The sequence below is a fragment of the Mangifera indica genome, chromosome 3, assembly GCF_011075055.1.
Source record: "Mangifera indica cultivar Alphonso chromosome 3, CATAS_Mindica_2.1, whole genome shotgun sequence".
NCBI lineage: Eukaryota > Viridiplantae > Streptophyta > Magnoliopsida > Sapindales > Anacardiaceae > Mangifera > Mangifera indica.
In genome coordinates this window covers 6,062,169-6,204,352 of record NC_058139.1, presented here as the reverse complement: position 1 = coordinate 6,204,352, position 142,184 = coordinate 6,062,169, and the positions used below count along the sequence as shown (strand labels likewise).

The 142,184-nt window shown below is 33.1% G+C and overlaps 16 protein-coding genes and 2 long non-coding RNA genes across 29 annotated transcripts in view; 11 read left to right on the top strand and 7 right to left on the bottom strand.

Annotated features, from left to right (window-relative positions):
• The window catches only part of LOC123212094 (ABC transporter C family member 13), a 28,862-nt gene extending 21,641 nt beyond the window's left edge, over positions 1–7,221 (bottom strand). For 2 of the 3 annotated variants that reach the window (XM_044631134.1, XM_044631136.1), the window contains exons 1-3: positions 7,089–7,221; positions 6,332–6,372; positions 6,149–6,236 (exon numbers count right to left, since the gene is read on the bottom strand). In XM_044631134.1, the coding sequence (XP_044487069.1) occupies positions 6,149–6,236; positions 6,332–6,372; positions 7,089–7,205 (246 nt within the window). In that variant the 5' untranslated portion in view covers positions 7,206–7,221. The remainder of the gene's footprint in view (positions 1–6,148; positions 6,237–6,331; positions 6,373–7,088) is intronic. The other variant, XM_044631135.1, reaches the window with a different exon arrangement.
• A 2,968-nt stretch (positions 7,222–10,189) lies between these two features.
• LOC123211820 (protein LPA3) lies at positions 10,190–16,953 on the top strand. 3 transcript variants are annotated; one of them, XR_006501475.1, is made up of 12 exons: positions 10,190–10,678; positions 11,316–11,346; positions 12,325–12,417; positions 12,497–12,559; positions 13,051–13,162; positions 13,902–13,987; positions 14,752–14,810; positions 14,922–15,013; positions 15,108–15,168; positions 15,701–15,783; positions 15,876–15,956; positions 16,691–16,953. XR_006501475.1 is itself a non-coding variant. In XM_044630738.1 (12 exons), the coding sequence occupies exons 1-12, from the start codon at positions 10,287–10,289 to the stop codon at positions 16,748–16,750; spliced, it is 1,206 nt and encodes a 401-aa protein (XP_044486673.1). In that variant the 5' UTR covers positions 10,191–10,286; the 3' UTR covers positions 16,751–16,953. The 3 variants fall into 3 exon arrangements, 2 of the variants coding, with proteins under 2 accessions (XP_044486673.1, XP_044486672.1); XM_044630738.1 differs by having other exon boundaries at positions 10,191–10,678; positions 13,902–13,980; XM_044630737.1 differs by having other exon boundaries at positions 10,193–10,678; positions 14,911–15,013.
• A 61-nt stretch (positions 16,954–17,014) lies between these two features.
• Positions 17,015–22,487, bottom strand: LOC123211819 (putative cyclic nucleotide-gated ion channel 7). Of its 2 annotated transcripts, XM_044630736.1 has the most exons (8): positions 22,389–22,487; positions 21,910–22,065; positions 19,548–20,124; positions 19,173–19,382; positions 18,582–18,892; positions 18,384–18,495; positions 18,071–18,307; positions 17,015–18,001 (listed from the first exon to the last, which is right to left on the bottom strand). In XM_044630736.1, exons 2-8 carry the CDS (start codon positions 21,966–21,968, stop codon positions 17,279–17,281), a joined length of 2,229 nt encoding a protein of 742 aa, XP_044486671.1. In that variant the 5' UTR covers positions 21,969–22,065; positions 22,389–22,487; the 3' UTR covers positions 17,015–17,278. The 2 variants fall into 2 exon arrangements, with proteins under 2 accessions (XP_044486671.1, XP_044486669.1); XM_044630734.1 differs by having other exon boundaries at positions 17,015–18,307.
• Positions 22,488–28,617: 6,130 nt separating this feature from the next.
• LOC123210306 (putative receptor-like protein kinase At1g80870) lies at positions 28,618–31,177 on the top strand. The gene has a single exon (XM_044628578.1). It carries the CDS (start codon positions 28,815–28,817, stop codon positions 30,972–30,974), a length of 2,160 nt encoding a protein of 719 aa, XP_044484513.1. The 5' UTR covers positions 28,618–28,814; the 3' UTR covers positions 30,975–31,177.
• Positions 31,178–33,218: 2,041 nt separating this feature from the next.
• LOC123210599 lies at positions 33,219–35,185 on the top strand. Its single transcript, XM_044629057.1, has 2 exons — positions 33,219–33,514; positions 34,769–35,185. Exons 1-2 carry the CDS (start codon positions 33,337–33,339, stop codon positions 34,858–34,860), a joined length of 270 nt encoding a protein of 89 aa, XP_044484992.1. The 5' UTR covers positions 33,219–33,336; the 3' UTR covers positions 34,861–35,185.
• Positions 35,186–35,693: 508 nt separating this feature from the next.
• On the bottom strand, positions 35,694–40,044 carry LOC123212456 (magnesium transporter MRS2-1-like). Its single transcript, XM_044631604.1, has 7 exons — positions 39,919–40,044; positions 39,749–39,801; positions 38,379–38,986; positions 36,987–37,115; positions 36,561–36,896; positions 36,427–36,474; positions 35,694–36,098 (listed from the first exon to the last, which is right to left on the bottom strand). Exons 3-7 carry the CDS (start codon positions 38,964–38,966, stop codon positions 35,868–35,870), a joined length of 1,332 nt encoding a protein of 443 aa, XP_044487539.1. The 5' UTR covers positions 38,967–38,986; positions 39,749–39,801; positions 39,919–40,044; the 3' UTR covers positions 35,694–35,867.
• Positions 40,045–43,579: 3,535 nt separating this feature from the next.
• LOC123210114 (chaperone protein dnaJ 8, chloroplastic-like) lies at positions 43,580–45,163 on the bottom strand. Its single transcript, XM_044628321.1, has 3 exons — positions 44,698–45,163; positions 44,529–44,597; positions 43,580–43,997 (listed from the first exon to the last, which is right to left on the bottom strand). The coding sequence occupies exons 1-3, from the start codon at positions 44,899–44,901 to the stop codon at positions 43,815–43,817; spliced, it is 456 nt and encodes a 151-aa protein (XP_044484256.1). The 5' UTR covers positions 44,902–45,163; the 3' UTR covers positions 43,580–43,814.
• A 4,069-nt stretch (positions 45,164–49,232) lies between these two features.
• LOC123212183 (probable protein phosphatase 2C 60) lies at positions 49,233–58,401 on the bottom strand. Of its 4 annotated transcripts, none has more exons than XM_044631248.1 (11): positions 58,317–58,401; positions 57,234–57,356; positions 55,273–55,336; positions 53,988–54,096; positions 53,034–53,187; positions 51,856–51,981; positions 50,824–50,947; positions 50,646–50,722; positions 50,429–50,481; positions 49,808–49,862; positions 49,233–49,724 (listed from the first exon to the last, which is right to left on the bottom strand). In XM_044631248.1, exons 2-11 carry the CDS (start codon positions 57,348–57,350, stop codon positions 49,641–49,643), a joined length of 963 nt encoding a protein of 320 aa, XP_044487183.1. In that variant the 5' UTR covers positions 57,351–57,356; positions 58,317–58,401; the 3' UTR covers positions 49,233–49,640. The 4 variants fall into 4 exon arrangements, with proteins under 4 accessions (XP_044487183.1, XP_044487184.1, XP_044487181.1 ...); XM_044631249.1 differs by having other exon boundaries at positions 49,804–49,862; positions 58,235–58,333; XM_044631246.1 differs by having other exon boundaries at positions 58,235–58,333.
• A 6,101-nt stretch (positions 58,402–64,502) lies between these two features.
• On the top strand, positions 64,503–68,930 carry LOC123211777 (shikimate O-hydroxycinnamoyltransferase-like). 2 transcript variants are annotated; one of them, XM_044630665.1, is made up of 3 exons: positions 64,503–64,651; positions 65,162–65,597; positions 67,927–68,930. In XM_044630665.1, exons 2-3 carry the CDS (start codon positions 65,190–65,192, stop codon positions 68,809–68,811), a joined length of 1,293 nt encoding a protein of 430 aa, XP_044486600.1. In that variant the 5' UTR covers positions 64,503–64,651; positions 65,162–65,189; the 3' UTR covers positions 68,812–68,930. The 2 variants fall into 2 exon arrangements, with proteins under 2 accessions (XP_044486600.1, XP_044486599.1); XM_044630664.1 differs by having other exon boundaries at positions 64,521–64,651; positions 65,090–65,597.
• A 755-nt stretch (positions 68,931–69,685) lies between these two features.
• Positions 69,686–70,747, bottom strand: LOC123212207. Its single transcript, XM_044631281.1, has 2 exons — positions 70,218–70,747; positions 69,686–70,119 (listed from the first exon to the last, which is right to left on the bottom strand). The coding sequence occupies exons 1-2, from the start codon at positions 70,354–70,356 to the stop codon at positions 69,860–69,862; spliced, it is 399 nt and encodes a 132-aa protein (XP_044487216.1). The 5' UTR covers positions 70,357–70,747; the 3' UTR covers positions 69,686–69,859.
• Positions 70,748–72,611: 1,864 nt separating this feature from the next.
• LOC123212230 (heat shock cognate 70 kDa protein-like) lies at positions 72,612–75,004 on the bottom strand. Its single transcript, XM_044631313.1, has one exon. It carries the CDS (start codon positions 74,753–74,755, stop codon positions 72,785–72,787), a length of 1,971 nt encoding a protein of 656 aa, XP_044487248.1. The 5' UTR covers positions 74,756–75,004; the 3' UTR covers positions 72,612–72,784.
• Positions 75,005–75,750: 746 nt separating this feature from the next.
• Positions 75,751–78,615, top strand: LOC123211939 (heat shock cognate 70 kDa protein-like). Its single transcript, XM_044630926.1, has one exon. It carries the CDS (start codon positions 76,449–76,451, stop codon positions 78,411–78,413), a length of 1,965 nt encoding a protein of 654 aa, XP_044486861.1. The 5' UTR covers positions 75,751–76,448; the 3' UTR covers positions 78,414–78,615.
• Positions 78,616–79,215: 600 nt separating this feature from the next.
• LOC123210876 lies at positions 79,216–88,176 on the top strand. The gene is made up of 6 exons (XR_006501297.1): positions 79,216–79,374; positions 79,906–80,006; positions 84,281–86,090; positions 86,694–86,838; positions 87,306–87,492; positions 87,629–88,176. It is a non-coding gene; the product is annotated as an uncharacterized LOC123210876 (long non-coding RNA).
• A 5,273-nt stretch (positions 88,177–93,449) lies between these two features.
• On the top strand, positions 93,450–127,194 carry LOC123210658 (phosphatidylinositol-glycan biosynthesis class F protein). Of its 2 annotated transcripts, XM_044629131.1 has the most exons (8): positions 93,450–93,666; positions 93,754–93,819; positions 94,152–94,194; positions 95,038–95,092; positions 95,722–95,770; positions 95,991–96,058; positions 96,481–96,589; positions 97,202–97,644. In XM_044629131.1, the coding sequence occupies exons 1-8, from the start codon at positions 93,484–93,486 to the stop codon at positions 97,313–97,315; spliced, it is 687 nt and encodes a 228-aa protein (XP_044485066.1). In that variant the 5' UTR covers positions 93,450–93,483; the 3' UTR covers positions 97,316–97,644. The 2 variants fall into 2 exon arrangements, with proteins under 2 accessions (XP_044485066.1, XP_044485067.1); XM_044629132.1 differs by lacking the exons at positions 96,481–96,589; positions 97,202–97,644 and adding an exon at positions 126,645–127,194.
• Positions 97,757–99,168, top strand: LOC123210660. The gene is made up of 3 exons (XR_006501283.1): positions 97,757–97,866; positions 98,217–98,266; positions 99,033–99,168. It is a non-coding gene; the product is annotated as an uncharacterized LOC123210660 (long non-coding RNA).
• Positions 102,422–105,695, top strand: LOC123210653 (probable disease resistance protein At5g63020). The gene is made up of 2 exons (XM_044629124.1): positions 102,422–105,364; positions 105,541–105,695. The coding sequence occupies exons 1-2, from the start codon at positions 102,555–102,557 to the stop codon at positions 105,545–105,547; spliced, it is 2,817 nt and encodes a 938-aa protein (XP_044485059.1). The 5' UTR covers positions 102,422–102,554; the 3' UTR covers positions 105,548–105,695.
• Positions 113,008–115,893, top strand: LOC123210656 (disease resistance protein At4g27190-like). The gene has a single exon (XM_044629130.1). The coding sequence runs from the start codon at positions 113,040–113,042 to the stop codon at positions 115,680–115,682; it is 2,643 nt and encodes an 880-aa protein (XP_044485065.1). The 5' UTR covers positions 113,008–113,039; the 3' UTR covers positions 115,683–115,893.
• A 147-nt stretch (positions 127,195–127,341) lies between the features above and the next one.
• On the top strand, positions 127,342–134,803 carry LOC123210654 (probable disease resistance protein At1g61300). 2 transcript variants are annotated; one of them, XM_044629126.1, is made up of 4 exons: positions 127,342–127,417; positions 127,728–127,777; positions 131,344–134,118; positions 134,530–134,803. In XM_044629126.1, the coding sequence occupies exons 3-4, from the start codon at positions 131,354–131,356 to the stop codon at positions 134,534–134,536; spliced, it is 2,772 nt and encodes a 923-aa protein (XP_044485061.1). In that variant the 5' UTR covers positions 127,342–127,417; positions 127,728–127,777; positions 131,344–131,353; the 3' UTR covers positions 134,537–134,803. The 2 variants fall into 2 exon arrangements, with proteins under 2 accessions (XP_044485061.1, XP_044485060.1); XM_044629125.1 differs by lacking the exons at positions 127,342–127,417; positions 127,728–127,777 and having other exon boundaries at positions 130,577–134,118.
• Positions 134,804–142,184: the final 7,381 nt, after the last annotated feature.

Genomic DNA, 142,184 nt, shown 5'->3' with positions numbered 1-142,184 from the left:
AGGAAACCTAAATATACACCGTAATTAAAATATTAAGATCCCTAGAAAATAGTAACAATATCTCTAACAGCTACAATATCTCCAACACTCCCCCTCAAATTGGGTTGTATATGTTTATTAGACCCAGCTTGCTACATAAACCGTCAAATACAACTCTAGGAACTGGCTTGGTGAGTATGTCTGCATTTTGTAATGATGAGGAGATATAGATAGGTTCAACTATCCCTCCTTCCATTTTTTCCTTGATGAAATGCTTGTCAATTTCAATATGTTTGGTTCGGTCATGCTGAACAGGGTTCTTGGCAATGCTTATTGCTAATTGGCTATCACTTAGTAGCTTGATTGAACCATCTATAGGAACCGTCAACTCAACTAGCAATCGTTTCAGCCATATTCCTTCACAAATCCCTTGAGCCATGGCTCTAAACTGGGCCTCAGCATTGCTTGTCGCCACAACTGACTGCTTTTTACTCCTCCAAGTTGTTAAATTACCCCAGACACAAGTACACAACCCTGAGGTAGATCTTCTATCAGTTATAGATTCAGCCCAATCTGCATCTGAGTATACTTCAACTTCTCTCGCTGCATTCTTCTTGAAAAACAGTCCCTTACCAGGTGTCATTTTTAGGTATCTCAGTATCCTTTGAACTGCTGTCATATGTTCCTCAGTAGGATTATTCATGTACTGACTTACAACACTCACCGAGAAGGCAATATCAGGTCTTGTATGAGAAAGATAGATCAACTTCCCTACAAGTCTTTGATACCTCCCCTTTTCAATAGGAGCACTGTCTTGAATTGACCCAAGTTTAGTAGTAGAGTCCATTGGTGTGTCGGCTGGTTTGCAGTCAAGCATGGCAGTGTCTTTCAGTAGGTCTAACACATACTTCCTTTGTGAGACAAAAATTCCTTTCTTTGACCTAGTTATCTTCATCCCAAGGAAGTACTTAAGGTTTCCTAGATCTTTGATCTCAAACTCTTTCATAAGAACATTTTTAATTCTAGGTATTTCCTCTTTATCGTTCCCTGTAAGCACAATATCGTCCACATAGACTATTAATACTGCCACTTTACCAACCGAAGAATGTTTTATGAACATTGTGTGATCTATTTGTCCTTGAGTGTACCCATGTTGTTTTAGCACCTTAGAAAATCTCTCAAACCATGCTCTCGGAGATTGTTTGAGTCCATACAACGATCTCTTCAACCTTCACACCTTTCCTCTATTAGCAGCACTTTCAGTCCCAAGAGGAACCTCCATATACACCTCTTCTTCTAGATTGCCGTTCAAAAATGCATTCTTGACATCTAGTTGGTATAAAGGTCAGTCAAGATTTGTTGCTAGAGATAATAGAACCCGAATAGAATTCAACTTTGCCATAGGTGCAACAGTTTCTAGATAGTCAATGTCATATGACTGAGTGAAACCTTTAGCAACCAATCTTGCTTTAAACCTCTCAATGCTACCATCAGCTTTGGTTTTCACAGTGAAGACCCATTTGCAACCAACTGGCTTCTTTCCACTCGACAAATCACATAGTTCCCAGGTTTGGTTCTTCTCTAGGGCTTTCAATTCTTCTTCTACAGCCTTCTTCCATTCGGTAACTGACAATGCTTCTTGCACACTATTGGGAATGTGTATGTTTGAGATTTTTGCAATGAAGGACCTATACCCTTAAGACAACCCATCATAACTGACATACTTGCTAACAGGGTATAACGGCCTACTTCTGCAGTCTCTCACCCCTTTTCGAATTGCAATAGGCGAATCACCATCAGTTTGTGCATTTTCAGAACCTGTACTGTTAGAAGAATCTTTATCTTCAACTTTTGTATGAGTTTTATGAAACTTGGACTCAGGTTCAGATGTTTGAAGTGGTATAGGTTGTGTCTAAACCTCTGTTTCCTTCTGTCTTCCCTGTCTCCTTTGATAAACAATTATGTTTTGATCATCAGCAGTAAATGTAGGTTTCTTAGGCTTACTAACAGAAGAGTTGTTATCTTGATCAGTCTGATTAGATTGAACAGTACTAGGATGGTCTAACAAGTCTGATTTTGGCTGACTAGGCTGACTAGGTTGACTAGGAGGCTATTTTAGACTAACACTAGAGCTGTCAAGAAATTCAATATCATAAGGAGTCAAAAACATATCATCCAAACTCTCAAGTGTTGAAGATGAAGTAAAGATAGGTCTCTCAGAAAATGAAGTCAAGATAGGTCTCTCAGATCCCAAAAACTAATATTCACCTAAATTCTCCCCCTGAAAAGCAGTTTTATGAAAATATGGAGTTGTTTCAAAGAAAATGACATCCAAGCTATGATAAAACTTGTTATTTTCAGGGCAAAAACACTTATAACCTTTGTGATGTGAAGAATAACCAAGAAATACACCTCGGACAGACCTCTTATCCAATTTACCTTTTGCGTGTTTGTGAAGATGGATAAAAACAGTACACCCAAATATTTTTTGTGGTAAATTATATATGAGGCAACAGTGAGGATAAACTTCAAGAAGTTTTTGAGTTGGAGTGAAAAAATTCAAAACTTTGGAAGGAAGCCTATTTATTAGATAGGCTACTGTAAGAACAGCATCACCCTAAAAACGTTTTGGCATATTTGCAGAAAATAACAAAGATCGGGCAACTTCAAGAATATGTCTATTCTTTTGCTCAGTAATTCCATTTTGTTGTGGGGTATCAACACATGAGCTTTGGTGAATGATACCCTCACTAAAAAGGTAATTGCTAAGAGTAGAATTAAAGAATTTTTTGCCATTGTCAGTTCTTAAAATCTGAATTTTTGAATTAAATTGGGTTTGAATCATGGTATTAAAGTTTTTGAAAATTTGAGAGACCTCAGATTTGTGTTTCATGAGAAATATCCAAGTGAGTCGAGTATGATCATCAATGAATGAAACAAACCATCGGGCATTAGTGATATTAGGAGTTTGTGATGGTCCCCAAACATCACTATGCACCATAGAGAATGGTTTGGTTGATTATAAAGCTGATTTGGAAAATTGGTGCGAGAATATTTAAAGAATTGACAAATATCATATTGGAAATTACTAGGATTTTTATTAATGAACAATGATGGAAACAACTTAGCAAGATACATAAAGCTTGGGTGGCCTAATTTATAGTGTCATAACATAACATTATGACTTGGACTAGACACTCTAAGAGACTCATTTTTGCTAACACTGTTGACATAAGAACTACTACTCATTGCTGTTGATGTTTTATTTATTGGAGAGGGTTGAACTTCTAGAAAATAGAGTCCTACACAGCCTTTAGCACTACCAATCATCTTCCCCGAGTGCAAATCCTGAAAAACACAAGCATTTGATCGAAAATCAGCCGCACAATTCAAATCCTTAGTAAGTTTACTTACTGATAAGAGATTGTAGGTTAGCTTAGGCACATACAAGACTGAATTCAAAGTCAAATCAGTAGAAATAATTACTGAACCAATCCCTATTACTTTAGACAAGGATCCATCCGTTATTCGTACATGAGGACTATTGTTATAAGCTGAAAACTGATTGAAAAGTTTTCTATTACCAATCATGTGATCCGATGCTCCGGAATCCACAATCCATAAATGAGATGTGCCTTGATTTGTAGCTAGTGCAATAAGAAAATTACCTTTTTGTGCAACCGTCCCTGAACCTATTACCATTTGGCTAGGCTGTCCCTGAGCAATGAGTTTCTGCAATAATTCCAATTGTTCCTTGCTGAATGGTTCAGCCACAGAAGAGGATGATAGATTGGCCTTGCTGTCTCGTTCCTTGGCTGGTTTCCAATCTGTCGGTTTCCCATAAATTTTCTAGCACTTGTCCTTGATTTGGTCAAGTTTTCGGCAGTGATCAGACCATGGCCGGCCCCCTTTTCGTGCCTCCGGAGTACTGCAGGCTGCCAAAGTTAAAGCTTCACCTCCAGCTTCCTTTGGTTCTTTTGGTTCAGCCCCCAGCATCAAGGTCCTGCGACTCTCTTCACGTCTGATTTCAGAAAATGTCTCTCGAAGATTAGATAGTGGTTTAGTCCCAAAAATCCTACTCCTCACAGCATCAAGGTTTGGATTTAATCCCAAACAAAACTTGTACACCCTTTTTGTCTCAATAATCTTCTTATATTGTTGTGAATCCTCTGCAGTACTCCACTTGTATTTCTCAAATGCATCAAGTTGCTACCAGTATCGTTGAAGATTATTGTAATAATCTGTCACCGAGAGATCACCCTGCCTTAGATCATGCAACACACCTTCGATTGTTACAAGTTCAAGAGTATTATCTTTGTGGGAGTAAGTTTCCTTTGCTGTCTCCCATACCTTTGCAGCTGTTTCAAGTAGAAGAAAATTTTCTCCAATGTTAGGCATCATGGAGTTGATCAGCCAAGACATTACCTGGCTATTCTCCTTCTTCCAAATTCGATATTCATCTGCCATTTCCTCCGGTTTGGTGACTTCATTGGTGAGATAACCCTCATTCTCTCTGCTGCAGATATACAAGAGCACCGATTGGGACCACTGAAGATAGTTTCGGCCGTTGAGCTTGTATGAAGTAATAGACATGTGAGGAAGGTTTGGAGAATGTCCCCCATTGCCGCCAAGGACTGTTGTTTCAAAGCTAGATATCTCATCTGAGGTTGCATCAGAACTAGTAGGTTTGGAAGGAGTTGTCATGATGGATGGGAGAAGATATTGCCGTAAAAAGCAATAAGAGATGTATGGATATTGCCGGATAAGCAGTATGAATTAGGGTTAAAGATTTCAGAAACAAAGCTCTGATACCATGTGAATTTTAGGGTTTATTCACTTTACCTCAATTCTGTACAAATCAGCCCTAATATATATACACATAAGGCAATAACAAACTGTTTAATCTAAGGGATTTGTTTCTTTCTTAAAGAAGGAAATTAATAACAAATCATCTAAAAATAGGAAACTTAAATATACACCATAATTAAAATATTAAGATCCCTAGAAAATAGTAACAATATCTCTAACAGCTACAATATCTCCAACATCACTCTTAGTTTCCTATTTGAGAAAATATTAGAAAAGGATCGGTACTCAAAGTGCAGCATATTAGTAGAATAACACTATACAAGCAGACCTTGTTGGAAAATAAGAAAGCATACAGCAGAATTTCTGCAAATTACTAATATAAATCAATAGAAGCAGAGAGGAAATGAAGGAGAAAAAAAAGAAGGAAACTAAAGCATGTAAATTCCTTGTCATCTCTAAGAATGAGACAAATCTAAGATAGACATGATTATGGCGACCCACCTTTCAGAACAAACAGAGTTCTTTTTTAAGTTAAGAGAAAAGAATCATTGTCACATCCCAAATCAGAATGACTAAAGGTGGGTCTTGGGTTACTATAATTAAGTAGACACATAAAAATGAAAAATGTTTCATTGAAGCTTGAAACAAACAACATCTAATCCATTTAAACTAATACTGGCGAACAAAAATACTGGGGATCAATTTTCAAGAAGCAGTTAATAAGGTCAAAATCTAAAGAGAAGAATTCAAAGCAATTAAATTCATTTCAGCTGGGACAAGTAATATAAATGAGAATTCCACAATTACATTTGAGTTCGTATTTCATCAGTAACATTAAATGTAATTGACTGGTCAATAAGCAATATGAGATTTAATTGATGACCAATATATCAAACTATAAGTTCATTCTACTACTTCAGTTTACAACAGCAAAGAGATATTCAAGGCTTCTATGCATAGTGGCGTCATATGGAAGACTAAAGATCACACCATGGCCTTCTTCCATACAAGACACTTGAGTTTCAAAAGGTTACTAACATTAGTAAAATCTACTGAAAGCAATCATAATTATCCAAATCTTGGAGAATGAGTAAAATGTGCAGAAGCTATTTTTATTAGACAAATTCTAATAACAATTGTTATACAACAGGGTCAACTTTGATCCTTAGAAACAATTAGCAAATTCCTGAGGGTAATTTTTAGGAAATAAATTCCAGATATATTCTATACGCAAAGTACATCATCTTGGATATACAAACAAACTCAGAAATAAAAGGTAACAAAAAAGCACCCATATTCATCTTTCCATCACTCAGAGATTTCTGCAGCCAAATAGATCATAAATATATATTGGACCTACTCTCTGGTTTCCTCTGGCATTCCTTTGAGCGATTCCAATAACAGAAATCATAAGAATCGTGATCATATTTGCTCCAAAGCCAAAAACCGTATGCCTTGTCAAGGGAAAATGACTTAAAAAAACAATGACTATTCTATAACTAAAAAGGCAATTTGAAACCAAACTGAATTCATGCAAGGATATATGTCATCAAAACACTTGGAGAATTTATTTCCATTCCATACCTGGTAACCAATTAAAAAAAACACAAAATTAATCACCTAGAAATGTAATAAGTCAAAACCAAGTTTGTCATTACACTAAACAAATTACACAACCTTTTCATACTTCATCAGTAAAATTTCTCCATTTAAAAATTCAGATAGATTAAATTTTTAAATATTTTTCCTTCTTTTTTTAATTTAAACCAGATATAAATCCCCTTTCAGATATATTAGCGAGAAGTCCAAGCTTCATAACCCAACTTATGTATGACGATTCAAATATTGACAACACATTTGCACCAGCCAAACAGAGCTTCAAAAATTGCCATACATTTCAAAGCAATCAGAAAACAAGACGACATGCAAAAAGAGAGGGAGCAGGCAGCAGAAAAAAAAAAGAGAGAGAGAGAGAGAGAACTATGAAAAAAATTAAATTAAAAATTGAAACAAAAAAAAAACTGAAAAAATATTAGCAGTTGAAACAAGGCTCAGTCCACGTAGTTCCTCTACTAACAAGCAACTAGCTAGCAACACGCCACCATTTGAATAAATATTCAACAAAATTTAGTTAAACTCATTTCTGCTTCTTAAAATTGTAAGCACAAATCACTAACTTTAAAAAAGGAAGAAAATTATTTACATATCAGAAATTTTCCAATTTAAAGACACAGAGAAACGAAACGAATATGAATTGATATTCAAGAAAAAAAGAAGAGGGAGAATTGGAAAGAACTTACAGAGGGAGAATTAGGGCAAATAAAATCCATAATTTCGTTAATGCAGAGAGAGTGCGAAACGAATGAAAGCAATTTTGAAGAAGGTATGTGGATGGCAAGGTTTGGCATTGGCGACATCGTGCACTTAACAAGTAAGATATTTATTAATTTTTTTATTGAACGTGAAGTGGAACACGTGTTTTTATTTGATTGTCCAGAATTGTCCATTCCCACGTGGCGAATTTGACCTAAAATTTATTTCTTCTTGAATTAGAAAATTAATTTTTAAATTAATAATTTTAAAAGTGTATTTTCTAATTTCAAAAGTTAAATCAAATGCCATTTATTTAACTTTCATTAACTATGTATAGAAAAGAAAAATAAATAAATTTAAAAAGATATGCCCATACTTTCACATCACATTTATCTTCACTTTTCTCAAAGGTTCGGATAAGGAATCGCTAGTAAAGATTTATTCCAGTCCCGTCTTTTACAAAACAGCAAGCCGCCCACCCACCGTAAAAAAACACTAGGCCAAATGACTATTTCCCACCCAAGGTTTGATGTTTTCTCAAATATCCCCCTTTTAACTATGGAGACACCAAACACCCACCCATGGCCGGTTAGATTTAACATAACTCTAACGTCTAAAAATTTTATCTCTTTTTGCCCCCCTAAACTTTAAAAACTAAAATTTTCCCTCAGCCTAAGTTTTAAAAAATCACAGTTTCACCCTAGGGTTTGGTTTTGAAATCTCCAACGACCTCTCCGGCTCTGTTGCCGACGGCCTCTCCCTCCCAAAGTAACCTCTTCTTCCGGCGATCTCTTTCCTCCCATTTGGAGGTCCGATCGGCATCGGAGACGCCTTGAGAGACGAAGTTCTTCGTCTTCCCTTCGTCTTCCCCGACGAAGTTCTTCGTCTCCCAAGGAGTCTCCGACGTCTATTGGACCTCCAAATGGGAGAAAAGAGATCACCGGAAGGAGAGGTTGCTTCAGGAGGGAGAGGTCGTCGGCAACGGAGCTGGAGAGGTCGCCGGAGATTTCAAAACCAAACCCTAGGGTGAAACTGCGATTTTTTAAAACTTAGACTGGGGGAAAATTATAGTTTTTAAAGCTTACGAGGGCAAAATTATATTTTATTTTAGTTTATTTTTATATTATAACGAAAATGATGATTTTATCCTTACCACCGTTAGGGTTTTGTTAAATCTAACCGGGTATGGATGAATGTTTGATATTTCTATAGTTAAATGGTGAAAACTTGAGAAAACATCAAACCTTGGGTGAGACATAGTTGTTTGGCCAAAACACTATCCAATTGTAGTTGAAGGAGGAGGTGGCATCCCCATCACAGTTCCACTTTGTCAGACGATAAAGAAAAAGAAAGCAAATGCTTCTACCTTTTTTTCTTGTTAGGACATGCACGGAGTTCGAAATGACGAAAAACAACTCATTCTTTTTCTTAAATTCTTCGAAATTTTAAATCGGAAGACAAAAGTGATGCTTATAATTAAGACTATCAATTAAAATGAATAGGCTCGAGGTCAGAAATTTAGTTCGAAATATTCATTGGAGTTAAACAAATTTCAATCTTGAAGCAAGCTTGGATATAAAGTCTACCCAAAATTTTATTCAGTATGAGCTCCAATATAAATTGTTTACATCGAAATCAATATACTTAAAAATAATTAAATAGGTGCAAGATAATATTTTACACCAAATCTAAAATATTGTTTTAGACTAACTCAAATAAATTTTTCGAATAAAAAATCAATTTTAATTCAATTCAACATTTATTAACCCTAAATTCGGTTTACATCCTTGTACTTTCACTCTCCCAGCTCGTTGGCCAACCACTTTTTTTTTCCTTTATAAATACTTTACATTATTATCTAAAAAACAAAAATTCTTTTCTAAAAAGAATCAATATATTTGTGGAATTTATGTAAACGGAGAGAATCTATTATGTTGTCATTCCTATCTTAACATATTCTATAAAGGTGAACTTTAATACTTTTTTTCAATATTTTAGTTTAATAAAAAATTTTAGAGTCTAAGTTTTTTGGATAGAAGATTAACTAAGATATTATCAATATTAATATACTTCACAACAATGTCTTATTTCTTTTCAAAGGCTTTGATTATAAGTATTTTATATCTTTGTATTTGACTTACTATCAATCTTGTTTACTGTCACAATAGAACATAAGTGGTCTAGTGATAGAGTTAACTACTTGAAACTCAAATAATATACTTCAACCATATTATTTAGGTGATTGTTTCATAACATGCAATAAATTTTACATATACGGTCTAAAATGTCGTCATTTTTTGTTTAAAATTTCCCAAATTTTAAATCATTATATAACATCAATAGGTATATTTGAAGAATATTTTTGTTATTTTACTTGTTTTGATTATTTAAATTTGAAACTTTGCGAAGATGAACGGACATGCATAATTCTGGTACACATGTTCATATACTAGAAATCATTCATGCAAGCAATGCAACAAAGTTTGGAAATTTTTTTTTTAAAATAAAGTTTAATTTTATATTAAAAAATATTATTTATAATTTTAAAGGCGAAAAAAGCGTACTTGAATTAAATTTTATGTGGGAAAATGTAATTTTCTATTAACTTAATCTTTCTTATTATGCACAAACACTATAACATTAGTAATTGGATGCTAAATCAGCAAAATTGATAGTAGATTCAATAAATAAAAAAATGTCATTAGTAATGCAACAAACAACTAGTAGGAAGACAAAAATATGTTCCTCGCTATAGTGCTAATATTATTTGCATCATATGTAATGGTCCTAAATTATGTTAAAAAAGAGCTAAATTACTGTTTTCTATACAAGATTTAATAAAATGACAGAATTTTATCTTTTAAATTTTAAAAATAAAACTTTTATCTATATATATAATCTAAGAGTAATTATATCATATTATCCATATATTATAGATATTATAAAATAAGTATAATATAATATAAAAATATTATTTTTTAAAAATTGATTAAGAGGAGTGGATTTTTTAATTTTATTTAAAAAATTTTCGTCCTCATCTCAAATATCTTTTAAAATATAAATATAATTTCACTGGTTTTTAATATAACATTTATAGAGACCGCCACCGTCACACCCAGATAATCCCACGGTCAACAACAGGACACGCGTAAAAACCTGAGCTGAAGCCGGTTGCGCAATGAGTAATGATATCAAAAAAATCCGGTAGAGTCATCACTTTCCCTCTCTTCACAAAACAAACTAGACCACCGTTCATGGCCTTCTCTTCTGCTTCTTCTTCTTCTTCTTCCGCCTTTCTCATCACATCCCTCTCTCGTCGCCACTATTCTCTTTTCCCGCATTCCTCTCCTCCTTTTCTCTTCACTCACTCCACTTCTCTCCCAAGACTCGCCCCAATTCACTGCACTGAAAGCAAGAGCAAACCCCTTCAAGTCACTTCAAGCACTACTAATTACGACCCCAAAGCCGGTGTCTCATTTTACAAGCCCAAGTCTTATGAAGTTCTCGTCGCTGACGCTGCCAATTCTCTCTCTTTCGCTCTTCAAGATGGCAAAACCCGCTTGGAAATCGACTTCCCGTAATTCCTTTTGTTTTTTCTCCATTTCCGGTTTCATTTTTTTTTTCCATAAATTTGGGTTGTTTGTTACGTTTTGGTGATGCCCATTTTGTTAAATTTCCTTATAAATATTCGCTAGTGGTTTGATTTGTTTTTTTTTTTTTTTTCGGTTTGTTATTTTGGATTGAGTTTGGATTGCATGCTAGTCATTAGTAGGTTGTTGCTTGAAGTATTTTGGGATTTATAAAGAGTAAAAAGCTAAAGAATGAAGTTATGGTTATAAAATAATGAATCACATTATCGTAAGTTTATTAAGAGATTCCGAAGCTGTTCAGATTTTGGAAAAAAAGCAAACGTGATTCTAACGGACTGGTAGCAAGCTGTAATTTGTATATTTATGAATTGAAACTGAATATTGGTCACAAGGTGACTTCATTTATCAGTAAAAAGTTTTCGTGTTGTGTAATGTGTCCTTTTTCTGGTGTGTGGACTCAAAAAGGAAAAAAAGAGAAGTGAAAAGAAACTCAATGGAAGAAGAAATTCAATGTTTGATTTAATGGTTATCATTTTCTATTAGTGTTTGTTAATGGTTGCCATTTTCTCTTCTAACACCAATTCCTTGATTTTTTTTCTTATTCTTTCTTTCCCCCTTCTCCAGGCCCTTGCCTAGTAACATATCCTCTTACAAGGTACCTCTTTTTTCATTTATTTATTTTCCCATCAGTTTCTTGAGAAAGCTAATTTAATGATTTATAACAAATCAAATGTTAATATTTGATGGCTTTCTCCAGTAGTCTTCAAAGCAATTGCTCATGTGGATTTACCATTTGAGTAGTTTTATATGCACAAGCAATATACACAAATAATGACATGTCACTATGTGATTGGTCTGTTTTAAATTAAAGTCAAACAATACCCAATCACATGATGACATGTTACTATTTGTGCATATAGTTTTATTGTTTACCATTTTCAATTGTTAATTCTAGTTCTACATTGGGATATTATTTTATGATTTTGAGAGTAAGTGGAAAATTGATTTTGGACTAGATGGACGAAATGTAACATTTGATAGGCTTATGTTGGAAACCAGAAATAAATGCCTAAAGTTAAGAGATAAAATCATAAATTTATTTATGTATTTTATTCTTTCCTAGTTTAGAGTGAAAAATCATGTAGGTATGTACCTATTCTTTATAGAATGAAAGCAAGCAAGAATTCATCCATCAATCCTTCAGTTCTTTTTTAATGGTATTAGAGTTGCAAAGACTTAACGACTGTTGATTCAAGACCTGTTTGAGCATGATGGGCTAAGCTGAAAGAAGCTAGACCCTTGGGTTAAAACCAAGTTGGACCCATGGGTTAGCCAAGAAGAGCTATACTGGCCGATCCAAGAAGAGTAAATTTAGATGGGTCATTCATGTATGACAAGTGTCAACAGGTAGCCCAATTGAACTTTAGGGGGACTGTTGTAATATATAAATCAGGATATATAAATTAATGGGTACTCAAATTAGATTTGCTTAAATGATTTTATTAATTGGAACTTAAAACATGTTAAAGTACTCATATTTCTAACAGTTTAATCATATAATACATCTATTTCTCTTGAAGAAAAAGAAGATGTAAATGCTTTTCTTGAAATCTTAAATGTGTGATGTGTGAAGGGATCTTCAGATGAGTTCATAGATGCCAACATTCAACTTGCCTTGGCTGTTGTTAGAAAGCTCCAAGAAAGGATGGACACCCGAGCTTGCATTGTAAGAAAAAAGTTCCTTTAATTTGAAAATGATTCTCTTGTTTGAAGATTTGAAAATAATGCATCATGTTCAATCTCAGGTATTTCCTGATAAGCCAGAAAAGCGCAGGGCCTCTCGGATTTTTAAAGCAGCTCTTGACTCAGTAAAAATACAACTTATCTAAAACTTTTGTTTTGCTTTAATATTCTGTAGCATTGTGCTAGGCTCTTTTGGTATTTTGAGTTTTTCTTTATGGAGTTGCAGTTGCTCAAGAACCACTTCTTTCTATGGGTCTATTTTCAGCTTATGCCTTGGGAGTGGGTTTGTTGGGAAGGAACAGGGTATGGGTCTAGTTGATGCATTGAAAGAACAACAAAACAGCTTATGCTTACAAACAACAATTTCAGAACCTAACTACTGAAATAAATAATATCATAGTGATACCACCAATTCAGTTGTGCTATTTATACTTGTTTATAACAGTGGTCATTAGATGTAATTTTGTCAGGCAGATTGTACTGCATTGGTTTTATTATAGAGTTCGGGCCTTATATCAATATGATTTAGCCCTTTAAATTCTAATTTCCTAGTTGCATGAAGGTAGAAGTCCTTTGTTTCTTGGTTGGTATTCAATCTTTGATTCATTTCTTTCAGATTGATGGTATCACCATAGGTTCCCTGGATGATGTCCCTAGCAGCGGCGTCAAAAATTTCTTTAGCTCTATAAGGAACACCCTGGATTTTGATTTTGAAGATGATAATGAAGGTTGGTTTTACAAATGCTGTCTATGATTTGGTTTTTCTTTTAGAATTTTGCCTTACACTTTTTGTTACTGCTGGTAGGTATATGTTAATTTTACACCCCTAAAATTTGGATTTAAGAATGTTTCTTCCTATTATATCTCTATGTGTTTTACAAATTCTGGTTCCTAACGAGTTTTTAAATAGTTAATCAATTTTGTTTATGAATAAAAGTTTTAAAGTAAATCTTTTCCTTCACACTTGAGTTATCTCTTTGCAATATAGGGGGTCAAAGTCTTTATATTCTAACTCCATTTTATGAATATGATTCATATAAATGTTGAGCACAAACAAATTGCAGTCTGCAGAATATTTATCTCTTTATGTGAAAGAGATTTATGATTGATATTATCTACCATTGTAATGGCCAGAGTGAGTGAGATAATGGTAACAACTTCTTCAGACTCCTAAATTTTGAAAAAAATATCAGTGACTTAATATTATTCAAACGAAAAATATTGTTTGATTTGAATGCTTTGACAATGTCTTAGAATTTCATATACTTTCTCCTATTTGAATATGAAAATGGTGATTTTAACCTTTGATCTTGTTCTTCCCTCATTATCACTAAAGGAAGAATCAAATAAAAAGTATGTGTTATCCCAAAAATATGGTTGACTTTTTATTTCTCAAGAACCTTGGGAGATCTTTGTGATTAAATCTTTTTGTTTGAACTCAAAATCCATGTTCTCTTATCAATGCAGGTCGTTGGCAGTCTGATGAGCCACCTACACTGTATGTGTTTATTAATTGCAGCACTCGTGAACTTTCTGTTATAGAGAAGTATGTGGTATGGTGTCTTTGCTTCTGAAGTTGTTCTATTTTATGGCCTTGATTGGTAGATACAAATTCATTATTTGAAGTAGTTACTTAACCTTAGGTTACAGTTCATTATTCTAATGAGTTGAAAGATCCAAGGCTTCTGAAAATTCAACTTTAGATTTTTATTTTAAGTACTTCTCTGATTTAGAGCAATACGTACTGCTAGGTCTTATTTGGAAGAAATCTGTAGCCTTCTGTTTAGCCGGTAAACATTTTTTTCTTGTTTGCCTCTGCATCAACTCTGTCTGTTTGAAAGTGGGATTTATTAATTGGAGCTTTCAACTTTTGAATCTCTTTGAAATCCACCGTTGCTTTAAATGTTATATCTTTCACTATATTGTTTGCTTCCTTATATTTAGTTTTCTCATGAAGAAGATTTGCAAGAATAGAAATCAAGTTTTCCACAAGAATAAAGATGAAATCAACCTTAAAAGCATCTGAGCATTAATGTCCCTCAAGCTGAATCTGGAGGTGGTTTGAAAATTTTCTTCATCATTGGATGATAGGAAACTTAAATTGTGGAGCATAATAATCATGTCATAACTTCAGGAACGTGTAGAAACCTCACTTTGATGCTGACTTAATTTGATGGCAAGAGAACCCCAGAACTTTTATGTGGCTAGCATCATAATGCATTTTGCAATTATTTTTCTGTAACTTTTTCTTCTGAGTACAACCCATAATTTTTTGGAAAAATTATTCCTTATTGCAACTCTTTTGATGGGATTACAGGAAAAGTTTGCTCCATCAACCCCAACGCTTCTTTTCAATCTTGAACTGGACACTCTACGGTTTATATCATACCATACCTGATCACTAATTGTTACGTGTTTTCCTTATTTAAAATTTAATTTTCGTTTCCAAGAACAAATAAAATGCTTGCCTCTTCAGTGCTGATCTAGGCCTTCTGGGATTTCCGACCAAAGATTTGCATTACCGGTTTCTTTCTCAATTCATCCCTGTGTTTTATATCCGAATCAGAGAGTACTCAAAGGTATTTATTCCTTTCCCACACTTCATTATTGTTCTTTTTGTTGATTTTTTTCATCTCCAGATCTTGAATAATCACTTACAATTTGTAATGTAAGACGGTAGCAGTGGCACCTTACGTCATAAATTACAGTGGAGCATTATTTCGCCAATACCCTGGTATGAAGTAAATCCTCTAAGGGAGATGGATATACATTTTATTGTTTATGTTTGAGTGCATTAGTTTTCTTTAAATTAACTGGTCTGTTAATCTCAACTTCAACGATAATTACAAAAACTAGTTGATCTATTATTTCCATTAGGTATTTGATTTGAATGTAATTTTATTTGTTGTCTGATTCTTTAGACTTAACATGAAAAGGGCTGTCTGAAGTCTGAACCTTTTTTTGCTTGTTTTCCAATTGTTCGGCTGCTGCACATTGGTTAAGCTAGTCCTTATCATTGAATGTGTACTCCTGTTTCTCAAGCTTGTCCATCCTCAGGAAGGTGGCTATGGTGGGTTTATACATGTCAGGCAGATCTTTGATTTTTAAACACACTGTTAGTAGTATTACAACTTGATAGTACCATTGGCCCTTATGAGAGATTGTCTGTACTTATTTTGGCACTGTATTTACATGTGCCTCATATTTTAACTCTGCATTCTAACAACATGCATTGAAGCTTCCTTACCATATTAGAATTTGCACAGGGCCTTGGCAGGTGATGCTTAAACAATCAGATAACTCTTACGCTTGTGTAGCAGAGAGTGAAACACGGTTTACTTTGGGTGAAGTATATATCTTACTTTCCATAATTATTTACTTCATATTAATATAAATAATTTCATTTACTTCTAGACTAATTGTTTGCTTGCTTTGCTTTAGACCAAAGAAGAACTGTTGAGGGTCATGGGACTCCAAGAAGAAGAAGGAAGTTCCATTGGATTTCTTCGCAGAGGATACAAGGTTTCTCCTCATCACTTAAGTGGTTCCTTTCATTTGAACGTATCTTAAACTGCACACCAATAGTGGCACATGGTCTTCTATGCTCACCCTCCTCTATATCTTTCTCTTGCTCCCTCCCTCCCAGCATTGCATTGTAGTGCTACCATACATGCATGCCTTTCTCAAGGTTTTTCCATTCTTTTGGATTCAACTACCAGCTATTGAATTCAACGAAATAATAAAACCTATCTAAATTTATGGACAACATATCTAAGTTACTGTTAACAGTTTTTAAATTTGAAAATTTATGAGCTTAGTCTAGCAATATTTGAGGAGAAATCACTAGTAGTACAGCTTCCACTAATCACAATGCAATTTGTGGACAGACATTATTAATTCAGAATTCATAGGTAACTTGAGATTTCTTTTTTTCCTTTCTGTTATTGAATTTTTTACTTTTAATGTTGATGGAGAATACTAAACCTGGATCCATGTAAGACTTCACAGTCTTCAAGGATTGAGAAATCTTACGGTTCATACGCATTATGTGGAGAGTCGAAACAACACGACGTACCTTTTGCATTGTCTCACCCTTAATTTTACATATTAAGCCTATCTAAGCAGTTTTAAAGGGGTTCACCCTTGATATCTCTCAGTGCCATAAGTATTTGCCACTAATTTGATCCGAGATATGCTCTAGTACCAAAAACTTTACTGAACTTCACTGTATTAACCATGTTATATGTTATGTGCAGAATGCTACTTGGTGGGAAGAAGATGTTGAACTAGAATTATCTTCTGCTTGGCGTAGTTAGGCAACTGCAGGAGTACTGGCCACATCTTATTGAAAGATAGATAATATTCTATAGCCACAGATCTGAAAAACGCTTCAATTTTGTGACAACACAAGTTCTTGTTTTACATTGTTGTGACGACAGCATTCTTTTATATGCAACTCTATATTCTTTTTGGTGGAAATGATATAATTCTGGTAGTATGTGAAGGTAATCTTGTTTCATATCATGTTGCGGCAAGGAAAAATAAGACAGGATAGAACATCTTAACCATTTGATCTCAGATGAATTAAACACTTTATGGAATGCTCTATTATCATAATATAATTTTCATCAATCGTATCATTAACCTTGAGAATATGAACATCTTCTAGATATAACTTATTGATACATTACTATGTATCTGAGTAGCATAACATATTGCTTATGGTACATAGATTACACATGACATGACAAAAATGGGTAGAGTAATGTAGGTATGGTGCAGCTAAAGACAAAAAATTGGCCAGAGAAGGTGGTGTTACACTGATATTTGATTATATGCACCAACTACTCTGCATTGAAGTCAGGCTCTGAGGGCTTCTGCATCATTAACTTCATGGAACGTTTATTATTATTTGAAGTTCCTTCCCTGTGTCTACGAGCATTATGTGCAAAGCGAGACGCAAAGACTGTAGCACGCAGCCTGGATGGAAATTCTCCATTTTCATCTGGTTGCTCAACTGATTCTTCGTGTTCATCTTCCTCTAAGTAGTCTGGTGCCATCTCTGCAGCATGTCTGTCCTGGCTTTCTGCAGCAGTCTTCCTTCCTTTTCTGCGGCGCCATGTCGCCTGGATAAAGGAAGCAGCCCATGTTCTCCATTGTTGTGAGTAGAAACGGAAGGTATGCTGCACCTGCCGACTATGTAACCGTCTGAACTGACTAGCTACAAACTTTAGGTCTTCAGCTTTTAAGGCAAAAGCTTCTACTTCAGTTAAAGCCCTCACTGTCCGAGTAGATGATGGCAAGTGAGAATAAGATTTGGGGTCTAATGCCCAAGTAAGAAGCTCCTCCCCACAGAAGTCCCCTTCTTTCAGTAAACCTCTATTGTAAAAACCAGTTCTTCCGCCATCTGTAGTGACACTTTCCAACTCACCACGAATGATTAAAAGCATCTCATCGACAGGGTCCCCTTCTCGAACCACACATGTCCCCTCTGTGCACAAACTTGGCTTCAATCTCTCACATATGGCATCAAGCAATCGCTCATCCATATTGGTAAACAGCGGAACCTGTGTGCAAACACCATCATGAAGAGATAATAGTGTCAGCTGAATGAAGCAACTAGTGAGAATGCTTACCCGTCTCACCAAACTCAAACAGAGGTGGCGCTTGATATCCCTCCTGAGATCTTTGGGAAGACTTTGGACCAAGCTTTCTTCATCTACTCCTCGTGTTTCCAACCACTTGAAATGATCATAGCGCCTAACTCTTTCCCTGAGATCTTGTGGAAGCCAGCGATGATGCATCCACTGCTCTGAGTCACGCCTTTTGATCCTCATCTCCTCAAGACGAACAGTAAGAGATTGAAGGTAGGTCTGCCACAATTATACCATGAAAACCAGAAAACACTTACAAAGAACCAAAAACATATCATAAAAGTTCTGAACTTACTTGCATGTTTCCTATCAAAAGTGCAAAGAGGATAAGCCCCCCGATGCCTATGGATATTGAAAAGAGAACCTCCGTTTCATGCGTACTGGTTTTGAGCCCCTGACCAAGTGTACTGCAGAAAGTGAAATGGCAAGGTGATTAAATCAATAAGCTTAATGCAGTCAAATGTAATGATCAACTATACTCTTGTTAATATACCTCAAATTTTGCAGACCCCACCACAAACAATAGAAGAATTTAGCGATAAAATCATAAGAAGTATAAAGGTTAACTGAAACAGCCTGCGAGTAGATTCCATAGTTGAAAGTTCGCTTATTTTCTTCGGTGGCATTACATGTCTTCCTAAGTAGTTTTTCACTGATGCTATTCCACTTCTGAAATGCCGCCGATTTGGGATAGCCACAGTACAAGTAGTCAGGCTTACATTTCCCGCGGTTGTTATAACAGACTGATTTCCAGCAAGCGATATTACGCTCTATGCCAAGCAAGTACCACAAAGCCCCTAATATCTGTAAAAAAAAATGAAAGCATGGAGTCATTGATATTCATTGACATTAATCAAGTACTGAGGATTCCCAGTTGAATTGCTAGCTTGAACCAGTACATTCTGATTGATATCTTCAAACTAGCGTGAGGGGAGTGTCAAAATTCAGAGGATCTTGCCATTCAAGTTTCTTATTTCTGTTTAATTCCCTTTTTGTATAGTTTCCAGATTTTTGGGACAAACTGAGTAATTTTCCAGATTGTGTGTAGGGTGATCTGTAGGGATGAGTTTTAATGAATACTTACATGACTCATAAGCAAGTACCATAGCAGATAGTATGCAGCACCAGCAAAAGCACTTTCAGCAAAAACTCCGGCAGTCTTCTTCAACTCCGAAATCAGGGGTAAAAAGCGAACAAACCTAGGAATATATTGTAAAAGAATAATATGTTGCAATGCCTCTTTTGAGTTAAGTACCTCTGCTCCTTCTTTAAGGAGAAATTTCCAAACCACAAACTGCATAATTCAACACTGTCAGCAGTTAAACATTTAAGTTCTACAGAAACCAATTCCATCACATACCAACTACATTAGCCTTAACACAAGGTAATTGCTAAATCTCACCAATCAAATCTTATAGAAGGCGTGAAGGCAAAGAAATAAAAATTGTTTTTTCCAAACCTGTGGTAGAGGCAGCACAGAAAGAAGATCAACAATGAAAAAATGCCGCAAATATCTTGAAGCTATAAGTGCAGGATCTATCACAAGTTCACCTCGTCCAAAAACTCGCGATGATGGAGCAATATAAGCTGTGCGAAACTGTAATGCCATTCGAATAAGGTAAAAGGAATCAACTACCGTTCGCAGAGTGGTAACTGTGACTGCTAAGTGGATATCCATTCCAAGGCAATTTTTATTATCATTGAAGACAGGAAGATAAAAGAACAAAGGATCCATAGATACTCCAAGAATACATGATATGACAAAAAGCCTATTCCACAGTAAGAGGGATCTGTCTTGAGGATCAAAAATTCGCTTCTCAGAGACTCTAAGATCCTCTGGGAAAACTGCTTTGGATACTCCTGATCTCAATGTTTGGCCTAGTTTTGCTAGCTCTTTTGGCCCACGGGGTATATTGAAAGATTTTGATGCCTTCTTTCTTCTGTGGCCAGTGAAGGGGATGCCCTCTATATTAAAACATTTATTCATTCCACCCTGATCAGAGGACATTGATAATGTTGAATCTAAATCATCCAACCTGCAGGTGCCAAAGTACATCAAAATTAGATGCTGACTTCAGCCTTGAACATTAAAAAACAAAAAAAACACAGTGGAGGGGGCAGAAAGAGGCAGATAAGAGAAACCATACAATATAATGACCTGAAATTGATCATTACTAGCATTCTCATTCAAATGGGAAGAAGAGAAAATAACAGATAACATCTTCATTGGGCTATAAGAACATTGATAAGATCTCAAATGTAAGGTATGGGACTTAGATCCCATATTAAAAAATATGGATAATTAGTGTGGGGTTTATATAATCTTAGACTTTCTCATCTCAAAAGCTAGTTTTTTAAGTATGGTTCTTTTAAAGTTTGTATCAGACATCTTAGATTTTGTATCATTTTATACAATGAAATTTTAAATATACGTGGTGTATACCACGGGGGTCACAAGGCTTATAGATGAAATGAAAATTGTTGGAGAACTCACAAAATCCTTCAATTCGAATAGCTCATGCTTTTCAACCTGCATAATTTTTCACCAATAGACTTCTTTTGAAGGATTCATGTACCTGTTCCACTATAATGGAACTAAAAGCATATAACTTATGCTAACATAAATACATTAAAATTTAAATCACCCTTCTAAGTGCCTTGCCATTGAAGAAATTCTCTTGAACAAGTTAATTTTTGTATGTAGCAATATCAAGTGACAAGCACTCCCTTATCCAAGTAACACTTTTACAACTCAGATGATTACCTCATATCACCTCAACAAAATTTTGCATTCGATTTAGTTTTTCCATTTTTTTTTAAAAATTGACATTTTTTTGTAAAAGAGAAAAAAATAATAGCTTTATTTCCATATATATTCATCTTGCTTATGGGAATTTCAACATAAATGTAAGAGTAAATATAAATTAAGAATAATTGGACTTAAAACATAAATTGGAGAGAAAATTGTTGAGAGATTGAAGGACTTAAGAACATACACCAAATACATTTTGGAGAGAGGATGTGAAAGAATGGTTTTATAATTTATTAGACTGTTGAGAGATTGAGAGAGAAGCTAAAGGAGTAGTATAACTTTGGGAAACATAAAATAAAGGTAAAATTGGAATTACAAAATTTATTATCTTTATATTCATGTTATAATTAATGACTTTTTTTTTACTAAAACGCCTTTTATTTTGAAATGGTGGGAGTAGGTTTTATTGACCATTTTCACTTAATGCAGTTAAGAATATACATTGAAGATTAAATGAAAACTTGAATAACATTAAATATTATATTATAAGAGGGTTAGACTCTAATTGAATTTATTCGAGTTTAAAAAGGAGTTTGACTTGAATCAAGCCTAAAACAAATTTGATTTAAGCGAATTTAAACTTGAGTTTGAATCTAAAAATTGAATATTTTTTAGTTCAAGCTTTTTATTCACTAAACTCGGTAACCTAACAAATTTCTAATGCATCAACTAGAAAGTTGTCGCTTAAATACGGATCAAACCAATGCTCTCCTATGGTCAAGTCACACCCAAAGGATGCAAGTCAAAGGAAGCTCAAAACATTGAAGCACTGAAATAAAGCTGTATCAAAACAAATCTATACGAAGGAAAAAAGAACGAAACTTTGAAAGCACTCTAGTCCTAAGCTAAAGGCAATAAATTCCGTCAACCAACTTTTTAAAAATGGATTTACTTATTATTTGCCAGGATAAGAACATATGTATAAATATGCAATATATTGGAAAGAAAACAACCCATAATCATAAAAAATAAAAGAATAAAAGAGAAAGAAGAATGTGAAAATCCAAACCTTACAAACTTCTCCTTCTGGCCGCCAATATACTGTGACTTGTTTCTCCGATCGAACATTCTGTAGAATTAATTACATAGATGCCTATCCACACAAAAGCTTAAATCATGTCCCTGTCTGGAATTAATACGGGAACACCAGATGCTAATAAACTGCCTGCACCATCGTAATCAAAGGAAAAGAAATGAGATACCTGACGCAGCTTTTATTTTCAATCCAACAAACACAATTTTCAAACTAAACAAATTTGATCCATTTCAATATATTGAACACCTCAACTTCCAAATGAAACAATCTAAAATACCCAGAAAAATTATTCACAAAAACGTACCAATCCATTCGTAAACTCAACAGGGTTCATTATTTGAACAACATTAACGTATGAAAAATATGGAGAGAATCCATTCAAAATGTAGATTAACATGGTAGAAAAAATACAGCATTAACTGAAAAACGGAATGAAGAAAGGAAGAACTTACAATGAAAAGTTTTGAGATTTGATTGAAAAAGGTAATGCACAGATTGAGGCTTGAGGTTGATAAGAATAGATAGAGGAGGAGGAGAAGACGAAAAACGAAACGAACAATGGGAGGGAGGTATTTATTTATTTATTTTGAGACCGTTATATCAGTTATATCAAAGTTCAGTTGTGTGGAGCCAATTGACAAGATATAAAACAATATGTTATATATATATACACACACACACACACACTTACGAGGTACTTTCCCCTTAAAATTATTTATAAGCAATCGGTGGATAGGAGGCTTGAGAAAATCGTTAAAATCTGAGGAGAGGGAAGGATGCCTTTTTAAACCTGTAAGCTGTCACTAAGAAAATGCAAACCTCAAGGGAGCTGTGAGATAATAACCCAATTTCAAAAACCCATAAGTTTTAATTTTAAGATGGGCCCTGATAATATTCGAGCAAGTATTGATATCTGGGTCTCGGTTTGATGAAGCATTTTGATGGGCTTTCTGTTCTGAAAGAAAATTTAACATTTGTTTATTAATAAATAAATAGAAGTTAAAAAATGAGCATTGACAGGACAACTTTATGGTAAAGTTGGCACCATAATTCTTTCTAAACCAATAACGAGCTTTTATATTGGTAATAAAGTTTCTTTATCATCAATCACAATTTATTCACTTTTTAGATCTAATTGGTGTTCATTACTTAAATTTTTTTAACCCCAAAAGAAAAAAAGTTTGAATCCAATTAAAGATAAGAAATAAAAAATAACTTTGTTAAAGCAACATGTTCAAAACATAGTAGGAGAATTTTGCCCACAAGCTAGTTTGTAGGTTGTACATATATCAAAGCCATTCTTTGCAGCTTTTTATTTGAACATAACACATGAAACTTTATTTAGTGGAGAAAGACAGCTACAAATCTGGGGCTCCAGTTAATATTTAAAAAAAAAATATATGTTTATTTTTTCATAGTATGATTTTGAATGGCATAAGAGTAAGACCATAGCAACTAAAACTACAAATAATCTCATAAAATAATTAATCGTGTCATATATGGTTTGCCAAATCTCTTAAACATATAAACTTATTTTAGTGGTGATGATTATATTATTGGAGTAAAGAATGAGACAATTTTGCAGGCATGCAGCGACCAAAAGAAAAAAATAAAGTTACAGAAGAAAGAGAATGACACTGTTCATGGGCAACAAGAGAAAAGAAAAGAGATGACAAAAGACTGAGAGAATCGCAAAGTAAAAGATGATTTACGGTTTTAGCGTTTATAAAAGCAAATAAGTTATCAAATTTTAAAATTAATGAATAAAATATATATTTTATATATATATAAAGAATTTTGTGTTTGGGTTTCATTACGGTTGGATCCGAACTGAACTGACTCAAGCTCGAAAGTCAACTCAATTTAATTTAATTTGATTCAAATTTATTTACTTTGAATATGAACCAAGTTCAAATTGAAAGGTTTGACTCGTCTTAAAATCAACGTAAACTTGAGCCATAGAAAGTTTGGCTCGGCTTAACTTGCAAGCTGGACAAATGGTTTGATTCAGTTCAAACTTAGCTTATTGCTCGATTTAAATTATGTTAAATAATGGTTAAATGACGTTATTTTGTCAATAAGCCACTAATTTAAACAACAATTTTGAGTTATATATTTAAGCCATAAATTTGAGTTATAAATTCAAACCAAACTCAAATCAAACTATTTTTATTCGAATCAAACTTGAACTATATTTAATGTTAAATTCAAACTAAGTTATTTTTTATTTAAATTAAACTCAAACCAAAGAGTGTTTAAAATCGATTCGGCTCGTATCCATCCCTAACTTTCATGAATATTTAGATGGGATTTCTGAAAAATGATGACTTGTGATTTCAAGTAGATGACAAAAGCTTTCACCGACTTGTATTCTTAATATTGAAAATAGTTCAATCATAATTCTTTTTGAAATATTAATAATACTTACTTGAGTCCCAAAATCTCAACAAGATTTTATATTTAATCTTTGATTTAGTTTATAAATAAAATTCTAATAATATCTCTAATCTTCTAGAAGTTGACATGAATGAAACATTATAATTTTATTATTGGTCTGTTATGTAGAAAGAAAATATAAATATACTTAGAATTTTCTTTGTTCATGAAGACCATAAAAAAGTGTTGGTATGAAATTGGTTTTCTTTGTTTATGGGTACCACAAAAAAATCTTTGGCCAACATACTTTTAACAATGATTTTTTATTCATAAAATATTTTTATTTAAAAGAAATTAAACATACAAAATACAATTATTTTAAATGAACATTGACATGACAACTTTATAGTAAAGTTGGTTCCATAATTTTCTCTAAACCACAAGTTCATTATAATTAGCTTTATATAGGTCAAATGTTTCCTTATCATTATCACTATTATATATCTAGTCTAATTGATGTTCATCACTTTAATAATCTTTTCAATTCCAAAAAACAAAAAACAAAAAAAAAACCCAATTCAATAATAGAAAAAATAACTTTATTAAAGTTACCACGTTTAAAACATAGTAGTAAAATTTTGTCAAAAGCTAGTTGTGGGTTTTGCATGTATCAAAGTAATTCTATGCAGCTTTTTAAGCTGAACATAATGAATGAAAACAAGAATCCATGGGCTCCTTAATGTTGGAAAGTTTTAAATATGATTATTTATAGGAATGGGATTTGAAATATGAATTGGGTTAGGTTAAAAAAGACTCATGAAAAATATGGAGAACAAGAAATTTTATTAGGTAGGTCTACAAGCCAATTCCACAATTGAAATTCGTCTGAACATAAGAAATTTTAGTACTCTCATGTAAAATATGCAGAAAATGAGAAGAGAATAGATGAATTCCAAGAAAAAAAAATTCTTTTAAAATAAGACATGTATATGCGGTAGGAAAAGAAAAGTGCAGGAAGAAGAATTCAAGCAATTAAAAACAAATGTAGAATCTTTTTCAAACAATTCTATCACAAGTGATGATGGCAAACAATTCAGTTCTGCATACAAGCTGCGAGTTCCCCTATGTAAAGCTACAGGAGCACCCGCCTCGTTCTTCAAATTTACCTAAAGTTTGAAATAGAAACAAGCCACAGTTTGAATAGCTGGGCTAAACTTCTCATGGGTAACCATGATAATTCTATTGGAATCAAGAAAAATAATTCCTTTACCTGGACTCTTAAGAGTTAGTAAAATCAATACACTAAAACTTTCAAAGAAAATATTTATGTTTAAATCTCTGTCATACTTATAAAATCCTAATTAATCTAGTATAATAGTTATAGGTTTAATCGTTGTATCTAAAATTTATTCGTCTAACTAATTTGAAAAGGGTTTCTTGATTAAAAAAAAAAATCTTTTATCTGATCAATGAGGGTTTTCATTTGATAACCCATCAATACAATATTTATATTCATGAAAAATAATTTTTTCATAAGAAAGCTTGTCAAAGTTTTTTAAACATATATATTAACATTAACGAGAATATTAATGATTAGGTCAATGGAGTAATTTTATCTATTAAAATGATGACATGGTTAAGATGGATAATAATGTTACTACTAGACTTAACTTATAAACAAACATATAATTTATTTTGAGAGCCTTTAGTTGTCTTTTTGTTCAGATTCTTGGGAGATACAGTACATAAAGAATGACACAAAATGTGCAGGCACATGCATAATGCAACAACCAAGAGAGAAAAGAAAAAGCAGAAAACAGAAGACAAAGAATGAGGAAGTAAAAAGTTGACAAGTAGAATCCAAGGAGAAAATAATATAATTACTGAAATCCTAACTCCTGCTTGGTGGGGATGTCCCACACTCACTATCACCCATGTTCTATGTTTTCTCCCTTCTAAGCACAAATATCTATCTTCACTATAGCAACATTCCACCTATAAATTAAGCAATTTTCTTTCTTCCCTTTTATTTATGCATGCATGACAATATAATTTTGAAATATAAAGATGATTATCTTTTGAACAAGCACTTTTTTTTTCTAAGCAAAAACATATTAAAAGAAAGAAAAAAGTTTTCGTACCCATAAAAGACACTTAAACTCGTCATATCAAAAGATAAGATAACAAAAAAGTAATTAAGAGTAAAACAAACAAACACCACAATTTGAGATCACACTTGTTGATAACTCTCTAAAGAAACATTAAAGATACGACTCAAGAGGGAGCAAAAGGAATGACAAAATCCATAAAGTATATGATACAACTATGGTTACCCAAAAATAATAAATTATACCGATTTTGAAAATTGTATATTTGAGTTTTTTTTAGGTACTATAAAACATTAAAAAAAAGAAAAAAAAAAACTTCCCAATTAAATTTCTCAATTTTTTTCTTTCTATTAATACTTGAAAATTGTCTATTTGAGATTTCTTTTAGGTATTATAAAACATTTAAAGAAAAATGAAAGACTTCCCAATAATATTTCTCAATTTTAATCTTTAAAGTATTATATTAAATTTTTATGGTTTTAAGTCTTTAAACAAGTTTGCATTCGAAACATTTTCAAAAATATTTTGTATTAAAAAAAAAAAGAATTCAATGAGTATATTATGAATCCAGGATGGCAATGTTTTACCAAAAAATTTAGAATTCAATGAATATATAATGAGTCCGGGATGGCAACGGAGCCGTTTGGTGAAGGAAGCCCTCCTCCATTCCCATCCCAATTAGGCTCTCTGTCATTTTCCATCTCATTCGCAAAATTATTTGAGCAAGGGAAATGATAGGAATATTTCGTTATGATTAGAGTTAAATCGAGTTTGAATATAATTTAGTTTAAATTCAATTCAAATATTGAGTGAAAATAAGTCTTTTAGTCTATATTACTAGAGGAGAGTTCATATATACACCAAATCTTGGTGAAAATAAGTCCTTTGGTCTATATCATTACATCAAATTTTTTTCATCTTCATATTAATTGTCAATATAATTGACAATTATAATCACATTAGCTGCTGCTGCTTCCCATGGTTTCCAAATCTCTGTCCAAAAAAATTAAAGCAAAACCAAGGACCAAGAAAAGAAAACGCAACACGCACACGAGCATCAGCTAAAGTGGTCAACAGGTCAAGGCAATGGCCCCAAATTTTGGACAGTGAACATGGTCATGAACTGACATTCAGAGCATTGGCTCTCAGTCTCCTTTCTGTCCAGGATTTCTATGATTTATTGGCTTCTAAAAGATAAGTTCAGCAGCAAAAGTTAAAATACCCAATTAACGATTTCTTACTTTAAAAAAAAAAAAACAAAAAACCTATGATTTATAACTTGAAAATTTGAGAGGCAAAATAAAAATCAATAAATACATCTTCACAATAGTTAAAATATCTCAAGCACTGTCTTCTCAGACATCTTTCGTATGATTGATTTGATATTTTATTAGTGCAAATCTGACAACATTATCTGTGAGGAATAGAATCAATTATTACTTTGTAACTGCTCAAGTTTAGTGCAAAATCTTTGCCTCTCCGATTTTAAATACTACATTAATGCTAAACAAACAATTATTATAGCCAAATTTTCCATGATTTTATCCAAAATATATTTTTCTATTCTTGAAGCAGTACAGTTAATTAACAAGATGTCATCAACAGTGAAAAGAGAATGTTTTATATAAAATCTAGAGAATGACATGTAATCAACCCAGAGGGGTAAAAAGTGAGCGAAAACCTCGAAGTGAGGAAGTTGTTTACAAGTAATACAAAGGTATCCTATCCTATCTATCTCGTGACTCCTGCTGCTTGCTAGGTTACATCCTTTCGGCTCTCAGACTGAGCTGACATTCATCACTTGAACTCCAGGCAAAGCAAGAATATACATTACATATACACGTAAAATAAATTAATAATATATATAAGATTCTGAAAGTGACCAGAGAATTGAGCAAAAGGATAATTTAACTCTTTCATTTTGATCGCTTTCACACACCAGCTCTGCTCCCAACACTACCAAACAAAAAATGGTCCATGAGAAATCAGAAGCACTTATCTGGTTAAAATTTGACTGTTCACCACTCACCATTCCACTACTCTATGTTTCCTCCATTTTTTTTTTTAATTTCTTTTATATCTTTTTCTCTTCTTTCTCTGCAAACTTTGCTCTTTAGTCAAAAGCACATTGGGACCCTCCATTATTATTTTCACTCTTTTCATTCTTCATTTCTTAATTCCTATATAAACTCACTCACTAAAAAATATCATCAACCCTTATGATTATCCAACTGTAAAGCAATTTAACATTGGATACGGAGACTAGAGCAAGAAACAAAAATGGCTAAACTTAAAATATGTGGTTAACAGCTTTGTGTCTTCATCGTCAACTCTTGTGACTTAACCGAGAAAACAATAAACCCTTCAATACCCAGAAGCAGAAATTGCCTAAATATGCCTGCAAGATCACTACTTCTTTCTCCAACCTCCAGTCCTGTAGCTAAACCAAGCTTTATTAGCAAAACAAGAGTGTTGTTCTTGATCCTCACTGTTTCTTCTTCTGTGGTTATTGTCTTGACATTCCTTTACATTCTGTATCATCTTTGGTACTCTCTTGTTAATAGGTCAAAAACCATTCCCTTTGACTCCAATGCTCCTTTGAAGCTCCAGAGGTTCACCTACAAGGAGCTGAAAAATGCAACTAATGAGTTTGATGAGGGGAATATCATTGGCAAAGGGGGTTCCGGCACTGTGTTTCTTGGCATTGCGAGAGATGGGAAGTTGTATGCCATTAAGAGACTTGACACTTTCTCTTTACAAGCTGAAAGAGAATTTCAGAATGAGTTGCAGATTCTTGGTGGGTTAAGGTCTCCTTTCTTGGTGACCCTTTTGGGCTACTGTATGGAGAAGCATAAGCGGTTCTTGGTTTATGAGTACATGCCAAATAAGAGCTTGCAGGAGTTGTTGTTTAGTGAAGGCAATAATTTGGTTCTGAAATGGAATCAAAGATTTGATATCATCATGGATGTTGCTAAAGCGTTAGAGTTTTTGCATTTTGGGTGTGATCCACCTGTGATTCATGGTGATATTAAGCCTAGTAATGTGTTACTTGATTCAGATTATAGAGCAAAAGTTTCTGATTTTGGGTTGTCAAGGATCAAAGTGGAGGGTGAATTTGGGGTGGATTTGTTTAGCCAAGACTTGGGAAAGAGTACGGATTTATGGAAAAGTCAAGAGCTTTCTGGGAATTTGGCTTCAGAGACTCCAGCAACTGGAACTCCTGTTGAAAGTTCTCATGAGGTAGATTTTGCTCTTGCTTTACAAGCTTCTTCTTCTTCAAACAAAAGTAGAGCATGCTACAATTTCAGAGCTCTGAGCTTAAATTCTGTCAACTATAATGCTAGTATCGCTAGTGAAAGTGATTTTATGAAGGCTGAGAATGGAAAGGGGAAAGAGGTTTCAAGTATAGATATTGGTGGGGTTGAATGGTCTAGTAAGTTTGTGCCTTATGAGGATGAGCCTTGTAGCATTGATCATAGCAAGGACTTGAATTTTACAACTAATTCTGTTAGTGATGATGCAGCAAATATGAAACAGTGGGGGAAAGATTGGTGGTGGAGACAGGATGGGAGCGGTGAATTGTGCAGTAAAGATTATGTTATGGAGTGGATAGGGAGCCAAATTTGCCCTTCAACAAATCCTGATTGGGAGGAAGAGAAAAAAAGCATCCATGAGAAGCTTGAGTTGGATAATTCAACCCAATTAGATAACTTAGATCTTGTTCATGAATCACACATACAAGAGCTTGGTTTTGAAAAATTGGAAAAGGGGTTTGAGAAGGAGTCAAAGTGTAGGAAAAACAGAAAGAAAAAGCACAGGAAGATTCAAGAATGGTGGAAAGAAGAGCACTTGGATGAGATTAGTAAGAAGAGTAGTAAGCTGAGGAAGCTTGAAACAAAGTGGAAGAAGGGGTTTAAGATTCCACATTTTGATCTACGTAGGCAGTTTCAGTTCTATAGGCGAAAGAAATTTGGGGAACAGAATCAAGATGACTGTGATGCTAATGGGGAGTTTAGTTTCAGAAGAGGGTGGAAGAAGAAGAACAAGAATTCAATGGGAAGTGACATGTGGAGTGGAGATCTTTTCAGCCGCGAATTGAGTAGCACAACAAGCATGAGAGGGACATTGTGTTATGTTGCCCCTGAGTACGGTGGTTGTGGATATTTAATGGAGAAGGCCGATATTTACAGCTTAGGAGTATTGATCCTTGTAATTGTTTCTGGTAGAAGGCCATTACATGTTCTTGCTTCGCCAATGAAGCTCGAAAAGGCAAACTTGATAAGCTGGTGCAGGCACTTGGCTCAAACTGGCAACATTTTAGAACTTGTGGATGAAAAATTGAGAGATGAGTATAATAAAGAGCAAGCAATTTTGTGCATCAACTTGGCTCTCACTTGCTTACAGAAGACACCAGAGTTACGGCCAGATATTGTGGAGGCTGTAAAGATTTTGAAAGGAGAGATGGATCTTCCACCTCTTCCAATTGAATTTTCTCCATCTCCTTCAAAAATATTTGGCAAGGCAAGGAGAAAACAGAAGTTGAATGCAGATTAAACAGGCTTGGGTACACTTTCTTGATCCTTCTATCATGTAATCTTATTGGGGTTTTTTGTGAGTAATGTAGAATCAGTGATCAGAAGATGTAACCTGGAAACACATTTGGGGACTAAACATCCATATTGTAAATTGTTAATTATGTGAGGATTACTTTGTTGTATGTGTTAATATATGGTAGATGAGTGGATTTTCTTTGCTTTCTTTTCTCCTAAACTAAATTTATGCTCAGTTTTTGTGTTCGCAAAATTTCTTTCACTTTCTATGCTGACCGTGAGAAGAATTTTCTTTAAGTTCAAGATGGGGTGGTTTGAATTCCAGGCCATGTTACACTGAAGTAGCAAAAGCTTGAAAACCAAAACTTGTTTCTTTGTCGCAATGGGAAATTTCTTATTGCTAGCAAGTCAATATCACAGGACCTAAAGGCTAAAACAAGCCATCTAAATCATTAGCATTGAATATCAAGCTACAGCCAAAAACCTAAGTAGTTACTCCAATCTAAGTAAATTTTGGTTTGACTATTGAGAGGGCATTAATGGAGATGCCCTGGCTTTATGGTAACCCTTAAAAGAAATTAGGTCCACCATGAAACATGTAGTTATTAAGGTAGTTAGCAGTTCACCTGAACTTTCAAAAGAAAATGATTGCTCCTTTGTTTTCCGTTGCTTATTGTTGACTGGTCAGTGTTGAGGGTCCATTAAAGTTACTTTCAGAGAGTCTAAAGCTAATAAACACGCAAACCGTGATTCATTGAGTCACGGGGGAGCTCCCTGTTCATCAATCAATCACTAATTAAGAATGATTCATTAAACCGTTTCAAGAATATTGTGTTTTTGTGCGGCTTTCGACTGCTAATTTCAAATCGGAATAATCTTCTGACTTGTAATGGAAAACAGAATCTAATTTGCATGCTTTCAACAAGAATCTAATCACATTTTTTTTTTTTTTGGGTGGACAGGTTTTTGATCGAGACTAGTGATTTATCCATTACAATTTAGAAAATTTATTTCATGGATAGTGGTTGGTTAATTAAGGGGTAGACAAGATTTATATTTCTTAACAAAAGAGCCAAGATGAAGTTAAATGTTCTTGCTGCCACAGCATAGCACAGCACTCACATTTTCTTCAAAGATTTTGCACTTACAAATAGGGCTCTATTCGGCTTTAGAGCCTCTGTATGTGCTGGACAGTACATAGTTGCGGGAGAGAGCTCATAAATAAATAAAGAAATCTAACTCTACCTAGGTGTTCTCTTTAAATACTTTCCCAAATTGCCTTTCCAGTGATCTCCTAAATGCCGGCTGCTTGAGTTGAGTTCTTCAATTCCAACACTTGGTTCTTACAATTCTCGTTTGTCAGTACATAAATCAAAGAGTTGTAAACTTCATCACCAGGGACCCAATCCCTTTTCTTCATTTCATCATACAGTCTCAGAGAATAAAAAAGATTTCCATCTTTAAGAAGCAAGAAATAAAGTCCGAATAATAAGTAGCATTTGTTGTGATGCAGTATTTTGGCATTTCTCTCCAAATTCTCTTTGCTTCAGTTCAACTACATCAAAATATAAATTGTATCACCCATTGAGTATAACATTAAAACTATCGTGTTCCAATGGGAAACATGTCAAAGCCTAAAGCCATCTTTCTTAACACTTAATAGCAATGCGCTTAAAGCCAAAAAGAGAAAGTAATGTTTTTAAAAAGTGTTCATAAATTGCGATGAGAGTGGATCGAACACGTGACATTCAGATCTTCAGTTTGACCCTTTCCCCACTGAGCTATCCCACTAGGTGACAAAGCTAGCATTGTCTATAAATGCATAAGTAGTTGACCAAAAAGGGCCTTGTAGAATTAAAAATTCGCAAATAATTTGTGGTAAGTTTTCCAAAAGCAATACAAGAGTATATTTAAATATAAAAAGGAAATTTTGTATACTTTATTCGTCCCATCACTGGACTAATGCATAGAATATTGTTTCTCTTCTCACTAAATTGTTGTATGAGAATTATTTATATTTAAGTTTTTCCAGGAGAAAATATTTTTTTTTAAAAAGAAAAGAAAATATTCAAATTCTTCAACTAAATATTATTAATGATTTGGTTATCAGTCCTGTGTTTTTTTATTTTTTAGTATAATCAGCCAAAATTTAATAAAAATTGGGCCGGCCCATGATCTCATCCGCTAGCGCAAAAGTAACTTCCCCTGAGCGGAATACCATAAGCCTGCAACCAAACATCACCTAAATGAAGGGTTTATGCATTAGCAGAGTACTCAAAAACCAAACTCTGAAGTGTACAAATAACAGAGAAGAAACTGAGCTGGAAATTGACCAAAGAGTAAATTTGAGGTGGTTAGGGGGTAAAATGGGCAAAGAAACAAAAAGTACTAGCTCAAACGGCGGAGCTACAGCTGGAGCAGCTGGAGGAGGCTTTAGGTCAAGAATGGATCATTACTTATACAGTGGAGAGAAGAAGCACGTGTTTGCCGGCATCGTAATCATCACTGCAATTTTCGGAGTGCCTTGGTATCTCATGAATCGAGGTTCATTCAAATTCTTAGCCCTCAGTTTTTTTGTTTTTTAGTTATTATAAAATTTCGTGAATTACTAATCGTCTGCTGGAATGAAAAAAAAAAATAATAGAAATTTCAATTTAGTATGAATTTTAATATATGTATAAATAGATTGGTGGATAGAAAATATCATGTACCAAAAGTTCGGGAATGGATAGGATGTGCTTTAACTGCTGGAAATTGTGATGAAATTTCTAGAAATCTAGTATTTAGGTGAAATCCTAGGGCTCCATGATGTTTTTTCCTTGTTAAGGTGGATAGGCTTATGTCTTGTTGGTGCTTGGCACAGTGCATAGAATTCAGTGGGGTGATGCTGCTTGTAGGAGCATCCATATAATTATGCCTCATTAGGTAGATGTTGAAATATTCAGAGAGTTATTTTATATGGGTACCGTGTGAAGCATGAAAGTTTATTCCCTTCTACAACCAATGTAAGGAGCACTAAATCTGTCCTGTTTGATATACATCTTTCTTTTATGATTCGGCATCTTGTGCCCCTGCAAAGACATCTTTTCGTTGTTATTTTTATGTGTATGTATCTTTAAATTTTGGGTTATCGGATGGAAAGGTCATTACACTTGTTATACCAAGATGACTATTTCAAAAGGGACAGACATGATAGAGAATTTATTAATTTGTCAATTTGTCTGTCAAGCAAAAATTTTGGTGAACTGGAAAGTTTTGATGGTGTGGAGGATTGCTGTGTGAGCACAGTGATACATTTGCTGTGATACACAAAAATTTATAATGGTCTTTGGTGATGATGGTAAGTAATTAAGCTAGCATGTAGTAACCAATATCATTATGTGCATTTATAATGAATATCAATTTAAATATTAATAATGATGTAACACTATATGATTGGATGATTTTGAATTAAAGATAAAGTAACATCTAATTACATGATGACATCTTATCATCAGGTACTCATTATAAGTACACATAGCATCACTTTGTAGAAACTTGTGTGACATTTATGTATGCTCAGTATTCAGTCTGTGGGAATTGGTTTTGCTGAAATTTAGAAATTCAATTTTTTGCTCATGGAGATGATTGGTTTTGACGAAATTTAAACCTTCAGCTTTGAGTATTTGACCACTGTGTTGCAAAAGCAGCTGTTTCGTTATGTTTTCCTTTCCATGGTCGCCTTATTTCTTTGCTTTATGCACAGATATGTGGAGTTGGAACTTCAAACTAAATCTAAGAACTTTTGTCTCCTGGCAGGATCAAAGCATCAGTCACACCAAGATTACTTGGAAAAGGCTGACAAGGCACGGAGTGCACGTCTCTCGTCAGCTTCATTGCCTTCTAAATGATACTTTCGCATATCATGTGAAAGGACTAGCATTTCCTTCAACTGCCTTCTAGATGGTTCGGTAGGTATACAATCTCTTTATTCTATGGTGCCGCTAGTGTCTTGATTTGTGAAAATTAGTCTGAGATTCCCTTTGTGGGTGAAGTTTTTGTTTAACGTCTTCCAGTTGGGTTAGAGATAGAATGAAAAACAATAATGCTCAAGGGAGTAGATACTTTTTCATTTGTTCATCGATTTGCCAATTTGGTCAACAGATTGGTAGGCTATAACTCGATGCTTGGGATGCTCAGTTTTTATAACCTGAGAAATAAAAATACTGTTCAATATGAATGGCAGCACAGTTATTATTTTTCAGCTTAGAGAAGTCTAAGATTTTTTTTCCCGTATGGTTTCTAAGTTATAATTATTCTCAATCAGAAATGAGTTTCCTGTATATAAATTATACCAAGTGCGCAGTTTATATGTATCTGCACAAGGGAGTTGAAGTTTTCGTCGCCAACAACAATTATCAATAATTATGCCCCAATTAAGTACCCATTTTATTGCATTTAATTGACAATAATTTGAGGTTACCGTATGTTAGTATCCTAGTTGCCTTAAATATTTAAATATATCATGCACAAGTGATATCAATTTTTTGTACAAATTACTGTAGCCAATATAAATTACCCACAATTTTTAAAAAGAAAAAGAAAATGACACGAGTGCATGATAAATACCCTAAAATATTTGAACATGTCTGTAACTAGAATTAGTGATATATTGACATAAAAGCTGAAGATAAACAAAATGATAATAATGAAAAAACTAATCTTCCTAATTTTTGGACTATGATTTAAAAAATTTAAAAATACGATTATAATAAACAATTATTCACATAAAATATTCACAAAAGATATCCTAAACATGTAATGATTTGTAATTTAATCTAATAATCCAATAAGGGGGATTAAATAAGACCTAAAATAAATTCCTCTAGAATTTCTAACAACAATTTCCTACTATTGTCTACAGCGGCATAAGTCTTCTGTATTTGAAGTACCATACAAATGCAAAAAATATGATGATTCCAAAAACTCCAGTAATTATCAGAACCCATTTAAATGCATTAGCATCATCAAATAATGATATTGGAAAGTTCATGCCAAAGATCCCTGCTACAACCCCAAATATGGCAACAACAAACGTTGCCGTTGTCAGCAACAGCTCAAATTGGATCAGCTGGTTTCGGACATTATCCTACAACACAAAAAAGAATTGGTCAGCATTATGATACATGTTTCCCTTTCAAATTGTTCTCAAGAGATAATTCAGCTGCAGTAAGGAAATTGTAACTGAAATTCCGTCTGGCAGATCTAATAGGTAGGGTACTACTGGATTTTGGGAATCACTGTGATCATCTTTAAAGCTATAGCTACGGTATGTGCAATCTCAACACCCACATTGTCCATCTTTTTGTTAATTTATCACAGATAATTGTGAAAACCAGTTGAAAATTTTTGACCAGCTCTAATGCATTGCTGAAGAATAAATTGCGCATGTTGTTGCCAATAAGAAAGAAACATACCAACTGAATGTTGATGAAAACCTCGGTGTCATCAATATATTCCTTCAACTGACACAAGTGAATAAAAATGATGATTAGATTGTTTCCCATACTGCACAAAAATGAGGATCAGATACAATGGATACAGTATATACCGATGTCAACTTGTTTAGGGTGCTATCAATAACTACAAAGTATGCCTCCAGCAACATCTCGAGCTCCTCAACACTATCAGTATTACTTTCGATACTCCTCATGCTTTCATGCCTGCTCCTTGCAATGCTCAAGCTTTTCTCAAGCTTACGAGAATCAGGGGGAGACGAAACTGGAGATACAGGAGCAGAAATAGATAGCATGCCATCAGTTGATCTGTATCCCATCAGGGATTGGTCACCATACACTGATGCCTCCATTCGCCTTTTCTTCTCAGTAAGATACATTTCTGCCATATCCCCATCATCATCCATTAGCTGCTCTATCTCATCTCTAACCTAATTATATGCAATTGCAAAGAAAAAAGATTTGTTACAAACATTCACATGACAATAAGAGTTAAAAGGTAAAAAGCCATTACACAATACCTTTTGTACTCTGCGAGTCAGTGCTACAAGTCTGCTTTTCAATCGACGCACACGTTCCAAGTTTAGTGTACTAATCTTTGATGTTAGTTCATCTAGCAATGGATATGCTTCAATTTCCAATTCTGCAGCCTTTAGAAATATACAATTAAGGGTGGATTACTAAATGACCAAGTAATCAACTCTACAACAAATAAGATGACATACAGCTATTATATATTAATATTAAGAAAACAAATGAGGAAACCCAACAACAAAATATACTAGAAGGTCTTCAATTTTTGACAGCCCAATAGTAAAGCAAAATTGTCATCTCCATTGGACCTTACTTGGACTGTCACATAAATCAATATTTAAAGTCGCACATGAAAAAGTCCAAGACACAGACTTTCCCTTGTTACAGACATGGCTATAGCAGTGGATTTCCCTTATGTTTTTGCTAAGCAAACTGACAATAGGTCACTAGAGAAGAAGAGAGACAATAATTGGAGACCCAAGCAAATATATTGGTTTAATAGAATATTTCTAAAGAGATTTTTTTTATATTTCAATCTACAAGAGGAAAACTATTTTAAAGATTAAATATCATTACACACCAAGCTATACTAAACACAAATTTCACTTCACTCCTGAAATTTTGGTGAACATTTGGATATAAAAACAATGTCCTTCTGTCTCAAGATTTGCAGATTAGATAAATACGATACATGAGCGGCAAATCCATGTATCTAATGGAGAATGGCCAATAATATACGTATCCATTCCCTTGGAAAAATTAAAATACTAAGAAGTCTTCACAGAGGAAGACAGTGCAGTCACTAATAGTATCGCCATCCTTTAGGCCAGATGCTACATTTCCCCATCACAACTTTGATTTAATCATGACAGGAGACCAAAAACAAAAAGACAGTCCTCCTAAGTTACATACATAAGCAATCTTGAACAACTTTTACAAAACGCTGCCACTTGAAACAATGTATTTTCAGTTTTATTTGTACAATAAACAATATAAAAAAATCTACTCATTTCCAATGAAGAGGTTTTTCTACATTTCATTAGCAGAGGAGGTTATCCCAATTGCCGACTTATGTAAACTACTGAAAGAATGATAAATTAATCAATTAAACCAAGATATATAAGATAAATTAGAAAATCAAAGGTTCCACAGTCCATAATTGCTCTTATATCTAACCACAACTTACAGTAGCCATCTATGAATCATAATATTTTGAAGCTTAGATAGAACATCTTATTACTCAAACTAGAATTACGTTAACCGTTCAAGATTTAACAATTTTGGAGTGCGGACTCAAAGATGAAATTACCAATTTTAACAAAGTTTACTACCAATAATTTAACCCAAAGATAAAAGAGATTATGTTCCCAACATTGCACCTGAGAATCAAGAAACGTACAAGCAGCATCCAAAGCAACTTCAAGGGCTCTAAACTCAAAGGGCAAGTAATCAGGCGATGTGCTCCCATACACATTGTCAAAATTCCTATTTCGCCTCCAGTTGGGATCATTACCTTCAGACTGCCAGACTTCATTCACTCCAGCTGTTGTCAAACGCCGTTGTAGCTCCACCACATATTGCAACACGTAGCTATCGAGAGAATTCAGGAGCAGAACCTCATCTGCAGTGATAATACAACGTATCTGCTCTAAATTTACAACAATAGCCTTCTCTCTGCCAAGAATTGTAGAGGGGTAAACAAACAAAGGATCGAGTAAGCGCATATCACGAGCAGGTAAATCACAACGACGCATCATTGTGAGCTTGTCAATTTCCATGACATGTGAATTCCCAGATGTATCAACACAAATCCATGATCTAACACCCTGGCCTCGTTTCTTCAACCCTGAAAAATCCATGCCTTGGAACGGTTGATGTCCTGAAGTAAATGGTCGATAAGAAGGATCTCTAAGGTTTACAGCAGATGCAGGTTTTGGTGGAAGCAGGCGTTCTTTAAGTTCGGCCATTGATGATGAGCTCAAAAATGCTAGAATGCATGAAACAAAAGTGTTACAACTATTGCTTCTCTTACTACTACTATATAGATATATTCAAACAAATGTGCTGAAGAAAAAAGATAAGGCATCTTCTTGCAAAAACTCCTTACCCACTACAAGTATTGATGTACACAATTTATGGCTTTCATTTCAAATCTTCCACATTCATAAAATGGTTTAATCATGATAGGACACTTACTCAAATACTTAAAAAAAACATTTGGCTTCTGAGATAAATATACGATGCCTAACGTATGAATTCCTATCTACATTAGAAAAATGGACTAAGGAAGGAGAAGGATGAGCATGTGTCCTAAAATCAGGATCCGGCTCGGCACAACACTAAGCATAACTTTAAACCCACTATGGTACCCCTTATCTCCAACATAAGATAATACAAAAAATCCAAAATTGTTAAGCTGATATCACGGACTTTATAAATGATCGATACATGAATTCTTCCTTGCTTAGCTGTTAGACGATTTTTCAGCCTAACTTCCAGTACAAAGAAGAGATGAAAAATAAAGACCCTAATATCCAACAAAAATCTATAATTACATGGCATTTAACAAGCTCACGAAAAACCTCTAAAATAAAAAATCCCCCACATATTACAAAAACATAAGCCAATACCAAAATTTACATCAACTAATCAATTTTTTCAGTCGGTTCTAAGCAAAAACCAGGCGGTTCTCATCATTTCTACATAATTTGCAGAATCAAAAACTCCAAAAACATAACTTATCAATTACCTCCACTGGAAATTTTTCACAACTTTGACAGTCAATCAGAGTGTGCAAATTAACTGCAGAAAAAAATGAGTAAGCAGATTAAATAACAAAAGAACAAAAGCAATCAACCAATGAAAACAACAAAAAGAGACATAAATTAAAATAAAAAATTAGAACCCTAGATTTGAAACCTGATGAATGAAATAGTAAAACCCAATTGAAGTCACGGGCGTAAGAGCAGAGGCGACAGAGAGTCCACGTAAAGAAATTGAAAGAAGGCCATTCGTTTTCCCACCCAAGGTATAGTAAGATCCCGCTCCCACCCTCAAACTTTTAAAAACTTAAATACTCATATATGAATTAAAATCTTTTAAAATTTTTAGTTAAAATTAAAAGTAAAATTATTATTTAATAATAATATTTAAAAAATTAAAATTTTCATCATTTTATCTCCTTTATTTGAAAAACTAATAATTTCTTTTCAAAATTAAATTTTAAAAAATGACATTTTTTCCTTACCTAGAGTTTTAAATTTCGTCGATGAATTTTTAATAAACAATAGCTTATCTCTCTCCCTCTCGGTGACATCTCTTCCTTTGGTGTTTTCCCTCTAACCGCAAATTTGGATTTGACAAAATCTAAACGAAAAATCAAAACTTGTTGTCTAGATCTTCATCATCCAAACGAAATCTTCATTTGGGCAATAAAGACGGTCCAATCGAGGAGTGTCTTCCTCCAGATGAGGACGACTCTTTATATAGACCGTCGTTGTCATCCAGACAAAACAGATTTATATGGACAATGAAGGTCTAGACGAAGAGTTTTGATTCTTCATTTGAATTTCACCGAATCTAGACATCATCAATCAAAGAGAAAGAGAGGTCATCAAGAGAGAGAGAGAGACTATCGTTTATAGAAAATTCACAAATAAAATTTGAAACCTTAGATAAGGAAAAAATGTTACCTTTTAAAACTTAATTTAAAAAAAAATATATGAGTTTTTTAAATTAAGAGGGTAAATAATATAAATTTTTATTTATTTAAATATTATTATTAATTTTATATTTTAACTCATAGAGTATTTGAATTTTCCAAAGTTTCGTCTATGGGTAAATCAAACTTGTGATTTTTACTTTTCCTTTGGGAATGACTCTTTTGGCCTTTGAAAAAAGGGAGAAGAACTATTTCCCACCCATATTTTGATGCATTCTCACATTGGCACCCACGGCAGATGAAAATCCAGTTTTCCCACTCATGAGCTGTTAAAATGGATGATATCTGTTTGCATACGGATAAAATGTCCATTTTACCCTTGTTAGATGAAATGACCAAAATACCCCTTAATTTAATTTTCCAAAATTGATGTGAGGGTTTTACCATTCACCCCCCTTAGGTTTTAGAAACTAACATTTTCACCTTACCTAAAGTTTTTAAACTTTAAAAACTAACATTTTCACCCCCAAACCTAGAGTTTCCATATTTTTCAAAATACAGCCGCCCCCCATAACTTTCAAAACTAGCATTTCACCCCCATTCTTCAATCTCATCTCCCGACGTCTTCTCCGGCGTCGTCACCGGCCTCCTCCTTCTCCTAGTGCGACGGCGGTGGTGCGACGAAGAGACCTCCCTTCGTCGCACGTCGTCCAGATCTGGGAGATCGCTCCCTTCGTCGGTCGTCGTCCAGCTCGACGAAGGTCTCTCTTCTTCTCTCTTCGTGGCTCGTCGCATCTGGAAGACGCGACGATGAAGGACGACGAAGCGTCGTCCTTCGTCTGTTCTTCCTGATCTGGACGACGCTTCGTCGTCCAGATCTGGGCGACGAAGGGTCCTCCTTCGTCGTCCTTTGTAGTCGGAGATGGGAGATCGGTCGAATGCGTCGGCCGTCGATGGTGGCCGGAGAAGGAGCAAACCCCAGGGGTGAAATCTAAACTTTTCAAACTTTGAGGGTGGGTTAGTTATTAGTTTTTAAAACTTGGAGGGGGGAAATGGTAAAATTTAAAAGTTTTAAGGTTTTAAATAGCAAATGACGATTTTGCCCCTGTCTCTAACTGAAAAATTGGACGGCAGTTTGGTCACGGGTGGGAAAACTGGATTTTCATCTGCCGTGGGTGCCAATGTGAGGTTGCATCAAAATATGGGTGGGAAATAGTCCTTCTCCCTTGAAAAAAACAGAAATAATGTGGCGTGACTGTGAGCAACGAGAGTTCAAAGTTCCAAAAAACAAGTACGGGTCCTCAATTTGCCAGCGTCATTCCCGAACTTAACTCCCCAACTCTGCTTTTACACTGTTTATTTTGGCGCCAATAAGGCTATGACCCCAAACCCAAATTTAAAAGTGGTATTAATTAAACTTTCTATACTGTTTAGGGTATAAATTAACTCTTATACTGTTTACAGTGAGTAACTACCCAACGGTTAAACTTTTATTACCCATAAAATATAAATTAACACGGATGTTATTCGTATAAACCGAGTTTTCTATCATTTGTCATCCATTTTTCAAATTCTAATCAATTTCCAGTAATAAATCCAACAAAAGACTAACCACATTCACCCTTCATACCTTAAAACACAAATTTTCCTCAAATTGATGAGAACAAAGGAATACACCAACCAACAAGATGCGAGGTATAGGAGATAGAGGCGAAAAGCATGAATATATATATTTTATAATTGTTGAATGTTTGGAGGACTAAAAAGTCCAATTGACTAGATATTAGTGTTTTCCAATAGACTTTGATTATGATTGTGATAATTATTAATTTTTAGTATGATATTGTGTATTGATAATATTTATGTTAATGATTGAAATGTGGTTATACGTGAAAACTATTGAAAAATAATCGAAATAATGGATTTGTTCAATTTAATATTGAGGTTAGAGTCAACAATTACGAGACTAGAGTGGCATGAGAAGAATAAAAGGTATAGTCCAAGAGGAAGGTGAAACTAAGATCAAGATCAATTTGGGAAATTAATTACAGGGTTTTGAGGTATTTTAAGTAATTTCATAAAACCTAATTAAGTTTAAAGTTTTATTTTCAATACTAATTAGGGTATATAAATATAGTTAAAAGAGAATTGTAATTTGAACGAGGGAGATGCTCAATTACTTAGCCCATATAATTTTTGGGCCAATTGTTGGCCTAATAAGCCGATGGTGCTCCTTAGTCCTTATTCATTTACTTGATTGAAATGGATCAATCATATGTTAATGTCTTAATTAGTTAATTATATTAAATTGCAATGTATATAATTGGATTATTATCATATGGTGTTAGAAGATGAGATTGGGAATTCATTTAATAAGAAAATATGTCTCCGAATCATGAAGTTTAAACTTCATAAATTAATAGGTTTATCCAATATCAATCCAATTCTTCAATGGGTTGCAAAATTTAAACCTAACGAGTTGTTTTTAATATCGAGAATCATAAATACAAGTGAATTTTACTAGTCTTTTTTTTTTTTTGAATTGAAGTTTTATTAAAATTAATGTAAAAAGAATTTCAAGAAATTGAGTAAAGTTGTGGCAAGGTTAATGTCAAACTAACTTCCTTAAGCATCGATAAAATTATATATACACACTTTTGGTGATGTGTGTGATTGATTGATTTTAAATTAAAAATAAATTAATATTTAATCAGATAATAATATGTTATCTGTATATCAAAATTATATAATACAAATATGTATATATATAATATTGTTCATAATTGACTTACAAATACAGGCGATCTTTGAATGTTTCAAATACATGTGGTTCCGTTAAGTTTTGGGAAAACCTGAGGGTAGACAGTGGTAGTTTCCCTCGTGCAAACCTGTAAACGGATTGGACACACATTTAATAAATGAATTAAATTGGTAATTGTGACATTAACTCTATATAGGTTTGATTGAAAAGAACATGTAAATGGGCCATGGCCCATTACATTTGTTTTTTTCTAAACACTTTTTAGAAAGAGAGCCAAAATATCTTCTTTCTCAGCTTCTATATGTACGAAGAAAGAACAATGGCTGTTTTACATTCAGGTATTTACAATAACAACCTCCATTCCACTTTTGGGGTTGCAGCTTGATTATTAAACTAAATGTAAGGATTAATGTGAGATGAGTAGTCTCTGATTCCAGCTCCTTCCCATCCCATCCACTCTTCCCATAATTCCCAATCTGGATCGTCCATTCCCCTCATGGGTTCATCAACCCCTTCATCATACGTCTCATATAACATCTGAGGTTCACTTTCTTCCCTCAAATTGCTCATCACAACCTGCAATTCATAACCAAAATACACCATAAATCACACCCAGTAAATGCATATGCTACAAAAAAGAGGTTATCACACTAATCAAACTCGACGCCTTTTTAGAGGGGTCAGCTGCGCCAACCAGCCCCTTATGACAATAACAGCCCTTCGAAGCATAAAAAAAAGGAAAACCTGGTGGGGGCAAGATGCCTTGTGAGTTTGTCCCCTCTGTTTTGTTTTTTTTTTTTTCACTCAAGAGCCAGAATGAAATTATTAATTGCATTATTATTTTTATTTAATTGTGAGTGATTCAATGACAGCAGAAGAGACATCATAATCAATAACTCCAAAATTACAACAGAACATTGCCGGCCATGTCGTTTCTGATAATTGTTTCTGTTTTCGTTTTCAGTTTCATTTATGCGAAAGAAAAGAATTTTCCTGTTTCATAAATTCTTTCCAATTGGATAAAAGATACAGAAAAAAAATTCAAACTCAATATTAATCAACCCCCCTCCAAAAAAAAAGAGAGATAGAGATTGAGATTCAACATACTTGGTAAGCTTCATTGATCCGATGAAATTGAACCCCACAATTGTTTCCTCTACAAACATCAGGATGATACTGAAAAAAAGGCACAGAACAAGAACAAAAATTAAAACCCAGAAATTGCAAAATATTTTAATAAACAATGAAAAAAAAAAAAAGAAACAGAGAGTTAAACCTGCAAAGCGAGCTGTCGAAAAGCTTTCTTAACCTCAGATTCAGAGGCACCCGGCTGAATCTTGAGAGTCTTGTAGGGATCCACCATCGAAACCGAAGAAGAACAAGAAACCCTCATCCTACTCACCATATTCTTCTTCTTTGAGCTCTTGAATTGGAACCCATTTGATCGAACCATTCCACTAGCAGCAGTAAAAGTAGACATTGTTATATGATAACAACAGAATATTAACCCGATTAAAAAATTTCTCTTTTCTTCTTATCTTCTCGTTCTCTCCTTGTACGCTAATAAAAGGCGGTTCAGTGGGGATGAATGATTGAGGTTTGAAAAATAAAAACAAATAATCAGTGGGTTTGGTTTGGTTTTGCGCAAATAGAAAAGAAATTGATTGGATAACGTTGGTTGGTTTGTGGAAATTCAGTGACAAGATTTAATCTTTTCAATAATGGATAGGTGGAGAAAACTAATCTAATTCTGTATTTATAGAGGGAAACCTTTTGTGAACGAGGAGAGATAAGATGACCGGTCCTTATCTAAAGATGAAGGGGTGACGTGTTGTGTCATTATTTGCTCAATGAAAATTATACTAAAATTAAATAATAATATATAAGTGCTTATCTGTTTCTTCCATTGATCTTAGTCAGATTTATGACTTTTAATTTGTCTTTTTATTTTTCCCAGGCAGCAACATTTACCAATTGCCACCCCAAGTGTGTGAAGTTAACCTTTTCACTTTCTAAGTTTAAAAATATATTTTTCACCCTTTTTCAATTTTGGACACTAACTTTCCCGGTAGGAGGATATAAAAATAATTTGCGAACAATTTTAGCCACTTCATCTCATATTCCTCTTCAGCTTTGTATGTTTGTAGTTTCACCACATCCTCTACGCAGTTAAGGATAAAAGGGAAACAATTCAGTCAACCCATTCCTTGGTTTGGTTAGGTATATAATTTTAAAATAAATGTAATTAATTTCCATAAAAAATATGGCTTTGAATTTTTCTTTTATCTATTTCACACATGCATTAAATAGCATACAGGGAGAATTTTATGCATTCCCACTAATTCTCGGTCTATTTTATTAGCTATTGAAAGATGGGTAAGTCTCAAACAAACAATATTATTGTAAAAGATCTTCACCATTAAGTTTGAAAATCACAGCAAAAGTTTTAGTGTTATTTAAAACATGTTTAATAATAATATTATTATTATTATCCCTTTTGATACTTCAGATTTTAGTAAATTCCTATAATTTATGAGTAATTTTATATGTATTTAAAATTAATACATATAATTTTATTGATAATTTATTATATTGTTAAATATAATATTATCCATAGTTTCTCTTATTAATAATCTCTTTTAATATAAACTAATATTTCGAATGGAATTGAATGAGGTGGATATGATTAATTGTCAAAAGAATATGAGAAATGAGAAAATGATAGCCGGTGGTAGCTTGGTCTGCTGCATAATGTGGAAGAAAGGCATTAATTTAATTTGATGAGACAAAATGTCAATAGTCAACATGGTTTATTTATGTTATTTAGAAACCTAGAAATACAAACCAATGGATTCCTTTGATCCAACGGCAGTTCCAAGTATTTCACTCATATACTTAATAATTTTTCAATTTTTAATATATTGCTTTTTTGAATAAAGAAGAAGCTTCAAAATAAACATAAGGTTGGAAAGAAGCAACATTTTTTAAGTCAAATGAGGCATTAATTATAGACTGAAAATTTCTTTGAAGCTACCAAGTTTTTGCTTGGAAGCTAAGATTAGGATCGTCACTTTGAAATATAAGTTTCTTTAGAAACTTCTATTATTTAATATATTTCATATTAACATCAAGTAAAAATTTTTATAATATCATAATAATTTTTAAATAAAAATAAATTTAAAGAAATATTTTTTCATTTAGTATTAAATTCACCCGTTTATTTAAAAAAATTAAAAAATTCCCATTGAAAGGGTTTTTTTTATAATTTTATATGATTTTTGGTAATTATAAGGATATTTTAATAATTTTTAATTAAGTGAATAATTTAATGCTAAGTGAAACCTTGACAGTACAACTAATTATATGCCTGAAATGTGCACCAATAATGGGTGGAATGTATAAATTTTATAAGATTAGGGGCAAAAGTACATTAAGAAATGACTGGGATTGAAAATAAAGCAATTAATTAGCCAAGAAATGATTGGTGCAGTGAAACAGTGACACTTGTGAAGACACGTGGAAATTGTGACGCGCTGAGGGACAAAAAGTGCATCAACTAACCTGGAGGGCACGGAAGTTTAAGAACTGCAAAACGATTCGTTTTGAATGACTGGATAAAAGAACCCGAGTGATGTGGTGAATTCGTGGCATCCGTTTGTTCGGTCGAGATCCCGAAAATTTTGCACGGTAATGTTTGGATAAAGAGGTTGACGTCACGTGTATTCACATAAATACAAAATAAGAATTTGTGACACGTGGTGGTTGATTTTTAGGCCAGTTAGGGTTGAGTTGTGTCTTATCAGAAAAACCATGGTCGTAGTTATACAACTTATCAGAAAAATGTGATTAACAATTATAAGTTGGATAAAATTTGTACATTAATATGGGAGATGTGGATTAAGCAGATCAGGGTTGACTTTCATTGTCTTTTGTGTTTTAGATTTTTAGGTGTTTAATAATTTCGGATTTTCTACTTTATAAAATGCTTGGTTATTAGAAAACGTGGACGGCATTATAACCCCAATAGAAACCTTTTTTATAATAATATGCTAATTTGGATTATTACGCCTTAATGTAAGAATTAACTAAAATTATCTGCAAATGGGAAGTTAAAAATCCAAGCAGTTCTAACCAAGAAAGAGGCATCACTAACAAAGCCAAATTGCAAAACCAGTTACGCCCATTCAAATGTAGAATATATTCATTTCCTTATATATTAATAAAAAATAGGTCAATAAACTTATTCCTATTTAAGTTTTAGTTTATTTTCAAAGTCTCATCTGTAGTGTTTCAAAAACTTAAACAATCATTTGTTTCTAAACTTTTATTAAATTTTTAGTTAAATATATATTTTATTTATAAACTCTAAAAGTTTATATTAATTTTTTCTCTTAGTTTAAAAAACTAACAATTTTTTTTAACATTAAGTTTTAAAAATTTATTATTTCCCCCTTAGGGTTTGAAAAACTAATTCGGCCAACAAACAACATTCGTACTATGTCTTTTGATTTGGCAAAAAGGGCATTGTTTAAAAATCTGACAAAAAGATGGCGTGTAGATGATGTTTCATCGTCCAGACAAAACTTCTTGGACGTGGATGATGTTTTGTCGTCTAGATTTAGATAACAAAATATCATCTTTTATCATCTAAATCTGAACGACAAATCGTCATCATTTGTTGACGATTCTAGATAACAAAACATCATCCATCATAAATACTTCTAAATGATGAATCATCATTTGGATGATGAACCAATTCAACAGAGAAGATTGACTAGCGATTAGATTCCTTAGAGCCATAAGAGATGAAACCCTAAAATTGGGTTGAAACAAAGTTTCAAAACGTTTGGAGGGTGGCTACAAAAGAAAAAAATTTGAAAAATATGAAATCTAGAGCTGGGTGGAACTGTAAATTTTTTAAAACTTAATCCTAATAAAAATTGTTAGTTTTTCAAACTAAAAGAGATAAGAGAATAATATAAACTTTGAAGGTTTTAAAATTTAGTGATAAAATAACGATTTTATCTTTTATAACTAACAGTTTTGGTTAAGTTTAACAACTAATGAATAGGTATTTAAGTTTTTAAAATCTCAAAAATATGTTTTTAGGAATGGGCTATACCTTGTGTGAAAATAAGTCTTTTGGCCATAAAAATATAAGCAACATTGATTGGTTTTTATGCCAAGTTTTGTTCTCCATTCTATGCCATCCTTGTCAAGCAATCACTTCCGGGTGTTTATATAATACAAAGTATCATTTTCAAAGTGGCTTGCTGGGTTTGATCACAAATATAAAATATATAAATATTAAGATAGTCGGTTAAGCAGAATTATCAATGGTTTGACTTGAAATCTTGATACTTTTCCCACAATAAATTGGTATTTTATTTTTGCAACTCATAGTTTCACAAAATTTACATCAATGTATTAGAAAGCTGCACAGAAAGCTGGATTGTCCACCATTCAAGCAACTCCCACAACTTATAAACAAGCTTAAAAGTTGTGGGAGTAGCTTGAATAGTGGAAAATCCAGCTTTCTGTGCAGCTTTCTAATACATTGATGTGAATTTTGTGAAACTATGAGTTGCAAAAATAAAATACCAATTTATTGTGGGAAAAGTATCAAGATTTCAAGTCAAACCATTGATAATTCTACTTAACCGCTTAAAAGTTGTGGGAGTAGCTTGAATAGTCGATGTGTTTGATCCATTCATCTCCTAAAACTGATCAATGCGCTTTTCCTCTGAGCCGCTCGTCATATGCAATTTAAATACTCAACATGAAGCACAAGTGCACACAAAACAATTACGCAACATAAGTCATCAAAGCTCATCTAATCAATGAAAATGCTTTTAAATATCTACAATCGTATCCTCAGAATCACTTTCTATATGAAAAATTTGAGGCCTGTAATTCTTTACCTCACCAGAGATTTCAGATGGTAGACAATGCATTACCAATTTATCAGCAGAAATTGATCCTCTTACTTCAGTTCAGTTTTTGCCAGATTTCTGTCAGATTCAGATTATTATTCAGCCCTGGTGTGATTTCTTTCGGACCTGGATTGTGATTCAGTCTCTGCTGCACTTCTTACTGGCTTGGATGGTTGATCATAAGGAGATGGCTCATCTCGAGAATGTGCTTGATAGCAAGCAGACAGCTGATCACCCACAGAAGCACCAGCTTTGAAAGGTTTTTTAAACTGAACCAAGATCATGGTCATATTGTCACATCCTTCAGCACCAGCCACTGGAGCCAAACACCTATCAAATACTCTCTCACAGATGGTAGAAAGTTTAGTTCCTGCATAGATAGAGTGATCACAGATGTTTGATACCACAATGTTAAACATCCAAAATATATCACCAGGGATCTCATAAACTCACAGTGGCCAACTGATCCCGTACATGATCCACAAGTTGTTGACTTGAAAGGCAATCCCTAGTGGAAAAGACAGGAATTCATCAAGTAAGCAGAATTTACATTCAATCAAGTTCCAGCAGTTGCCAAGAAATCAACACACCAAACACAACTTGTAAGTGCACCAAGAAGGATTTCAATACTAGAAATGAGGTCTCAAGGCTCTAAAAGAGGGCCTATTCTGCCATTAATCCAGAATAACTCTCTCGCTCATTTAGTAATATGGACTTTTAAGTCAAGTGAAACTGATACTTAAGACATGCACCTTTTTGGCTCGTAAGAAATATCAACAGCTCCAGGAGCAATAGTTGGGAAAAAAAAAAAAAAGGATAACAAACACAATGCAGAGCAAGTTCGTGAGTAATAAAGAATATTACTTGCCATTAATCAAGTTCAAGCAAAGTTGGGGAACTGGGCTCAAGTCCTCAGAGATTTTAGTAATAATAAATACTAACTCTAGTACAGCCCATAGAGTGTTTAGAGAGCATTTCAAGAGAGAGGAAGAAAGCATCTCGAGGGAAATAGATTTTTAACAGGCAACTATACAACCATACAAATATATAATTTAAAAGACGGAAGTAACTTACCAAATCCCATCACAAGCTATAACCAGAAACTCATCATCATCACAAAGCTCAATCTAATTCAAGGGGTCAGAAGATAATAATTAGAAAGTAACACACAAAACACATGTAGACAATTTATATAAATATAAAATAAAAAATCCTCAATGGATCCATTGCCCAAAGTAGCAAAATTTGTGAGCCAAATACAACATTATTCACAAGCACTCAAGAAAAGTACAGTATTTATATCCGGATTGGCAGTCACAATCTGCTTTTCAGCAGGCAAAGCTTTATTCAGCTTGAACTCCACGTCTCCTGGTAACAAACAAAAATTTGATAGCTAAAGGAGTTGAAATTAAGAGTAAGGAAATCTCTAAAATCTCCCCTCCAAAAGAGGCTGAAATAAATTTGATTACCAATAGCCCTTGCCAAGTTTAAACTTCCATTAACACGCCCAGCTTGTATATAACCACCAGCTTTCATTATCCTATCTCTCTCAACCTCAAGGTCAGGCTTGTGATCTTTCGACAAGTTATGAGCCTGCACAAAATGATTTCAATAAAAACAACACATGCAAAATTTAGACGTACCACATTATATAGGAGTCATAGCTCAGCATAACATCAAGAATAACGTCCAGCCTTATGTTAAAAGAGAAAAAAACTAGTGATAGGTTCAGGTGCAACCACTGGGCTAACATCTAATCTTATGATACACGGGGACTAAAACCAGTGATGGTTGCAAGTGTAACCTTATGGCATGATCAGGAGTGTGTGGAAAGAACAATAATACAGTAACGAAGTTGGATCCCAGTTTTATATACCAAACAATGTGGCAGCAATTTGGCAGTTGATTTTCACAAACCTTATCAGTTATCATCCTATACTTAGTGTTGCCAAATTCAATTGCCACATCACCTGGGATTCCAACTTTGTAAGTATAGTATTAGTGATAATGAACATTGCATACTGCAGTAATCCCCAAAGGCTGCGCTGAGCAGTTAAAGCCCTTGGTTCCAATCAAGAGTCAAGACCTATCTCCCTTGAGGGCACCTTCTTAAGGTATTATATCTCACAAGGTTCCCTACTAGCAAAAAAGTAGGGTCCAACAGTAGTCTTAGTTTGTAACTCGGTGAACATGTTGGGACATGATTGAGAGATTACTAAATATATAAAAAGGAAAAACCCTCATGATGTGAGTTTGATTTACAGACGAGTTCATGAGTCAATTGGTGGGCCAGGAGTTACTTAGATATGTCCTAGGGCCAACAGCAGGTGCTATAATTGATCAATCAGTAAGTATGTTGCTTAATTACAAAAGAAGCAATTTTAAAAATATTTATTCAATTATTTCAAATATCTCAGTTTGCAGGGGGCGGAATTGAATGTTATAAAGGCCTAAAAGGATACACACACACACACACACACACACATGCAGTACTAAAATACCTGACCCTTCCTTGATAACACACAACGAGAATCGCCAGCATTTGCAACAAGAAGTTGCTTGTTTCGAATGATTGCAACACAAGCTGTGCTTCCGGAAGTTGGTCCATGAAAACCTGAGTGAGGGCCCTATTTACACAACAAAATCATGTTATAAAAAATCTATAAAATTCTAACTAGCAAATAACTCAACAACCAATCAAGTAAATGGACTAGGATATAAAACGAAGGAATTTGGACAAGCACTAGAAAAATTACATACAAAACTAAAACCCATAGTGTTTCCATTTTGGAGGAAAAATGGCAAATCACCAGAACGCATCTCTTTCACAGATATTTTAAAGATGCATAAGACAAATGAAAAAAAAATCTACTTTCAGTTATATATTAAAACCCTAATACTGATATGAATTTAGCATAGCCTACTTACCACTGAAATGCTTCGGGAATCTCTTACATATAAAGGTTGAAAATAATGACCAACTCACTTTCTCCTTATTCATTTGTTTCTTCAAGTTTTTATTACATTATATGATTTATTTTATTTTATATGAAACAACAAATTTAATTACGACCGAGAATCTACAATATGAACAAGATGTCATAAAGCAATACAGAAAAATAAGAACTAACAACATTATAACCCAGGGTATCCTAACTGCAGCCCCTTGTCTCTTTTTCCTCCATCCTCAAGTAAATTTTAGCAATTCCAAAACCTCACTCATGAGAAGTTCTTGTCTGATTTCCACAACTCTTCATGAGTGTAAATGCATAGAAGCATTAAAAAGCTGTATATAGGCCTTATATATACATAAGAAAAGGCATTAAAAGATGTATAGGCGTTAAATTGTAAAGCACATATTTCTAAGATGGCACAAGCTGATGGTTTTTCACACTTTTGGCAAACTTGAGTTTTCATGTGAGTAACATGCACTCTATCTTAGAGAGATTTTTCAAAATTTCAGATATAAACTTAGAGTAGATTCACCAAAATTTATGATTTTATGAAGTAATTTTAAATAAGAAAAAATGATAGCTTGAATTGAACATGTCTCAGCATTAAAACATAGACATGAATATTAATGCTCCCATCTGCTGAAAGAAATCAACTAATCAAAAGGTAGAAAAACTGTTCCGTTGCCACATAATATTAAAAAAGTATGTTTCCCACGGTAAGATACCTCCTCAAAAGTCCAATCATCATTGTGATCTTTAACTTCACTACTCCTAGGACACCATATTAACCCTTCAATCATCCCTGAAAACTTATCCATTTTATCTCCCAATACAGCTAATTCTCTCCAACCCCTTTGTCCACGCATCATCTCATCCATTCTGTATAAAAACGGTACACCAGTTGGAAAATGAAAAGAATAAAATAAAGGTTATGACATACAAAAAAAGAAAAGAAAACTTATCATTAAAGTAACAAATATCATCCTAAATTACAATTTCGTGGCAGTTTATAAATTAAAATAATTACAAAAAGACTTAAAAATTGAAGCAACCACAGAAAAAAAAAGGCTGTTTCAATGAATGTACGCCCTAAAACAATAATGCAGAATGAATGATAGAATACATAGGACCGATCAGATGCAGTGAGAAGTTGTCATGCTGTCCAGCAATAAAGAACAATACCAACACCAAAGATTGGAAATATTAACAATGGAACAACAAAAGAGTTCTAAAAGTATTAGATACAAAAATCTCATATAAATTGAAATTCACAAAAAAATTGGAATAAGCAAAAATTTTAACAATAAAACTATGTACACACACTTTTAGGTATACGATTGGGTATACAGATGATGTGTCATCATGTGATTGAATATTTTGATTTAAGAATAAAGTAACATCCAATCATATGATGACACATCATTTGTATACCTAATTGTATACTCAGAAGTGTGATTGCTCAATTTTAATGATGCTATGCATGAAAAGGTTCATGACGGCAACACGGTTAAAGTGAAGTATTGCACATCCATAGTCCAGTATCAGATATCAAGCTAAACAACACATGACACTTACAGAACAGGGACACCTCATCTGCCTCATACTCGGACCTTGACTACATTAAGGCATCTGTAGAATATACCAAGTGTGAAAATACTAAATAATGCTAATCAAATAACCTGAGGAAAGCTTTCTGTGCAGAAGTGCCTATATCTCCAGCTGAATACGCTTCATGCTTGAGCACCTGTTGGTGAAGATACTTGGCACAGAACTTAGACACTGCTTTACCTACAGATTTATGGGCTTTGTTAGGACAAAACATGACAATATATCACCAACATATAAAAAAGAAAGATAATACCATGAAGGTTTCAGAAACATCAAGGAACCCATCAATGACACAGTCAAGACCAATATAGCATAGCTCAATCCTCTCATCTCCAAGACAATAGCTTAACGCAAAGGTTAAAAAAAAACAAGCACTCAGCTTTGAGACTCATCCAAAGACAAAAAAGTTAAGAAAATGAGATAGAAAATAACAAAAATTAAAACTGCATTTTGCCAAAAGTCAATGTGAAGACCCCTGACAAACCAAATCATTATCTAAGGTTTTTACCTTATAATCAGAATTAATAAACTCCTCCTAAGTTGCAAAAACATAACTGTACAAATCACATGCTGTGTTAGCTAAACAAGAAAGTATATCCACAAAAAAATCAGTCAGAAAAAAACCACTGTATCTTGTATATGCCAGGTGTTTCATGACATTTATAATACCGAGTACAAACATCAACCCTATTGAGACTGACTATAAGATAAATAATAAAACAAAATGCATTTCGATTAATTTATTTTTATTTGTTATTTAAAATAGACTTGTCATGGCTACCTCACTAAACTAACGCGCCACTATTTGAGGAAAAAAAAAAGTCACTTTAGATAAAGCAAACAGCAACTCCAGAAAACTTGACACTGCTAGTATTAATAACCATGAGAACATAAACACCTTTTAACTGTGTGCAATGACAAGATCTGGAAATCATTGTTATATTAAGAAGACTCCCAAACTTGCAAAAGACTACCCAGAAGTAAGCCGAAACTGAATCATGAAAAAAACTATTTTGCTGATCGCAAAAGCGTGCGCATATATTCATAAATGAAAATAAATCAACTCATCAAGATCGATGACAATTGTCATTAAAAGTTAACTAACATTGAAAGGTGAAGGAAAAAAAATATTAGAATTTGCTTATCCATTGGAAATAACAGCATGATTGGATTTCATAAATTATTAACCTCCAGTGAAATTTAAGGAAAAGTGTTGACATTCTAAAGTGAGTTGAGTGTCATGCCATCTCCTAATGACCACAAATACCCTGTACAATTGGATATAATTTTAAATAAATAATACTTATATATATATATATATTAAATTCAGAAAAATTACAGAACTTGGATGCTAACCTCCATGTCCGTCATAAACACCAAAGAAAGATGTACAATCGTCCAAATCAGGATAAGCTGCATGCTGCAGAATAATCATATGAGTTTTGCATATATAGTCAGATGCATTTGTTTCAGAAAATTATGAAGCTGCATTTCATTAGTTCCTCCTCCAAAGATATGAGAAATATGCAACATTATATAGACAGCAGAGCACATTTAAAAGAGGCATTTCCTCATCAAATCCCAAGTAAGGCACATCAATCTCCCAACACACTCAGCATATTATGAAAAATAGAACACATCTTTATGTCAGTTAAAACTCAATAATACCAGTTTTGACTTATGATATATAATAGTAATAATATTGACCTGAATGAAGTTATAATGATGACAAACAATTTAAGAATAATTAAGTGCCTTTGTCAGTAGGGAAAATATTTGCTTCAGGTTCTAATGAAAATGAATAAAAAAGATAACCTTAATCTAAACATTTCATGGCACCACAATAACAACCAATAAAAAAAGAGAATTTAAATTACTCTAAACAGGAAATCAAAATCTGACTTAACCCAAACAACATTTCACTTGCTTCTTTAGACATAAGGTTGTTTTTGTTTCATCAAATTCATATATTGTACTAACTACAACAATGATACAAAAACAGAGATACATCAATATGACCAGATTCAAATTCGTAAGCCTTCTCACACAATGTCAATGGCATGTTTACAATGACACTTTCTTCTTTGGAAATCTAGAAATGATATATATACCTTTTTGCCTAGAAAAAAGTGCTGAGAGTATATATGACAGTCATCAGTGATCTAGTTGAATAGTTTTACCAAATTTTAGTCCTAGCGTACTTTGATAGGTCACTGATTTATTTGGAACTGACTGTATGTCTATCAAGTTATTCAGGTCCAAAGTGGAATTTTAAGAGTTTATTGCACACTGATACTATTCCGTACCAAAGTAAAACGCCTATAGACTTGGTAATTTTAGTACACAAATGACTCCATTAATGGACCACAATCCTACTGAGCTGAAAACCTGAGATTCTCAAATTCACAATTTCTCTCAAGAAAAAGGAGCCTAAATCTAAATAAAAAGAAAAGCATTTCTAAATCATCTGCCGTTGTCATTAGTTGACCAAAATCAGAAGGCTTTAGACTATTTATTGCAATGATATGCAAATTATATAATTAAATAACTTTGCCGTAAGAATGTGATAATTTATGGATCATTACTATTGTATTTTTATGGAATAAGGGCTATAGCATAGTCATAGACATCTATTGAAAAATTTAGCAGTAAGCCAGTGGGTAGCAATATTTAATAAGTATCTACTTCATCATAAATATATTCTTGCATTATCAGGCTACCGTCTCTGTATGGTCTTAGCGCTTAAAAGAGCACCGTCATACTCAAATAACAATTTACGAGGACTACATAAATATCATCCAAGCTTCTTTTCCTACTAAAAGCTCCCATGCATTTCCAAGGCTTTAAGAGACTCCAGGGGATTTTCAAATTGCTGCCTCTTTTGGACAAACCAAAATGACACTGAATCAACATGACATCAACACTGTCCACACAGCGCAACACAAAATTAGCTACAAATCATAAATGGTAATACAACAATACAACGACAGGAAGGAGACATTAACACATTGTAACTAACCTATTAATTTACCATAGTGCTCCTGTATTAACAAACTAAATATGGAGAGTGTATGCCAATCTTATTTTCTCAACATGTATGCTAAAAACCCAAATACTATATACAGCAAATGCAAACATATATTAAGGGTTTAAGTCAGGACTCGTACTATATTATTGATCTGAATTGATACCAATGTCCCCATATCACATGAGCTCTACATGTCAAAATACTAATTACTGTCCTTTTGTAAGTTTTCTGTTGCTCTTCAATATCAATATCCACCAGTACAATATAATTTATATAATAAAGTACTCACAGCATCTTCCATTGTGGCACGCCACCCTTGCATGGACGACACCCCATATCGAAGACTCTCATTTTCACCATCCTCAGAGAACTTCTCAGTTTTAGGGTGGCTCAGATATACCCCCATTTCAATCTGCAACACACAAAATAACCTATCAAACACCAAAACCATCACAAAACCTGTCGTTCTTTCATTTACGTTCAAACACATTCTCTATTCCTAAGCTTTCCATTTTAAGAAAAAACATAGTCCAGTTCACGAACAAACAACAACACAACTCACACCAACAATCTTCTAATCAGTTGGATAACCTGATCAACTTAAATAACACAACGGATCCTCTAAACGAGCTGAAACCAACGATCCCTTCGGTTTCCAAGAAAAACAACGAAATTAAACACATGAAAATTACGTGTCATTAACTCCACAAACTTAATTAGGAAACTCAGCACCAAACTGTCAACGGTTTAAGCGCAAAGCGCAATACATTACTTTCCCTTAAGTTTTCAAATTTCTCCCGTTTTCTCGAGAACCACATGGATCAGGAAATTAACAAGAAAAGAAAAAAAAAAAAAAGTAAAATGGAATGGAAATACACTAAACAACGAACGGCTCTGAACGCAAAACAGCTCTTTCTCTTAACATTTTAAACTTTCTCGCATTTTCTCGGGAACAAACGTATCAAGAATAACAACAAAAGAAACAAAAAAAAAAATGTAAAACGGAACGGAAATTCAGTTCTTAGCAAAAAAACTAAGCACTAAACATCCAACGGTTTTAAACGAAACACGGCACGTTCTCTTAAGTTTTCAATTTTTCTAGCGTTGTCTCGAGAAACAAGCGGATCATGAAAATCGACAACAAAAGCAAGAAAAATCGGACGTAAGATGGAATGAAAACACAAGAAATTAATAATGGAGATCGCATTAGCTGAAGAGACGAATAAACATAGAAAATAAATAATAAATGTAAAATTTAAATTTAAAAATAATAATAATAACAATAATTACTGTTATTTGGACGCCCGTTCAGTTTGAACAGAGAGCGAGATGTGGAGCTGGTTAGTGAGATAAAGGAGAAAAGTAGTTTTACCTTTGATTCGCGGACCTAAATCATAGTCTCTGTTTCGGCATACAGTTTTTGGAGCGAAACCAGTTACAGTGTCACTTGCGTTCCACGTGATTACCTAGATTTTTTATATTATTTTGTATTTTCTTACACGTAATATGACGTAATTTAAAAGTCTTAGATTTCGACAACCACATGTCAATTAATGTGATAATTACTTACAACATTCCGTTTATATAATAAGTCAAAATAATTTGATTATAATTTAAATAATTTTAAGAATGTTGACATTTTTTAGATTTTGGCTTGGTTCTAGTTATTTGAATAAAGTTTATTCATACAATTTATTCGTATGGAGTTTATTTTAAAAAATATAAATTTTATTTAAACTGAGTTTAGTGTTTTTTTTTTCTGAAAATTTATTAATTACATAATTAAGAAAATATAAGAATTTTAACATATATAAACTATTTAGTCATGATAATTTTTTAATAAGCCTCAAACATCGAGCTTCACTAATAATTCATAAAATAATTTATGCAAAATCTTATAAACCGTTCTAAAAAGCAATCAAATAATCTAAAATTACTTATAATTTTAATTTTTTATTGAGAAGCTTAAAGTTTGATTTTCTTTTATAAGCTCTTGAGTTTATTTAAAATGTTAAACATTTGGAAATTTTCTTGTGTCATCTTTATAAACCTTGAGTTGATATATATTTTTTCTGAAAATTAAAATTAAATAATACTTGTGTATTTTTCAAACAAAATAAACAATATCTATTTACAATAAAACTATATGTACAAACAATATATAATACTCTTAAGCAAATCTTATATTGATAAAATACAAAAAAGATGTTGGTATATGTACATCTTACATCGTTTTGAATAAGAAGATTAAACTGATTAAATTGTTTGTAAATTTTTTAAACTATCAAAATGTATTTTTTGTTGTAAAACTTAAAAACAAAATCATGATAAACTTTGTAAAAAAGAGACGGGTCCTATATCGGTAAAGTATGAGAGAGATATTACATGTTTGAACAATATCTTGAAAATAAGTCGGATTATTATATCAGAAATATGAATCTCACTTCAATGGACGGAGTATTGTATCAACGGGAGAGATGTTACATGTGATTAAAAAAATTTGATTTTGTTATAAAATAACACCTAATCACATAATGAGACATCTTCATTTATATTTAAGTCTACTTTCATTATTTATATATATAGTGTTATTCATCTTTTTAATAACAACTTTACAGTTATAATCTCCATATGTATATGACTTTGTTTTATAAAATAATGTTATTTTATTTATAATATGATAATGCTCTTAATTTTTTTACTTTTGGATCACGTAATGCAAGTTGTATTCGATAATTTGTGAGTTGTATGAGATGGTAGCATGTTCAATAAGATAGAAATTATGTTGGCATGAAATAGAAGGCCATGATTGTTAGGATCCCAAGTGCAAGATATGGAATTTGGATCCCACATTAGAAAATATGGGTAACTAGTATGAAGTTTATATGACATTGGGCTCTCTCGTCTCAATAGCTAGCTTTTGAGGTGTGGTTCTCCTAAGGTTCGTATCATTTGGTATCAGAGTTATCACCATGTCTCCCAGTTACAATCGTGCGGTACGGGTGGTGATGTTGGTATTGCAGTGCTCGTCCGGGGCTAACAAGGAGCTAACGCACAACTAGTCTATGTGGGCGTTGGGGTTACGAAGCTGGTGGTATGTTAGAATCTCAAGTGCAAGGTATTGGATTTGGATCTCACATTGAAAAGTATGAACAACTAGTGTGGGGTTTATATGATCTTGAGTTCTCCCATCTCAATAGTTAGCTTTTGAGGTGTGGTTCTCCTAAGGTTTGTATCAATGATCACTTCGGTTGTGCTTTAATTTGCATAAGGTCATGTGTTTACACATGTTGCATAGTATGTGGAGATTCCAGTCAATCTTCTAAATGAAATATTACTCTTTCATCCCCCTGACACCGTATGACATTATTATTAATAGGGAGTCTGAATTATTCCATGTAGCATCAGTTTAATCTTCAACCATGTTATATTAATCATAAAACATTATTATATATCGTGACATAATGCATATCGGTACTTCCATCAACATAAACAATATATTATATTAAGGTGGTGGGTTTATGGTTGATTATAGGAGGGACAATAAAAACTCTTTAAAGAGTTATCGAATCATGTGTGAAAAAACTCAGTAACAACTAATTGTTTTCATATTTTTGATAAATAAATAGCTATGGATCAACATGCTTTAGTGGGAGAAGAGAAGATATGGGAAGGCTGATCAATGTTTGGAACGGATATGCCATCAAAAAAAGAGAAAAAAATACTTATTTTTTAAACTTTAAATAAAAAGAAATTATTAATTTTTTAAACTAAGAAAGAAAAATATAATAAAATTTTATTTTTAAAAAAAATATTTTTAATTAAACGATAATTTTAACATAAAAATATAATAAAAAAGTGAGCTTTTGAATTTTTAAAATAATATAAGTGAAAGCTTATAAATGCTCCAAGTTATGGAAAGAAGCCACTTGGCCCTCAAATATTACCCTTTTTCCGGAGTATAATCGAGGAGCATAACATTAGATAAAGGGGAGATACTAAAGATGAATTTGAACGATGAAATATGTGAGTAGGGCCACATCTACCGGGCCGATGTTCTTCCTTACGGAATTTTCCATGAGTGAATAAAAAAATAATATTATATATATTTTTTAATATATAAATATATATTTTTATATGTGTTATCATATGATTAAATAATATTTTATTTTTAATTTAAAATAATTTAATTATATGATAATATATAAAATATATATATATATAATAAAATATATAATTTTATTAATTAAAAAATAACATATTTATTTTTATAGCAAAATCATTAATAAATAAATTATAAGATTGATCGTTGAAAACTAGACATGTTAATTGCAGTAGCCAAAATAGAGGTTTCACCTGAAGTCTAGAATTCAAGCCCAGCACTATAATATGTCAGATCTGACTATGGGCATTTCGAGTTAAACTTTGAGTTTTAATATTAAACTCATAGACCAACCTAACCGAACAATTAAAAAATTAAAATGACAAAAGTTTTAGTTGTTTCTACCACAAGTAGAAGCCTATGGCTATCGCCATTGTTTTATTTTATTTTTTAAATTTTTTTATTTTTTATAGAAATTAATCCAAATATTTTTTATTTCCAATTTTATTTATAAATCTCTAAATCACTATTATTTCATTATATTCTCAATCTCATTTTCTCTTATCAACTTTTTTTCAAAAATTGTTTGAATTTGTAAATAACAATTTGTTGTGTTCATCATTTTATTTTAATCATTACAAAATATTATAAGTAGATATAATATTAAATGAATTCAAAAATTTAGACATTGAGGATGAGTAAATAAATGATATGATCTATATATTTTATTTATGTTTATAATTATACAATATATAAATTAATTAATTTATATTATATTATAAATTTATAATATTTTTTATCATGTAACAATTTTAAAAAAATTGTTTAAATTAGTTGTCTGTAGGCCAGTCTATGCCTGCACAACCCCATATACACGGCTAAGCTTTAGGCCTTAAAAATTATATAGCCCAACTTAACCTGAAAGTTTATCACTGTATGGATCTAAGGCCCAACATAGCTCAAAAATCTGATAAAACCGAGCCGAAATCAATCCGAACCATATCTAATTGAATTTGTCGTGATAAAGTTACGTCTGAGGACACAACTTTATCATGCTGGGGACATAACTATACAATGACAAAGTCCAACTACTCACGCCGGTCCACTCCAGCTTCGGCTTCTTCTAGGACTTTGTTTGGTTTTTTCCTAATAAGTCAAATTGATATGGCCCAACAGAGAAATCAAAATCATTTAGAATTTGACAACTATCACTTAAATAAATAATTAAAATATAATATCGAACCTAAAGGTATAACTGTAATTCTGAACCATAATGGACACCCTCAATTCCCCGACTTTTTGTGTTCCGTAGCTTTCTCCACCATGCATTTCAAATTCTCTCATGTTTTACCTCCTGTAACTTTTTTGTTGTAAGTGACTTCATTATTATTATAATGGAAAGATATTCTCTTTATTATAAAAAATATTTAAAAAATCAAATGTTTGCTTTCTTTTATTCTTTCATTATGTATATCCTTCTTATAGTCTCTCTATTCTACTATCAATTTTATAGTAACTTTTAGCATTTATTATAATAATATATTTAATTTTTAAGACAGTAATTAAGACAGTAATACATTATTAATAATACCAAAATAATATTTATTATAAATAAATGTAGTATTTCTCTTTCTATTTTATACTTGATAATAATAAATTTTAACTTTTAACATACTATTCCTTGCGATGGTGCATTCTTGCTTTTGATTAACTTCCAGTTCACTCGAATTGGACTGCTCCCTTGGTGCAGAACCAAATAATAAATTCCTTTAAAGTTTAATAGAATAACACAAATTCTATTAGTATGAAAGAAAATATTTCTATTATTAAAAGATAATCGGTCTACAGAAATTGATAAATAATCACGAACTTGGAGTTCGAGAAGTAATATTGTATTTTCTAATAGGCAAAGGACTATTTCCCACATAAGTTTTAATGTTAATCCAAATACACATTTAGAGATTTGAAATTTTAAAATTTCACTCATAAACTAATTTCTATTAAAAGAGGTAAAGATAAAATCGTTATTTTATTAATAATATTAAAAAAATATAAAATATGTTATGTTTCCTCTTCAAAGTTTTAAAAATTAACAACTTCACGCATAAAGTTTTATAACTTTTAAAAGTAGCATTTCTCTCCTAAAATATAGGGTTTACTTTTTAGAAACTCTCCAACCATCGGAGATAACGCTTCAACCTACAAATCTCCAACCACCTTTTATCTCTTTAGAGTTTCCCAAAGATACATCTTTGTCGATTCTAAAAGAATTGACGAAAAAGAGTTTTTGTTGCATCTTCTTACGCTGGAGAGTGAAAATCTAGTGGTCGAAGATGGTGGGTTGAAGCGTTGTCGTTGATGGTAAAAAAACTTTAGAAAATAAATCATAGGTTTTGAAAGTTAGAAAACTTTAAATAAGGGTAAAATTGTTAGTTTTTAAAAATTAGAGAGAAAAATACAATAAATTTTATATTTTTAATATTATTAATAAAATAACAATTTTATTCTTACTTTTAACAAAAAATTTTAACCATTATTGACTCATGAATGAGATTTTAAGTTTTTCAAACTTTGTAAATGTGATTTTGAGAGTACATTAAAATTTGGGTGAAAAATAGTCGTTTAACCTTTCTAATAATAAGAGGATATATTTAAAAATCCTCTAAGAATTTTTATCATCACATCAGACGTAAATAGTTTTAGTGTCTTTTTAGCTTTTTATAAAATCATGCATTGTATATAATAATTTATTTATATTTTCTTTGTGAGATTGTTTAAAATCACTCATTCAGTTCGTTTATAGTCTTAAAATAGATTTCGAAAACTCTACACAAAATAAAAAAAGTTATGAACTTAAAAAAAGAATTCCTATCATAATTCATAAGGCATTTAGTACTTTTACAATAAGCATAAATATAATGCTAAAAATGAAAATTGTAAATGAAGATGAATTTGGTGGGAAATGTCACCAACTCCGTGATGACGAAAGTGGGAGTCATGGTATGTGGGGTTGAGTTTGAGGATAAACGTCATAATAAAAGTCGCTAGTAGTGGCAAGATTCAGGCAGTTTCTGGCTTTCTGCCTTTGCCAATCTTAGGTCACCATCTCACCAACTTCTTTTTCATTTTGGATTGAATTTCTTTATTTTTTATTTGGATGATCTATTTATTTTTATTTAAAATGGAAAAAATAATTATTTATTATTGTTAAAATTTTATCTATTTTCACTTGTGATATGATTTTTTACCTATATTTTTCAGTCAAATTAAACAAATTTCCCGCGTTAAAGTATTAAATGTAATTTTGGAATTTGAATTACATTAAAAAAACAAAAAGAATAGACAATATTAAAAGAAACAACAGGTGAGAAGACAAGGCAGGGAAATGGATTGAGCAGAGGGACTTGATGAGCGTGCGTTGGGGTGCCTACGTGGCAGTTGGTTACGGTCAGCGTTTGTAGAGTGGGGCCTGGGGGTTGGTGAATGACGCAACACTTGTCTTTCTTTTTCCGAGGAAGAAGACAGCTTTTCCTATAAACCGCTCTGCGTCTTCCTCTTTCTCTATACTAACATTTCATTCTTCATTCATCCATTCCTCACCTCAGGTAATTCCGTTTCTTTCCTTCTTCCACCGTTTTTCTTCTTCTTTGATTAATCATGTTTAAATCGTGAAACATCGTCGTTTTGATGTTCATTGTTTGTTCACTGAGCATAAAAAATTTACGTATGAAATCGAAAAATTCTTTCTCTGTTTCACTTCACCTAGAATCTTGCTGCAAATACCTTTTTGTCTTTTAAATTAGACAATAATCAAACGGATTCGTCGTGTATTGTTTGTCTTCTCTTATGGATTCCGGTGTTTGTTTGAAGAGCTATTTGGTGGAATACAAATCTTTCCCAGCCAATAATTAATCAAACAAAAAATAGAAAATATTAAAATATTCTTTATTTTGTCTTTTCCGGTGATGCTGTCTTGCCTAGTATATTTGTCAAAGAAACTGAGGTTTTCCACTACTGAGAAGAAACTTGACTTTTTGTGTCAGGCGATGTTGACTCCTATTCAACGTTCATTTACATTTCTAAGCTAACTCAACTTTCCAATTTGGATTCCCCAGCCCGGCGCCGACATCGTTATTTTTCAAAATGATAATCACGGTGAAGGAGTCGACGATGGTCCCGCCGTCGGCGGAGACGCCGAGGATATCTCTGTGGAACTCCAACGTCGATCTGGTGGTTCCCCGATTTCATACTCCCAGCGTTTACTTCTACCGGCCCACCGGGGCCATAAACTTCTTTGATGGTAAGTTGCTCAAGGAGGCTCTCGGCAAGGCTCTGGTGCCGTTCTACCCAATGGCGGGGCGGTTAAAGCGTGACGAAGATGGAAGGATTGAGATCGATTGTAATGCTGAAGGCGTCTTGTTTGTTGAGGCCGAAACTCCCTCTGTTATTGATGATTTTGGTGACTTTGCGCCCACTTTAGAGCTCAAGCAGCTCATTCCGACAGTGGATTACTCCGGCGGGATCTCTACGTATCCCCTATTGGTGTTACAGGTACTTTTATAATTTTTTCTTGACATTCAAGTAACGTTACCGTGTTGAGTTTGTTTACCTTATTATGGTGCCGGGTCGTTGTCGCGATGATTTATTATATTATAAATATTGTAAATCTTACAAGAATTTATATTTTACCTAAACATTGACTTGCGGACTGTGTTACTGTTGAGGTATCGTTACCGGTTTGGTAATTTGGGTTTGTGTTGGAATTTTTAATCAATTTATACCATTTATTCTTAATGGCTCGGTAACATTACTGGGTTTCGCAATATTGCAAGTTCCTGATTATTTAGTTGGAAAAAAATTATTACAGTAGTTTATCCTGTATACTGATGATTGCTGTTTTATGGAAGATTAATACTAACAAACTTATCTAATACAATACAAATTGAGATGGTAATATCTAATTGATTAATTTTAAAATAAGATAAAAAATAATCAATTATGTGTATCTGATTTTTGTGGGGGAAATCATTTGCATGGATATTTTAAAAAGAAACTGTGATTGAAATGTTTACTTGAGTTGATTGTGATACAGGTAACAAAAGTCTTTGGTGGTCAATTCTTTATATATTATGGCTTGCACATTTATTTGTTTCGATGTTTCTTAATTTAATAGCTATTAAAAAGGGCTGTTTTTATTTGGTGTGTATTAGAAGTTAACTACTTTGCAATGAAATGAAATAGAGTGAATCGTTTTCCAAATAGGTTAGAGCCCAATACTGTTCTTTCTATAATAGGCTGACAGTTAAAATGTCACATCAACATAATGAACAGAGCAACTTGAAGTGGTGGCTCATGTTGGAGGTCCTTGGGGTGGTTGAGGTGGGGGATCTTTCAAATCAATTCACCACGTTCACATTACGAGCTCTTCTTGATGTGACTATACTTTCATAACTTTTAAGCAACTGTGTCAATGTGCAATTTAATGTTACTGCATGCCATATGATTATAATTGAATGATTTTGTTTTAGGAGGGTAGAGACTAATGAATTGCACATGCACCTTGTTTTTCATATTGATGATTGCTCACCATCTATTGCTTTGCTTTTTTCAGCCAGTACATGCCCACATAAATCAAATTGTTGCTTACCCTCTGAAGCTATGGTGTCACCTAACATACTTAATGATTTTGTTTTAGGCGGGTAGAGACAAATGAATTGCACTTGCACCTTGTTTTTCATCTTGATGATTGTACACCACCTATTGCTTTGCTTGTTTCAGCAAGCACATGCCCACATAAATCAAATCGGTGCTATCCCTCTGAAGCTATGGTGTCACCTAACATACTTGAGCATCTGACCAACTTGGTTCATAATTGCTTGTGTCACTTAACAAAGTGTTCCTTTTCCCATATGTTTCAAATATGCCTCGGAATCTGAAACTTAGGTGTGCCTGTGAAAATAAAGGGGGGAGTTTAATATGCAGTTCCATCAGAAGAGACCAAGTTTAATTGCTTGCTGCTTGGTAAAATTATTTTTTAACCATGCACTTCACATAATTATGTATTCATAAAGAAAAAGGTTCAAATGGTGAACTGAGCTGAATGAGTTTAATATTACTTGCTACCCATCTTCAGGTCACCTAAGATTCACTGATCGAAGGACTTAGTTTTTCCTCTTACATCTTATTGACAGAGGTTTTGGGTGAACTTTGTATAGTTTGTTTATTTTGGCACAGGGAAGGAACTATTAGCTTAGACATGTGTCACTTTCTAGTTTAAAATTATTACTCTGATGGGATTTTTGATCTCTTTGTGGATTTCTAGTCCAAGATGTACCTACCCCAATCTCTTCTTTAATTCAGTTTAACTGTTTCTTATAAATTAAAAAAAAAATAATTACAAAGAATGTAAATCAGTAGCTACATTAACAAGATGAGGAACCCGGGGAAGGCAAAGGATCGAAAATTGAACTTTTAAAGCTTATCCCTGAACACGGTGTTTTGTGAGTACGTTTGTCATGTCTTTATGGTCTGAGAACTGTGGATTATGCATGCAACTTACTCTGAAGGCAATATTGAGAGGATGCATTGGGATTTGTTTTTTTATATTGCTTGTCATCTAGGTGTATACTAAGACTTATCATGTACATGTTTGAGTTGAGGCTTTCCGATCAGAACATGTACAGAGTTTCATATTTGTAAACATCTTTCAGTGGTTTTTACATGCCAAATCACCTAGGTTATAGCTGAAATCCATTTGGGGAATCAGATTTGTGGTAATGAAGAAGTAATTATACATCTACTAAATTCAAATCACTTGAGTCAATTTTAGCCATTGGAACTTTAGTTTGCTTATCAAGACAATTGTTTTTGTTTTTCGCAGGTTACTCACTTCAAATGTGGTGGAGTTTCACTTGGTGTAGGTATGCAACACCATGCGGCAGATGGATTTTCTGGTCTTCACTTTGTAAACACATGGTCAGACATTGCTCGTGGTCTTGATGTTAACATCACCCTGTTCATTGACCGGACTCTGCTCAGAGCACAGGATCCCCCTCAGCCTACTTTCCCACACATGGAATACCAGCCGCCTCCTTCCCTGAAAACTCCTCCACCAGCAGTTTCTGAGCCTACTGCTGTCTCCATTTTTAAGTTGACGCGGGACCAGCTCAACATCCTCAAAGCCAAGGCCAAAGAAGATGGTAACACTATCAACTATAGCTCATATGAGATGCTGGCGGGTCATGTCTGGAGATCTGCATGCAAGGCACGCGGCTTATCTGATGATCAAGAGACTAAATTGTACATAGCAACTGACGGACGTGCTAGATTAATCCCCCCACTTCCACCTGGTTACTTTGGGAATGTGATATTTACAGCCACACCAATGGCAGTAGCAGGTGATCTCCAGTCAAAGCCTATATGGTATGCTGCTGGCCAGATTCATGATGCCTTGGTTCGAATGGACAACGACTATTTAAGGTCAGCCCTCGATTACCTAGAGCTTCAGCCTGATTTATCAGCATTAGTTCGTGGTGCCCATACATTTAGGTGTCCAAATCTTGGGATTACTAGTTGGGTTAGACTGCCAATACATGATGCAGATTTTGGTTGGGGTCGACCCATATTTATGGGGCCTGGTGGGATTGCATATGAAGGCTTATCATTTGTATTGCCAAGCCCTACAAATGATGGGAGCTTATCAGTTGCCATCTCTCTACAATCTGAACACATGAAACTGTTTCAGAAGTTCTTTTATGATATTTAAAAACACCACATTAGAAACTTTTCAGAATTAACATTTTTTATTTGGTGGTGAATTTTTATCATGTATTTACAAACCTTGCTGCGTTTAAACTATAACAAATGCAAACTTGATTTAGTGCATTCTATATGTCAATTCACGTTTATGGACTTTGGAAAATTTGTAGTGCTAATTTGATTTAATGATGCTGATTTTGTCAGATAGTGCTAACTTACATTAGGTTGCCTTTCTAGCTTGGAGCTCTGCAGCTCTGTTCTAAAGCAACATTTTGAGAGATCTGCAATCAATTTGATATCTCATGGATGAATTGCCTATTAACCATGGAGCTATATATCTTAAGGGCTTTCCCTTAATAAAAGGGGTGGTTAAGAATTCAGATCTAATACATCCTCATCTTTTAAATGAAGTTTGTGTGTGAGGATTAAAACTAGAGAAGTAAAGAGAGAGAGCCCAATTCTTACAAGCGAAACAATCATAGCCAAGTTATCCAATTAATATCACAAGCCTAGAGGAGCGATGCTCATGAAACCAAATCCCAAAAACTATTCAAACTTTTGGCCTGTTGGTTGATAAGAGTTGCTTTTATTGGCAGCAATGCTACCACAAAAAGCCTACTCTGTTGAGAAGTGCTTCCCCTCTGCCATTATGCAAGGCTGATTATAAACCTTAAAAGTTATACGCCCATAAATTCATAAACACTTAAAATAAATATCAAATTGGATTTCAATGATAATGTATTATTACGTGATTAAATAATTTTCTATTTTTAATTTAAAATTACTTAATCAACCATAATATATATTACAATAAACTTCGTCTAAATTAAGATTGAATCTATTTATGTATTAAAATAAACTTTAGAAGAGCAAGAGAGAAGTTGTAAAACACTTTTTAATAAAATAATCAGAATTTATCACAAATGGAGCCAACTTCAAGATAACATGTTGGCTCTCCATGAATATGAGAGGACAGATGCTCATGAAACAAACAAAATCCTAGATACCATTGATAGTTGGCAGGCCTTCAAAGTGTCGGCCTGTTGGTTGATACACTAAAACACCCCAAGCAGCAATACTGCCATGAAAGCTAAGTTTACTGCAATAGCAGACATGAAACTAATGCTTGATGATAGTGAAGCTGGACCTTTATTGGCTTTAGGATGATGAGCAGTATTTCCACCGCCAGAACTTCCCTTCCCTTTGTGTCCATGTCCACCCTTTCTTTCATAAATCATATAATGCTTTCCCTCTAATCCTCTGCTTTCACTTACTGCATATGATCCAACTGAGATGTTTGCTGCTGCATGTCTCTCTGTCGAAAAACCCATGAATCAGTACAGTAATTAATCACTCTGCAGAGAAAAAATTAAGCTCTTTTTATGCATGAACTATCTAAGAAAGATTGCTTACCATAAAGCCGTCCTACAAGTTTTGGTTCCGTAAGATTTACTTCTTCAAATTTTGATGCAGGAAAGCCTTCAAACCCCAAACATGTTAAACAATGAGTACACAATATAAATAAGAGCCATGCAAGAAACCTTACCTCCATTGACACTGTTCAGAGAGGGTTTTAGGGTAGGTTTGAGCTGTGCTAACAAACCTGTAAGAGGTATATTATATGGGATGCAGGTTTCCTGTAGATAATGAATGGAAATGAGGTGAAATATGCTGCTCTTTTCTGAGAGAATCAAAAGGAGTGGCTCATACTTCTCACCAGATATTATGAAACTTCCTGTTTATTTTAGTAGTGTAAAGATATTATGAGAAGAAATGGCAGTCCAATTGCAGTTGCTTAAAGATGCACTTAGATTATTATATATGCCTAGCAAGTTTAAAGTTTAGCGTTTTGGGTTTTGAAGCTTGCCAAGTACCCACTTCACTGAAAAGTTTAAGCTATTAGTTAACTTTACAGAATAATAGTTAGCTGGAAACTACAGAGACCAAAAATTGATTTGTTCTTTCAATGAGTATTACTGTATTATCATGTCTTCATATTCTTGCCTTATCTTTATCATATTCTTCATACTTTGTGCTATATTTTTTTATTAGCTTTGGTATGATCAAAATCATGTGTGTTTGTTTTATCAAGGACCTTTTGATAGAAAGTTGTTTGCTCTTGTTTCTTCAATGAATGGGAAGTTTCAGTTTTGCTTACGGCTTTTAATTGCTTAAAATAGCAGCAGAGACTAAGTCCATCTAGTGGTTCAAGAATAAAGTAAAAAGCTTTACCATTATCTTATTTACTTTTTATTTATCAAGCCATTAGATTTATCAACTTTCCCGAGAACCAAGTGAAGTGGTTGGTGAATTGGATGCTCACCTTTTTCTCATTTATCAGAGAAAGTTGACAGTATTTTTTACAAGCATCCGTGCCTAATTATCATCTCTGAAAACAAGATTATTATATATATAGAGTAGATGTTAATTTGTCTTAAATTTAAATTATTCTTGCATTATTCAGATTTCTTTTTATTGAATCACAAGAATTAGAGGTTGTGAGCGGGACACATGTTAGGTGACAACAGGGTATGCAGTATTAAGCTTCAATTTTTATGAGAGAGGGAATTTGAGTATGCCACAATGAATGATGGGTCCGATGATTCTGGAAGATTTTCTTCCAGGATCCAGGAAACCGTACAGTTAATAAAGTTAAATAATGTTAAAATAGGAAAAGAGAAACTTCTAAGGACATACACGCAAACATACATATATCCCACAACTTCTTGGGAAAAATTCTTGCAGGAATAGGACACCATCCTCAGCTATGGAACCTGGATTTATCTGACAATGGCTTTACATAATAGCTCCCTGCATCTTTAGTTCACACTTAATTGCTGATTCTGGCTGTGAGTTACAATCTTCCTTTCGCAGAGTTGCCTTTGGATATTTTAGGGGAGCTGCCTTGTACATAAGTAATTCTCATATAATGATCTGGTAAGTCACGAGCGTAACACTAATATCAATCGATTCTTCGAGAAATTGCACTGGTTTATTTGAATTACATTTTTTTGGCATGGACCTGGGAGGAACATTGTGTAACTACCATTAGCTGACTGAATACACCAGTCTTATTTCAAATCTCACGGGCCTTTGAATCCTCATCCTCTCTGGCAATCACTTGTCCGAAGTAATTCCACATAAATTTTTCCACCTGAGACAGTCTTCCTTTTGTCCAGCTTGATGTGAACAATTTACAAGGTCCAATACCAGAGTTTTTTGCTCTTCTTTCTAAACTCCATTTTCTAACTCTTTCCAAAACCAATTTAACAGAAGCACTTTCACCTTCCTTCTCCCATAACTCTTTCACAGGAAATAGGGAAAAGTCCAAATCTATAGAGCCTCAATTTATACAAAAGTCTGTTTAAAGAAAAGCTTCCTGCATCTTCAGTAAACACTTCAATGTATAATATAGGTGTGTCGATTACCTATCTTACAGGTGACTTGCCTTCGGAAATCTAGGGAATCTGCATTCATTCGCATCTCCATTGATCATATAACAATATGGTAAGCCATAACCACATCACTAAGCTTCTTCACTGCCTTGGAAAATTGCAGTGGTTTAATTGTGCCGCATTTGGCAGGCATGGACCTTAGAGGAACATTGCCTAATTTTTATCAGATGACTTGTATCAATACAAAAATCCAGAGGCTCTCTTCTAAAAGAACATAGAGAAGAATTGCCACATCCCATATTGTCATATCCATAACAACAATAATAATTAGTAGGAATGGTATTCCAATTCTGCTGTTTTATGAAGAAAAGAGCAAATAAATTATAATTGTGTGTAACACTTTCCAACAAAATATTGAAGAATAATTTTATTTAGACAAAAATATATACATCTGCAACATTATTTATGATTTCTCATAGCATTTCTGAACCTATGCATCAAACGAGAGCCACTCAAGCATGGGGAAACAGTGAAAAATGAGCAATGCTGAAAAACAGAACTTCCCAAGTGACAATTCTCATATATTTAATCTACCTCTTCAATCTTCGGCCCAGCACCAGAGCTACCAGGCCCAGATTTTCCATAGCTTCCACTTGGCATTTCAGGACCGCCGCCCATTGGCACATCTCCACCAGCACCACCCTGATACATCTTTGCAATTATGGGGTTGCACAATCCTTCCAACTCCTTCAACTTGTCCTCCAATTCATCAACTTCAGCCAGTTGGTTCCTGTCAAGCCATTCCATGGTCTCATTGATCGCGCTCTCAATCTTTTGCTTGTCTGCTGAGTCCAATTTGCTTGCAATTTTTTCATCCTTAACTGTGTTTCTCATACTGTAAGCATAGTTCTCTAGTGCATTCTTGGCCTCCACCTTCTTCTTTACCTGTTCGTCCTCAGACTTGTACCTCTCCGCCTCCTGTACCATTCTCTCAATATCTTCCTTGCTCAATCTTCCTTTATCATTGGTGATTGTGATTTGGTTCTTCACCCCTGCAGTCTTATCCTCAGCAGACACATTCAGTATACCATTGGCATCAATGTCAAAGCATACATTGATCTGAGGAACACCTCTTGGCGCTGGAGGGATGCCCTTAAGCTCAAAAGTTCCAAGAAGATTGTTATCCTTAGTTCTAGCCCTTTCACCTTCATATACTTGAATTAACACACTGGTCTGATTATCAGAATAAGTCGAAAAGACTTGCTCTTTCTTGGTGGGAACAGTTGTGTTTCTTGGAATCAAAGTTGTCATTACTCCTCCAGCAGTTTCAATTCCAAGGCTGAGAGGTGTGACATCAAGAAGAAGCAAATCTTGAACCTTCTCATTCCCTTCACCGCTCAAAATAGCAGCCTGAACGGCAGCTCCATAAGCGACTGCCTCATCAGGGTTTATGCTCTTGCAGAGTTCCTTGCCATTGAAGAAATCTTGCAACAGTTGTTGAACTTTGGGAATTCTTGTTGAGCCACCAACAAGAACAATATCATGAACCTGACTCTTGTCGATCTTGGAGTCGCGGAGACATTTCTCAACAGGCTCCATACATTTTCTAAACAAATCCATGTTTAACTCTTCAAATCTTGCTCTAGTAATAGTAGAATAGAAATCAATACCTTCATAGAGCGAATCAATCTCAATCGTCGTCTGTGTGGTGGAAGACAAAGTCCTTTTCGCCCTCTCACACGCAGTCCTCAAACGCCTCAGAGCTCTGGCATTGCCACTGATATCTTTCTTATGCTTCCTCTTAAACTCTGCAACAAAATGATTGACAAGCCTATTATCAAAATCTTCACCTCCGAGATGAGTATCACCAGCAGTCGCCTTCACTTCAAAGATCCCCTCCTCAATAGTCAACAACGAAACATCAAAAGTTCCCCCACCAAGATCAAATATAAGCACATTCTTCTCACCGGACCTCGACCCCTTCTTGTCCAAACCATAAGCAATGGCAGCAGCAGTCGGCTCATTGATAATTCTCATAACATTGAGCCCGGCTATAGCTCCAGCATCCTTTGTAGCTTGCCTCTGGGAATCGTTAAAATAAGCAGGAACAGTAATCACAGCGTTCTTCACGGTCTGACCCAGATAAGCCTCTGCAATCTCCTTCATTTTGGTCAACACCATTGATGAAATCTCTTCCGGGGCGAACTGTTTCTCCTCCCATTTGTACTGAACCACGATCATAGGCTTGTCTCCAGGTCCCGCAATGACCTTAAAAGGCCAAAGCTTCATATCGCTCTGCACTGCCGGGTCAGAGAAGCGCCTCCCAATGAGACGTTTAGCGTCGAAGACAGTGTTCCGAGGGTTCATAGCAACCTGGTTTTTCGCCGCATCTCCGATCAAACGTTCAGTGTCCGTGAAGGCAACATAAGAAGGTGTAGTCCTGTTGCCTTGATCATTGGCAATAATCTCAACGCGGTCGTTTTGCCATACTCCGACGCAGCTGTAAGTGGTGCCGAGATCAATGCCAATGGCTTTGCCTTCAGTTTTTGATGCCATTGTTCAGAATTCAAAGAACAAAGAAAGGTGTTAGCTTGTGTTGAGAGAGTTGAAGCAATATATTTTCTTTTACTTGTGTTGTAGAGCTGAATGCTTTGTTGCTGTTTTGAATTGCGATGAAAGGCAGGGTTATGGAGAAGTGCATAGATAGAGTGAGAGTGAAGGTTATGGAAATGTAAAGAAGTGGAGAAGAAGTCAGTGGAAGGGAGTCTGGAGAAAGATCAAGAAAAGGCGGAGGGAAATACCAGAGGGTTCTGGAGGGTCTGTCTGATATTTATCATGGTAGAGCGGGCTGAATTGTTATGTTTTAATGGGCTTAGGCTACTTTATATGGGGTGAGGCTACTTTTCTTAAATATGGGCTTTGAAAACCGTCCATTTAGATGGTTAACTCAATAAATTATATATTTCTAGCTTGATTTTCTTAGTAGTACGCAAAGGACATAAGAAATTAAGAAACCTTAATTTGGTCAATTTAACGGTTTATGTGAAATATTTTTAGTAGATTAACACTCCTATAGACACTTTAAAATAGATTGAATTTTAGTAGATCGTTAAATCTTGTGGTTTTTGTAATTTTTCAATGTAAAAAATTAATTGTGTTCTTGTATTTATTTTATTTTTTATCTTATTATTTTCTTTACTCAAAGTTTAATAATTTTTGAAAGTTTTTATCAATTGATTCACAAATAATTATATAATCACCCAGTCTTCCTCTCAATAAATATCCTGAGTCCGACTTTATACCCAACATAACCCAAACCAAAAATATGGAAGGCATTTTATTCAACAAATTTACTTAACTTTGATTTTCTATTTTTTTAAAAATGTTTTATACAATTTTAAATTTTTAATAATTTCGAAATACAATTTATGAGGTACCCAACATTATTTTTGTCAAAAGGACTGAAATCAGTCTTTTAAAACGTCAGGGATGACTTGGTCGCTATATTAGAACTTTCAGGACTATTAAGGAAAAATCTAACCGCTTTTCCAGAAGTCTCTGTTCTTCCCCGACTCCTCCAATGAACTTCTTCTTCTACACATCTCCCGAAAATTCTTCCTTACCTGAAACATTCTCCCGCCCCTATAAATATCCACGCTATATTAGAACTTTCAGGACTATTCAAGAAAACTCTAACCGCTTTTCCAGAAGTCTCTGTTCTTCCCCGACTCCTCCAATCAACTTCTTCTTCTACACATCTCCCGAAAATTCTTCCTTACCTGAAACATTCTCCCGCCCTTATAAATATCCACGCTATATTAGAACTTTCAGGACTATTCAAGAAAACTCTAACCGCTTTTCCAGAAGTCTCTGTTCTTCCCCGACTCCTCCAATCAACTTCTTCTTCTACACATCTCCCGAAAATTCTTCCTTACCTGAAACATTCTCCCGCCCTTATAAATATCCACGCTATATTAGAACTTTCAGGACAATTCAAGAAAACTCTAACCGCTTTTCCAGAAGTCTCTGTTCTTCCCCGACTCCTCCAATCAACTTCTTCTTCTACACATCTCCCGAAAATTCTTCCTTACCTGAAACATTCTCCCGCCCTTATAAATATCCACATCCCACCGTTCCTCCAGGCCAATTCGAATAAACAAAACAATACAGTTTTCCCCTAACAATTCAAACTTAAAAACTCTTTTCTTTGTTACCGTTTTTGATAGACTGTTACTGATTCTTTTGTTTAATGGCACCAAAGAGTGAGGGAAAAGCTATTGGCATTGATCTCGGCACCACTTACAGCTGCGTCGGAGTGTGGCAAAACGACCGCGTTGAGATCATTGCCAATGATCAAGGCAACAGAACAACTCCTTCTTATGTTGCCTTCACTGATACTGAACGTTTGATCGGAGATGCGGCTAAAAACCAGGTTGCTATGAACCCTCAAAACACTGTCTTCGACGCTAAACGTCTCATCGGCCGACGGTTCTCTGACCCGGCTGTTCAGAGCGACATGAAGCTCTGGCCTTTCAAGGTCGTGGCGGGTCCAGGGGATAAGCCTATGATTGTGGTTACCTACAAAGGGGAGGAGAAACAATTTGCGGCCGAAGAGATTTCATCAATGGTGTTGACCAAAATGAAGGAGATTGCAGAGGCTTATCTGGGTCAGACCGTGAAGAACGCTGTGATTACTGTTCCGGCTTATTTTAACGACTCGCAGAGGCAAGCTACAAAAGATGCCGGAGCTATAGCTGGACTCAATGTTATGAGAATTATCAACGAGCCGACTGCCGCTGCCATTGCTTATGGTTTGGACAAGAAGGGGTCGAGGTCCGGTGAGAAGAATGTGCTTATATTTGATCTTGGTGGAGGAACTTTTGATGTTTCGTTGCTAACAATTGAGGAGGGGATCTTTGAAGTGAAGGCGACTGCTGGTGATACTCATCTCGGAGGTGAAGATTTTGACAATAGGCTTGTCAATCATTTTGTTGCAGAGTTTAAGAGAAAGCATAAGAAAGATATCAGTGGCAATGCCAGAGCTTTGAGACGCTTGAGGACTGCGTGTGAGAGGGCGAAAAGGACTTTGTCTTCCACCACACAGACGACGATTGAGATTGATTCGCTCTATGAAGGTATTGATTTCTATTCTACTATTACTAGAGCAAGATTTGAAGAGTTAAACATGGATTTGTTTAGAAAATGTATGGAGCCTGTGGAGAAATGTCTTCGTGACTCCAAGATTGACAAGAGTCAGGTTCATGATATTGTTCTTGTTGGTGGTTCAACAAGAATTCCCAAAGTTCAGCAATTGTTGCAAGATTTCTTCAATGGCAAGGAACTCTGCAAGAGCATAAACCCCGATGAGGCCGTGGCTTATGGAGCAGCTGTTCAGGCTGCTATTTTGAGCGGTGAAGGGAATGAGAAAGTTCAAGATTTGCTTCTTCTTGATGTCACACCTCTCAGCCTCGGAATTGAAACTGCTGGTGGTGTAATGACAGTTTTAATTCCGAGAAACACGACGATTCCCGCCAAGAAAGAGCAAATCTTTTCAACTTACTCTGATAATCAGCCTGGAGTTTTGATTCAAGTGTATGAAGGTGAAAGGGCTAGAACGAAGGACAACAATCTGCTTGGGAAATTCGAGCTCACGGGGATTCCTCCAGCTCCTAGAGGTGTTCCTCAAATCAATGTTTGTTTTGACATTGATGCAAACGGCATATTGAATGTGTCAGCTGAAGATAAAACTGCTGGAGTCAAGAACAAGATTACAATTACAAATGACAAGGGAAGATTGAGCAAGGAAGAGATTGAGAGGATGGTTCAAGAGGCCGACAAGTATAAGGCAGAGGATGAGGAAGTAAAGAAGAAGGTCGATGCAAAGAACGCCCTTGAGAATTATGCCTACAACATGAGGAACACTGTGAAAGATGAAAAGTTTTCCGAAAAACTTGATCCGGCAGACAAGGAGAAGATCCAGAAGGCGATTGATGAGGCCATTGAGTGGCTTGACAGGAACCAATTGGCTGAAGTTGAAGAATTTGAAGACAAGTTGAAGGAATTGGAAGGCTTGTGCAATCCAATAATTGCAAAAATGTATCAAGGAGCTGGTGGGGATGTTCCAATGGGCGGTGGTGCAGACATGCCGAAGGGCTATGGCAAGGCAAGTTCCAGTAGCACTGGTGCAGGGCCTAAGATTGAGGAAGTTGATTAAAGCCAGAAAGGGGTGTCATGTAGAGATGTTATGTCTTGAAACTGTTTTTTGGGTTTTGCTTGAGTGGGATAATATGTGAATACGTAAGATTGTAATGATTGCCAGTAGAATAGTATTGAGAGATTTGAGAATGAACTAAAAATTTTTAAGTGTAAGCAATAGTTGGTTCAAATTTACAATAGAATAAATGTTTTAGTTGTAATTGTTTCCGATTCTTGAGTGCTTTTAGTTTTTGAATTTTCTCAGTGTATACGGGTGTCTCTGGCAACGCTGATGTCAAAGAAATAAGATATAATCCTAAGCTCTAGAACTAAGAACCAGTTATGGGTGAAAAATCTTCTTGTGAATAAGCCAAGAACCGTCAGAATGGTAATGAAAATTTTATTCGTCCTCCTAAGTTCTCTTAATTTTGTTAATAATAAAAAAATATAATTAATTAATTGAAAGACATTTTGATATTTAATTTTGACACTAATTTGGAAAAATAATTAAAAATTATTTAATGAGCACTAAAAGTTTTAGAGTACAGGCATGAAAGCTACGAACGGAAAGAATGAAACTAAAACTAGAAGAAAAGTTTTATTTATTAAATCAATTAAAAATATCATATTCTACCTTGTTAAAAATAAAAAATGTTCTTTTAAGTATTTTCTCATATATCTTAAAATGGCTAAATATATAGTGTCATTTTATCAGTGTGTTATAAATTTCCAAGAATATCATGAAAAGAAAAAAAAATAAGAGTATATATTTAAAAATTTATATACAATATGTTCATTTCATCATGGTAGGATTCCTTGATTAGAAGAAAACGACGATGAAGGCCTGGGGTTGGGAGCAGGAATATAATCTGAAATAAAAGAGGAAAACAAACCTTACATTTATCGCAGTGATTGTCTCTGACATTTGCAGTGACTGACTGACAATGACCTTGCCTGAGACGAGAGCCTACGAAAATTAGGTTAGTTTTCTTCTTTATGTACTTATATAATGCAGTTGTTTGAAAAAATAAATTGTGTGGTGATCACTTTTTAATCTTGTAATAATCAACAACTCCTTCACCATTGTTTTGTTGCATTCAGTTGCTTACAGCTATCTAAACCGATGGTTCCTTTTTGATTTTATACTCAAGAGATTAGTGCCTCTTGTTCTGCATTCGTGAGTTTTTTGTTAGATTAGTGAAACCTGTAAATGACCTCAAATATCTTATTATTATTGACCGACTTTAAATTTGCATGGTCTGTTTTTGAGAATTTTTAAGTAGACGTATATCGTTCTTATATGTCTTTTGGTATTTGAGGAACTCCAGCAAATTTTTTGATCTAATTCTTGTACTCTTTTATTATGTCAAATCTTTCTTTCCCTCTTCTAACTATGGTTAATTATTATATTGTTGCTTTTCCATTGTTTTGACAATGTTAGTTATGTAATGCAAGATTTTGACAATGTTATGTGATGCTAGAGTTTGAATTCTTTTTTTTTTTTAATGCAGAAAATTCCATTTAGAGCATTCACCTGAAGATAATGTATGTCAAACATGTAGCTTCTATGCTCCAGTGTACAATTATTGCAACATATCAACCATTTGATCTGGTATGCCAATAAGTCGATATTCTCAGAACGATTGGGAAGTGAATTGATCTTTGTTCTTAGATTTGTTGCCTCCATCACTATGGTCATTTGTCTGTTCTTGGAGTCTGCAATCTTCATATTCTTTCTCATTTGTCTATTGCATTCGCTGAGTCTTTACCCTGTAAAATAAATGCCCGTAAGTGTTGCGATTGCTGGTTATTGCTTTGAGCAAGTTATTGGACAAGAATGTTCTCATTTTTGATGCTGGAACTATTCTTCTTACCTCATTTCCCTTCTCTTTCCCCATAGTTTATTTGGTTGTTGCTACTAATTTATCATCTGTACATTTGGATTCAATTGCAAATAAATCCTTAACTCAAGCTTATGGAAGTTGTTGTCATCATAACCCACTCATCCTTGTTCATAGGTAGAAATAGTTTATTGTATTTATTTTGGAGAGGCTAGATAAACTATCCTGAGGCCAAAAAGCAGTAGAAAGATGTGCACATTTAGTTGGTTGTTTCTGGTATTATTTTGGAACTTTGTAGGGGCTTGTTAAGATAGCTTGTGTTTTCTTTCTCTTTGATTGAAAGCAGATGTTATCATATCTTTCAAATGCTAGTTATTTCTGAGAAAAAATAATTTGCGGTTTCTCTTTGTTATCTTTCTTTCCAATGGGCACTTTGGAACATAGGCATTTGGCATGCCCCATGATGAATAAGAGAAGTTGACTTAAAATCTTGAGAAATCATTTCAATTTTGTCAGGTAAATACTATTTCCTAATAATCTCTGCTGCTTGTGTGAAACTCTAGGATAAATTCAACAGTACTATGGTGCTTTGTAAAGCAAATTTTACTCAAAATTTATTCAAATGAATTTTGGCTAACTTATGCCATTTAATGTAGAACTAGAAATAGGAAAGGCTGCTAGTCACCTTCTGGAGTGGAAGAAAAAATTCCAGAAATAGGAGGAAACTGTGGTATCATATAGGTACTTATTGAGGCGATCCTAGTGTTTTGCACCATCTGCCATTGTAGGCCTGGCAGAGGAGGACTTCAATGTGCATAGAATACCTAACTGAATCAGTTCTTATATTGCAACATGCCACTTTCTTCTTTCTTGAGGTGACCAGTCTCTTGAAGTTCTCACCAATAAGGAGTTTATTCTGCCTTTCTACACTAGTGACTCTTCACCCATTTATGTAGGGTTACCCCACTGCCAAACATGTCATCTTTTGGTCTTGTTCTAGTCATTATCTCTAGGACTATGTCTACAATAAAGCTATAAACATCTGCTTTCATTGAGGTGTCAGATCCAATTCCATATTCTAAATAAACAAAAATACAAGCATCTACTTCACTAATTTTTGTCTTCTGAGGAAAAATGGAAAAATCAGGAAGTACAATGATTGTTGACTGATAAATGATGCTTTTACAAGTATATTGGTGATGCATGGTATAATTGAAAAATGCTAGGGATCAACATTGTTTGCTTTATTAGTTGGATTTAAATGTTTTTCAGTTTTCTTGCTGGCTTTTTTTTCATATTGGAAAACTGATAGCAACCTGCAGAATCCTCCCAAACAAACAATATTCCAGTCCAAACCAAAGTGACAGAAACTTGCAGAATCCACTCAAACAAACAATGTTCCTGCTCCAATCACACACACAACAATTCACACAATCTAGCAATGGATATACTGAAACAACCTCAGCTAGAAACTTATTATAAATCCAATCTGCCACACCTTAGGTAGCAAAAATGAAAAAAAAAAAAAATTCTAGTAACAGTTAAGAGAATTGAAAATATTTTGGCAACAGAGGTGCCAAATCCTCTCAGGTCACTGCCCCCTTTTTTCTCATTCCTCTTCCCTTTTATATGGTTGCTTGTCTCTCCACTCCATCATTCCTCTTGTGTCCTCCACGTGTTCCTTTTTTTTTTTTGAATCACCTTTGAACTAATTGCACCTCACTACACAACATTTGTCCACTACCTCTGCCCTTATTTTCCCATGTACTCTCACAAGTGGACTCATCCTTCTGTTGAATCAGCACCTCTAACAATCCATATGACTCCCTTTTAACTTTTAAAACTTGCTTTGGTTTTAACGTCAATTCTATGTCTTCAATAAGGCAAGGTGGAAGTGGTTGGCTAGCAACTTTTGGACCTATGACCTTTTTGACTTGGGATACATGGAATATTGGGTGTATGGTGTAGGGAGAGAGAGCTAATTTATAAGCAACATTACCAATCTTCCCATTAACCTCAAATGGCCTAATACCTTAGGCTTAATTTCTCATTGGGGCACGTGGCCTAGCTCAAATTGAAGCTCACACCTTGTCATGCGAACTATGGTTTTGGCTGTGTGGCAGATTGCTAAGGTATCAACATAAAGTCTTTTAGGTTGTGGTCTTCAGTTTATTTCATGTTTGTGCAATAAGATCTTTATTGCTCTGTATTGTTGTTTTAAACCTTGAGACAAGAAAGATTCAAAAAAGGCTTGCCAAAGAAAATTGGAAGCAACGAGGTTAGATGGTTGCAAAATTAGCTAGCTCATGCAAATCCAATGACTGTACTTAAAACAATTGTTAACTAGGTATTATTTTTGTTGCATAATGCATTAATTATTTCATTTCTTGAAAACATGGATTTTTTTAAACAAAACAAAATATTCTTTTTCCATGGAATTTTGTGATGCAATTAAGGCTCATAGGGATATGATTACTTTTGTTGTAGAAGCGTTCAATTATTGACACAGGTATACACTTTATGGCTTGTTTTAGTAGATTTGTTTGTTTCTTGTCATAACCCTTGTTGTAGTAATAAATCTCTATTAGTGGTTAATGCAAAAGTAATGTAGCTAAAATTTGACTTTATTTAACATATGTACAAGAAATATGGTGAATTATTAGTCATCTCCTAGAGTGGAAGAATAAATTCCAAGAGAGGAGGAAAATGTTTCATCACTTAAGTATCTCTTGAGGCGATCCAAGTCATAAGCTGCATCTAGCATAGTAGGCCTTGTAGAGGGGGATTCTTGCGTGCATAGAATACCCAACTCGATCAATTCTCCTATTGCAACATGCCACATTCTTCTTTCTTCTGCAGACTTGTCTCCTAAAGCTCTCACCAGCCAGGGGTCGATAACTTTTTCCATTCTTCCATGGTAGTGTGCCTTTACCCATTTGTGCAGGCTTAGCTCACCACCAAACATGTCATCTGTCGGTCTTTTTCTAGTCACCATCTCAAGGACTAGAATTCCAAAGCTGTAAACATCTCCTTTTGTCGATGTGTTAGATCCAAATCCATATTCTGCACACATGAAAATTCAAACAATGGTTTCACTAATATTTGTACTTCTAAGTAAAAACTGAAAAGATTAGAATGTATGTTGATTGTTGGTTTAATTTGACTTCTATAAATGAGGCTGTACGAACATTATTGTGTGAAATTGATGCCAGGGTAATATTGAGGAATTTGTTGGTTCAAATTGTGTACCTTATCATTTAAGAAAATGAGTCCAAATATGGATATTTATAAGAGTTAAAAGCTCATAAATTAATGCTACTTTTGTATAAATTTCAACTTGAAAACCTTTTTTTCCTTCTGCATTGAATTTCTGACATAGAAAGAAAGAAGGTGTTTGTACCTGGTGCAATGTATCCAACAGATCCACGTAACATATTAGCAGTCGAGCTTCCCATGTTCTCAATGTTCCCAATATTTTCCACTCCCATTGGTGTAATCAACCTTGAAATCCCAAAATCAGAAACCAGAGCTGTCATTTCATTGGTGAGAAGAACATTGCTCGGCTTCAAATCACAGTGTATGACTCCAACAGGAGAATCATGGTGAAGATAGGCCATCCCTTCAGCTATATCACTGCAAATATTCACTCTCTCGATGAGAGACAAGTCTGAATTTGAATCCACAACTGTTGCTGGATAAAGATGGCTATCCAAACTCCCATTTTCCATATAAGGAAGAATGAGTGCCTTAAAGTCAGGCAGACTACATGCAGTTATAATCCTTATAAGATTTCTGTGGCGAATCCTCTTTAAAACTTGACATTCTCTGTTAAAACTATTTGCCAGATTCCCAGATTGCAAATTCAAAACCTTGACTGCTATTGCTCTTCCATCCGAAAGATTTCCTTTATAGACACGTCCATAGCTGCCTGTCCCAATTAGCATCTGCTCATCAAACTCTTTAGTGGCTTTTGACAGCTCTCTGTAAGTGATTCTTGGAAAATTTTGCTTTAACTCTAGTGTTTTTTGCTGCCTTATTGTTTCAGATTTTGCTGAGATCAAAACTTTGATGAGGTTGAACTTAAGCTTACAACATATTGCTGTAAGGAGTGCTGATATGCAGATGACTGAGGTGAATATGATTAAATACATATGCAACTGGAACCAATGCCGCTTCTGGGAGCAGGTGGGCATATCAGGAGCTGTGCCACATAGACCTTGATTGCCTAATAATGACATATTTGTTACTGAATCAAAGATGCCTCCTGAGGGAATCCTGCCTTCAAGCTGGTTGAAAGAAAGATTGATGAAGGTAAGAGTATGCATTTTGCTCAGGCTTGTTGGGATCAAACCAGACAAGTAGTTTCCTGAAACATCGAGTGATTCAAGGTTTTTTAGATCACCTAGAGAATCTGGAAGGTGCCCTGCAATAGAATTGTGCGATAGATTTAACAACCTCAATGCAATGCAGCTTGATATCTGAGAGAAGATATTTCCAGTGAATTTGTTCGATGAAAGGTCTATCTCCTGAACATTTTCCAGTTTGCTAAACTCAATTGGCAATGGACCTTCAAAATGATTATGTGACAGGTTTAAAAATATTCTGATTGCACGAATACCTGAAAGTTCTGAAGGAACACTCCCATTCAACTTGTTGTAGGATAAGTCTAACTTGTATAGATCTATGCACTGTCCTAAACTTCGGGGTATTGATTGTGAAAGCAAATTGTTGTTAAGAAACAAATAATTCAACCGAATTAAATTTCCAAGACTCTCTGGAATAGGACCACAAAAATTATTGTATGATAGATCAAGCAAGCCCAGATGAAGGAGTTGACCTAATGCTGCTGGAATTTCACTGGAGAATAAGTTGTGTGATAAGAAAAGCTGCTCCAATTTCGACAACCTACTAATATTTGATGATATCATTCCATTCAGATGATTTGAAGTCAAATTTAGTGTCATAAGGTTGGAAATATTTGCTATACTCAGGGGAATTGGTCCAGTGATTTGGTTTTCTTGCAGTAACATTTTTGTTATATTCAGTTGACTGATTGAAGTAGGCAATTTTCCTCCAAGACCCATGCCAACCAACTGAAGCTCAACCAACTTCGTGCAGTTTTCCAGGGCAGTGAAGAAGGGGTTAAGATTGCTGTTGTTGTCATGACTTATCATGTAATTATATGATAATTGGAGAAATTTAAGTGAAGGTAACTTCCCCAAGATATCCGAAGGTAACTCACCAGAAAGATTATTGGTCCCCACATCCAAATTATACATTGAAGTATTTACCAAAGATGTAGGAAGCTGTCCCACAAACTGATTGTTGTATAAATTAAGGGACCATAGATATGGACTATTTCCTACTTCTTGTGGAATCTTTCCTGTAAAAAAGTTGTGGGAAAGGTCTAAATTTCTCAGTGAAGTGCAGTTGTGGAAGAAGGAAGGTGGAAGTGCTTTTGATAAATTGTTTCCAGAAAGAGTTAACAAATGGAGTTTAGAAAGAAGAGCAAAGGACTCTGGTATTGGACCTTGTAAATTGTTCTCATCTAGCTGTAAATAAAGGAGGTGTCTAAGGTGCGAAAATTCAGGTGGAATGGCTCCAGAAAAGTGATTGTTATAGAGCTCTAGGACATGAAGGCCAGTAAGATTTGAGAGAAAGGGAGAGAGGGTTCCAGTCAATCCACAATTTGGTAGAAAAAGTTGAGACACACGGTGATGGTGTTTGCCACATCTAACACCGCTGAAGCTACATACATCAACATCCTCCCCCCAGTGAGCTAACGTACAATTTGGATCAAACTTTATGGTGCTTTTGAACAACAGAAGGACAGCCTTGTCCGTAACCAAAGAGTGGTGAGTATGACTGTTAAGACCCATCATAGTTGCTTGACCAGTACTTAGAATCAAATGGAGAAGTACAAAGACTGCTTTAAAGAAGAACATTATGGGAAAAATTTAAGATACTAATAGTGATTCCCTTAATGGATAGGTGGCTGTAGGTTTATAACAGTAAGAACTCTAGTGAAAAAAACAGGGAGAATCTATGATTTTTTCACAGGTGATTACTTTTAGAGTGTGCTTCCATTTAAGCTGGAAATTAATCTTTTGGGAAGGAAATTTCAGTGCAGGTTATGATTTATGAAGACAATAAAGTACTTTTCTTAGCTTATTCATGGGTTTGGAACTGTGATGAGTAGATTTTCTGGTCAACTTAGTTAATGCCCATGAGATGATAAAAGAAACTTCGCAAATTGCAAATTGCAAAAAAAAAAGTAGGCGTGCACAATTTTAAATATTAGCTCATACAACATGCTTCACATGCACACTCACACCATTATTAACATTTAGTGCTTTGGTTATAGTTCAACTTGTGTTTATAAGCCATTGGGTTTGGATAGCCTCTGTTGGATCGCAGTTAGATTTTTTTTAATTATTTATGTTCTGTGGTTGCTGTAGGAAAAAAAAAGTGTCTATTGTCAAAATGTACACTACAGACAAGTTTGATTGGTAAAGAGTCAATGGTATTTGTGACAGCATAAGGCTTGAAGACTTCCATGAATGGTTGGAAAGGTGAAGAATCAAAAATGGGGTGGCAGGTCCGGTCAGTGGTTCCTTTTCCGCATTGTGCCATGGATAAATAAATTTGTTTTAAAATATTCCAATTCTGCATTTGTTTCAAATATTTTCTTTGGTTAATATATTTAGGTTTAATGAATAATAATAATAATTTGAATTTACAGACTTATCGTCTGGATAATGTGGTATATCATATATGAGACTTCTTATAGAATGACAATACTTGTTATAGGACATTGACAAATAATATCTACCTTATAAAAGCATTATTGAGGATATATAAAGAATAATATTGAAACTTTTGTTAAAATAGAATGGAATAATCTCTAGATTCATTTCTCTCATAAATATTCTCTTTGATATCTTTTTGATTTCATATGAAAAGGAATACAGAAAAAAAGAAGAAGATAATTTGAAGTAGAAATATCTTTTCTGTCTATATTTATATCTCATCCAAGTTCATGGTCAATCTTATGTGTCTTCTGCTAACAGATCATGCATATTCGTGCATTGTCCTAGAGATTGAGATACTGAGCTTGAAAGCTTAATGTTGTTAAGAAAGGGCTCTGAGCCTGCCGTCGTAGACTTTCCAGGATTTGAATCACTGAAATTATTGTAAGACAGATCAAGCTGTTCCAGCTGAGGGAGTTTGACCTAATGCTCCAGGAATTTTTACAAGGTTCTAAACAAATCCTTCATCTATAGATGAATTGATCCAGTGATGTTTTCTTGCAGTAAAAATGACCTGGGCAATGATCCTCCAAGGTCCAGGCCTGCCAATTCAAGCTCATCTATAATTCGTTACAATTTTGCAGGGCAATGTAAAACGGCTGGAGATTCATATTCTTATGGACAATGAGATATTGCACTGAAGGCACAGCTTCTCGGGAAGGAAACTCATCATAAAGAAGGTGTGTGACAGCCTTGAAGTAGCAGATATCAACAGACTTCTCCCAGTTACAAAGGTACTTTTGAATGCCATAAGAGCTGCCTTATCTGTAAGTAAAGAGAGGTGGTTTACATTGCATAACGTAGTTGCATGACATAGTTGCATGGCCTGCACTTCAATTAAAAAGTTAGTGTCACCCCATACGTTTAGAAAGTGGTAAATACACCCAGTTCTTTTAGAACTGTTGGTAAAATTTAATGGTAAATTGTTAAAAATTAGTCATCTATCAACCGTCACATTTAGCTTCATCAACGGTCATTTAACACATCACATTCATCACTCATCATCAACAACTCATTATCAATAAAAATAAACAAGTACATAACTCATGGTCGGCCATGTTGTTTCAATTGGTCGCAGCCGCCCACGATGTCGATCCACCCATCACCACTACCTCCAGTCTTCTTTCTCTCTCTCTCTCTCAATATATATATATATATATATATATATATATATATATCAAAGAGATAAAGCCAGATTGTATGTTTTTTTTCCAAAAGTGGTGGAAAAATGCTGTGCAAACCATGGTGGTTATTGAGTAGATTAATTTTCAAAGTCCACTAAATTTATTAATACCCTGATTAAATTAGAAAGTTACATCCAATATATAGATAACTAGTCTTACCTCGTCAACATGTTTTTTCACACACTAACTAATTAAGACCAAGTTGTGGCTATAATTTTATTTTCCTCATGGGCAAACATTATTAGCATTAATTGTTTCTATTCTGTGGCTGTAGCTGCCTAAAATTTTGTGGGATATTCGTTAAAATAATCAAAATTTATGAAGTTTATATGAATATAATCACACCTCTTATTTTTATATCTGCATGATTATCAATCTAAAGTTTGACTATATTAAGTCCATATAGAAAAACTAAATTTTCTGTCATTCTTTTCCATTTCCGATGTCATCCTCTCTAGCTTGATTTTCAATAAATTCCAACCATCCACCTAATAATCAACCATCTGCTCTCAAGAGAGAGTGTGTTCTTCTAAGATTTTTTTGCCGTTCTTCACTGTTGGCTGATATTTTTTACATTTTCATACAACATTTCGAAGATTTGAAGTAATTTAAAATTACAAAATGGCAAAGAAGGTTAGTTGTGGCTTTGTATTTTTTATATTGTATAAATTCTATGATAAATATTCGCGTTTATGCAATTTTTTAAACTTCAAAGATTTTTGTTGTAAGTGGTCACTGCAGTTCATGCATGGTGTCATTCTAAGTCTTGATATGATTCCCCAAAAATTAAAAATATATGAAGCATGAGATTTAATTGTGATGTGTTGATTAAGGAATGGGCACTGCCGCACTTGCGATCTATTAGTGGTAGAGTAGTACAAATATTTTAGGTTATCTTTGAAAATGTACTACAAAATTCAATTAAACTTTTGAAAAACATGTGCATTTGTCCACATTATGTCTTCACATGTTGTAACGTAGTATATCATAATAAGCATAATATATAAAAGTTCATTTTATGGTGAGCTTTAAAGATGATCAAAATTTGTCTTTATAACAAGTAATCAACTTGTCCACCTTCCTTAGATTAAAAATATTTTGCTTTTAGATCCAATTATTTTTATATTTCATCTATGAATGCACAAAAGTAAGGGTTTCTCTTTGAATTTAAATTTTGTTATTGTCTCTGTTAAATTTATTTTCAATTGATCTCAATTATTAAATGATCTTTATGTTTATTTTTTTTCATAATAAGAAGATGTAAATTAGAATATGAAAACTTAAATAGTATTTTTTGTGGAATGTTTCTTTCTTTTGGTAACAGAGAACTTATCCAAGTTAGACTGTCATATTGAGATTGAACCAACCATACTGAACAAAATAAATTCTGAATCCAATAATCAACTTCACAGTTACTGAATAAGATAAGCTTAAAACATTTTTTAGATTACTTTATTTCTGATGGTGGTGGTATGCTGGAAATCATAATGTTTTCCCTAGTAAAGGTGGTTAAATTATATCAAGTTCATAAAATACAAATAAAATTTAGATTTGCAAATATAATGAATATATATAAAAATAAAAAAGCAAACAAGTAATGATGACTTACATATTCAAGTTTATTATCTTTTTCTCCTTTAAACTTGAGCTTAATCTTGAAACTTAAAATTTGTTTATAGTTCAATGCAATTAGTTGAGTTGAATTCAAAAATATGTTATTATTTGGTAATTTAATTAGTGTACTCAACTTCTATATGGTAATGATTATTGGAAGAAATGAAGATGAGAAAGAGTATAGATCTTGCAAATTCTTCTTGTTGATAAAGCACAAAGTTGCAAAAACGAATAACAAATTAAAAAGAATCATATGGCTCAACAACATAGCATAATACGTGGCATTTTGTTTGGTCTATCTCTTAATATTTGGTCAAGATGCAAATAATTCATTAGGTGATTCTCAGATGCCACCTCTCTAGTAAATGGGAGAGTCTAGGTTTCTTCATAGTAATAATCATAGTTAGGTGATAAAGACTAGCATGAAGTCTAAATAAGATAGCATGAACAATGTTATGTGTGCACTTAGAATATAATAACATGATGATATAATATCTGAATATCTAATTTGGTTAAAAAAAAAAAATGAATACAAGGATACAGTAACAAGCTCATGTATTCTTCTTGTAACTCACCAATCGGCAGATTCATGTTCAGACTGTAAAAGTCAGAAGTATAAAATTTTACCATTCTTCTTTGTCCTATGCAATTAGGTGACATCGAGATGACTACTCAATATAGCAATGTCAAATCATTCTGTTCATATATAAAATCTGTGTCATTGATTTAGATTTGAATAGCTTCTCTATGTCCATCTTCCATTGTTTTCCCATTTGAGATAGTGTTATGTTAGACACCACTTACAACAGAGGATGTTAGAAGATGCAACTCTAGTATCTAGAAACCTTGTTAGTTAATTTTGCCATCTTCAAGAATATTGATGGGATCTTGAATGCTGACACTGAAATTTCCCCTTTATATATGATTGGAAAGTGAATTGAATTGGAGTTTGTGTCATTAATCACAATCATTTTTTTCTTCATCATTTTCATTGTTATTTCTATCACCTTCTTATATTCTTCAAGACACCTAACCATCTGAAATTTATGCAAGCAAAGCAATGGATGATAAATGGAAGTTGCAGAATTCTGTGTTTGTTATCATTTTGTTTACTTAATACATTCGCTCGTATTGCAATATTTAACTGCATATCTCGTAATATAGAATATGGAAGTGATTTTCATGGCACACCTTAATCCACTTATCCTATTAGATATTAAAAGATGAATTTTCCTCTCGTGTTGTACAATGAATGATTCCCGAAGTCATTTTAGCCTAAGTGGAAGCTGCACTATGTCATATATTAAAGAAATTCAGCATCAATATATCAAGTATGAACTAATTGAGTTAAACTATTCAGCAAGGTAAGAAGCAAATATTAAAGAAATTAGGTTGCCAACTGTTGTATTTATATATCAAGTATGAACTAACTCGGTTGAACTTTTCTACAAAAATTAAAAAACCAACTTGTCCGGGTTAGGAAAAGGCTTCAATATAAAAGTTTTCCACAGTAATCATTATCAATTTCATGCAAAATTTTCAGCAGAAACAGTCAAGCTAGTTAGTTATTTCTGATATTTTCGTGATTAACAAGTATTATATTATCATATAATATTGATTTTCTTATATATTTTGATCGATAATCACCATTAGTCACTGGAAAATTTGTTACAGTATATTGTATATATATACAATATACTGCAAGTCAGGAGCTTTAATTAAGCGAAAAAATTCAAGTCAGGAGCTTATACTGATTAAAAAGACAAAACTAAGTGCTTGATCACAAGTGTTTTTCGAGCCGTTCAAGTTCAACTTGATGTTGTTTTTCACTGTGTAGGAGCGACAAGTTAAAGTTTAATAAAGTCAATTGAAAAAATTGGACTCGATGGTTGAAGAGTGTACAAAGTCTGCTTCTTATGGGATTATTCAATTCATATATGCTGCCGTAAGACTGACAGCAATGCTATGCAATAGCAATACAAGACCGTAGCCACTACGTAGCAATTGCGAGAGCTGGCTTTTGAATTTGTCCGTAACAAGATTGATTAAATTTGAGCAATATTATAGGTGCAGTTTTTTTTTTTTTAAATATAATTTGAATATATAGATAATATATTATTATATGATTGAGTTTATTTAATTATTAATTTAAAATTATTTAATTATATAATGACATATTATCTATATATATAAATTATGTATAAAAAAAAACCATCTATAGTTTTATTTTTATGAAATAATGCTAGTTTAATTTGCTTATATGCTTAGCTCGTTGATAATTTTTATCAAATATAATTAAAAGATGCCAAAGGATTAACTAACCCTAGCTCATTATTTATACAACTTCTTGCAACTAGCAAAAACTATAGTTCGTATCTCAATTTATTGAACGTGAAACGTAGAAGATGAAGACACCATTGTTAATCCCTATATTTCTTGTTTCACTCATCGTTTTACTTGGAATGATCCCCACTTCTTCTATAAACGAAGCAACAGCTTTTCAAGGTAATTAATACATACATACATACATACATTGATCTATGATGGACTCGATCTATCACCTGCTTTTTTGTTGTTGTAGTTGAGAGATTAAGCAGTAAGTTTGTGAAGCAGGATTATAATGCGAAGCCTGCTAAATCACCGCCTCCACCGCCAAGTTCACCACCTCCAATCACTCCCTCATCCAAAATAGCTCCTACCAATATATATACAGTGTCAGCTATTGATGAAGTTCAAGAACCTATTGGCTTGGATAGTAGTTGATTAATAGTAATTCACTTGAGTAAAATGCATAATCTATATATTTTCAATAAAATTATTTATATAAATTTGAACACAAATAATGATTTATTATCTATGATTAAGTGATTTTTAAATTAAAATAAAATAATATCTAATCATATAATAACATATCATCATTTGTATTCATTGTTTATGCACATATTATTATTATTATTACATATTTATCATGATTTGGTTATATTTCTATAATATTATTTTGTAGCATTATTCTTTTGTTACTTATTAATTTTTTTGGCATGATAAGGAAATCTGTTATTGAAATATGACAAGATCGGTCATATGTTAGAGCTTGGACTGTTGGACATAGATTTGCTTTCCCTCTTCATACAAAGAAAAAAAAGTAAGCCCACCTTACCCAATATTAACAAATCAACCCCAACCCAACACCACTCGGCATCAGTCATCACTAAAATTAACACTCAACTTCTAGGGGTGAATTTAGGGTTTAGCTTTTATATTTTCATTCATTTGTCCGGTCAATTACTATTTCCCACTTAACATGGGGTGAAACCACAACTTCTCATCCATTGAATTTTTTATATAAAATTTTGCAATTTATCTGATAATTTATCAAAGTTGGAGAATTATAAATATAAGGTACACGGTAGGAAATTAACTAAATTCGAGCAATAATTTAAAAGAACAAGTAAAGATTATAAAACCTTACATTGTGCCAAAAGTTTAGTTTTTAATCCAAATTGTACAAGCCCACTAATATAAGTAGGCCCGTGTACCATACAATAGGCCCAAATGATTGACAAAGTCAGGGACATACTGAGCCCAACTTAACCCACCATATAAACCTTGTAACTCACTGTGAAACCGCAGAAAATTCAACAATGGTGAAACCTTCGTCTGCTGAAACTCCTCCTACTTCTTCATTCCATCCAGTGTTCCTTCTTCAAACACTTTTAGTCCACTTGATTTGTGGCGTAAGTTTGGGCATCGGATTATGGATGGCTCACGACGTCTATTACATCAGTCTCGTCTCTAATCCTTCGTCCACTCTCCGTTTGATCTGGGTACTCAACACTTTTTTTCTTTAACTTTTTGTCAACGAATTTGTAATCTTGGTTACTCATTAATTTCGTTTCCACACTGTAATTTAGGTTATCGAGAGCCCAATTGTTATACTTCTTTACAGCTATGTCCGGAAAAATCCCAACAAATCCTCGGTAATGCGCATTATTTTTGTTAATTCTTTTCTTTGCTCGTTTTTGGGATTTTTTTTTTTTTATGTGTGAAATGCTGCAGTTCAAATTTTGTTTTTGTGCACTGGCTAATGTGCAGGGGAGAGGACAACAGAATGAAAATTAAATTTATTTTATGGGTGCATATGATGTGGCAATAAAAGAGCAATATTGTTTATGCTTATACACACACACATATATATATTTCCTTTCTAGCATTAAAACTGTTTACAAAACATTTTATACTCGTAAAACATTTTATTTTATGTCGGTTTTTCAAGTGATTCTTATTCTTTTTGACTTGATGTTTGTGACAGTATTTCAAAGCTGTGGTGCGAGGCCTACTGGGACTCCCTGTTGGTTAGTCTGATATTCCTGTTTCTCCTTTTTATATTCTCTTTTTCATTTGTCTTACTTTTCAAAATACTTCTTCTCTAGTTTATTTAGCGTAGTTACTATTTTAGGATTTTGTGTTTGTACATATAGTTGTATGTTTTCTTCCATTTAGTTTAAAGATAAAGCAGAACATATGCTGCAACTTACAATGAGTCTGTTGTTCATTCTGCTTTATATTTGAACGAAACAAAATATTTTTTTCAATCCTAATATTAAATTTTATTTTCTTGGTATTTAATCATGTGTGTATGTTTCTAAATAATGTTGGATTAGTCTGTTTTACAGGCTAAATAAGACAATTTTCTGGTGCATTTAATTGTGGCTTGACAAAGATTCATAGTCTTTGTAGGTTCAATACAATTCTATTGGAAATGTTTTTTCTGTATGCTTTGCGTTTGTTAGATTCAATAATTTTGCTCTTGTAGTTAATTAATGAAGTCTTTCCTGCTTAAAAGCAAATTTTTGGCGTGTCTTTTTTTTCAGTCAATTTGAAGATGGAAGGCTATGATTACAAATGAGTTCTTAAATAAAAGTTTTCGTGTTACATTGAATGATCACTACATGTCATGTGTTTAGCTTTAGATTTTACTGTAACAGTCTTGTGTCAGCCTTTAGAGAAATGTAGCTTGGTTTAGGCTAGCATTACCTTGTAAAGATGGTTGTTAAACGAGAAGGATCATATATGTTTTGTTTAACACCTCATGTATGTCTTTGTTTTTCAGCCCATTTTATTTTTAGGCAAGGGTTTGTGTTCCCTGTGTTTTTTCTGCAAAACATAGAAAAACTAATACATCTTCTACTTTGTAGGGGCTCTTGTAAATGCTTTAGGAGCTATTGCTTTGGGTGCACCTGTGGGCATTCAGTATGTGAAATAATGGTAGATAAAAATTTGTGCCATTTACTATTATTATGGAAACAGAAGTCACAGTTGAGGTCTGAACAAAATGGGTTCACTTATAGTTCCATAAGCAAAATCTTTATTCATTGTCAGGTACACAAATCCCCTACATTTTCTACAAGTGGTTTTCTTGTTTCCTTTCAAACTTTCTGGCTTTTGTTTTTTCTTCCCAAAAGGAAAGTAAAAATCTAATTTAATGGATAAAGTTGGGTGGGGAATTTATGCAGAAAATTGTTCTGATTGTCCAAATCTCAACTGTGACTTAGTTTTCAAAATTGTGGGGACAAAATGTTTCAAGATAAATATGGACTTACATTTATTTAACTGTAAATAATTTGTAGATGCAATTGTATATTGGTTCAAATCAAATCAAGTCATTTTACAAATTTTGCATTGATCATGACTCTTTGTTATTGGATACAGTACTGTGACTTAGTTGTCAACATTGTGGAGACAAAATGTTTCAAGATAAATATGGACTTAAATTTATTTAACTGTAAATAATTTCTGGATGCAATTGTATATTGGTTCAAATCAAATTAAGTCATTTTAAAAAATTTGCATTGATCATGCCTCGTTCTTATTGGATACAGGTATTTGTCAAATACTGTTCATTGGTCTCTAATGATGTCACTCTTCACTGTAAGTACAGAACTTCTTTCAGCTTTTCCTGCTGTACTCTAACTAAGAAATTGTAGTTGAAAGTCTGTTGAATTAAACCTCATTCTTGTATATAATTTTGCACCCACATTGCAGTTATAAAATGTCACAATGTTATGCCATGTGAAAGAAGTTTTCGTTTATTATTATTATTTGTATTATTGTTGCCATATCACTGAATTTTCATCTGGTGCACTGGCAGTTTGTGCCTGCTGCTTCGGTATATGGCTCGTCTTGGGAAGATTGGCGACGTATATTTGCACATACAAAGTAAGCCTTCTCACTTTTTTGGTGGTTTTTGTTTCTGTTATTGACAATGTATATAACTGCACATTAATAATTAGTTTTAGTATAGGAGGTCATGATGTGTTTGTACCAAATCTTGGGTTGATAATTGAGCTTCCTCAACTTTGTTCATGGAGTCTGCATGTTGCCCTCTACCAGTAATAGGGGTTTGTTTCCATAGATGCCCATTAAATGATAAGAAGTATACATTGACAGAAACAGGGTTTGTTTTTGTTTTAGCATTTTATCTGTTTTTTCTCTTCATGCTTTATTAAAGAAGGAACTATAAAGTATGCTTTCTTAACTTAAGGAAGCTCAATAAAGATTGTACTGATGAAATCAGTCAACTGAAATTGTGCTACAATTTTTACATTCTGATGTGAAATTTGAATTGATTTGCTCTTTAGGCCAAATGGATTTGTAGACTATATGATTTGTTTACCAGCCCATGGAGCTGTTTTTGGAGCTTGGTTTGGTGCTTGGCCGATGCCTCTTGATTGGGAGAGGCCCTGGCAGGTAATTTTTTTCCCTGTTTATGTATATGATGTGCTGAAACTGAAAGCAGTCTGTAAGTTTCTTATCTTATTTCTATATAACTTCTTGTGAAACCAATATGCTATGTAAACTTATGCCTTCTCATTTATTGAGGACCATGGAACATTAACTATCTAACTTTCACTTTAACGGTTCCAATTTTAAATCTGAATTGTGTTTTCTCTCTGAGCTGTTGGGCACAATTTGCTTGAAATTTTGATAAAGAAGTTCAAGTTCAAATTTATGGTACTTTAAATAGATGTGTGTAGTTTAGAGCACAATTTGAATCCCCATGCAGTAATTCTTGGTTGACCGTTCAGATGTACTTTATTATTCATTTGTGGCATATGACATTTCATTGTTTATCTGGCTGTGCTTATTTTGTATTGTGTATGATATAAGGATAATTTTTTCAGAAATTATACTTATATTGTGTCTAGGTGTATGATATATTGTATTATTTTAACTTCTGTGGAGTATTGACTCAACTTGGTTGATTTAAAAACTGGTTTGTGGTTCCTTTCTTGGATGAATGTGTTGTTTAAGCTGCTTGCTTTCCATTTAGGCCTGAATGGTGGCATTTTCAATTCACAGGAATGGCCGATTTGTGTGAGTTATGGAGCCATGACAGGGTATGTGATTGGAATGGTGGCATCTATCAGTTTTGTAATCATCCATGGAAGACAACAGCATCAAAAAGGGGACTAGCTTTCAAGTGATTATCAATTACTAGTTGAGTGAAGAATGAATTTTTGGAATTTTCTCATAAATAGAGCTGCTTTTGTTTTCACTCAATGTATGATTTTTTTCAGTGGCAAGGGCTTGTCCTTGGGCACATTATTGTTGGAGCATATAGTCAAAATCCAATGGAAAGATAACAATAGGAAATTCTATTTATTCTGGTTTGTGCTAAGCTAGTTGAGCTTTCGTTTATATGAAATAGTACATGTATTCTTAACAAACAATTGAAAATTGAGAAATTGAGCTAAAGTTTAGATTCCTTTCAAAATCGAAGAAAGTTTAGAATTTTAGTAAGCATTCCTTTCTTTTCTTGACTGCGAAGCATGCTCCCTTTGATACTATTCTTCAATATCTATTAATTCTTGATTGTATTCTTGTTTATGTTTACAAACACCGATTTGATTCTGCAATAACTTCCTTTCACTTCCTCCCAACAGTTGACTTTCTTGCCATCAATCTCTATAATTTTCACTCATACAGATATTTGAAGATTGAAGCTGCATATTCGACTGCTTGAGGTGCGATGTTTTTTTTTAACTTCCCGAATTTTATACATGAATCAGATGATAAGAAATGTTTCTATGTACGTATATTTACGTGACAGATTAATGTTATATATTTAGTTGAAATCCAAATAATCTTACCTATTATATCATGCTATAATTATGTGCTCTCTTGTTTTAATAAATTCTTTAATTCACAACAAAAACATATTACGAGCCCCAGCTTATATGAAAATACCAATAATATTTACCCAATCTTAATAACCGAAAGTAAAATACAGAAATTAGAAAAAAAAAAAAAAAAAAGAGTTTCTTCTGGATTTCAACAAGAATTGTTCTTACTTGTATTTCTTCTTGCTCTGAAGTTTGGTGCGGCTATCTTTCATATTATTTGAAGATCAAATCAAAACTTGAGGTACGACATATTTTTATTTTTGTAAAAGAATTAATTTTCATATTATACGTGGACTATCATTTTCTCTGGGAGCTAAGGTTAATTAGATATGACAGTGTGATTAACATCATACATAAACTTTTTTTTTTCTTTTCACTTTATCATTAACTCTTGATGAAAATTTCTCTGCAATTGTAATTAATATATAAAAAATCTATAATAAATTAATTTAGACAAATTTAGTTGAGGTAAACAAGTTTGAATAATCTACTACAAATAATAATTGGAATCAAATTCAAAACTTGTATTGATCCCAATGCAAAATCTTCCCTACAACCCTTCTGTGACTTTATCCGCTCCTGGTCGAGTTACTGGATGCAAAGGTAACATTTCTTATAGAATAAAAATTTCATTTTATTTTACTTTAATCACCAACATATACCAAGTGTTTCTTCATTTCGTAGCCTCATAATATAATTGATTCACTTTGCTTTGAATAGCTTTTACCATACGCAATAGTAACATGATTCTTTTTATGCTATTTTAGAATTTGTGAATATATATTAATTTTTTTTTTATATGGAGTAAATCTTGTTATTTCCTTTATTCTCTGGCGAATTAATTGTGATAGCTTCATTATTATGTCCATTTTATGTGACCCATTGATGTTGCCATGTTTACCTCCTTTTATATTCTATATAATAAATGCCTTAAATCTTACTTATATTTAGTATTTTCATTTTCATTTTATTTTGTTTGTAATGTAAGAGTATATATCTTTGGGCAGAGCATGAGTGGAAGGCTACATGTGGAAGTATGAATTTATTATCTCCAATAATGGCATCAAGAATTTGGTGTGCGTTAAGTTAATCATGTAAGTATTTGAATCTTTCTGTAATTGTTGCTTGTGATTTAATAAATAATAAAATTATATGTACATACTTTTGAAGATATAGATTGATATATAAATGATGTGTTATTATCTGATTGGATGATTTTAAATTAAAAATATATTAATACACAATCACATACACAATCAATTGGGCTCGAGTTCGGCTCGGCTCGGTTTTCGTTATCAAAACGATATCGTTTTTAATATATATTAATCAAAACGATGTTGTTTTGTATAAAAAATTTTAAAAAAATATATACCGAGCTAGCTCGAGCTCAATCGAGTTGAGCCAAGCCCAGCTCGTTTCGGGCTCGACCGAGCCGAGCTCGAGCTCAAGCCGAGCTTGGCTCGGCTCGAATCCAGCCCTAACTGTAAGTGCATGATTTCTTTCAGTTTTCCCTGCTGTACTCTAATAAGAAATTGTAATTGACAGTCTGTTGAATTAAACCTCATGTCTTGTATATAATGGCGAAGCATATTTGCACATACGAAGTAAGCCTCCTCACTTTTGCGGTCCCTTTTTCTTTTTTTTTTGTGTACCAAATCTTGGGTTCATAATTGAGCTTCCTCAATTTTGTTCATGGAGTCTGCATGTTGCCCTCTGCCAGTATTGGGGCTTGTTTTCATTTATCCCATTAAAGATAAGAAGTACACGTTGACAGAAACAGGGTTTGTTTTTGTTTTAGCGTTATATCTGTTATTTCTCTTCATGCTTTGGGGCTTGTTTCATTTATGCCCATCAAAAAGGGGACTAGCTCTCAAGTAATTATCAATTACCAGCCAAGTGAAGAATGAATTTTTGGAGTTTTCCCAGAAATAGAGCTGCTTTTGTTTTCACTCATTTATGAGTTGTTTTAGTAGCTAGAGCTTGCCCTTGGGAACGTTATTGTTGGAACTTGTAGTTAAAATCCAGTGGAAAGACACAAATAGGAAAATCTATTCATTCTCATTTGTGCTAAGCGAGTTGAGCTTTCATTTATATGAAGTGGTACATGTATTCTTAACAGACAATTGAAAATTGAGAATTTGAGCTAAAGTTTAGATTCCTTTCAAAATCAAACAAGTTTAGAATTTTAATTAGCATTGCTTTCTTTTCTTGACTGCGAAGCATGCTCTCTTTGATACCTTTCTTCAATATTTATTCGTGTTTGTATTCTTATTTCTATTCACAAAAACACAGATTTCATTCTGCCATAACTTGTCTTTCACTTCCTCCCAACAATTAACTTTCCTTCCATCTATCTCCATAATTTTAATTCACACAAATATTTGAAGATTGAAGTTGCATATTCGACTGCTTGAGGCGCATTTTTTTTTTCTTTCTTAATTTCATACATCAATCAGAAGGTTAGAAATGCTTCTATGTACATATATTTATGTGATAGAATAATGTTATATATTTAGTTGAAATCCAAATAAAAATACCTACTAATATTACTTATTATATCATTCTATAATTATGTGCTCTCTTGTTTTAATAAATTCTTCAGTTTACGACAAAATCATATTAAAATGCCAATGATATTTACTCAATCTTGATAACCGAAACTAAAATCCAGAAATCACAAAAAAAAAAACATAAGAGTTTTTTCTCGATTTCAACAAGAATTATTCTAACTTATATTTCTTCTTGTTTTGAAGTTTGGTGCTGCTATCTTTCATAATATTTGAAGATCAAATCGAAGCTTGAGGTACGACATATAAAAGGATTTCATTTTTGATAATATATCCGTTGTAAACTGACGTGGACCAAAGTATGGTTATCATATTCTATCATAACTAAGGTTAATTAATGATGGCAGTGTGTTTAACATTGTGCATAATTTTTTTTTTTAACTTTATCATTAACCCTTGATTAAACTTTCTCCGCAATAGTAATTAATATATAAAAAAAATTATAATTAAATAATTTAGACAAATTTAGTAGAGGTGAGTGGGTTAAACATATTTTTATGTTATTAAACCTGACTCTAATTTAATCTGATTCTGATTGAGTTTGATTTTGATTTGTTGTTTATTATTTTTCTTATTTCATAAGATTAGGATTCTAGTTTAATTATTCTTATTTTCCTATTTAATAAGATTATGATACTAATTTAGTTATTTATTATTTTTCCTATTTTATAAGATTAGGTTTCCACTTTAGACTATATTATAATATTATATATTACATAATATTTTGTCAATACTATTAATTTGATTCATAACCCAATTCATAATTCTACAATGAGTTTGAATATCCTTTTGACAAAATAAGAATCGAAACTAGATTCAAAACTTATATGAATAGAAACATATCTAATCAATTTTAATTTTGGTTTTCGATACTTGACCCTGTTTATCGATATTTTGTTTGGTTTATAAGTAATAAAAAATTTTAGTAATTTTTTATTACCAATTGTGATGTGATAGGTAATATATGAGACAATCTGATTACTACCTCCACCTTAGGTATTAAAAGACTACCAAAATAATTTTGATTTTATTATAATTATATCATTATTTATTAATTAATATAACAAATAAAATAAAAAAAATTTAGAGCAATTATATTCAAGGGTGTTTAAGTAAAATAATATATTATTTTTTTTTATTATCTCTAATCAAACACAATAATTATTGATACATATTCATTTTTATCAAATTTTATCAAATATAGTAATAATTCATACCCAGTAATCTTTAATATAATTTATCTTCAAGATAATATTCTAATTTAATGATAAAACATTCTTTAAACCAAACGCCCTTAATGTAACCTTTTCTTCCTCCAAACTTTAAATCCACACACCTCATCTCTTATTAAAATAACTTTCATCACTATAACTGGAGCAAAATGATGGAACAAACTATCAAAAATCATGTTGACATCTCCTTTGAGGTTGTGACAACTTTTTAAACATAGATAGACTTGCAGTTTGGTGTTGGTTTGTTAGTCCTTCCATTAACAGTCAAATTGGTTGTTGATAGTTGTGGTTGTAAACAGAAATAAGAGTTCTAAGTTTATGAAAGGTCGAGTAATCAAGTTTAGGATTTGAAATTAGTCGTGATAAGAGGAAATCATCCATAATTGCAAGGTGTAAGGGTGAACTTGTGAAATTAGATTTTTTGCCTTTAATTATTGTTTTTTATATTATAATAAAACAACCTAGTATTGTTATATAAGTATATTAAAAAAAATAAAAAGGTATCCGGTCAGGTACATGATCGAGTGTCCTCAATACAATTTTAAACTTAATCATTGGGTCAATTTCATTTTTGAAAGAGGTGGAACCGCAACCAACCCTATTATAGTTAGTTTCGAGTATAATTTAGATTAAACCATCTAATGATTTTCCCATTTCTTTTGCTCGGCCCTAAAAGTTAGCAATATTTAGAATTATTGCATAATTTAATATTACAATTAAAACAAAAATAATGAGGCTGACATACCTATTTTCTACAGGGACCGAGAACATGGATGCTATTATAGGGACAATCACTCAAATTCTGCAGCTTGCAGGGCCTCAGTTATGCAGATATGTTCAATATTATAGGAAGCTTAATGAGAATATGAAAATTCTCAAAAGAAGATTGACAGATTTAAATAGTCAAAAAGAAGATATTGAGCTAAGGTTGAAAGCAGAGTGTCATATGGAGAAATTACCTAGAGCTGAAGTCAATCATTGGTTGAAAATTACACAAATGATAAATGATGAAGCAGAATATATTGAGAGACAAGTTAAAAAGGGAAAATTCTTGTCAAATGTACTTTCCGGGAAGGCTATTGTCGAAAAGATTGAAGAAGTGAAAGCACATTACCAGCGTGGTGCGTTTGAGAGCTTTGTAATTGATGCACCTCCGGCTCCTGGAGTGATACTACCAACAACACCATTAGTTGGTGAGATAACTGCAAAGAAAGCCATGAATGAGGTTTTGGAATTTTTGATGGGTCATGAGGTGATGAAGATAGGAGTTTGCGGGATGGGTGGAGTTGGTAAAACAACTATCATAACTCATATCAACAACAAACTCCTCACGGAGGTGGATATGTTTGAATATGTGATTTGGATCACTGTATTTCAGCCACTTGATCTTATGAAATTGCAAGATCAAATTGTTGCTGCGTTGAAAGAAAATCTTCCTAAAGATGAAGATAAAAGGATACGAGCTGGTAACTTGTTAAAAATATTGAACGGAAAGAAGATTGTGTTAATATTGGATGATGTGTGGGACGCATTTCAGCTTGAGGAAGTGGGAATTCCAGAACCTACAAAAGACAATGGATGCAAATTAGTGATAACAACTCGTTCACAATATGTATGTCGTTCCATGGGTTGCAAAATAGTCCAGGTGAGGACTCTCCCAGAGGACGAGGCATTAAAGTTATTTGTTGATAAAGCGGGATTAAATTTTTCAGAAGTTCCAATTTTATTGGACCTTGTGAAACCTGTGGTCGAACGATGTGATGGTTTACCCTTAGCAATCGTTGCAGTAGCCAGTTGTATGAGAGAAGAATATGATGCTTGTGAATGGAGGAATGCATTCAAAGAATTGTGTAAAAGCATGCAAAGTGTCAGAGGCATGGAAACAGATGTACCGAAAATATTACAATTCAGTTATGATCGTTTGAAGAGTAAAGAGGTGCAACATTGTTTCTTATATTGTGCGCTCTATCCTGAAGACTTTAAAATCCCAAAAGAGGAGCTGATACTTTATTGGACTGCGGAAGGACTATTAGATGACAAGGGTAGTATGCAAGAAACAAATGATGCGGGTTATTCTATATTGAATAGATTTGTAAACAATTGTTTGTTGGAGATTGCAGATAATGGAAGATGTGTAAAAATGCATGATCTTGTGAGAGACATGGCATTGCAGATTACAAACAACAATTATTTGTTCATGATAAAACCCGGAAAGAGATTGAGAGAATTACCAGGGGAGGAAGAATGGAAAGAGAATCTTGAGAAAGTTTCTTTAATGGAGAATCACATAACAGGAATTCCTTCACATATGTCCCCAAACTGTCAAGCTCTTTCCATTTTGTTGCTACAAGGAAACCCCTTACAAGTCATTCCTGAAGTGTTCTTTGTAAACATGCCTAGTTTGAAGATTCTCGATCTTTCTTACACAGAGATTGAAAACTTGCCAAATTCCATCTCCAACTTGAAGAATCTGAAAGCATTGTTGCTTAATCATTGCAAACAATTAACAAAGCTTCCTTCTTTAGAGAACCTTTTGGCACTTAAAAATTTGGACCTTGGGTTTACAAAGATACCTGGTATGCCGGAAGGCATTGAAAGGCTGACAAAGCTTATAAGTCTTGATCTTTATGTACCTGTACCAGTTGTGTTGCCAACTGTAATGCTTCATACACACCGTCGTCTCCAAAAATTGAGAATATATTATGGATCAATGAATTCTGAACCAGTATTAACATCAGAAGAGGCAATTATATTCAGTCGACTGGATACTTTTGAAGCGTTCTTTGTTTGTTTTTATGACTTCAACAGGTATGTACTATCCTTAGATGGTCAGACACCAGAAAGTTACCGTCTCGTGGTGGGATCTAAACTCGATTCTTTGGTAAAATATGATGCTTTCTTCCCAGTTGTAGAAGGCATTAATAAATTTGTAACGTTACATACAGTAGGTAAAGGAAAAGATCTGGTTGTGCTCCCAACAGACGTTCAGTGTCTAATGATGAGTCGGTGTGACGAAATAAGTGATATTAAGTATCCAATGCGAGGTAATTATCCCAATCTTAAATTTCTGTACTTGAGGTCTTGCCGAAATTTAAAGAAGTTGGTCTCACCAAAGTTGTTGTCGGCTCTACAAAACTTGGAAGTGATTGAAGTTAACGACTCTAATGAAATAGAGGAGATAATAGCATATGATGAAGATGAAAAGGAACAAGAAAGTAGTGGTAGCACCATATTCGTTCTTCCTAAATTGAGAGAAATGCGTCTGAAATCCCTTAAAAAGTTGAAGAGGATCTGTGGTGGTAATGGAGTACTGGTTTGTGAATCTCTCCAACAAATTGAGATATCATGGTGTGGAGAATTGGAGAGGTTCCCTATGTCTCTTCCCTTGCCTGCAATTAAACAAATTAGGGTAGAGATAGACTGGTGGGAATCATTGGAGTGGGACAATCCTAATGCAAAAGCTTCCCTACAACCCTTCTGTATCTTCATCCCCTTCTGGCGGGGTTTCTCTGTGAAGCGGGATACCTCTCTGAAGCGAAGGTAACATTTCTTATAGAATAAAATTTTCTTCTTGTTTTACTTTAATCACCAACATATACCAAGTGTTTAGCACCTTTTATATTCTATACAATAAATGCTTTAAATCTTACTTATATTCAGTATTTTCATTTTCATTTTATTTTGTTTGTAATGTAAGAGTATATATCTTTGTGCAGACAATAAGTGGAAGGCTACCATGTGGAAGTATGGATTTATTATCTTCCTCGTCCTGTAAATGATAATGGCATCAAGAATTTGGCGTGTGTTAAGTTAATCATGTAAATATTTGAATTTTTCTGTAATTGTTGTTTGTGATTTGATAAATAATAAAATTATGTGTACATACTTTTGGAAACATAAATTGATACATAGATAATGTGATATTATCTGATTGAGTGATTTTAAATTAAAAATATAGTAATACACAATTACTTATTAACATATCATTATTTATCTATTTATTTATATATTCAAAAAGTGTATATCCATTTCAGTTATTGTTGTTCGTGATTTGATAAGCTGAGACCACTAGGTGTATTGATTCATTTCACTGTTTAATTTGATAATCATGACATGCAATTCAATTGTTCAAGATTTCATCTGCTCTTAATGTTGGAAATATTTTATTCTGCCAATTTACTTTTGTAACATCCCTGGTCCAATAACCCGGCTCACTGTTAAGATATTGTCTATTTTGGACACACAGTCCATCATGAGTTTGCTTCTAGGCTTTGCAACCCAAAATGTGTTTTAACAATTAAGGAGATCACAGACTATTTAACCAATCAAATTTTCTCACCACTAACTAATGTGGGATACATGGACAGATCCAACATTTTTTTCGTGCTTTATCGATGTGGAATTCGCCTAAGGGTATCACAACTTCCTCACTGGGTTGGCGGTTGGGCTATGTCTTCTCAATCAGATTTCAAAACCAAGCCGAATACACTCAAGAATTGAAAAGAGATTACATTTTTCATTTAGGATTAATAAAAAAATTAATTACTTTTTAGTAAACTTTCACATACAACTTGAAATAATCGTGTAAGAATTTACATTTCTTATTTGACATGTAATATTCAAACAAATAAAGTTTTTCAAAAAGCATATTAATATATAAATATATATAAAATAAATTAATAATTTCTTATCATATGGAAAGTTGTAAAATTAATGTGATCATCATACTAATTTTTGTTCAAATAATTTGTGACATGAAATATAAAGCACAAATTAAAAAATCAAAAGTTCAAGGAGGCCAGATACTTTTTGACTTGAATTTTGATTAAATGATTTTTTTAGTTTGAATTTTTTTCACCTTGGAAAATCTTTTTTTTTTATTTTTTAATAAAAAATTATTTAGTTTTACTGTAAATTACTAATTTATCATTTTTAGTAAAATAATAAAATTACTTTAAATACTTAATATGAATGTCAATTACCAATTTATTTTTTTATTAAAATTATGCAAATATATTTAATTTTCATTAACAATCACAATCACAAAGAGAGAGCCAATGTGAGAGATAATACCGAATATGACAAAAACAATTGAATTTATTATAGGAAGAAAAAAGGTCATCATTGACAATGAATAAAAATTCACAAGAGTAACAATGCACAGTCACAATAATAAAGAAAAATCATTTCAACATTTCAATCATTGAATGATAACTCACACAAAGCGAGGGAGATATCGATTTGTGATGTCTTGTGATAACTCATGTCAATAGCATTCCAACCATCACTGGTAAAATATCCTATAAATATAATTCGCATTAACCAAATATGCATTAATGTGCATTATCATATCATTAAAAAGAAAAAGTGACTTTAAATCTCTTCAGTAGTTTTCATACAAAAAAATGTTCATAGAGGCAGTGCAGCAATGGTAAAATTTTGACTAATTTTTACTTGGACCTCAGTCTCATCCTTAATACTACTTTCATTAAAACGCACCGCTTCAATAAAATAATAGTTTGACTTGACCCGTCTCCTAGCAGCGCTGTACACTGCCAGGTCAGCGACATCGCTATAAATGAAGATTACATGGACCCCTGAGTGCACTCCTCAGAAACTCACAAACAGCTGTAAGCGCCAAAACACTCAACAGAAAAGAGAAAAATAAAAACATTGCTCTTCCCATGAGTTACTGGTAGACAGATTAAAGACCTTTGCCCTTCAATCTCATTCGTTCATTTCTTCATTGTTTTGTTTTCTTTGTTTCTAGTAAGGCTCTTCTTTTTCAATTCATTGTTTTGTATTCTTTTCTTTTCTTTTTTTTTTGAATTATCAATCTTTATAATTATACAGCTTTGAATCTTTCAACATTGACTTGTTTTTCTCACGTTCTTGTAAGTGCCAATATTCTGAACCCTTTGAATCGCTCTTGTTATCCAAGAAGAAGCAACATGACCAATGAAGTTTGACAATATAAGAGTCATCAGTTGTTAGAGTAGGCGAGCTAGTTAAAGTTTTTATGGTGAGCATAGTGACATCATACATTCTTTACGGGAGGGGAAGGGAGGGGTGTGCTGTCAGATTGCTGCAAGTTGTAAATGTTTATATAGATGTCAAATTTCTGTGCAGTTGCAAAAACAGGTGTTCTGAGGCTGGTTAAGTGCTGACTAGAGATTAGAAGACATTTTAGTGACAGGAAGTGGATCTTTGAAAAGAAAATTTGAAAAGAAGTTTCATTATGTAATTTAATGGTTGTAACAACGGTTCTTAAAACAGAAGGATCATAAATGCTTTGTTTAACATCTCATGCATGTCTATTTTTTCAGCCCATTTTATTTTTAGGCAAGGGATTCTGTTCCCTTTGTTTTTTCTGCATAACATAAAATAACTGATACATCTTCTACTTTGTAGGGGCTTTTGTAAATGCCTTAGGAGCTATTGCTTTGGGTGAACCTGTGAGCATTCTGTACGTGAAATAATGGTAGATAAAAATTTGTGCCTTTTACTATTATTATGGAAATAGAAGTCACAGTTGAGGTCTGAACAAAATGGGTTCGCTCATAGTTTCTTAAACAACACCTTTCTTCACTGTCAGGTACACAAATCCCCTACATTTTCTACAAGTAGTTTTCCTGTTTCCTTCTAAACTTTCTGACTTTTGTTATTTTCTCCCAAAAAGAAAGTAAAAATTTAATGTAATGGATAAAGTTCGGTGTGGAATTCATGTAAATAAATTGTTCTGATTGTCCAAATCTCAACTGTGACTTTGTTTACAAAATCATGGAGACAGAAAGTTTCAAGATAATTTTGGACTAACTTATTTAACTGTGAATAATTTGCAGATGCAATTATTTATTGGTTCTAATCCAATTAAGTCATTTTACAAAATTTGCATTGATCATGCCTCTTTCTTATTGACTATAGGTATATGTAAAATACCATTCATTGGTCACCGCTAATGTCACTCTTCACTGTAAGTGCATGACTTCTTTCAGTTTTCCCTGCTGTACTCTAAGAAATTGTAGTTGACAGTCTGTTGAATTAAACCTCATGTCTTCTATATAATGGCGAAGCATATTTGCACATACGAAATAAGCCTCCTCACATTTGTGGTCATTTTTTTTTTTTTTGTGTACCAAATCTTGGGTTCATAATTGAGCTTCCTCAATTTTGTTCATGGAGTCTGCATGTTGCCCTCTACCAGTATTGGGCCTTGTTTTCATTTATCCCATTAAAGATAAGAAGTACACATTGACAGAAACAGGGTTTGTTTTTGTTTTAGCGTTATATCTGTTTTTTCTCTTCATGCTTTGGGGCTCGATAGTGAAGAATGAATTTTTGGAATTTTCCCAGAAATAGAGCTGCTTTTGTTTTCACTCACTTATGATTTGTTTTAGTAGCTTGTCCTTGGGAACGTTATTGTTGGAACTTGTAGTTAAAATCCAATGGAAAGACACAAATAGGAAAATCTATTCATTCTCATTTGTTCTAAGCGAGTAGAGCTTTCATTTATATGACGTGGTACATGTATTCTTAACAAACAATTGAAAATTGAGAAATTGAGCTAAAGTTTATATTCCTTTCAAAATCAAACAAGTTTAGAATTTTAATTAGCATTCCTTTCTTTTCCTTGACTGCGAAGCATGCTCTCTTTGATACCTTTCTTCAATATTTATTCTTGTTTGTATTCTTATTTCTATTTACAAAAACACAGATTTCATTCTGCCATAACTTGTCTTTCACTTCCTCCCAACAATTAACTTTCCTTCCATCTATCTCCATAATTTCATTCACACAAATATTTGAAGATTGAAGTTGCATATTCGACTGCTTGAGGTGCAATTTTTTTTCTTTCTTAATTTCATACATCAGTCAGAAGGTCAGAAATGTTTCTATGTACATATATTTATGTGATAGAATAATGTTATATATTTAGTTGAAATCCAAATAAAAATACTTACTAATATTACTTGTTATATCATTCTATAATTATGTGCTCTCTTGTTTTAATAAATTCTTCAGTTTACAACAAAATCATATTAAAATACCAATGATATTTACTCAATCTTGATAACCGAAACTAAAATCCAGAAATCAGAAAAAAAACGTAAGAGTTTTTTCTCGATTTCAACAAGAATTATTCTAACTTATATTTCTTCTTGTTTTGAAGTTTGGTGCTGCTATCTTTCATAATATTTGAAGATCAAATCGAAGCTTGAGGTACGACATATAAAAGGATTTCATTTTCATAATATATCCGTTGTAAACTGACGTGGACCAAAATATTATTATCATATTCTATCATAACTAAGGTTAATTAATGATGGCAGTGCGTTTAACATTGTGCATAATTTTTGTTTTTTTTTTTACTTTATCATTAACTCTTGATTAAAATTTCTCTGCAATAGTAATTAATATATAAAAAATTTATAATTAAATAATTTAGACAAATTTAGTAGAGGTGAGTGGATTAAACATACTCCTATATGATTAGATCTGATCTAATTTAATTTAATTTTGATTTATTGTTTATTATTTTTTTTATTTCATAAAATTAGGATTCTAGTTTAATTATTATTATTTTCCTATTTTATAGAATTATGATTCTAATTTAGTTATTTATTATTTTTCTTTTTTTATAAGATTAGATTTCCACTTTAGACTATATTATAATATTATATATTACATAATATTTTGTCAATAATATTAATTTGATTCATAATCCAATTCATGATTCTACAATGAGTTTGAATATCCTTTTGACAAAATAAGAATCGAAACTAAATTCAAAACTTATATAAATAGAAACATATCTAATCAATTTCAATTTTGGTTCCCCGATACTTGACCTTATTTACCGATATTTTTCTTCTTTTTCTTTTCATCTTATTCCTCTTCAGTATCTCCTTCCTTTCCATGCCTATTAGTTCAAAGTGTGCCCAATTAATGAGACCACTGAATCCTCCCTATTTTTTCGCCCAACAAGTCAAATAATATCATTTTATATAAATTAAGAGCTAACTAAGCCTTAGGATGTTATGTAATAATTCTCTTCAAAAGACTATCCTATAGAGAGATATATTACTTCATAATACTCTTATATACTTTAGCATGAGTAAACATATATTTGCGAAAATAAAACAATTTTAAATAAATTAATATCATTAATAATGATCTATCTCCATAAAAATAAAAGAGTTTAAAAGATGTATTAAATATTAAAACTATCATTAGTTTGTGCGTGTGTAAATTATTAATATAAAGTAAATTTCATAATCTCAATAATCCTCTATGCATCACCTTAGCTGACTCAAAATAAACCTCTTCAAAAAACTATCCTCTAGAGAGATATATTACTTCTTAACATTCTTATGTATTTTAGCATGAGTAAACTTATATTTACGAAAATAAAACTACTTTAAATAAATTAATATCATTAATAATAATATATCTCCATACAAATAAAAGAGTTCAAAAGATTATCAAACATTAAAACAATCATTAGTTTGTGTTTGTGTATAGTACATAATTACTAAATTATTAGACATAACATAAAGTAAATCTCATAATCTCAATAATTCCTTTGCATCACCTCAACTGGCTTGTCTCTATGTAACTGTTAATCTCTTGTTAGATGCAAAACATAAAAGAAGTGAGTGAGTGAGTGATAATTACTTAGTAAGGTGAAGACTTGATACCTTACATTCCTTTTCTCTTCTTTATTTTCATCACTTTTCATCATACATTCTCTATCTTATAAACTCGTCATCTAAGGTACACCTATGGACCCAAGCTATGATGATTGGAAATGCAATGCATGACATATAACATTTTAGAAATTGGTACACTAATGAACTAATAAAACATGTAAAAATATGTTAGTTTATCTCATAAATGAATACTCGATATATTTTCATAGAGCATGAACTTGTACTCAAGCCCTTGTTAGACTTATCTTTTGGTTTGTTAACGTTTTCATCTCTTATATAACTTGCTCATGACTCATTCACTACTTTATTAAAAAACCTTTGGCATGTTTTGTTCTTGTATGTATTCATATCATCCCTTAAACTTGTAGTTTCTTGGAATAGGTGTTCTCCACCATAAGATGACCATTTCTATACTATGTTATAGAAACGATATTCAAAACTAGGGAATGAGTGTTTTATGTCTTTTTTAATATTAAACAAATGTTCTCAATTTTAGAGTAGATGTTCATTGCAACCTAGTTTATTAGTCAAGAACAGTCGCCCTTGTCCTTTATTCAAGCATTCCATCATGATTTTGTAAATCCTATCTTCGTATGGGACAACCGTTCCATCAAGTATGTACTGATAGAACAGTAAATCTATGCGTACCTATTTTGAGTACTCAAATGTATACTCACTTGATGTGTGTTATCATGTGATTTGATAATTTTAAATCCTTCCTCTAAACTTTAAATCCACTCGCCTCGTCTCTCATCAGAACAACTTTCATCACTATCATTGGAGCAAAATGATGGAATAAATTGTTGAAAATCATGTAAACGTCTCTTTTGAGTTTGCAACAGCTTTTTAAACATAGCTAGACTCGCTATTTGGTGTTGGTTTGTTAGTGTCCTTCCATTGACAGTCAAATTGGTTATCAATACTTGTGGTCGTTAATAGAAATCAGAGTTCTAAGTTTACAGGAAGGTCAAGTAATTGGGTATAGGATTTGGGATTAGTTGTGATACGAGGACATCATCTGCAATTGCAAGGTGTAAGGGTGAACTTGCGAAAATAGGCTTTTTGCCTTCAGTTATTGTTTTTTATATTATAACAAAACGACCTAGTTTTGCTACATAAGTTTATTTAAAAAAATAAAAGGGTACCCGATTGGGTACATGATCGAGTATCCTTAATACAATGTTAAACGTAATTTTTGGGTCAATTACATTTTGAAAGAGGTGGAATCGAAACCAACCCTATCGCAGTTGGTTTCGAGTAGAATTTAGAACGAAACATCTAACAATTTTCCCATTTCTTTTCCTCGACCCTAAAAATTAGTAATATTTAGAATTATTGCATATTTTGATATTACAATTCAAACAAGAATAATGAGGCATGACTAATTATTTTCTACAGGTACTAAGATAATGGACGCTATTATAGGGTCAATCACTCAAATTCTGCAGTTGGTAGGGCCATCGTTATGCAGATATGTTCAATATTGTAAAAAGCTTAACGAGAATATGGAAATGCTCAAAGAAACATTGAAAGAATTAGATAGTCGAAAAAAAGATATTGAGCAAAGTTTGAAAACACAATGTCATTGGGAGAAATTACCTAAAGCTGAAGTAGAAAACTGGTTGCAAAAAACACAAAGGATAAATAGTGAAGCAGAAGATATTTTTGAGAGACAAGTTAAAAAGATGAAATGTTTGTCACGTGTACGTTTTGGGAAGTTTGTTGTCGACAAGATTAAAGATGTGAAAGAACATCACCAGAAAGTTGTGTTTGAGAGCTTGGTAATTGATGCACGTCCTACTCCTGGAGTGGAAATACCAACAAAAACATTAGTAGGTGAGACAACTGCAGGGCCAGCCATGAATGAGGTTTGGAAATTTCTGATGAATCATGAGGTGATGAAGATAGGAGTCTGCGGGATGGGGGGAGTTGGTAAAACAATGATCATAACTCATATCAACAACAAACTCCTCAATGAGGCAAAAGAGTTTAAAAATGTACTTTTTGTCACTGTATCTCAGTCACTTGATCTCATGACATTGCAAGATCGAATTGCTACTCAATTGGGATTGGAAGGTAAACTCTCAAAAGATGAAGATGAAAGGATAAGAGCTGGAAAATTGTCTAAAATGTTGAAAGGAAGAAAGATTGTGTTGATATTAGATGATGTGTGGGAGAAATTTGAGCTGGAGGAAGTGGGAATTCCTGAACCTACAAAAGAAAATGGATGCAAATTGGTGATAACATCTCGTTCACTAGATATATGTCTTTCCATGGGTTGCAAAATAGTTAAGGTGGGGACTCTTTTAGAGCACGAGGCATTGAATTTATTTGTTGATAGAGTGGGATCTGATATTTTCGAAATTCCAACTTTAAAAGACCTTGTGAAACGTGTGGCTGAACAATGTGCTGGTTTACCCCTAGCAATCGTCACAGTTGCTAGTTGCATGAGGGGAAAAGATGATATTTGTGAATGGATGAATGCATTGGAAGAATTATCTAAAATCTTACAAAGTGTCGAAGGGAAGAAATCAAGTGTGCTCGGACAATTACAATTCAGTTATGATCGTTTAAAGAGTGAACAGCTGCAACATTGTTTCTTATATTGTGCCCTCTATCCTGAAGACTTCAAAATCCCAAAAGAGGAGTTGATAGTTTATTGGAGTGCAGAAGGACTTGTAGATGGAGGAGGTAGTATGGAAGCAACAAATTATGCGGGTTATTCTATATTGAAGAAACTTGTAAACAATTGTTTGTTGGAGATTGCAAATGATGGAAAGTGTGTAAAGATGCATGATCTTGTGAGAGACATGGCATTGCAGATTACAAGCACCAATCCTTTGTTCATGATAAAACCCAACGTGAAATTGAGAGAATTACCGGGGAAACAAGAATGGAAAGAGAATCTTAAGAAGGTTTCTTTAATGCGGAATCACATATTCGAAATTCCTTTAAATATATCCCCAAACTGTCAAGCTCTTTCCACTTTGTTGCTACAAAGAAACCCCTTACAAGTCATTCCTGAAGTGTTCTTTGTAAACATGCCTAGTTTGAAGATTCTTGATCTTTCTTACACAGAGATTAAGAAGTTGCCAAAATCCATCTCCAACTTGAAGAATCTCACAGCGTTGTTGCTTAATCATTGCGAACAATTAAGTGAGGTTCCTTCCTTAAAGGAGCTTTCGGCACTGGAAAATTTGCACCTTGGGTTCACAAATGTACCTGGTTTGCCGGAAGGTATTGAAAGGCTGACAAAGCTTAGAAGTCTTGATCTTTATCTACCTGCACCAGTTGTGTTGGCAACTTCAATGCTTCATACACATAGTCGTCTCCAAAAATTGAGAATAAATTATGGATCAATGAATTCTGAACCAGTATTAACATCAGAAGCGGCAACTAGATTCAGTCGACTGGATACTTTTGAAGTGTTGTTTGTTTGTTTTCATGACTTCAACAGGTATGTCCAATCCTTACATGTTCAGACACCAAAACGTTACTATCTCGTGGTGGGATCTTTTTTTTATTTTAGGGAATCCTTTGATGATTTGTTCGAAGTGGTAAAAGGCGTTAATAAAATTGTGGAGTTACATACAGTTGGTGAAGGAAAAGATCTGGTTGTGCTCCCAACAGACGTTCAGTGTCTAATGATTACTATGTGTAACGAAATAAGTTCTATTAAGGATCCAATGCAAGGCAATTATCCCGATCTTAAATATCTATTTGTGTGGTTTTGTCCAAATTTAAAGAAGTTGGTCTCACCAAAGGTGTTCTCGGCTCTACAAAGCCTGGAAGTGATTCATGTTGTGATGTGTGATGAAATGGAGGAGATAATAGCAGATGATGATGAAAAGGAACAAGGACGCAGTGGTAGCACCAAATTCGCTCTCCCTAAATTGAGAGAAATGCATCTGGTATGCCTTGGAAAATTGAAGAGGATTTGTGGTGGTAATGGAGTACTTGTGTGTGAATCTCTCCAAAAAATTGTCATAGGAGGGTGTGGTCAATTGAATAGGTTCCCTGTGTCTCTTCCCTTGCCTGCAATTAAAGATATCACGGTAGAGGAAAAGTGGTGGGAATCATTGGAGTGGGACAATCCCAATGCAAAAGCTTCCTTACAACCCTTCTGTGACTTAATCCCCCCCTGGTAGAGTTACTTGATGCAAAGGTAATATTTCTTATAGAATAAAATTTTCATTTTGTTTTACTTTAATCACCAACATATACCAAGTGTTTCTTCATTTCGTAGCCTCATAATATAATTGATTCACTTTGCTTCAAATAGCTTTTACCATATGCAATAGTAACATGATTCTTTTTATGCTATTTTAGAATTTGTGAATATATATTAAATTTTTTATATATCGGATAAATCTTGTTATTTGCTTTATTCTCTGATGAATTAATTGTGATAGCATCGTTATTATGTCCATTTTATGAGACCCATTTATGTAGCCATGTTTAGCTTCTTTTATATTCTATACAATAAATGCTTTAAATCTTACTTATATTTAGTATTTTCATTTTATTTTGTTTGTAACGTGACAGTATTCATCCTTGTGCAGAAAAATTTCGGAGACTACTTTTCCTTGTCCTGGAAATAATAATGGCATCATCCCACAGAAGAATTTGGCGTGCGTTCAATTAATCATGTAAATATTTGAATCTTTCTGTAATTTTTGTTTGTGGTTTGATAAACACTGAAACTGTATGTAACCATCTTTTAAAATATAAATTTGAATATTAATGATGTGATATTATTTAATTAAATAATTTTAAATCAAAGCTATATTGTTTGTGATTTATTTATTTGTATATTGTTTGTGATTTGATCAAATGGGGCCATTAAGTGTATTGATTCATTTCACTGTTTCATTGGATAATCATTACGTGCAATTTAATTGTTCTAAGATTTCATTTAAGGATCGTAACGAAGAGGGGATCCATATTTTTGTAGAGAATATTAATTTTCATTTTTGGTACGTTCCTATTATGAGAAAAAAATTGATTCTCTGTTGTCTTTTGGTAGAGAAAGATTTTCTTTCCATTCTTTTGTTTTGGTGGAGGAAAATTATCTTTTGTATTTATAAGAATCAATTTTTTTTATATTTTTTAAATATAATATAAATATATTAAATAATAAAATTAAAATTAATTTAATATTTTAAATGATGTAAATATAATATATTAATTATTTTAATATATATAATAAAAATTAATTTAAGAATTTTCTTTCTATTACGGTTAGAGAAAGCCAAGGTTTATAAAATCGTGCTTAAATTGTCATATCTAATTTCATCTTCTATTAATGTTGAAATATTTTATTCTGTCAATTTACTTCCTCACTGGGCTGGCGGTTGGGCTATGTCTTCTCAATCAGGTTTCAAAGCTAAACCAAATACACATAAGAATTGAAAGGGAATTACATTTTTCATTTAGGATTAATGAAAAAATTAATTCCTTTTTTAATAAACACCCACATACAATTTGAAATAATCGTGTCAGAATTTAAATTTTTTATTTGACATGTAATATTCAAACAAATAAAGTTTTTCAAAAAGCAAATTAATATATAAATATATAAAAATAAATTAATAATTTCTTATCATATGGAAAGTTGTAAAATTAATGTGATTATCATACTAATTTTTGTTCAAATAATTTGTGAAATGAATTATAAAGCTCAAATTATAAAATCAAAAGTTCAACTTGAATTTTGATGAAATGATTTTTTTCACACTTTAAGCTTATAAGATTAACTTTTTAAATGTTTAGCTTTACTATAAATCACTGGTCTGTCATTTTTAGTAAAATAATAAAATTACTTTGAATACTTAATATGAATGTCAATTACCAATTTATTTTTTTATTAAAATTATGAAAATATCTTTAATCTTCGTCAACAACTACAATAAAAAAGAGATAACACCAAATAAGATAAAAGTAATCAAATTAGTTATAAAAAAAAAAGTCATCATCAACAAAGAATGAAAAGTTACAATGAAGTGAGAATGCACAATCACATTAACAAAGAAAAATCATGTTAACATTTCAATGGTTGCATGATAACTCACACAAAGCATGTGGGCAAGACTCATACAAAACGGCGGAGATGTCAATTTGTGATGCCTTGTGATAACTCATGGCAAAATACTCTGTAAATATAATTGGCATTAACCAAGTATGCATTGACTTGCACTATCAACTCACTGTGATAACTATAACTCACATAACTCATCATCATCATATATGTATACTAGAAACTCATGTCAAGACCAAGAATATTAAAAGGAAAAAGTGGCTTAAAATCTCTTCAATAGTTTTCTTACAAAAAAAAGGTTCATAGAGGCAGTGCAACAATGGTAAAATTTTGACTAATTTTTACTTGGACCTCAGTCTCATCCTTACTATTACTTTCGTTAAAACGCATCGCTTCAATAAAATAGAAGTTTGACTTGACCCGTGCCCTTGCAGTGCTGTACATGCCAGGACAGCGACAACAACATAAATGAAGTTTACATGGACCCTGAGTGCACTCTCCAGAAACTCAATAACTGTAAGCGCCAAAACACTCAACAGAAAAAAGAAAAATAAAAAATTGGCCTTCTCCTGAGCTAGTGGCAGAGAGATTAAAGACCTTTGCCCTTCAATTTCATTCGTTTGTTTCTTCATTGTTTTGTATTCTTTGTTTGTAGTAACGGTCTTCTTTTTCAATTCATTGTTTTGTATTTTTTTAAAAACTTAATTATCATTTATCACTCATTATATTTATTCATCTTTAAATCTTTCAACATTGACTTGTTTTACTCACTTCCTTGTAAGTGCCAAGATTCTGAAACCTTTGAATCTTTTTTACTTTAATTATTACTCTTTATATTGTTTTCTTGTTTGGTTGCCACCTTCTGAGACAATTAGGGAGAAAATGATGAAATGAATTAGTATTGTGCATTATGTAAATGTTTTTGGAAGAATGGGGTTCTCCCTTCGATGATGAAATGGGTTCTGTGAAATAATTTGGATAGCTGAATTTCTTGTTTGACTGTTGTCTAGTTTAGAATTTATTTGATCACCATTGTTGTTAGTTTGTGCAGTTTTACCAGTCTTCAAGACTGACGCATTGACCTTATCAATTCATTCTTTTTGCGGTAGAAATAATGATTTTGAGTAAACTTTTTCGTCCTTTAAGGTTATACAAAATGGAAAATAGCGAGGCAAGCGATGGTGATGATAGTTCGACTTCTATTGTGCCGCCTCCAATGAATGAAGATGCTGAGTCTGATAGTTCCCATAGTGAACAGGGTGACTCTGACAGTGATGAAGTTACTGGTGAAGGAGTAGTCAATGTAAACAATGATTTGCAGCAGGCGCTTTCGAGGGGTCATCAGGATTATCACCTCTATACAACAGGTGATTCCGCTTGGTCCAAGCCAATTGTTGCTTTGCAATACTTGGTGAACCAATGGTGATACACAAGTTTGCTATAATTATAAGGTATGTCATCCGGTGTATAAGATCGCTCTTGTTATCCAAGAAGAAGCAACATGACCAGTGAAGTTTGACAATATAAGCAGTATCAGTTATCAGATTAGGCGAGCTAGTTAAAGTTTTTATGGCGAGCATAGTGACATCATACATTCTTTACGGGAGGGGGAGGGAGGGGTGTCCTGTCAGATTGATGCAAGTTGTAAATGTTTATATAGATGTCAAGTTTGTGTGCAGTTGCAAAAACAGGTGTTTTGAGGCTGGTTAGGTGCTGACTAGAGATTAGAAGACATTTTAGTTACAGGAAGTGGATATTTGAAAATAAAATTTGAAAGAAGTTTCATTTTATAATTTAATGCTTGTAACAACAGTTGTTAAAACAGAAGGATCATCTATGTTTTGTTTAACATCTCATGTATGTCTTTATTTTTTCAGCCCATTTTATTTTTAGGCAGGGGATTCTGTTCCCTTTGTTTTTTGTGCATAACATAAAATAACTGATACATCTTCTACTTTGCAGGGGCTCTTGAAAAAATGCCTTAGGAGCTGTTGCTTTGGGTGCACCTGCGAGCATTTCAGTATGTGAAATAATGGTACATAAAAATTTGTGCCTTTTACTATTATTATGAAAACAGAAATCACAATTTAATATAATGGATAAAGTTGGGTGGGGGAATTTATGTAATAAAATTGTTCTGATTGTCTAAATCTCAACTGTGACTTTGTTTTCAAAATCGTGGAAACAAAATGTTTCAAGATAACTATGGACTTTAATTTGTTTAAATTTAAATAATTTGTAGATGCAATTTTATATTGGTTCAAATCAAATTGTCTTTTTACAAAATTTGCATTGATCATGCCTCTTTCTTATTAACTACAGTTATATGTCAAACACCATTCATTGGTCTCTGCTAATGTCACTTTTCACTGTAACTACATGACTTCTTTCAGCTTTTCCTGCTGTGCTCATAACTAAGAAATTGTAGTTGAAAGTCCGTTGAATTAAACCTCATGTCTTGTATATAAAATGTCACCATGTTATGCGAAAGAAGTTTTCGTTTATTATTATTATTTGTATTATTGTTACCATATCACCGAATTTTCGTCTGGTGTACTGGCAGTTTATGCCTGCTGCTTCAGTATACGGCTCATCTAGGGAAGATTGGCGACACATATTTGCACATACAAACTAAGCCTTCTTACATTTTCGGTGGTTATGTTATTGACAACGTATATAAATGCACATCATTAATAGTTCTAGTATCGGAGGTCATGATGTGTTTGTAGTAAATCTTGGGTTCATAATTGAGCTTCCTCAACTTTGTTCATGACTTCATTGAGTGTGCATGTTGCCCTCTGCCCGTAATTGCGGTTTGTTTCCATATATGCCCATAAAAGATAAGAAGTACACATTGACAGAAACAAGGTTTTTTTCGGTTTTAGCTTCATATCTGTTTTTTTTCCTCATGCTTTATTAAAGGAGGAACTTTATAGTATTTTTTCATAATTTTAAGGAAGCTCAATGAAGATTCTACTGATGAAATCAATTAACTGAATAATGCCCATTTAATTTGCCTACGTGCTTAACCGGCCGATAATTTTTACCAAATATAATTGAAAAATGTCAAAGGTAACTCTAACTCATTGTTTACGTAGCTTCTTGCAACTAGCAAAATTATAGTCTGTATTTCAATTTTTTGAATGTAAAAAGTCAAAGATGAAGATACCACTGTTAATCCTCATATTTCTTGTTTTTTTCATCGTTTTACTTGGAATGATCCCCACTTCTTCTATTAATGAAATAACAACTTTTCAAGTGTGTGTGTGTGTGTGTGTGTGTGTGTACATATATATAGTGGAAGGGTTTTAACGACAAGTGGAACAAATTGTTATATTTTTTCATTTCTAATTCGTAGAGATTTTCTAGGAGGATTTAACGAAGCTGATAGTGAGAGTAAAATGATGGACATCGATCTATCACCTGCCTTTTTTATTGTTGCAGTTGAGAGATTAAACAATAAGTTTGTGAAGGAGGATTGTAATGCGAAGCCTGCTAAATCACCGCCTTCGCCGCCAAGTACATCACCTCCATTCACTCTATCATCAAAAAATGCTCCTGCCAATCTAAATGCAGTTCCAACTCCAATTGATGAAGTTCAAGAACCTATTGGCTTTGATAATATTTAATTAATAATAATTTCCGTGAATTAAAATGCATAATCTGTATATTTATCATGACCTGGTTATATTTCTGTAATATTATTTTGTAGCATTATTCTTTTGTTTCTTATTAAATTTTTTGACACAATAAGGAATTTGTTATTGAAATATGACGTAATCGGTCATACGTTAGAACTTGGACCGTTGGACATAGATTTGCTTTCCCTTTTCATAAGATGTTAATATTTTTCATATATTATCTTTTAAAAAGGGAAAACCAGTAAGCCCACCACACCCAATATTAACAAGTCAACCCCAACCCAGCACCACTCTTCACCAAAATCAACACTCAACTTCTAGAGGTTAGCTTTTATATTTTCGATTATTTGTTGAGTCAATTACTATTTCCCACTTAACATCACAGCTTCTAATCCCATAAATTTTAACCTAAAGCCTAACTCTTGTTACCACAAAAGAAAATGATTATATTATTTTTAACTATTTAACTTTTATAAAATTATAGTCTCATCTTTAATTATGGTTATCGGTAATTTAATTAGATTTATTAATTAAAATTACAACAAAAAAAAAAAATTTGACCGAATTGAACCACATAAAATGAAATTTGGTTAGGTTTGATAAGACCACATTTAAAGAAAGTGTATTATGACAATTAGAGTTTGACACTATAACCATTGAAAAACATAAATGCTTTTAAGTTAGGGTTAGTTTTTATTTGTGTTTTTTTTTTTTTGTTTGTACCAATCTTCCCCAACTTTAAAGTTTATTAGGATTTTTGTCGACTTCCCCTTTTTAAATTTAATTTGTGTATTTGTTTACACTTTTTTTTTTTTTTAACTGTGAATCACTGCTCTTAGTAATTTTTCTTAAAACAGAATCCTCAGGGTTGAAAGAAAATTCCTTGCTTTTCTTATGGAAAGTAATCAAGAGCGCATATAATTTGGTTTAATTCAAAAAATAAAATAAAATAATTTAAAAATTATTATTTTGTTTGATTTTGATTATAAAATTAGTTAATTTAATTTGAATTATAAAATAGATTAATTTAAGTTAAGAAATTTTGAAAAAGTGTTTTATGATTTAGATTGCGCCTTAAGTGATTTTTTAAAGCTAATTAAACTGTAAATAAATATGTTTTAAAAAGTATATTAAAATATTCATTTTTGATTTATTGCATATGAAACATACAGTACATCCACAGTCGTAAGTCTAAAAGCAAACATCTCTATCTCTCCCTCTTTGCATCACAGCGCAGCCACAGCCCACACCTGATCTTATCATCTTGAATTCTCCGGCGCCATTGGCGTTGTTTCTTGTATCACAGCTTCGCCACCATCGTTCTAGTTTCAGTCATCATCTTAGGCTTCAACCAACTTGTCATCCAGTAGTTTCGTAGCGGTATTGTCATCCGTCCCAATCATCGCTCAACTCATCGGTAAGTCCTTCTTCCCAGTTGGTTTTTTATTAGCAATTCTTTGTTGTTTACTTTACTAGATCACAGAGGTAACAAATCGCTCTCTTTATTTTTCTTTTTAATTACAACTTTAGTTTAAGTTTTTTTACCATTCATTTGATTGATGAGAAATTGGATGAGTGTCTTCATTTTTTTATCATTCATTTGTCTTTCTATTTTATTAGAAGAAGTGCAGGAGCTTTTAATATTGAAGTTTTGGTGCATTGTAATGCTCACAACGTGATTGACAAAATCCCTACTAAGTAATATTAAACTTTTTTTTATACAAAATTTTGAAATTTAGCTGATAATTTGTCAAAGTTGGAGAATTAGAAATACAAGGTACACCATGAGAAATTAACTAGGTTCAAGCAACAATGTTGTAGAAATGCTTTTCGTGTCATAAATGCGTCAGTGTCCTAATTTTTCCAGTCAGTATTGATGAAGGTCAATTACGTTTGTCGCCACAAATCAATTTCTTTAGGTATATCTCGCTTATTTTGTTGCCTTTTCTTTTCTTTATGACTAATATTATACTACTGTGTATACTCATCTATTACATATAATTACCAAAAAGAACTATATCAATTCATTTGTCACTTACATATTACCCAAAAAGTGAAATAAAATGAAGTCTAACTTGTTAATGCTCTTAGTTATACATGGCTAGACAAAACTGTCATTATAGGATCCTTTGCTCTCAATCTACAAGAATAAGTAAAGGCTAGAAAACTTTGCATTCTGCCAAAATTTTAGTTTTTAAATAGTTCTTTCAAATATTGTTCCTTTGTTCCCTATTGTAATTGTGATTGGTTTGGTACTTTCAAGTGTTGGTTGACAAATCTCTACATGAGTTACTGTTTTTGTGGAACAAAGTCTTACACACTTAAGAATAAATGGATAGAAACATTCATGAGGCTTTAAAGTCTTATTTTGCAATTGGAAACTAGCCAAAAAGATTCCTATTTTTTACACTTACACATATATTGAATGGTATTATATTCTCCAGTTTGTATCCATAGTAGAGGAAAATTTTATGCAAAATGTACAGTCAAAACAATGGGCTAGCTAGCAATAACATCGTGAAATATTGCCTTACATCAAGTACAATACTATTCATAGCACATATTCTAGAAAATCATTTTAAATAATCATACTGAAACATATGTAATGAATCGTTAGTAATTAACTTCTCATGACTTTGTTCAGATAAAACATATGTACATTGTGAAATCCTCGGTAATGCACATTATTTTTGTTAATTCTTTTATTTGCTTGTTTTTGGGATTTTTTTTTTTTATGTGTGAAATGCTGCTGTTCAAATTTTGTCTTTGTGCACTAGCTAATGTGCAGGGGTGAGTAGGGCTGGATTCGAGTTGAGCCGAGCTCGGCTCGCAGCCAGCTCGAGCTCAGCTAAGGCCGGCTAGTTTCGGGCTCGAGTTCGGCTCGGCTCGTTTTTCGTTATCAAAACGACATCGTTTTTAATATATATTAGTTAAAACGACGTCGTTTTGTTTAAAAAATTTTTAAAAAAAATCTCCTGAGCCAACTCGAGCTCGAGTTGGATCGAGTCCGGCTCGTTTCGGGCTCGAGCTGGCTCGGCTCGAGTCCAGCCCTAGGTGTGAGTACAACAGAATGAAAATTAAATTTATTTTATGGGTGCAAATGATGTGGCAATAAAAGAGCAATATTGTCTATGCTTATACACACACATGTTTCCTTTCTAGCATTAAAACTGTTTACAAAACATTTTGTACTTGTAAAATATGACAAGTCGTTTTTCTCTAGAAATCTGGAAATAATGCTACTATTAAACTGTTTCATGGAAGGGTACCGGTTCGCTGTTATTGTACGAAGTCCTATGTTTATTTGATATCGGTTTTTCATGTGATTCTTATTCTTTTTCACTTGATGTTTGTGACAGTATTTCAAAGCTGTGGTGCAAGGCCTACTGGGACTCCCTGTCGGTTAGTCTGATATTCCTGTATCTCCTGTTTATATTGTCTTTTTCATTTGTCTTACTTTTCAAAATACTTCTTCTCTAGTTTATTTAGCATGGTTTCTATTTTAGAATTTTGTGTCTGTACATATAGTTTTATGTTTTCTTCCATTTAGTTTGAAGATAAAGCAGAACATATTCTGCTTTATATTTGAATGAAACAATATATATTTTTTTCAATCCCAAAATTAAATTTTATTTTATTGGTTTTTATTGATGTGTATATGATTCTAAATAATGTTGGATTAGTTTGTTATACAGGCTAAATAAGAAAAATTTCTGTTGCATTTAACTGTGGTTTGACAAATATTCATAGTCATTGTAGGTTCGATACACTTCTATTGGAAAGGTTTTTGTTATGTGCTTTGCTTTGTTAGTTTCAATAATTTTGCTCTTGTAGTTAATAAATGAAGTATTTCCTGCTTATAAGCAAATTTTTGTTGTGTGTGTCATCTTTTTCAGTCAATTTGAAGACGGAAGGCTATGAGTACAAATGGGTTCTAAAATAGAAGTTTTCCTGTTACATTGAATGATCACTACTTGTCATGTGTTTAACTTTAGTTTTTACTGTAACAGTCTTGTGTCAGCCTTTAGAGAAATATAGCTTGGTTTAGGCTAGCATTACCTTGTAAAGACGGTTGTTAAAAGAGAAGGATCATATATGTTTTGTTTAACATCTCATGTATGTCTTTATTTTTCAGCCCATTTTATTTTTATTCAAGGGTTTCTGCTCCCTTTTTTTTATGCATAACATAAAATAACTGTTACATCTTCTACTTTGTAGGGGCTCTTGTAAATGCTTTAGGAGCTATTGCTTTGGGTGCACCTGTGGGCATTCAATATGTGAAATAATGGTAGATAAATATTTATGCCTTTTACTATTATTGTGGAAACAGAAGTCACAGTTGAGGTCTGAAAAAATGGGTTCACTCATAGTTCCATAAACAAAATCTTTATTCCTTGTCGGGTATACAAATCCCCTACATTTTCTTCAAGTGTTTTTCTTGTTTCCTTTTAAACTTTCTGGCTTTTGTATTTTCTTCCCAAAAGGAAAGTGAAAATTTAATGTAATGGATAAAGTTGGGTGGGGAATTTATGCAAAAAAAGTTCTGATTGTCCAAATCCCAACTGTGACTTAGTTTTCAAAATCGTGGAGACAAAATGTTTCAAGATAAATATGGACTTAAATTTATTTAACTGCAAATAATTTGTAGATGCAATATATTGGTTCAAATCAAATTAAGTCATTTTACAAAATTTGCATTGGTCATGCGTCTTTCTTATTGGATACAGGTATTTGTCAAATACCATTCATTGGTCTCTAATAATGTCACTTTTCACTGTAAGTATAGAACTTCTTTCAGCTTTTCCTGCTGTACTCTAACTAAGAAATTGTAGTTGAATTAAACCTCATTCTTGTATATAATTTTACACCCACATTGCAGTTATAAAATGTCACAATGTTATGTCATGTGAAAGAAGTTTTCGTTTGTTATTATTATTTGTATTATTGTTACCATATCACTGAATTTTCATCTGGTGTACTGGCAGTTTGTGCCTGCTGCTTCAGTATATGGCACGTCTTGGGAAGATTGGTGACGTATATTTGCACATACAAAGTAAGCCTTCTCACTTTTTTGGTGGTTTTTGTTTCTGTTATTGACAACATATATAACTGCACATAATAATTAGTTTTAGTATAGTAGGTCATGATGTTTTGGTACCAAATCTTGGGTTTATAATTGAGCTTCCTCAACTTTGTTCATGGAGTCTGCATGTTGACAGATAAGAAGTAGACATTGACAGAGACAGGGTTTTTTTCGTTTTAGCATTTTATCTGTTTTTCCTCTTCATGACTTATTAAAGGAGGAACTATATAGTTTGCTTTCTTAAACTCAAGGAAGCTCAAATAAAGATTTTACTGGTGAAATCAGTTAACTGAAATTGTGCTACAATTTTAACATTCTGATGTGAAATTTGAATCAATTTACTCTTTAGGCCAAATGGATTTGTAGACTATATAATTTGTTTACCAGCCCATGGAACTGTTATCGGAGCTTGGTTTGGTGCTTGGCCAATGCCGCTTGATTGGGAGAGGCCGTGGCAGGTAATATTTGTTCCAGTTTATTTATGTGATGTGCTGAAACTGAAAGCAGTCTGTAAGTTTCTTATCTTATATCTATATAATTTGTTGTGAAGCCAATATGCTATGTGAACTTATGCCTTCTCATTTACCGACGACCATGGCATATTAACTAACTCTTGCCTTAACTGTTCCAATTTTAAATCTGAATTGTGTTTTCTCTCTGAGCTGTTGGGCACAATTTGCTTGAAATTTTGATAAAGAAGTTCAAGTTCAAATTAAAAGTACTGGTTCGTTTCTTCCTTTTGCTTGTACCTCAAGATTATTCTGGTTTGTGCTAAGCGAGTTGAGCTTTCATTTATATGAAGTGGTACATGTATTCTTAACAGACAATTGAAAATTGAGAAATTGAGCTAAAGATTAGATTCCTTTCAAAATCAAAGAAGTTTAGAATTTTAGTAAGCATTCCTTTCTTTTCTTGACTGCGCAGCATGCTCCCTTTGGTACTTTTCTTCAATTTCTATTAATTCTTTATTGTATATTCTTATTTCTGTTTACAAACACAGATTTCATTTTGCAATAACTTGTCTTTCGCTTCCTCCCAACAATCAGCTTTCCTGCCAATAATCTCTATAATTTCATTCGTACAAATATTTGAAGATTGAAGCTGCATATTCGACTGCCTGAGGTGCAATTTTTTTTATTTTTGTTTTTCTTTCTAAATTTTATACATGAATCAGAAAGTTAGAAATGTTTCTACGTACGTATATTTATTTATGTGATAGATTAAATATGTGCTCTCTTGTTTTAATAAATTTTTTAATTTACAACAAAAACATATTACGAGCCCCACCAGCTTATCTGAAAATGCCAATAATATTTACCCAATCTTAATAACCGAAAGCAAAATACATAAATTAGAAAAAAAAAAAAAAAAAAAGGTTTCTGCTGGATTTCAACAAGCATTATTCTTATTTATATTTCTTTCTGCTTTGAAGTTTGTTGCGGCTATCTTTCATATTATTTGAAGATCAAATCAAAACTTGAGGTACGCCATATTTTTATTTTTGTAAAAGAATTCATTATATTCTGTTGGAACTAAGGTTAATTAGTTATGAATGACAGTGTGATTAACATCATACATAACTTTTTTTTTTTTCACTTTATCATTGACTCTTGATGAAAATTTCTCTGCAATTGTAATTAATATATACAAAATCTATAATAAAATAATTTAGACAAATTTAGTAGAGGTGAGTAGGTTCCAATATTTTATTCTATTGAAAAAAAAAAAAAAGAATTGAAACCAAAGTCAAAACTTGTATAAAAATAAATATATCTGATCAATTTCAATTTTAGTTTCAAGTACTTGACCCTGTTTTAAGATCTTCTTCTATTTTTTTTTTTTTGTTTGCTTTTTTTTAAATCTTATTCCTCGTAACTATCATATTCCTTTCATTTAACATATCAAACAATATCATTTTATATAAATTAAGAGCAAATTAAGTCTTAGGATGTCATATAATAACTCTTCTCAAAAAGACTGTTCTGAAAGAGTTATGTTACTTTTTAATACTCTTATATACTTTAACATGAGTAAACTTATATTTGCGATAATAAAATAACTTTAAATAAATTAATATCATTAATAACAATCAATTTCCATTTAAATGAAAGAGTTCAAAAAATGTCCCAAATATTAAAACAATCATTAGTGTGTGTGTGTGTGTACAACACATGATTACTAAATTACTAAACATAATATAAAGTAAATCTCATAATCTCAATAATTCTTCTATGTCAATCACGTGTTACATGTAAAACATAATAGAAATGAGTGGGTGATAATTACTCAATAAGTAAAAGACCTGACACCTTACATTCCTTTTCTTTTCTTTTCTTTCATCACTTTTCATCTTCTATTCTCTATCTTATAAACTCATAATCTAATGTACACATATGAACATTTTATAAAACATTTTAGAAATCAGTACACCAATAAACTAAGAACTAAGAAAACATATAAAAATATGTTGGCTTATCTCACGGAGGAATACTCGATATAATTTTATAAAACATGAACTTATACTTAAGCTCTTATTAAACTTATCATTTGGTTTGCTAAAGTTTTCACCTCTTATATAACTTCCTTATGACTCATGCACTACTTTATTAAAAAACTTAGGCATATTTCAAACTTGTACGTATTCATATCGTCCCTTAAACTTGTGGAATAGTTTCTTGGAATAGGTGTTCTCTATTATGGGATAACCATTCCTTTACTATGTTATAGAACCGGTATTTAAAACTATGGGAAGAGTGTTTTCTCTCTTTTTTATTGAATAATTATCACTGTTTTCTAAACGACTATTCATATATCTAAGGATATTTTGAAATTTCTAATATTAAACAAATGTTCTCAACTTTAGAACAAATGTTCATTGCAATCTAGTTTACGTGTCAAGAACTGTCACCCCTGTCTTTTATGCAGACATTCCATCGTGATTTTGTAAATCCTATCCTTGTATGAGACAACCGTTCCATCGAGTATGTATTGAAGGAATTTACTATTTTTGTTTGGACTTCTTTTCACCAAATCAATATCTACAATCTAATAGTATATTTTCAATGAATACAAAAGATAAACATCTAAATCAAACCTACCCTATCTCATCTCATACATAACTCATGTCCATAATCCAACCATTTATCAACAATTGTGGGCATACATATGTCATCTCAAATTACATAACTTCTAAGCAATTCAATTGTCAAATAAACATTGATCAAGGCATACTCTTATAATAGAAAATTGGAATTTCATCTACCACAACTTCCTTTATCAATCCTAGAAACATATATCAATATGAGAATGAAAATAATTCTCTACTTGGATTTTAGCGATGCAAACTTGAATCTCCCTACCTTGTTGTGCTTCTAAAGGCTAAAATATGGTATAAATAGTTAAGGTTTTGTTTTTTGCGTAAGAGTTAATTTGATCATGCAAATTGTGATTCCTTTTTATAAATTTTCAACTAGAGAATCAATCGAAATAAGTGTTTACCTTATTGGAAATAATTATTCATCATTTTAATTGTATATTGACGTGGTGTTATCTAAATCGCCCACCTGTCAAATGCTAAATAAACATTTCACTTTCTAAAATGACCATTCAACCTATTTTTACTTGTACACTTTTAACTTAAAGCATATTTTCTCATAACCCACATTTATATAGTAATTAATGTATTCATCATTGACATGAAAATTACTAAATTGACCTTGATATCACATGGGAGTATTACACGTCACCAACCCTCTCTCTCAATCACCCATCCACCATTTTGTAAGCCCATCTCTACCATTTCCATAAGAACAACCACCATTACACCCTTCAAATTCTCCTTTATTAGAGCCTCATTTTTCATCTGTCAAAACTCTTAGGGAGCGTTTGGTTCCCAAGGTAAAAATATTACTCTAATAATCTATTCTTTATTACTTATATTACTTTGTTTTGTTTATAAATAATAAAAAATTTCGGTAATCTTCTATTCTAATGGTGACGTGGCAGGTAGTTAATGAGATAATTTAATTACCACCTCCACCTCAAGTATTAAAAGATTATCAAAATAATTTTGATTTTATTATAACTATATCATTATTTATTAATTTTTTTGGGCAAAAATAATCTCATTTTTAATTAATATAACAAATAACATAAAAAATATTTTAAAATAATTATATCCGAGGGTATTTAAGTAATATAATATATTAATATTTTTTTATTACCTCTAACCAAATACAATAATTATTTATACATATCTATTTTTATCAAATTTTATCAAGCATATTAATAATTTATACCTAACAATTCTTAAGGTAGTTTATCTTTAAGGCAATCTTCTAATTTGGTAATAAAATATTCTCTAAACCAAACATCCTTAATGTAACCCTTTCTTCCTCCAAACTTTAAATCCACTCACCTCATCTCTCATCAAAATAACTTTCATCACTATAATTGGAGCAAAATGATGGAAAAAACTATCGAAAATCATGTTAATGTCTCCTTTAAGGTTGCGACAACTTTTTTGAACATAAGCAGGCTTGATGTTTGGTGTTGGCTTGTTAGTGTCCTTCTATTGATGGTTAAATTGGTTGTTGATAGTTGTGGTTGTAAACAGAAATAAGAGTTATAGGTTTATGGAAGGTCAAGTAATCAAGTTTAGGATTTGAAATTACTCGTGATAAGAGGAAATCATGTGCAATTGCAAAGTGTAAGGGTGAACTTGTGAAATTAGATTTTTTGTCTTCGAGTATTGTTTTTTATATTATAATAAAACAACCTAGTATTGTTATATAAGTTTATTAAAAAAAATAAAATGGTACCCGGTCAGGTACATGGTCGAGTATCCTTAATACGATTTTAAACTTAATTATCGGGTCAATTTTATTTTTGAAAGAGGTGAAACTGAAAGAATTTAGATCGAACCATCTAATCATTCTTCCTATTTCTTTTGTTTGGCCCTAAAAATTAGCAATAGTTAGAATTATTGCATGTTTTGATATTACAATTAAAACAAAAATAATGAGACAAACATACCTATTTTCTACAAGGACCAAGATCATGGCTGCTATTATAGGGACAATCACTCAAATTCTACAGCTTGCAGGGCCTCAGTTATGCGGATATGTTCAGTATTATAGGAAGCTTAATAAGAATATGGAAATTCTCAAAAGAAGATTGACGGATTTAAATAGTCGAAAAGAAGATATTGAACTAAGGTTGAAAACAGAGTGTCGTACGAGGAAATTACCTAAAGCTGAAGTCAATAATTGGTTGAAAAATACACAAAGGATAAATAATGAAGTAGAAGATTTTGAGAGACAAGTTAAAAAGGGGAAATGCTTGTCACATATACGTTTGGGGAAGGTTGTTGTCGAAAAGATTGAAGAAGTGAAAGAACATTACCAGAATGGTGCATTTGAGAGCTATGTAATTGATTCACCTCCAGCTCCTGGAGTGATACTACCAACAACACCATTAGTAGGTGAGATAACTGCAAAGAAAGCCACGAATGAGGTTTGGGAATTTCTGATGGGTCATGAGGTGACAAAGATAGGCGTTTGCGGGATGGGAGGAGTTGGTAAAACAACTATCATAACTCATGTCAACAACAAACTCCTCAAGGAGACGGACAAGTTTGAAAATGTGATTTGGGTCACTGTATCTCAGCCACTTGATCTTATGAAATTGCAGGATGAAATTGCTACTGCATTGGGAGAAGATCTTCCTAAAAATGAAGAGATAGGGAAACGAGCTGGAAACTTGTTTAAAATGTTGGAAGGAAAAAAGATTGTGTTGATATTAGATGATATGTGGGAGACATTACAGCTTGAGAAAGTGGGAATTCCTGAACCTACAAAAGAAAATGGATGCAAATTGGTGATAACAACTCGTTCACAAGATGTATGTTGTTCCATGGGTTGCAAAATAGTCCAGGTGATACCTCTCTTAAAGGACGAGGCATTGAAGTTATTTGTTGATACGGTGGGATCTAATATTTTGGAAATTCCAACTTTAAAAGACTATGTGAAACCTATGGTAGAACATTGTGCTGGTTTACCTCTAGCAATCGTCACAGTAGCTAGTTGTATGAGGGGACAATATGACGTTTGTGAATGGAGGAATGCATTGGAAGAATTATCTAAAAGCATACAGTGTGTCAAAGGCATGGAAACAAATGTGCCGAGGCAATTACAATTCAGTTATGATCGTCTAAAGAGTAAAAAACTGCAACATTGTTTCTTATATTGTGCACTCTATCCAGAAGACTTCAAAATCCCAAAAGAGGAGTTGATAGTTTATTGGATTGCGGAAGGACTAGTAGATAAAAGGGGTAGTATACAAGCAACAAATGATGAGGGTTATTCTATATTGAATAGACTTGTAAACAATTGTTTGTTGGAGATTGCAAATGATGGAAAGTGCGTAAAAATGCATGATCTTGTAAGAGACATGGCATTGCAGATTACAAGCAAAAATCCTCTGTTCATGATAAAACCCAGAAAGAGATTGAGAAAATTACCAAGGGAACAAGAATGGGAAGAGAATCTTGAGAGGGTTTCTTTAATGAGGAATTACATATCAAAAATTCCTTCAAATTTGTCCCCAAATTGTCAAGCTCTTTCCACTTTGTTGCTACAAGGAAACCCCTTAAAAGATATTCCTGAAGTGTTCTTTGTAAACATGCCTAGTTTGAAGATTCTTGATCTTTCTTACACACAGATTAAGAAGTTACCAAAATCCATCTCCAACTTGAAGAATCTCACAGCGTTGTTGCTTAATCATTGCGAACAATTAAGTGAGGTTCCTTCCTTAAAGAAGCTTTCGGCACTGGAAAATTTGGACCTTGGGTTTACAAGCATACCTGGTTTGCCGGAAGGTATTGCAAGATTGACAAACCTTAGAAGTCTTAATCTTTTTCTATTTGCACCAGTTGTGTTGCCAACTGCAATGCATCGTACACACAGGCAACTCCGAAAATTGACAATATATTACGGATCAATGAATTCCGAACCAGTGTTAACATCAGAAGAGGCAATTATATTCAATCGACTGGATTCTTTTGAAGCGTCCTTTGTTAGTGTTTATAACTTCAACACGTATGTCCAATCCTTGGTTGGTCAGACACCAAAACGTTACCATCTCGTGGGGGGATCTGGTTTCCCTTTAACAAGCGCACACTATGATTTTAAGTCCACGTTTGCGCAACCCTTAGAAGATGAAAATAAATTTGTAGCGTTATTTATAGTTGGTAAAGGAGAAGATTCGGTTATGCTCCCAACAGACGTTCAACGTCTACATTTACGATGTTGTCCCGGAATAAGTGATATTGATGATCTAATGAGAGGCAATTATCCCGATCTTAAATTTCTTTTCTTGCAGAATTGTCAGGATTTAAAGAAGTTGGTCTCACCAAAGTTTTTGTCGGCTCTACAAAACTTGGAAGTGATTGAGGTTGAGGGCTGTCATAAAATGGAGGAGATGATAGCAGACGATGATGATGAAAAGGAACAAGGAAGCAGTGGTAGCACCATATTCGCTCTTCCTAAATTGAGAGTAATGAGTCTGAAATCCCTTAGAAATTTGAAAAGGATTTGTGGTGGTAATGGAATACTGGTTTGTGAATCTCTCCGACAAATTCATGTATATTGGTGTCCAAAATTGGAGAGGTTCCCTGTGCCTCTTCCCTTGCCTGCAATTAAAGAAATCGGGCTACAGAAACACTGGTGGGAATCATTGGAGTGGGACGATCCCAATGCAAAAGCTTTCCTACGACCCTTCTGTAAGTTCCTCCGGATGACCCAGCGTCAAATCATGATGGGAAGGTAACATTTCTTATAGACTAAATTTTTTATTTTATTTTACTTTAATCACCAACATATACTAGGCGTTTCTTCATTTCGTAGCATCACAATTGTTTCACTTTGCTCCGAATAGCATTTTTTTAACCATATGTAATAGTAACATGATTTTTTTTATGCTATTTTAGAATTTGTGAATATATATATATTAATTTTTTTTTATATATCAAGTAAATCTTGTTATTTGCTTTATTCTCTGACGAATTAATTGTGATAGCATCATTATTATGTGTCCATTTTATGTGACCCATAGATGTTGCCATGTTTACCTCCTTTTATATTCTATATAATAAATGCCTTAAATCTTACTTATATTCAGTATTTTCATTTTCATTTTATTTTGTTTGTAATGTAAGAGTATATATCTTTGTGCAGACTATGAGTGGAAGGCTACCATGTGGAAGTATGGATTTATTATCTTCCTCGCCCTGTAAATGATAATGGCATCAAGAGTTATTATTTGATTGAAAATATATTAATGTATAATCACATACTAACATATTATTATTTATGTACCTATTTATATATTCAAATGTGTATATTCATTTCTGTTATAGTTGTTTGTGATTTGATAAAATCAGAGTATGAAGTGTATTGATTCATTTCACCGTTTAATTTGATAATCATGACATGCCATTCAATTGTTCAAGATTTCTTCTTCTCATAATGCTGGAAATATTTTATTCTGTCAATTTACTTCCTCACCGAGTTGGCGGTTGGGCCATGTCTTCTCAATCAGATTTCAAAGCCCAACCAAATACACATAAGAATTGAAAAGAAATTACTTTTTTCATTTAGGATTAATGAAAAAATTGATTACTTTTTAATAAACATTCACATACAATTTGAAATAATCGTGTAAGAATTTAAATTTCTTATTTGACATGTAATATTCAAACAGATAAAGTTTTTCAAAAAGTATATTAATATATAAATATATAAAAATAAATCAGTAATTTCTTATCGTATGGAAAGTTGTAAAATTAATGTGATTATCATACTAATTTTTTGTTCAAATAATTTGTGACATGAAACATAAAGCCCAAATTACAAAATCAAAAGTTCAAGGAGGCCGAATGCTTTTCGACTTGAATTTTGATGAAATGATTTTTTTTCATTTGTTAAATTTAAATTTTTTATTTTTTATTTTAATAAAAGCTATTTAATTTATTGTAAATTATTAATTTGTTACTTTTAGTGAAATTATAAAAGCATTCTAAATATTTAATATGAAATTACCAATTTATTTTTTATTAAAATTATGAAAATATTCTTAATCATCATCAACATCCATTATTGCAAAGAGAGAGCCCTTATGTAAGGCAATATCAAATAGGACAAAAATAATTTAATCGACTATAGAAAGGAAGAAGGTCATCATCGACAAAAAAAGATAAATCACAACAAAGTGAAAATACATAATCACGGTGATAGAGAAAAATCATGTCAATATTTCAATCCTCGCATGATAACTCACATAAAGCAGGTGGCAAGACTCACACAAAGCGAGAGAGACATAAATTTGTGATGCCCTGTGATATCTTATGCCAATAACATGCTAACCATCACAGGTAAAATATCTTGAAAATATAATTCTCATTAATCAAGTATGCATTATCAGCTTAGCATGATAACTATAACTCACGTAACTCTTCATCATCATATATATACTAGAAACTCATGTCAAGACCAAGGATATTAAAAAGAAAAAGTGACTTAGAATCTCTTCAATAGGTCTCATACAAAAAAATGTTCATAGAGGCAGTGGAGCAGTGGTAAAATTTTGACTAATTTTTACTTGGACCTCAGTCTCATCCTTAATACTACCTTCATTAAAACGCACCGCTTCAATAAAATAATAGTTTGACTTGACCCGTGCCCTAGCAGTTCTGTACACTGCCAGGTCAGCGACAACAACATAAATGAAGCTAACATGGACCCCAGAGTTCACTCTTCAGAAACTCACAAACAACTGTAAGCGCCAAAACACTCAACAGAAAAGAGAAAAATAAGGGAAATTTTAAAAAATCGCCAAAATGCCCTCCCATTAAGCCAAAATGCCCAAAATCATTATTTCCAAGCCAAAATGCCCAAAATTACTGTTCCAAAAAAAAAAATGCCTATGACTTTTTTTAAATACCGAAATTACCCTTTCCCTCATATTTATATAACTCTCCCACTCACTATAGGGGTTTTAATAGAATTTTAGATAAATATGGGGGGTTTTTAGATATTTTACACTATAAAAGATTTTGATATTTATTTATTTATTTAAAACTTTTTCTAAAATGACAAAATTACCCCTCCCTTCATTTATATAACTCCTCTCACTCACTATAAGGTTAAATGTAATTTAGGATAAATATGGGGGGTTTTTGGATATTTTACATTGTAAAGGCATTTTCATATTTATTAATATATTTTATTACTTTTTCTAAAATGTCAAAAATACCATTCCCCTCATCTATATAAACCCTCCTCACTCATTTTATTTCCACACACTTCTCATATCACTCAAACATTCACTCTCATTTTCATTTTTTTTCAACATCAATTAGTAGGGATTCGTTCGGACGAAGGAAGTTCGTATTTCTGAATTCGACTCGAAAAAATACTATTCATCAAAAAAAGGTATTTATGTCAATCTTATCCTAAAACTTCATTTTATTTGTTAAGTATAGTTTTTATGTCGTAATATGGGGGTTAAATATAATATTTGACAAGTATTGGGGGTTAAATGTAATTTAGGATAAATATGAGAGGTTTTTGGATATTTTACATTGTAAAGGCATTTTCATATTTATTAATATATTTTATTACTTTTTCTAAAATGTCAAAAATACCATTCCCCTCATCTATATAAACCCTCCTCACTCATTTTATTTCCACACACTTCTCATATCACTCAAACATTCACTCTCATTTTCATTTTTTTTCAACATCAATTAGTAGGGATTCGTTCGGACGAAGGAAGTTCGTATTTCTGAATTCGACTCGAAAAAATACTATTCATCAAAAAAAGGTATTTATGTCAATCTTATCCTAAAACTTCATTTTATTTGTTAAGTATAGTTTTTATGTCGTAATATGGGGGTTAAATATAATATTTGACAAGTATTGGGGGTTAAATTGTAATTTAGGATAAATATGAGAGGTTTTTGGATATTTTACATTGTAAAGGCATTTTCATATTTATTTATATATTTCATTACTTTTTCTAAAATGTCAAAAATACCATTCCCTTCATCTATATAAACCCTCCTCACTTATTTTATTTCCACACACTTCTCATATCACTCAAACACTCACTCTCACTTTTATTTTTTTTGTTAACATCAATTAGTAGGGATTCGTTCGGACGAAGGAAGTTCATATTTTTGAATACGACTCGAAAAAATACTATTCATCAAAAAAAGGTATTTATGTCAATCTTATCCTAAAACTTCATTTTATTTGTTAAGTATAGTTTTTATGTCGTAATATGGGGGTTAAATCAATATTTGACAAGTATTGGGGGTTCAATGTAATTTAGGATAAATATGGGGATTTTTTTTGGATATTTTACATTGTAAAGGCATTTTCATATTTATTTATATATTTCATTACTTTTTCTAAAATGTCAAAATTACCCTTCCCCTCATCTATATAAACCCTCCTCACTCATTTTATTTCCACACACTTCTCATATCACTCAAACACTCACTCTCACTTTCATTTTTTTTGTTAACATCAATTAGTAGGGATTCGTTCGGACGAAGGAAGTTCATATTTCTGAATTCGATTCAAAAAATACTATTCATCAAAAAAAGGTATTTATGCCAATCTTACCCTAAAACTTCATTTTATTTGTTAAGTAAAGTTTTTATGTCGTAATTAGGGGGTTAAATGTAATATTTGACAAGTATGGGGGGTTAAATGTAATTTAGGATAAATATAGGGGGATTTTAGATATTTTACATTGTTATGGGGGTTTTAGATATTTTACAATATATACAGGATTTATATAACATGTTAAAAATATATAGGGATTGCTTTGATACAAGACGACATATAAGGGTGTCAAATGAAATGTTATTAAAATTACGGCGTATTTTCATATTAAACATTGTAGGCGCATTATAATTAAAATTATAGGTTTTTTCGAGTTTCACCGCTTTAGGATATATCAATGCACATTTTTCTTATTTCTGAAGAATTTTTCGATTGTTGTCATTCTATGGTATTTCAACTTTTAGGATTCAAATTTCAGTTTTGTTTTTTTGAATTTCACCGTTTTAGCATATATCAACTCATATTTTTCAGATTTTTTTAGAATTGTTCGATTATTACCATTCTAGGGTATTTCAATTTTTAGAATTCGAATTTAAGCTCAGTTTTTTTTTAATTTATCGTTTTAGGATATATCCATTAGTATTTTTCAGATTTCTGCAGAAATTATTTATTATTGACATTTTAAAGTAATTCAAAGTATAGAATTTGAATATCTATTTCAAAGTATAGATATTATAAAAACGTTTTAAATAGAACGTTACAAACAGATAAATGCATTTTGATATAAGATAACATACGAAAGTGTTATATAAATTGTTAAATAATTATAGGGGGATAAATAACATATTAGAAAAATATGAGGAGTTTTTTTTAATTATTAATAATTGTACGACTGATTTACATAGTTATTATTGATTTTTTTTTTATACCTGAATAATTATCTTCAAAAACTTGTCATTGTAGGATTGATATTTAAAATGGAGGGTTATGCATCGGTTCGTTACCAGGGAGATTGGATTCAAGGTCGCAACAACACAATGAAATATGTTGGAGGAGCCAAACAATTGATTAAAATCCCTTACCTGAAATGCGAACGGAAATCCGTAAAGGTCGTATTTACGGATTTTCGGCATCCGTCCAGAACAGACTCTCTCACTCGCCTGTGACATAGAATCGTATGTCATCTGCCACACAACAACGCCCCACGGGTAGGAATTAAACCCGTCCAAATGATCAACTAACTGGAAGTAATCCGTGGACACCTTCTTTCGTCGATCATTCCCCAACAAAACAATGTGAAGAATATACAACAAGGCCATCTTGACAGCGTCAATATCGTCAGCCCCCCATGGCCTCGACAAGAAAATACGCTCTAAGTCGTGATACTGCACTGTCGAAAAACCTCGAAAGTAAGTATCTCTGATCCGATGTCCGGAAGAGCGAGGCATATATGAAGAGACATCAGTCCGTCGACTAAACGATAGACCTGTGACTAGTGCAAACTCGAACGGACTAAATCTGACATCAACCCCACTAACCCTGAACCAAAACTCGTCTCTGGCAGAGGGTCGATGTAACTGTCGGAGTAGAAACGCATGAACCAACATCCCGGAGAATTTGGTTTCGGGTAAACGAAGGAGATACCCGAAACATGTCCTCTCAAATAGTTGTAGCTGATCTGGGGTCAATGTAGCAGTAATCCGAGATAATGCGGCACGCTGTGCACGACATATCGCCTTTGCCCGGAAGTGTCTGGTCTCGTCAGGGATTCGCAGCTCGCTGTCAACCCCGTCTTCTTTTGCGAGAAATATATTGAGACACTGTAAAAAATTTGTTAGACATGAGTAAAAACAAATATGGCAACAATCGAAAAATCCTTTGAAAATCTGAAAGATAAGAGTCCATATCTCGTAAAATGACGAAATTCGAAAAAACAGAAATGAAATTCGAATTCTAAAAGTTGAAATACCCTAGAATGACAAAAATCGAAAAATCCTTTGGAAATCTGAAAAATACGAGTCCATATCTCGTAAAACGATGAAATCTGAAAAAACAGAATTGAAATTCGAATTCTAAAAGTTGGAAAATCCTAGAACGAAAACAATCAGAAAATCCTTCGAAAATCTGAAAAATACGAGCCCATATCTCGTAAAACGGTTAAATTCAAAAAAACGAAATTGAAATTCGAATTCTAAAAGTTGAAAACTCTAGAATGGGAGCAATCGAAAAATCCTTCAGAAATCTGAAAAATACGAGTCCATATCTCGTAAAACGGTTAAATTCGAAAAAAATGAAACTGAAATTTCAATTTTAAAAGTTGAAATAACCTAAAATGGCAACAATCGAAAAATCCTTTGAAAATCTAAAAGATAAGAGTCCATATCTCGTAAAACGGTGAAATCCGAAGAAACGGAATTGAAATTCGAATTTTAAAAGTTGAAAAACCCTAGAATGGAAACAATCGAAAAATCCTTCGAAAATCTGAAAAATACGAGTCTATACCTCGTAAAACGGTTAAATTCAAAAAAATGAAATTGAAATTCGAATTTTTAAAGTTGAAAAACTCTAGAATGGAAACAATCGAAAAATTCTTCAGAAATCTGAAAAATACGAGTCCATATCTCGTAAAACGGTTAAATTCGAAAAAATAGAAATGAAATTCCAATTTTAAAATTTGAAATAACTTAGAATGGCAACAATCGAAAAATCCTTTGGAAATCTGAAAGATAAGAGTCCATATCTCGTAAAACGGTGAAATCCGAAGAAACGGAATTGAAATTCAAATTTTAAAAGTTGAAAAACCCTAGAATGGGAACAATCAAAAAATCCTTCGAAAATCTGAAAGATAAGAGTCCATATCTCGTAAAACGATGAAATCCGAAAAAACGGAATTGAAATTCGAATTCTAAAAGTTGAAAAACCCTAGAATGGGAACAATCGAAAAATCCTTCAGAAATCTGAAAAATACGAGTCCATATCTCGTAAAACGATAAAATTCGAAAAAACGGAATTAAAATTCTAATTCTAAAAGTTGAAAAACCCTAGAATGGAAACAATCAAAAAATCCTTCGGAAATCTAAAAAATACGAGTCCATATCTCGTAAAACGATGAAATCTGAAAAAAAACGGAATTGAAATTCGAATTCTAAAAGTTGAAAAACCCTAGAATGGGAACAATCGAAAAATCCTTCGGAAATCTGAAAAATACGAGTCCATATCTCGTAAAACGATGAAATTCGAAAAAACGGAATTGAAATTCGAATTCTAAAAGTTGAAAAACCCTAAAACAGAAAAAACGGATATAAAATTCGAAAGGTACACAATCAAAAACCCTAGATAAGAAAAATCTCAATTTACCCCCTCATGAAAACTGAAACTCTAAAAGGTCCACTGTGTTCTAAGGAATTTCCCCAGCTTCCCAATATTTTAAAAAAGCTACTTTTCCCCCCCAAAAACAGCCAATCTTGGCTGAACGTGGGATGCACGATTTTGACGTGGGAAACACTGTTCCCACGTCGGACTGCCGATCTCTTCGGCAGTCATTTTCGGCCAAATTTTGGTCGTTTCAGCCTCCGATTTTCACATAAATCAAATCTACACGTTGTCTAACACAAAACCCCTCAATCAATTCAACAAAAACAACCAAGAATCAAAACATTTTAAGCATTATTCAAACCGTAAACCCTAAAATTTCAAACCGAAAAATCTCAATCAAATCTCAATAATATGAGCAATAATTTGATCCAAACAAGATTAAGGGAGATATACTAACCTTCTTTGCCATTTGTGGGTGCCGGAAATCAAGAAAATCGACGGAAATCAGATCGCCCGTGGGATGAACGTGGTGACGTGAAAATGTTTTGAAATTTGAGAGAAATGCACAGTAAATTCGCTAATATTAACGTGGGAAATAGCAATTTTTTTCTGTGTTATATATATGGACATTTTTGTAATTTCGCAAAACTCACGTTGACGTGATAAATTTCAAAAAAACCCCACGTGGGCTAAGGATTTCCCACGTCACCCCAATTGTTTTAAAAAGCTAAGTTCCCCCCCTAAATTAGGCTGAACGTGGGATTATTGATTTTGACGTGGGAAACACTGTTCCCAGTCGGACTGCCGATCTCTTCAGCAGTCATTTCCGGCCAAATTTTGGTCGTTTTTGCCACCGATTTTTACATAAATCGAATCTACACGTTGTATAACACAAAACCCCTCAATTAATTCAACAAAAACAACCAAGAATCAAAACATTTTAA

Coding starts and splice junctions, on each gene's coding strand:
- LOC123211820 (XM_044630737.1), top strand. CDS start 10,287: ATGATATCAAAAAAATCCGGTAGAGTCATCACTTTCCCTCTCTTCACA. Junction 12,418..12,496: donor TGGACACCCGAGCTTGCATT/GTAAGAAAAAAG, acceptor GTTCAATCTCAG/GTATTTCCTGATAAGCCAGA. Junction 15,014..15,107: donor GAATCAGAGAGTACTCAAAG/GTATTTATTCCT, acceptor TTGTAATGTAAG/ACGGTAGCAGTGGCACCTTA.
- LOC123211819 (XM_044630734.1), bottom strand. CDS start 21,968: ATGTTCGATCGGAGAAACAAGTCACAGTATATTGGCGGCCAGAAGGAG. Junction 20,125..21,909: donor CAGAAGGAGAAGTTTGTAAG/GTTTGGATTTTC, acceptor TGGCACCTGCAG/GTTGGATGATTTAGATTCAA. Junction 18,308..18,383: donor TTTTGATAGGAAACATGCAA/GTAAGTTCAGAA, acceptor TAATTGTGGCAG/ACCTACCTTCAATCTCTTAC.
- LOC123210306 (XM_044628578.1), top strand. CDS start 28,815: ATGCCTGCAAGATCACTACTTCTTTCTCCAACCTCCAGTCCTGTAGCT.
- LOC123210599 (XM_044629057.1), top strand. CDS start 33,337: ATGGGCAAAGAAACAAAAAGTACTAGCTCAAACGGCGGAGCTACAGCT. Junction 33,515..34,768: donor TTGGTATCTCATGAATCGAG/GTTCATTCAAAT, acceptor GTCTCCTGGCAG/GATCAAAGCATCAGTCACAC.
- LOC123212456 (XM_044631604.1), bottom strand. CDS start 38,966: ATGGCCGAACTTAAAGAACGCCTGCTTCCACCAAAACCTGCATCTGCT. Junction 37,116..38,378: donor GTACGTTTCTTGATTCTCAG/GTGCAATGTTGG, acceptor ATATTTCTAAAG/GCTGCAGAATTGGAAATTGA. Junction 36,099..36,426: donor TTTTCATCAACATTCAGTTG/GTATGTTTCTTT, acceptor TTTGTGTTGTAG/GATAATGTCCGAAACCAGCT.
- LOC123210114 (XM_044628321.1), bottom strand. CDS start 44,901: ATGTCTACTTTTACTGCTGCTAGTGGAATGGTTCGATCAAATGGGTTC. Junction 44,598..44,697: donor TTCGACAGCTCGCTTTGCAG/GTTTAACTCTCT, acceptor CCTTTTTTTCAG/TATCATCCTGATGTTTGTAG. Junction 43,998..44,528: donor GGATCAATGAAGCTTACCAA/GTATGTTGAATC, acceptor TATGAATTGCAG/GTTGTGATGAGCAATTTGAG.
- LOC123212183 (XM_044631249.1), bottom strand. CDS start 57,350: ATGGGGGTATATCTGAGCCACCCTAAAACTGAGAAGTTCTCTGAGGAT. Junction 50,723..50,823: donor AAACTTGGCAAGGGCTATTG/GTAATCAAATTT, acceptor GTTTGTTACCAG/GAGACGTGGAGTTCAAGCTG. Junction 49,863..50,428: donor ATAGCTTGTGATGGGATTTG/GTAAGTTACTTC, acceptor CTTTTCCACTAG/GGATTGCCTTTCAAGTCAAC.
- LOC123211777 (XM_044630665.1), top strand. CDS start 65,190: ATGATAATCACGGTGAAGGAGTCGACGATGGTCCCGCCGTCGGCGGAG. Junction 65,598..67,926: donor ATCCCCTATTGGTGTTACAG/GTACTTTTATAA, acceptor TGTTTTTCGCAG/GTTACTCACTTCAAATGTGG.
- LOC123212207 (XM_044631281.1), bottom strand. CDS start 70,356: ATGGAGGTAAGGTTTCTTGCATGGCTCTTATTTATATTGTGTACTCAT. Junction 70,120..70,217: donor ACTTGTAGGACGGCTTTATG/GTAAGCAATCTT, acceptor GTTTTTCGACAG/AGAGACATGCAGCAGCAAAC.
- LOC123212230 (XM_044631313.1), bottom strand. CDS start 74,755: ATGGCATCAAAAACTGAAGGCAAAGCCATTGGCATTGATCTCGGCACC.
- LOC123211939 (XM_044630926.1), top strand. CDS start 76,449: ATGGCACCAAAGAGTGAGGGAAAAGCTATTGGCATTGATCTCGGCACC.
- LOC123210658 (XM_044629131.1), top strand. CDS start 93,484: ATGGTGAAACCTTCGTCTGCTGAAACTCCTCCTACTTCTTCATTCCAT. Junction 93,667..93,753: donor CCACTCTCCGTTTGATCTGG/GTACTCAACACT, acceptor ACTGTAATTTAG/GTTATCGAGAGCCCAATTGT. Junction 94,195..95,037: donor CCTACTGGGACTCCCTGTTG/GTTAGTCTGATA, acceptor TCTACTTTGTAG/GGGCTCTTGTAAATGCTTTA.
- LOC123210653 (XM_044629124.1), top strand. CDS start 102,555: ATGAGGCTGACATACCTATTTTCTACAGGGACCGAGAACATGGATGCT.
- LOC123210656 (XM_044629130.1), top strand. CDS start 113,040: ATGGAAATGCTCAAAGAAACATTGAAAGAATTAGATAGTCGAAAAAAA.
- LOC123210654 (XM_044629125.1), top strand. CDS start 131,315: ATGAGACAAACATACCTATTTTCTACAAGGACCAAGATCATGGCTGCT.